This window comes from Chelmon rostratus, chromosome 14 (genome assembly GCF_017976325.1).
Source record: "Chelmon rostratus isolate fCheRos1 chromosome 14, fCheRos1.pri, whole genome shotgun sequence".
NCBI classification, from domain to species: domain Eukaryota; kingdom Metazoa; phylum Chordata; class Actinopteri; order Chaetodontiformes; family Chaetodontidae; genus Chelmon; species Chelmon rostratus.
The window spans coordinates 12,181,910-12,324,036 of NC_055671.1; the positions used below are offsets into that span (position 1 = coordinate 12,181,910).

At 42.2% G+C, this 142,127-nt stretch overlaps 9 protein-coding genes across 12 annotated transcripts; 4 read left to right on the top strand and 5 right to left on the bottom strand.

The window, feature by feature from the left end:
* The first annotated feature begins 12,589 nt into the window (after positions 1-12,589).
* LOC121617559 (F-box only protein 39-like) lies at positions 12,590-16,524 on the top strand. The gene is made up of 6 exons (XM_041952752.1): positions 12,590-13,032; positions 13,148-13,319; positions 13,533-13,814; positions 14,171-14,392; positions 16,122-16,298; positions 16,396-16,524. The coding sequence occupies exons 1-6, from the start codon at positions 12,590-12,592 to the stop codon at positions 16,522-16,524; spliced, it is 1,425 nt and encodes a 474-aa protein (XP_041808686.1).
* A 1,209-nt stretch (positions 16,525-17,733) lies between these two features.
* slc25a1a (solute carrier family 25 member 1a) lies at positions 17,734-20,550 on the top strand. The gene is made up of 9 exons (XM_041952856.1): positions 17,734-17,980; positions 18,515-18,622; positions 18,730-18,829; positions 19,394-19,532; positions 19,655-19,739; positions 19,845-19,949; positions 20,074-20,189; positions 20,266-20,339; positions 20,436-20,550. Exons 1-9 carry the CDS (start codon positions 17,734-17,736, stop codon positions 20,548-20,550), a joined length of 1,089 nt encoding a protein of 362 aa, XP_041808790.1.
* A 1,437-nt stretch (positions 20,551-21,987) lies between these two features.
* Positions 21,988-29,462, bottom strand: nle1 (notchless homolog 1 (Drosophila)). Its single transcript, XM_041952442.1, has 13 exons — positions 29,356-29,462; positions 28,452-28,613; positions 26,805-27,025; positions 26,600-26,679; positions 26,423-26,499; positions 26,233-26,330; positions 25,720-25,912; positions 25,352-25,487; positions 25,198-25,244; positions 24,907-25,109; positions 24,583-24,742; positions 24,423-24,493; positions 21,988-23,784 (listed from the first exon to the last, which is right to left on the bottom strand). The coding sequence occupies exons 2-13, from the start codon at positions 28,587-28,589 to the stop codon at positions 23,772-23,774; spliced, it is 1,437 nt and encodes a 478-aa protein (XP_041808376.1). The 5' UTR covers positions 28,590-28,613; positions 29,356-29,462; the 3' UTR covers positions 21,988-23,771.
* A 778-nt stretch (positions 29,463-30,240) lies between these two features.
* On the bottom strand, positions 30,241-39,945 carry inpp5kb (inositol polyphosphate-5-phosphatase Kb). 2 transcript variants are annotated; one of them, XM_041952660.1, is made up of 13 exons: positions 39,921-39,945; positions 38,348-38,399; positions 35,523-35,627; positions 35,259-35,367; positions 34,766-34,882; positions 34,151-34,326; positions 33,937-34,048; positions 33,741-33,850; positions 32,543-32,756; positions 32,305-32,442; positions 32,141-32,224; positions 31,949-32,053; positions 30,241-31,564 (listed from the first exon to the last, which is right to left on the bottom strand). In XM_041952660.1, the coding sequence occupies exons 2-13, from the start codon at positions 38,389-38,391 to the stop codon at positions 31,496-31,498; spliced, it is 1,383 nt and encodes a 460-aa protein (XP_041808594.1). In that variant the 5' UTR covers positions 38,392-38,399; positions 39,921-39,945; the 3' UTR covers positions 30,241-31,495. The 2 variants fall into 2 exon arrangements, with proteins under 2 accessions (XP_041808594.1, XP_041808593.1); XM_041952659.1 differs by lacking the exons at positions 38,348-38,399; positions 39,921-39,945 and adding an exon at positions 36,149-36,369.
* Positions 39,946-45,864: 5,919 nt separating this feature from the next.
* pitpnab (phosphatidylinositol transfer protein, alpha b) lies at positions 45,865-59,545 on the bottom strand. Its single transcript, XM_041952414.1, has 12 exons — positions 59,529-59,545; positions 54,816-54,846; positions 51,220-51,365; positions 50,414-50,505; positions 49,312-49,319; positions 48,955-49,029; positions 48,346-48,429; positions 48,180-48,257; positions 47,664-47,774; positions 47,063-47,185; positions 46,846-46,928; positions 45,865-45,940 (listed from the first exon to the last, which is right to left on the bottom strand). Exons 1-11 carry the CDS (start codon positions 59,543-59,545, stop codon positions 46,881-46,883), a joined length of 813 nt encoding a protein of 270 aa, XP_041808348.1. The 3' UTR covers positions 45,865-45,940; positions 46,846-46,880.
* Positions 59,546-61,783: 2,238 nt separating this feature from the next.
* On the bottom strand, positions 61,784-73,467 carry slc43a2b (solute carrier family 43 member 2b). Of its 2 annotated transcripts, XM_041952253.1 has the most exons (13): positions 73,198-73,467; positions 70,642-70,936; positions 70,491-70,546; positions 70,304-70,380; positions 67,754-67,846; positions 67,161-67,294; positions 66,335-66,531; positions 66,084-66,227; positions 65,193-65,325; positions 64,896-65,028; positions 64,315-64,388; positions 64,098-64,221; positions 61,784-64,009 (listed from the first exon to the last, which is right to left on the bottom strand). In XM_041952253.1, exons 1-13 carry the CDS (start codon positions 73,355-73,357, stop codon positions 63,848-63,850), a joined length of 1,782 nt encoding a protein of 593 aa, XP_041808187.1. In that variant the 5' UTR covers positions 73,358-73,467; the 3' UTR covers positions 61,784-63,847. The 2 variants fall into 2 exon arrangements, with proteins under 2 accessions (XP_041808187.1, XP_041808188.1); XM_041952254.1 differs by lacking the exon at positions 67,754-67,846.
* A 2,525-nt stretch (positions 73,468-75,992) lies between these two features.
* Positions 75,993-90,520, bottom strand: LOC121616895 (ferroxidase HEPHL1). Of its 2 annotated transcripts, XM_041951754.1 has the most exons (20): positions 90,236-90,520; positions 88,028-88,272; positions 86,319-86,531; positions 85,751-85,969; positions 85,232-85,486; positions 84,490-84,658; positions 83,514-83,653; positions 83,254-83,385; positions 82,408-82,613; positions 81,986-82,084; positions 81,687-81,831; positions 81,369-81,581; positions 80,158-80,374; positions 79,907-80,046; positions 79,701-79,826; positions 79,472-79,578; positions 79,082-79,316; positions 78,396-78,535; positions 77,901-78,054; positions 75,993-76,432 (listed from the first exon to the last, which is right to left on the bottom strand). In XM_041951754.1, the coding sequence occupies exons 1-20, from the start codon at positions 90,406-90,408 to the stop codon at positions 76,350-76,352; spliced, it is 3,411 nt and encodes a 1,136-aa protein (XP_041807688.1). In that variant the 5' UTR covers positions 90,409-90,520; the 3' UTR covers positions 75,993-76,349. The 2 variants fall into 2 exon arrangements, with proteins under 2 accessions (XP_041807688.1, XP_041807689.1); XM_041951755.1 differs by lacking the exon at positions 81,986-82,084.
* A 2,501-nt stretch (positions 90,521-93,021) lies between these two features.
* On the top strand, positions 93,022-100,268 carry tmem135 (transmembrane protein 135). Its single transcript, XM_041952236.1, has 15 exons — positions 93,022-93,161; positions 93,641-93,768; positions 94,405-94,497; positions 94,729-94,762; positions 94,868-94,933; positions 95,371-95,417; positions 95,532-95,573; positions 95,667-95,837; positions 95,937-96,006; positions 96,111-96,278; positions 96,611-96,674; positions 96,800-96,876; positions 97,179-97,277; positions 97,377-97,444; positions 97,608-100,268. Exons 1-15 carry the CDS (start codon positions 93,024-93,026, stop codon positions 97,741-97,743), a joined length of 1,401 nt encoding a protein of 466 aa, XP_041808170.1. The 5' UTR covers positions 93,022-93,023; the 3' UTR covers positions 97,744-100,268.
* A 1,455-nt stretch (positions 100,269-101,723) lies between these two features.
* On the top strand, positions 101,724-115,748 carry ltn1 (listerin E3 ubiquitin protein ligase 1). Its single transcript, XM_041952249.1, has 32 exons — positions 101,724-101,874; positions 102,087-102,293; positions 102,646-102,744; positions 103,026-103,256; positions 103,342-103,394; positions 103,801-103,981; positions 104,614-104,787; positions 105,040-105,230; positions 105,939-106,086; positions 106,170-106,427; positions 106,612-106,923; positions 107,238-107,453; positions 107,597-107,638; positions 107,735-107,924; positions 108,031-108,270; positions 108,352-108,505; positions 108,637-108,787; positions 108,948-109,158; positions 109,271-109,427; positions 109,724-109,837; positions 109,951-110,078; positions 110,165-110,300; positions 110,422-110,566; positions 110,859-111,072; positions 111,571-111,808; positions 112,676-112,753; positions 112,935-113,121; positions 113,254-113,419; positions 113,515-113,735; positions 113,964-114,158; positions 114,376-114,543; positions 114,905-115,748. Exons 1-32 carry the CDS (start codon positions 101,833-101,835, stop codon positions 114,965-114,967), a joined length of 5,310 nt encoding a protein of 1,769 aa, XP_041808183.1. The 5' UTR covers positions 101,724-101,832; the 3' UTR covers positions 114,968-115,748.
* Positions 115,749-142,127: the final 26,379 nt, after the last annotated feature.

Sequence of the window (142,127 nt, forward strand, 5' to 3'; positions counted from 1 at the left end):
AGGCGCCGGCACAGGGCTGGGGGTAAGAACCGCGGACAGGGCTGGAGGCAGCAGCCGGCGCCACGCCTGCCTCTCACCCCTTATATCTCTAACTATATCCTTCCTCACCCACGGACCTACCAACCCCTACCTCCGCCCAAACCCATAACCACGCCCAGGAGAGGCAGGCGACCCCCGTACTACTATCCACAAGTCACACCGGGAGATGACTATGAGGAAGATGGGCTGGTGCCTCAGCTGGACAGTGAGGAGGAACTGGAAAACTTTATTGAGAGGATCTACATGAAACGCAGAATGTATTGAGAGACTTTTCGGACATTTGTCAGATCAGAGGGACTGACGGAGGTGGGATAGATATACAGTAGCTGGAGAAAAGCTAAAAGAGAGGTGGAAAAAAAAGACTCAGATGAGGTTTGTGTTTTGAGCCTGATGAAAATTTAAGGGTGGAGAAAGTGAAAAGTTAGATTTATGTTGTTTTAATCACTGTATTTTTGTTGATTTTCTCGGTCAGGGAGAGGATGAAGGGGTCCCAGTGTAAGCTCCCTGTAACCATGTTCAGCCTCTTGCTCAGTTTACATTTTGAAACAGAACATACCATGGTGTATGTCTGCCTCCATTCAGGTCAATCTCTGATGCTCTTGCATTATTCAGAGTTTTCTAGAGTACACACAGACACACACACCCACACACACCCACACCCACACACACACATACACACACACACATACATACACACACACAGGCACAGGCACATACATCAACACACCGACATGTGATCACACTTTTGACACATTCACAAGCAGATGTGCCCATTGTAAGAGAACCATGTTTACAGCACCACTTTGTATCTTTTGTTTTATATTCTGTATGTCATATTACAAAACTAAAGTAGTTCAATGACTTCTTAGCTACACGGATATAAAAAAAAACCTGAACACTGCTACTGTCAAGTGTTGACAGTATATTTTTGTTGTATTTGATGTGTGTAATTGCCTTTCTTATTCTCGATTGGATCAACTTTAAACAGCTGCAATTTGCAAAGGTGCCAAATACACACATTTCAGTTTCAAACTCAAGATTCAGATTTTTGCCTTACAAGCACCATGGTTCTATAAAGGGAAATGTCATACTGCATAATATTACCATCACAACCGGTCCCAATGAAGAAACCCTGTGGACTCCAAAAGCACAAACTTAAACACTAAACACTTCCAACATGGTGGACGAAGGGTTTTCAGTCATTTTGGGATCCAGAAGTTATTGTGTCAACATATTTATGGCAGATCCACCATAACGACCATCACCGCCACCATACAGCGCTCCTTGACCATGTAGGAGCCCTTCATATTTTCTCTCGCTTTTCATCTCCCATTCACATCTTCGCTCACCAATTTATTGCTTTATTTTCATCAAGACGTAATTCTCTTGGCATTTTTCTTGCCTCATCTCCATCTCTGCTTTTCCTTTCATTCTAAAAAATACTTGAAATCACACTATCTGTTCTGCAGCCTCCTAAAAAAAAAACAGATTTCCACCAAGAGGCTACAAACATTTTGTTCATTTTCAGGAGAAATTCATTGAAAAGTTTCAGGCCGGGGAGTCAGGGATTGTGCTTAAACCGTTAAATGCACGTCTTTCTACTTGCATCTTAAAAAATGAACAAAAAAAAAGAACAAAAAAAAGAGAAAAAATAAAACAGTGGGGAATTCAAGATGGTTGTTTTCTCTGAATAAACTGTGAACATAAAAAAAAAGAAATCTCAAAGGAAGAGGGCCACTGTGTCCACAGTGAAGCCATCTGTCTTGTGAAAGGAGAGTGTTGTTGTTGATGTCACCTTTAGCATTGTAAGATGTACAGTGTGAAATAAATATGCCCGTGCAATGTGTAAATAACAGCATGATGATTACTAGTTTTGCTATATGATAAAAAATAAAAGCAATTATTTTATTAAAGTTCAGTTTTTTAATGGCTTTTTGGCGAGTGCTATGTTGGACTTGTGTAGCAGCAAATATAGCAAGAACACTTGATTCTTGAGTAACAAAACAGATCAAAATGCACAAAAGAGCATGACAATCAGCTGAAGCTTAGTGACAGCACGACTCATACTGTATATGTCACAGCTGCATCAATATGGAAACAAGCGAAGAAAAACCTACAGAGGGAGTTCATTTTATTCCCAGACAATCAAAATGAACAAGAGAAAAGCAGCGAGAATGGAAATGAAAAGGGGAGGAACAACTGAAGAACGGAAAAATTCAGAGAGAGGGAGGGAGGGAAGCGGTAACTGCAGTGATTGATGAGTCACATGATTGGTGGATGAGTCATCCATCTGTACACTTTACTGCGCAGGACCACACACTCTCTCTCTCTCACACACACACATGCACGCACGCACATTCTCTTTGAGCTGTATAGTAATTTAGCTGCTGGCATTCAAGATAAAGATTGACTCATGTTCGCTCCTGCCTCGAGCCAGCCAATCAGCCGGTGGAAAGGTGTTTGGTAGATAGGTTTTGCCATATCTTGTTTCCACACCTCCTCCTCACTCTCACTTCACATGGGCAATATGCCCTCCTGCTATAATTCCTTGAAGTGCTTCTGGCTGCCGCTTGTTTGGCATCAAAGCGAACCTTGTGCATGCTGTCAGTGGCACAAACACTGACAGTGATTAGCAGCCTGTCAATATGGTCTAATCACATGTTATCTTGCCAGCTTGCTCACCAGTTGATTCGAATGGTACCTTTCATGGCTTTATCTTGGCTTGTTGGGGGATTCTTGGACACCGTATTATGAATTCATATTTCTGATTGCAGCTTGTATCGTCTGTAGATACCCTAGCTGAACGTTTACTGACTGTAAGAATGAATATGCTTACTTCTATCAGTAAGTGTCTGCAGAGCTACGAGTCTGTGACCTTGTGTGTAACATTTAATACACAGCATATCCAGCAATGTAACAATATGACATACACTATGGTTGGACTAGGACTAGTCCAGTCTAGGCATTTTCCAACTAGTCAGCAGGCAATTAGTTTAGCATATATATTAAGTAATAAATAGTATTCTATTCCTTAACATCTAGTTTCTCTCTTTTATTTTTCTCAAAAGGGAACTCCACCAGTTTTACACATTGAAGTCTGTTGGGGGAGTACAGCTGCAGCTGTGAAAAAGGTTGTATATGTTATTTTGTGCCTGTGTAAAGTCTGATAAGTTGCCTCACGTGATGTCACTTGAGGCAGCGTCAGGCTGGAGATGACAAGTCTGAAAATGAAAAAAATCTGGTGGTGGAGACTCATCTGTGCTTGATGCCAGCAGCTCAAAGCTACATTAGCCGCTTTTAGCATAATGCACCTGAATCTCTGACCGGACCATTGGGTGTCAAGTTGCATTGTGGGTAAAGCAGGCAGCTTTTGAGAAGGAAGAAGAATGTGTGGAATTAAAAAAGACCATGTTTCACATACATGTAGCCATGTGATCTACTGATGATAGCTGATTCAAACCTAACTAAAGTTCACGTGGATTTACCCCAAGACTGGGCCGGACGTATTTGGTATGTTTTGGGATCTTTGGAGTCTCCACGAAAACTTTAACTAAACTTTCAGGTTTGGCTGCTCACTTTGAGCTTGTGAAGACTGGCCAGCCAGTGAGTTTAAGAGGATAATACCAAGCAGGCTAATCAAGTGACAAGATCCAATCTGCTCAAAGCTTGCCAGTGTTTGCATGTTGAGTTGCCCTACACACTGCCTACATCAGGAACATCATTTATCCACATGCTCATGCACATCCACAGGTGTCAGCATCAGATTTTACCTTTGAGCATCCATAGCTTTTTTTGTACACGTCATAAAAGCTAATGGGGAAATCCTAAAAACCTGGGCCTGTATTCAGAAACCATCCTGAGGTTAAAAGTAACTTCTAACTGGCTGAGGGAGGACAAACTCCTAAAGACAAGGAGGTCGTCGGTCTTAACTGGAGGACTCTTCTGGTATAAGAGTAATACACAAAGCATTTAGTGCTAAAAGTAGGTTTTAAGACATTTGAGGCTGTCTAGAAGACTCTTCCATCACTACGACCTGCTTCATCAAATGCTGCAAATAATGTCCTACCTCACCTCAGTGTTTTGGAAAAATACAACAGCAACTAATAAAACACAAGTAAGTAGTTTAAAATCCATATTTTTGATCTGATGGCAGTTGAGTTAATAAGAATCAAATCAACTCACCAACAAGTGGAAACAAATAAAACTGAGGGTTCACAAACATCTCAGCCACTTCAGATCCACATTAGACAGTTGTGACATAATCTATTTTAAATCATTTGACTTCATTCATTTCAGTCATTTTTAAATTCAATTAAGATAATTGAAATGTTTATTAAAATTTATTAAAATATATGTAAATATATTTGTTTTTTATACTTAAAATTAGAATACATTCATAATTTATTTTTTTTTAATGTAAATAAATTAATGATTGTTTTTGTTGTTTATTCTAAGTTAATGCAATCTATTCTAATTCAGTGTAGTTTCTTTTTTACGTACTTATGTCACATTCACGTGATGTCATCCACTGCAACCCTCTGGGGTCAACCCAACCCAGACCTCTGCTGTCCACCACATGATTTCTGTCATCGAGCACAATGAGACGCGCTGGGGCTGAGCTGTCTTGACTGAGCGCAGTGAGACTAAAAAGTGAAGATCAGCTCTTTTAGGCGCCATTTGGACATTTCGACATCAGTATGTAACATTAAGTTTGGTGAATTTTGGTATAAAAAGAGGACATTGCGACAATGTGAAGAGTGGTTGCTAAGCTCTTCAGTGCTTTAAGGTCTCAAATGTGATTGTTTGTTGGTTTAGCGATCGTTATGTGCTACATGTCGGACTTTTGAAGACCCTCAGCTTGCATTGCGATAGTGGCTAATATACACATAAACCCCTGTATAAAGTCTGTGTGATATAACAAGTTCTGTTTTCCTCCCTCATACAGCAGATTTCACAGTGTCAGACCTGAAGAAGCAGGTCAACCGAGTGTGAGTGGAGGATGCTCACACACTGTTGTTTATGAAAAGGAGCCTTTCATAAAGTCCTCTTTCACACCTTGTTGCCAAGCCGTGCACAAAAAGAGCATTGTTGAGATGCTGCTTTTTACATTCCCACGTTCATATTGCTGTGACATACTGCACAATTGAGATTTATAATTTCCCAGCACAATGGGATAATTGTGTGTCAGGCTTTAGATCACATTACGTCCTTATAGTAATCAGTTATATTTTGCTTGGTGGGTGTGCTATAATTAAAATGCAATTTGAATTTTTCAAAAGGCTCCAACTCTCACAGGCACAAAATTTGGTATACATCCAGCTCCTGGCACAAGAAGAGTCTGACAGCACAGCAATTCATCAGTAATGGCCCCAAGAAGCCCATGCATTTACAGAAGCAGAAACGGGAGGAAAAATGTCAGCCATTAGTGCTATGAATGCAGAATTAATACGGCTATAAGACCTTCAAGATCTGATTAAATAATGATCATTCATTTCTACAGCAGTGGGACTTTGGCTCAACCTTTAACTTCAAATGTCAGGGTGATATTAGCTAAACAGACTCCACTATGCATATGTATGGATATAAAGAGTTCACGCCAGTTTACACAGCAGCAAGTGGGAGATTTACACATTGAAAGAGTAAAACGACCAACAGTGGCAAAAGTTCTGGTGTGTTTACACAAGGCTTGAAAACCACGTGAAATAGGACCAAATCACCATTGCATACACCAATGGTGCAAAAATGGCTCATATTAAGGTTGCATGGCAACGAGCAGCATCTTGTTTATGGTTTTTTGTTCAGTATTTTAGTGCCCAGATATGATGGTTTTCCCATTCTTTGTGTGTGTGTGTTGACTCATTGTTGGGTTTTGTGAATAAATTAAGACGCTATTTCGGCCGGGACCCTCTGAAATAAAAATAAAAAAATGAAAATAAATAAATAAAAATAGAGATAGGTGAATCAGGTTAAACTGAGATTAAATTAAAAAAAAAACAAAACTGTCTCTATAAGCTGTGCACGACCATCATACCTTTCTTGGTTAGTTTTACTTTTTATCCATTTCGCCTGTGTTTGCCATATATGATGTGATTTTACACGATTCTGCAATGTTTTTGACTGATGCTGCTGTTTCTGATGACTCATCCGGCACATATCTGACAAGTTATTGTTGAAAATCTGTACAGTGCTTTGGTGCACAACATGAAAAATGCCATGACAAGCAATGTTGTTGGCAACAAACTTTAATGGGTGCATTTATCAGTTTATATGTCTTGATTTGCTTCAGCAAGGCATGAAATTTGATTCTCGTGCTCTAAATTCTTACAGAAGTTCAGTCACTGTGTCCAGCTTTACCTCATGTCTAACGTGCACTTGACTGAGCTTTAACAGCTTGCAACCTTTAGTGTCTTATTTTGAAATTTCGGGCAGCTTTTCAGGGCCTGAGGAAATAAAAGCTGCTGTGAGAGTACAGACCTAACATCTGAGAGTGCAGTGTTAGTATCACAGAATGACTCTCAAACCTATAGCTACAACTCAGAGAACATCAGTTTGAAGCATGCCCAGCAAATGTTGTGCCTTGCATCTGTACATGACGCTATGTTGTGTAGCTGAAGCATAAATAGGTGATTATTAGACATGGAGGAGTTAAGATGTATGAACTTTCCTGTAGCTCCTGACCTCAAACAGCTTTTCAAGTTAAATCTGAACCCTGTCTTCTCCCCGTGTTTGTTCATTTTGTTGTCTGTTAAACTACCATTGTTGAACATAATCTTTGCCACATAATATGCCTCATCAACCATGCTTTCACCAGCCATTAGGACAACAGAGGCAGAGCTGGCCTCTCCCTTGAAACTGCATCCTTTGTTTATGATCTCTGCAACCCTTGTCTTTTGTGCTCTCTCCTTTCATCTCTTCTTCTCCTTTCTTCATCCCGCTCTCTACCCTCATTCCCATCTTCTCCCTCTTTTTTCCCCTCAATTATCCATGCCCCCCACTCCTCCTTAATGCCCCCTAACACCCAATCTTCCTCTCCTTTTCTTCTTTATCCTCTCTCCATTTCTTGTTTTGTATGCAAGCCCCAAGGGAGAGAAATGGGTGAAAAGCACTCTCTCTGCACCACTGTCACAAAAGACTGGTGAGTCATCGCCACTTATGTTCCTGTCTCCCTCCTCCCACAAAAAACACACATATACAGGAAAAACACTCAAATTACTCCTTACCTGCCGTGCACTTACAGGAAGACGCATACAGACACACACATCAGTGAGTGCGCTGGCACACAGAAAACACACACACACACACACAAATTTAGAGACACACAATCATGTACACGCACACACACACACACATTCCACAGCTCTTCAAAAAGACCCTGAAATTAAAACCCAAGTCACATAATTAAGTTATAATTGTGGTTGAAAATGGCATTCATTGATGCGTGCTGCCTGTCACGTCTCACAGGATTATGTGGAGTTTGAATAGTGGAAAGTCATGTCAGTGAAGAAGTTAACATCCGGGGATGGAGACCAAAATAGTGAGCTGCTCCTGCAAGGGATGCTCCTGGACTAGATGAAATAACCCGATGGACGAATTAGACAAAGGAGAGGGGAAAAGAGAGGGAGGCAGAAATTCCCAGAGGCAGTGATGTGGCTTTGGTATTGTTTGTCGACCGACGGTTTATGAGCCACAAAGCAAATGCTCTTCCTCCATCTGCTGGAGGGATGAGTCACTTACAATGCAGTCACGTTGCTGTCGTGTGCACAAGATGGCAGTCCTGGATGAACACGATGTTCAGAATGACACACACTGAGCTGCAGCTGACACAAAACTGTGGGAGATATTTTCATTTTTTTCAATTTTTTTCCTCGTTATAATGTACCAAAGTATTTGAAATAAAAGTACACATCAGGCATCAGAATGGCTCCTTGCAAATGGAAAGAGGCAATGATGCATCATGTAAAGTGGCAGTATTTTGTATATTAATCTGCATAGTAACCAGTACCTATATGTTGCAGATATCTGACAGTATGTGACAGCCTCTGATGTCAGTGCTCCTCCTGCTGCCTTGTGCTTTTCCCTCTGCAGGTTTTCCTGCAGGCACAGATGGGCGGAGCCATCTCACCTGATTTCTTGCACCTGAGCAGGCTTGGCACAGGTGCCCTCATTCTCACTCTCACCATCATCACCTTCTACTCGTTTGGTTTGGTTTTCCTGTTTGTGTTGCCGCACATGCATTAAACATGGCAGCCACCTGCAGTGACTTACAGACTACAGATTCATTTATTTATGTGTTGCTTTTGTCTTAAAAAATAAAATTTTTTAAGTTACTGTAAGTCTTGTGTGGTCTCGCTCTTTCTTCAGCTTACTGAGCTGGACTGTGACAGTGAGGCGGTGAGGTGAAATGGAAAAGGACAAGTACCTAAAAACTGAAGTAGCCTTCAGCGCTTTAAATGTATTTTGTTATTTTCCACCTCATCATATCTCTCTAGCTCTAACATTTGTAACAGTCATTTTGAATTTTTTTAGATTTTTTTCTCACTTATTTTTTTATTGCTTCCTCTATACAACGTCAAGCACAAACTGAGGTCTTCACATTGCTTATTTTGTTTTAAATGACCGTTAACTATCACATAAGACAAAGAAAATCCTCACAATTGAAACACTGGAACTGGTGAACAAAAGAGAAATTTTGCTTAAATTACATGGTCATTAAACATTCATCCTGACATTTTTTTCAGGTCTCTGTATCATCGAGATATTCTAGGGATGCCGTGGGAGCGCTGTGTGGAGTTGTCACACACTTTCTAGCGTTTCAATGTACAGAATTTGTGTTCAGTGTTGGTCTCAACAGGCTTGTTTCTGTCAAAGCAGACTCCACCGCAGAGACATCAGAGCCCTCACCTGATTACTCTTGACAGAAACCTGCTTGTGAGCTATTCAGACACATCAAATATTGAAAGCCTGGAGTTTCCGTTTCACACACGGAGAGGGAGGGGAGGGACGGCAGAGACGCAGACGTAGGGGAGGACACATAGGGGCAGAGGAGGAGAGGGAAAAGTCAAAGAACGGCGGGATTAAGAGGAAATAACACGTCAGGCACCCTGGGAGGGAGACACATGAGCAGGGATGGAGGGAGAGAGGGAGGCACAGGGAGAGAGCACCCAAAGGTAAGGCAAGGAGAGCCTGAATGTTTAAATCAGGCGCTCGTCTTGAGTGTAACAGGAGAGGCTGGGCCGGTGTAATCAGCTGGAGATTGATTGGCTGATAACCTTCTAGTCAGGCGGTTAGGAGGGCATGTTTTTTAATTCTGCTGCTTCTCTCTCAAACCTCAGTGGGACAACTTCGACCCAGGCCGATGCACCGACTCAGAGCTGCGCCGACGAGAGCAACAGGCCCAGAAACCTCCAGGAAGCGGAGGCTGACGGCGGGGCCTGCGATGGGGAGGTAGAGCCCAGCCAGGTCAGATTTATGATATATACTTAATGTTTACACCCATCAGAGTTCATTCATGGTCACTGGGGGAAGTCAGCGCTACTTTTGGCTCAAGATTGTGGTGTGTTCCTTGGTTGTATGAAGGTTGGGGAGGATCTTTGTATCAATGATGCAGAGACCTTACCACAGGAGACTCTGATAGCCACAGACACACAGGATGATGCTCACTGCCTCCCACTGTCTCCCCTGCCAACAGAGGAAGAGTTGACCCCCCCTTCAGTGTCATCTCATCCCTCCAGCACACAGAGTAAGTTCAACACACACACACACACACGGCTGATACATGGGGCCCGTGGGGCCTTGTTTTGTGTCCAGGACATGCTCACGTGAGGCTTTTTACTCAATGAAAGCTGTGTTGCCTTTAAAGCTGGTGTCGTACTTTTGTGTTCGTGTCTGCACAGATCGCCCTGCTGAACCCTGCTGGTACTGCCTGAGGTCTCTCGACTCAGAGTATCGTCCTGAAACTCCAAAACAGGTGTCAACATTTGTGATTAACACACTGTTTCACTGAGACAGAGCTCGTCGGATATGTTGAGAAGTGGTATTCTCTGAAAACCTGTGTGAATTTTCCAAAAAATACACAGTACAAAACAAATGTACCATTGAGCTCATGTGGTCAAAGGCAGCCTGACTTTACAGACAATTCCTGTTTCTTTATGTTTGATTCTATTACCCAGTGGAAAAAGAGGGAATGCTGTTGGTTTCGTTATATTTACTTAGCTGATGCTTCTATCCAAAGCAACGTGCATTCAACCATGTGGGTATAACCCAATAACTGCGTCAAGTGCTACATTTAGAAACAATAAGAGGTGGAAAAGGAGTTTTTTTTTCTGAACGAATGATTCTTCAGCCTGTGAGGGGAGCTCCTTCCACCTTCATGTTTGTGTGGCGGCATTTCTACGCTATGAAAACAGAACATTCATTCATATTAATTCAGTACTTTTACAAAAGACGAAGGGTTGGCACTTAGTTTTTCAGGCTTTGTATTAGTTGAAGTTAATGGTTTCCATGAAATGCTTTAAAAGGGCACTAAGTTGTAATATATAGAGTTTATACAGCTGAAAGTAAAAATGTACACGGTCTACAAGTTTATATGTAATATTAGTCATGCTTTAGCAATTATATAATGTATGTGGATGAAATATATTATGCACAAGTTCATACATTCGGACAAATCCTGCCGGACTTCTGAGGTGCAGAACGACATTTGAACAAGAACTGTTTCAATTGTCAAAGCTTTGCCACTTTACAGAGACCGAGAAGAAATTTCATTATGATAATCTTCTTTTGCATTTTCTATCAAAAGTCGTTTATTCCATTAGAACATGATGTGATTTCTTTCAATGGCGATGCAATAAAAGTCAGATAACTCTCTTAAATGAAGCCTCCCTAAGCTGGAACACTCAGTATCAGGACATGAATACTTGACGGCATTGAGCGACTCTTTCTGGAGTTGGTCCATTGAGACTTAGAGTTATGGTAATGAGGCCGTGGTTTCATGCAATCGTGCTTGATATGTTTCACCCAATTCAGATGTCTCTGAATGTAAGGCGTGCTGTTATGAGTCCAGTATATCCCAGTAAAATCAGGATAATTTCTTGGTTCAGTGTCTGTGGAGCAGCTCCAGGGTGTGTCATCACTACGGCCTGTCTCTTTGCTAAAGACTCTAACTAACAGCTTAAAGCTGAGCTATAAAACATGCTGTACAAATCTGTAACAGAGCAGATCTTCCCTTTATGGTAACACACCTCTCCACTGTTGTTGTGCTGCAGGAAGACTCAGATCCTTTGTCACCACTGCCCTCTAGTGGCCACAAAGTGAGCTACCAGACAGACCCTCGTCCTCACTTTGGCGTAGCATGGTCGTCCCGCTCCACATGTCGCCCCCTGTGGGGCAGCGAGGGCCCCTGCTGGGGCCAAAGAAACCAGGAAGTGCCCGATCAGACACACACCTGCCCCCACTGCCATCTGGGGCTGCCCCCCGACACACTGCGTTGGCATGAGGTTGGCACAGACACTTGTAAACACACACCGACATAAATAGAGACGAGCTCACAGTTTCCAACAAGCATACCGCAGCTTGTGTCACTCTGTTTACTAGAGAGCCACTGACTGTTGTCCTTCTCCCTGCACAGGCTAAGTGTCTACTGTTTGAAGGCCTGAGGAACTCAAAGAAGTGAATGGAGTCATCATCGGAGGAAAATGTTGCTTGTACTTTTTAAGAAACGATGCTCTTCACTCTCTGTATGAATGCTCTCAGGAAATACGTTGCACCTGAAAGTTACGTGCAATATCTGTTTCTGCTGGTACACAACTGTCTGTTTACACCTCAGCATAGCCATGTTCACTCCTTATATCATTTGGAACGTAAGTTTGATTTCTGGGATGTTTTTAATGATGTGTTAATACAAATAAACTTCATGTGTTCAAAATCAGTCTGTCTTTTTAAATGTGACATTAAATACTGTACTAAAGAATGTGGGCCTCTCTTTGCAGGAAGAGAGAGTGAGGAGGGCGAGAAAAACACTGAGACCTGATCCTTTATAAAAATGTTTATAAGTTATAGCTAATGGCTTTATTAACAGTAAGTAATTTACCAATTTTTTTACATGAATTATGAGACATTTTAAAGAACACATTTGGGGTTGCCAGGTTGAGAAAAACCTATTTGACACGTGTTTTTTTTTTGTTATAAACATTAATGAGTTAATGAGTGTTGAGTGTTAGTGAGCTCTTTATCTCAATAGTGTAAATTGCATCTTAACTATTAATAATTGTTTTCTAAAGCCTTCATAAAGGAGGCCTGATGAGAAAGTGGTATCAAATGTTTTTATGTGTCAAATAAATTTTGTGTGTTGTCATGTTTGCCAGCCAGCTGTTTTGGATATTCAGTATATTTTTTGAATAACAACAATTCCATTCCAGTGGGGTATTTTGAATTGAAAATATTCACCTAAATCTACAAAATTCACTGACAGCCACAGTGATAATAGAAGCTGCAGGAGTCCCTCTTGAACACTTCAGATAAAGTGTGCAGCTCTGAGATTATTGAAACAAAAATGAGTGAGGACTTCATCCTATTGCAGAACAGAGAAGACATCACTCTGGGAGGAAGTTTTGATGAAGAAGCCGCCTCAGATGTCACCGGTAGAGGCCATGAGCGTAGCTCAGACAGGGTGAGCGTTTGGGGGTCACTACCTGATGTGTGCCTAAGGCTTGTGTTTAGGTTTCTTCCTGTCCATGATCGCTTGAGTGCAGGCCTGGCCTGCCGTCACTGGCACTACGCCATGCGATGTCCCTCTCTCTGGCGCTCCTACTTCTACTTCTTCAATGGTCACATGTGCAGATACGGGCAGTCTGAACGCCTTGCTGCTGTGAACTATGTGCGCTCTCTGGGAGTCTACCTTCAGAGGCTGGAGGTGTGTGTGAGCCCTCCATGCACGTTTCTGGCAGCACTGCGAATTGAGCGAGCCATCATTAGGCTGTTGTCTGAGCTTACCAGGTAAAGGAGTGTGTCTCCTGAGGGCCCAACACACAATTCAGCACCTCAATTAACCCCCCCACCACACTTAGACTGTAACTGAGCTGTGAAACTGAACGTTATTGTATCTCCATAGAGTTAACGCCCTACTGTGGTCCTTTTCCCTCAAAATGCTGGAGTTGGACCGGGTCGCTTGGACTTTGCGCATCAAGAACTCTTTAGTAAACAGCCTGACTCACTTCCTCCGCAGAAGATCCTCGAAGCTCACCTCTGTTTGTCTGTACGGGATGCAAAACTGCATGAATCATGTGAGTGCAACACCTGTCCAAAGATAATGTATCAGCAGATACGGGTGCTTCACTAAGGTGCCGGTGGTAATCAAAAGTGAGATCTCATCAGCTGAGGTCTAAGGGGCTACAGGTGTTCAGTTTGTGAATGCATTTTTAACCATCCACCATCCAATTTGTACTGAGCAACAACCTTAGTGATCTGTTTCTGATTCCTGCTCGTTTGACCTCTAGGCTCTGTTGCTGCTCTCGGCTCTGTCGCATGCTCAGAACCTCTCATCTTTGGACGTGAGGAAATTCTTTTCTGGTGCTGTGCATGTCCACCTGAACTCCAGGGTGCCCGATGCCATGGGCCACCTGCAAGGCCTCACCCACCTGAGCCTGAGCTACTCCTGTCTGTCAGACGGGCTGCTAACGGCTCTCGGACACGGCGGAAGGAGGCAGAGCTCCAGTCGAGACGGGGTCACTTTGAGAACATTTTCTCTGCACTGCACTTTGAATGAGCCCCATCGACAGGTAAGCAAGAAAAAAACAGATTACTGGACTATCCCCAACTAAAACTGCTTAGCTGCTTACGTAGATGGCTGAAGTGTGAAGGCAATCTTTGAAAAATCATAGATGTCAGCTTTGGGGAACTGAGTGTGTGCACGGTGTGTACGGTGTAATCACTTTGCCAACTTACCCACTAAATCAAACGTTGCTCTTGGCAAGATAATAGTGTAGGCGCTGTGAGATTAGTATAAACGTCTAGGGAGTGAGAGCATGCTGACATAGCAAAAAAGTGAAGAAAAAATAAAATACCACTGATGAAAATGAAACCCCCCCAGGTTCCCTTTGTTCATTTCTGTCTCTGCTTCATCTTCTCCGTCAAGCTGGTGTCCGGTGGCTCATGGGCAACTTTGGCATCAAGCTGCCCGGACCTGAAAGTCATGCTCACGGTGGAACAAGTCATCAACACTAACCACCTTGCAAACATATTGCTGCCTGAGATTCCCCTGACAGAATACACCATGGCAGCTCTCTACTACTCCGACGACTGGAACGCCACACCTACCCTATGTGACATGCTGCCTCGGTTCAGACGCAGCCTTCAGGTCAGGCTGCTGAGCGGGCAGCGTCACAGAGTGCAAAGTGTACAGAAGTGGTGTCACATTATGTGAAAAATAATTCGGGCCATTTTGGTGTGATTTGGTGAGGTTTGTAGATTTAGACTCTGGCTTCTGGTGCAACCAGTGGGTATCCAGATAATGGATAACGGATGCCAAGGCAAGACTTGCTCTTCCATGCACCGGTCAATGTTTACAGTCCAATTAATAACTTCAGACGTGAGAATGCAATTGGAGATGAGAGATGGCTAGTCTCTATAAGCAGAAAGCGGATAAAAGGTTGAAGCGTCATCAGATGATAGCCGATGGGCTGCGAGATTGTATTCCAGCGAAAGCATTCTGCCTCTTTTGCTCTCCACACGGACTGTTTACCTGCATGCAACCAAAGCCCGACGTGATTGGTCAATACTGTTCAGACTACAGATGGAAACCAGAACGCTTCTGATACTAAATTCTTGCCAACAGATTCTACATACATATGCATCTGTTTTTAGAGATTATCATGCCAGCAGCGTGGCTCTCGGGACGGTAATATCAGTTGGTTGAGCCGTCTGTCCACCACTTTGGTCCAGACTACATTAATTCAGCAACTACTGGGTGGATTTTTCAAACATTCATGGTTCCCAGAGGGTGAATCCTATAAAATTTTGATCTTTTGACTTTAGCTCTAACACCACCAGCAGGTTGCTGTTTTGGGCTTTTAGTGAAATGTAACTGATGGATGGATTATCATTCATTTTGGTACAGACATTCCAGCCCCTCTGACTTTGCCTCCACTTCCACCATGAAGTTGATGCTTTAGTGACAGGTCTGGACAACCATTGGGTGGATTGTCATCAGATTTGGTTCAGATAACCATGGTGTCCAGAGGATGAATCTTAACACCTGTGCAATCCCCCTGACCCTTAGTGCCACCAACAGGTCAAAGTTTTCATCCTGTGAAATATCTTCCTATGAGCTTCATATTTGTGTTTTTTGAGTGAAATGTTGCTAACAAATGTTTTGGTTTATATCATGGAAATAATCTGGTACACAAATTCATGTTCTCCTCAAAATTAATTGTAATAACTTGACTCCATCCAACGATGTCATCAGATCAAATTTTAATTTGTCTGATACTTTAGTTTATGACCAAATACCCTCAAAACAAATGATAATATGAAATATAGCTGCTTGATCGGGGTTAGGGTTAGGGGGTTAGGGGTTATGCCAATGTACAAATATTAGAAATGCAGTCATAGACCTTTTTACAGAGTTTTCAACCATATTTCAGTGAGATGGGGTTGAAAGCACTACAAAAGCCAGGAAGTAGACCTGGAGTGAACATTTTTTGTGTTATATACTGCCAACTCTCTGGAAAATCACACCAAGACTATCTGGCTGGACTGATTAAAAAGTGAAAAACTACAATAGCCTCCATTATGGGTTTTTGGACAGTATGTTTATGTTTACTGTTACTTTATAGATTTTGGATTAACTGGATTCAGCAACAGTGCTATGTCACCGTTTGCCATCCATGCTGTTAATAGAGGCATTAAATTGTGTGTATATTATAAAAAGTCTATACAGTACATTTGAGGTCGTTACATTGAATTATGAATTACGTGAAGAGCAACCTACATGGCAGGAAGTAGTCCAATGCTGAAGAACTGAAGAAGAAATGAATTTGAATCCAGTTAGTAGTCTACATTAAAATTATGTGAATGTCTGTCTGAAGTATCTGACCCTGGATCTGGGCAACTTCAGCGAATCACTGGATGAGGAGCTGCTGGAGCTGGTGAAGGTGTGTGAGTGTCTGGAGCAGCTGACAGTCTGGGCTTTTTTGGAAGTCAGCACTGTGGAGAGGCTGCTGCACATCAGGCTGACACAAAAGAGCTTACTCAACAAGATCAGCGTGAGGAACAAGAGACCAATATTGCCCACATCTGCACATGTGCTCGGATGTGCACACACACCATGATAACACCTGTTTTGATCATCCTGTCCTCCAGATGGAAATCTACACATTGGACAACATCGGAGAGCAGAGAGACCAGCTGAAGGAAATATTGTCTTCCCACCAGCATCTCCCTCCTCAGCTGGAGTTTTCCGTCATAGTTTGCCCCTATATTGATTTGTGAACACATGCAAAGCTGCCAGGTGCACACCAAAAAAATGTATAAAAAATTAAAAAAAATGATGCTAGAAATTAATCTCTTTTACAAATCAGTGAACCACATGAAGAACAAGCGGTCGTATTAGTTTGGAGTTTTGACACTGACTGACTGTTTCTGTCTGTGTTCTTCTCAGGGGGTGGGGGTTGTGGACGTGTGTGGAAACACTGACCTACTTTCATTGTAAAGGGTGATGGGGGAGGCAGTGTGTGTGTGTGTGTGTGTGTGTGTGTGTGTGCATGCGTGCGCTCTGGCATGGTGAGAGCACTATTTAAGGGAACAGGGATTAAGAGGCAACAGCCGAGCACTGAATGACACACTACCAAGGGAGTAAAGCCTTTTGTGTGGTTTTAATCTCATTCATTTAATTTCCTCTCATTATTATTATTACAATATTCTATGGCTCTGGGAGTAGCAGTATTAGTGTAAATCGCTGTATTGCAATACCTCAATATCATCCATTATTACATACTTGTACACACACTATACATACCTCTGCATACTTGAGTATATATGTAATGTACAGTTAACTGTGTTCTAATCTGTGCAATTCCAATACAGCATAAAGCAATGTGCTGTGTATATTAAGCACATATTCACATATAGGGCCCTAGTTTTTGTTCAGTCTAACATTTCATGTATTTTTTCTAGGTTTTTGTTGGTTTTTATTTCTGCTCTGTATCATTTATTATTATTTTTTTAATATACGGGACTTGGATGCCATTAAGGTACCACATCTATCTATCTATCTATCTATCTATCTATCTATCTATCTATCTATCTATCTTTACATACAGATATGAACCTTCATTAGAAAGACAGTGTGCATAGAACCAAGTATCTGATGAGAAATGGTGTAATTTTAATATTTTCTTACAGTAATATTATATTGCTTAATACTTGTGGAAAGTGTTTTGGATTATCATGGTACATGACAGTCAGACTATATAATTCGCCGCATCAGTAAAGTAACATCCTCCACGCTATTGGTCGCCAAATATCATGCACAGCCACATGACACGAGTAATGTCATTAGGCAGCATGGTGAGCCAATGGTCTGCCCCATCACCTGACCGCCATTTGAATACTGATGCTCCCCCCGCCGTCACAGTGGTCCGCCTTCCTGTGTTGTTGTTGTGTGACATTGTCCATCCATAACCAGCCCAGACGACCAAAATGTCCTCGCTGCTGAAGCCGTTTTCGGTGTGTGAGGGGCCGTGCGAGAGCTGCGGAGTCAGGAGAGGATGGCCGAGCTCCGCTCCCGTTCAGCAGCCTCCATCCCGGCGCCTGTCCGCCGCCGCCGCCGCGGCGGGGCTGGGCTCTCTGCCGGTCCACCAGCGGTCGTACGCGGCGAGGAGAAACCTGGCGGCTGCTGCGGTCGGAGGGCGGAAAATCACGCATCCCGGAAAGGCCATCCTTGCAGGTTGATTTTGCTATGCAAATTTTCATCCCGCAGATTTCCCCCTTCATAGTCGCCCATTGATTTCTGCACCGCGCAGTCTAATCGCAGTCTGCCGCCCATTAGGGCGATCCATGCAGAAGTGGGTCAAAACGCACCCAGCCAGCAGGGATGCTACAGCAGTTGCATGATGTAGTAGCATTTATTCTTTTCGATATTTAGTTACTATTGCACTCACATTTCATTCCTTTGAATGAGTCTAAAAACATCTTTAAAGCTGCTAAAAGCTTTGTGCTGCGTATTGAATAGAGGCAGGTATATATTCACTAGCCCTCAGCAGTTATTTCCAGGCCCTGCTGTGTAATCACATCACATATTTGATTAAAACACAAAGATACATCAGGAATCTAGCATCAGCAACTCCCTGCAATCAATCCATCTAATCTTTATTATGCTGGAACTGGAGTTCCTCCTGACAGAACATTCAAGAACAACCCTGCAGAGCAAATCAACAGATCCCCACAGCAGCATTTCTCTCCTTTCCTCCCTCCAACTCAGGTGGCATTGCAGGAGGAATCGAGATCTGTATCACCTTCCCCACAGAGTATGTCAAGACCCAGCTGCAGCTGGACGAGAGAGCCAACCCGCCGCGGTACAGAGGGATCGGTAGGTCACTGGGACATGTGTGACTGCTGACTGGCTGCAGGTTCGTGTGCTTGCCTTCTGCTGGGTTGTCTAATTCCAGGATGCTCCGTGTATATGTGTGTCTGCAGGTGACTGTGTGAAGCTGACTGTGCAGGATCACGGGCTTAGAGGGTTGTATCGAGGTCTCAGCTCCCTGCTCTATGGATCAATACCCAAGTCTGCAGTCAGGTGACGATGCTTTTACTTGACATACCCCATGCAAAAAGTACACATTTTTAGTTGAAATAGAAAAACACATTTGCCTCTCGCATCCTTCAGGTTTATGGCAGCACAGATCAGGGTTGTACACCTGAAATTAACTCACAGTTGACTGATGACAAAGCATGTCAGAAAACAATGAAAAATGCCATGACAGTTTCCAAGAGCTCAAGTTATCTCATCAAATGTTGTACCGTCCAAAACCTAAAGATGTTTAAGTTACTTTTAATGTTAAGACAAGAAAAAGCAGCTAATTCTCACACAGGGGGACCTGGAACATCAGTGTTTGCTATGTTTGCTCGAAAAATTATTCTAATGATTGTCCAATGATAGCAACAGTAATAACTAACCAATTCATCAACTGCACCATTGCTACTTTCAAAACTTACTGGAGCTGGTTTACTGATGCTACCATCAAGTCAGTTGTGTGGAGCCAGAAAATTGTAATTTGGTCAATGAACAAACTATGAGTTCATGTGGAATCGTGGTTTATTTTGACCCTTGTTATTCTCAAACGTATCGTCTTCCCTTCAGGTTCGGCACGTTCGAGATGCTCAGCAACCCAATGCGAGACGCCACAGGTCGGCTAGACAACACGCGGAGCCTCGTGTGCGGTTTAGGAGCAGGCATAGCAGAGGCCATCCTGGTCGTCTGCCCCATGGAGACACTGAAGGTCGGTGGATGCTGTTGCACATTTCTCCTCCTGTAGGAATCTCTTTCCACGTCTGTTTTTTATTTTAATCAACGCTGCTCTGAATGAACTACATACCGATGCAATCTCCCCTCGTCCTCCAGGTGAAGATGATCCACGACCAGTGTTCCCTCAGACCTCGCTACAGAGGCTTCTTTCACGGAGTCAGCGAGATCATCAGGGAACAGGGTAAGACAGCAGGATGGGTCAGTGGTCACTTTGGCTGCTGGTCATGAGAACTGAGTCGGTGCGGTTTAAACTATGATTAGAACACAATTTGTTTGACTCATTTAGGTGTTAGGGGGACGTATCAAGGTCTGACAGCGACTGTGCTGAAACAAGGAACCAATCAAGCCATCCGATTCTACGTGATGAACTTGCTGCGCAATTGGTACAAAGGTGAGAAAGCCTATTTGCCGCAAAGCAAAATCCAACATCCCTGTCCTCTGTCCAGTTTATCCATGCTTTCCCTCCCATGTCCTTCCACCCTCGGTGAACCTAACTTTTCGATTTGGCCTCTAAGGTGACGACCCCAGACGAGAGATGCACCCCATTGTCACGGCGATGTTCGGAGCGACGGCGGGAGCTGCCAGTGTCTTTGGAAATACGCCTCTGGATGTGGTGAAGACCAGGATGCAGGTAGGCAACACACCCTGTGACGACTTAATCGCTGTCATCAGGTTTGCCGTTTTTAAGACGCTTTTTTTTTCGGTAGGGTTTGGAGGCCCACCGCTACAAAAACACGGTAGACTGTGCCTTCCAGATCTTGAAGCATGAAGGACCACAGGCGTGAGTTGACCCTGATGCTGCTCCTGATGCACGCTGGTTAGTTATCTCTATTATAGACAAGCCATCTAACCTCCTCTAATTTCATCCGTACTGCAGCTTCTACAAAGGGACCGTTCCCAGGCTTGGACGCGTGTGCTTGGACGTGGCCATAGTCTTCGTCATCTACGAGGAGGTGGTCAAACTACTCAACAATGTGTGGAAGACCCAGTAGGTGGACGGCGACTGGGGTCCAGAGGGAAGCACAGACCAGTGCCTCATGCTGCGCACAACTGAACACCTCTATTCTACTTCATACTAGCTCTCTGCATCGCCCTGAGCTGATGACACTTCATCTTTACCAGTTTCCACTCTTTGACATTCAGTGAATGATTTGCAGGACCTATAATGAATGCGGCGTTAAAAAAGGGGGGGAGGGAGAGTGACTGGTTGCACAAAACAGCTCAGTTATTCTCTTCCTTCTCTCTAGTGGTCAGACTTAGGGATCAAGACAGATTCTTTTATTTTGAAGGACAGTAAAAGGCAAAGCGAAATGAAGAAATGTTATTCTTTGCACCAGACCCAATTTATAGACTCAGTTTCTTGAGTCTTGATACCAGAAACATTAGCGTATTTAGAGAAGAAACACATATTAACCAAAGGTTCAAATTAGAGAGGAAAAAGTAACACGAGTAGGTTAAAAAAGGGATATTACGTATGTCTGATGTTGTAGCTTTCTATGACTGTTGTTACTGTACATGTTGTAGAGTGAATACTTTGTACTGAAACCATAAATGTGTCTTTTGATTCACTGAGTACTTACTATACTGACTGAAGAACAGAGACGCTACTGGATGCAAACAAGCTCGCCGCAGTACTTTAAAATGTCCGTGCAGTACTTCAACACATCTCGGTGTTGTAATCGCTTACTTGACCGTGCTTGTGATGTCATCGTACTAAAAAACAGTTCACTGTATTTCCTCGCCGGTGGTGAACCTTAGATACTGTCCATTGTGCATTTTATGGCCACTGCTGACAAAGAGTAAGGCTGCATGAATCTTGATGTAGCATCTGGTCCTGTTGACACTCTGACAGCAGCTCGCAGGCTTGTTGAGGCTACACCGACTGGTCTGTGCACCTCTCCTGCAGGGTGCTTTCAGGGTGTGAACAAGTAGTCTTTAAGCCCATGTTGTAGGAAGCAAATCCATATGTAGCACAATCTTCACGTGCAGTCTTAAAGAGTAGGAGATGACAGTCGGTTTATTAACAGCTTAGAGAGCTCGTTGCCATTCTGGAGAAAATAACCTTTTCAGCATCAGGCAAGCATGTGAAGGCTTTTTTTTGGGAGTAGCTGAGCGGTGATGCTTAGCCTCAGTCAGGCTGCTGTTTCTGAGCAGGTGCAGCCAGAAGTATAACAGTGAATCCACTCCTACTTGAGATGAACATGTAAACATTTCTGTCTACATTATGTAAGCCATACAAACTTCAATGCGCTTGAGCCTTTTGGTGGTTTTCTTGTGCTTGTTGATTCACTCATCAAACTGTCCTCTAGTCAGATCTTATATGTCACTTTAACATTCTTTGTTTACCTCAAAATAACCTGCTTCATAAGCTTTTTGTATGCTGATGAAAGTGTGTTAGCCATCTTTAAATGCACTCATTCTTGTCTAATATAGTGTTTACACGTGTTGAATGACATGACGGGGACACTGGATATGTCAGAGGTTCGATGGGACTAGTCTTTCAGCAAGGTTTGGTTTGCTCGACCTGGTTGCACCACACAGCCTTGCACAGAAGCCTTTTACTCCTCTTTGACAAATACTTCAGTAGAATCCAACGTAATATCCCTGATAGGAGCAAATCTTTATTACATTTTAAACCACGAGCAAGTGAATAGTGTTTAATCTTTGTACTGTTTTGTTTTCATTGACTGATGCACATTTTTACTGTTTAGACTATGTGTTCATGCTTTGCAGCTTTTCATAAGCAGGCCAACAGCACGTGTACCTTCATCCTACAGCATATCAGATTCGGTGCAATCATTGGGCAGGTTGAAGGATTAATTTGTGTTGAAGATATATGTTGGTATGATGTCAGAAAAAAAGTGTTGTTAAAACACATCAGTGCTCCAAGTATGATTTACATGATCAGATGTGGAAGAGATGTATTTGGACATGACATGGTTCCACTGATTTCAATAAATTTGGGATAAACCTGATCTGTGTGACTCTGGAAATGTGTGTTAAGACATCAGATGAACAAAACTAATTTATTCAGATGTAGATACTATATTCTCACAGGGAGGGACTACTTTTAGATTAACTCACTTCTTAAGTAATCCACTGGAAATTTAAAAGTTTATATTCTTATTTACAGACATGATGCTTTATGAAGTGACACCTTAAAGGCAAAGAGAGGCAGGCTTATACCTCATCCCTCACACTGACTGAATAGTTACATTTGAGTAAATGTAGCTCCAGAAAATGGCCAATAAAACGTATTTTTATCTGCACTGAATGCAAATTGAGATGGAACTGTTAGTGTTGGCAGTATTGAAAATACTGTATTGTAATATTGTAAATATTTATTCATATTAAATATTCACAAAGCCACTTGTACACAGGAAATAAAAAAAAAACGGTTATTCTAACTGGAATAGTGGGACAAGAATCAGAGTTCACAGCTGGTGACCCTTGGCTTGACCGCAGTGCCAGTAAAAAAATATCAGCAGGCTGAAGCTTTGCTGATTGCAGGACAGAGGAGATTAAAGGCTGAAGGAGCAGGGCGAGCGCGGTCAGCTTTAACAGCACAGAGGAAGGTATTAGTGCTCCCACCTGTTGCCTCGCCAGTCCACCTGTCACCTACAGAGCATCGTTCGTCTAGTAAGGCTTGAGGTGAAGGAGGGCACACACACACACTGCTGAGGAATACTTTAGTTTTCCTTATGTTCCAATGCACCTTCTTAGTTGCTTTAGAATATATTCTATAACCACAATTTCGTATTCATTCATTTTTAAATAGTCTTGTTTGTAGTGGCGCTATAATAAGGCTTTAAACTGAGGAGGAGGTTCTGTAGATGTCAGGGCCCTGGATGTGTACAAAACAACATGTACATGAATGGAAACTCTTTCAAGAAGCCTGAGATGCTAACACTGGCATTTTACAGTGTAGCTTCCACTTGCAATGATATCAATGGATGGATGTTCTGATTTTACATTCCCACTCAGCAAAACACTGTTTCAGTGTTACATCGTTAATATTCCCACGAGTCTCAAACCTGCGTCATGACCGGACCAGAGTTCCTTGACACAATGCAATTGTTGACAGTGTAATGAAGTCAAAGGGGGGATTAGGTAGAGTCTAGCCACCCTTGCTCCAGCTGTCAGGCTTCTTGACAGTAGAAGATGTGAAATCCTCAGCCGAAGTTAGGAAAGAGGAACATGCATGGAGGTGTGGCTATCTTCTCCATCTGGAAATACAACACAAGGTCAGAGTGTTAGCAGTGAAGAAACACTGGTTTTTAGCTCTAACTAAAGCCACGTTTCCACTGCAGGAACTTTCCTCAGGGAACAGGAACCTTTGGAGGAACTCAGTGTGTTTCCACCACAGGGACCAAGATCTAAATGAAGTTCCAGGGACTTATTTTGCCCTCCCAAAAAAAGTCTGTGCTTGGTGGGTAGTACTTTCCAATAGTACAGGAACTTTTGGGGGTTTTGCAGCATTGACCATTTTAATTGGTCGAGTACTCAAAGCATTTTAGTTCAGGAGCCATCTTTAAAACCCTGTAGCTGCAAAGAAGTTTGTTGCTTCAATACATCAACATGAAGTTACAGAAGCATACTACAGACAGGCTAATGGCGATCAGGCGTCATCTCTGTTGTACATATATGCAAATATATGGCCTTCGCTTTGTCATATGTCAGTGGACTAATTTGCCCAATCTTCCCAGTCTTCAGGTTGTGGTAGAAATGCAGACAACAACGGGCTGCAGGAACCTTTTAATTTCTTGAAAATACGTTCCTGGGACTAAAAGTTCCAGGTACTTTGAGTGGAAACGTGGCTTAACTGACAGACATGATAAAGATGGCTTCCTGGCATCTCACTCACATTCTGAGACATTTGTCCTTCCCGCCACTGGCCACTCTTTGTCCATCAGGGCTCCAGTCCACTGCATAAACCTACACGCACAAGAAACAAGGCAATTAGACAAAAAACAAAAACAAAAACAAACATTCAATCAATACGACTATCAGGAAGGAGCCCATACCTCATCAGCGTGGCCGGGTAGGTCCATGTTAAGCTTCCCAGTCTTGATGTCCCAAACTTTGAGCGTGCTGTCGCTGCTGCCGCTGACCAGCAGCCTGCTGTCTGCTGACCACGCCACTTGATACACAGATCCCACATGACCACGCAGGGATATTAAGTACCTTTGGGTGAGCGGACAAGCAGGCAGAGACAGAATTGCACAGTGGCAGACACACAAACAAATTTTAGGTCTACAGCACCATCACCTGGACAACAGCGGTATTATTCAGACAAATTTCTGATCTACTGGACAACGTGAGCTTAGTGGTTGAGAGATTTTTCTTACTTTCCAGTGCGTCCATCCCAGATTTTAATGGACTTGTCAAATGAGGCAGAGGCGAGGAGTCTGGTGTCCGGGGAGAAGAGCACCTCATTAACCAGAGCGCTGTGGCCGGTCATCCTGGCCAGAGGTTTCTTGTCTTCTGCAGGGTTCCACAGGAACAAGGTGAAATCATCTGAGCCTGACACCAAGCGCTCAGGAGCTGGACCCTGCACCACAAGACCAGGAGTGAGGGTACTGATCCGAGGGGCATGTACGGACTTCAACACATCAGTAAAGACAACAGACAGTACTTACTCTAACTTTATTATATCTCTGCAAAGCTTTCTCCTTCAGCTCCTCCACTGGGGGAAAACAAAATGCCTGTTACATGAAAACATCCTCATGCCAACAGGTCAGAAAGCCTCCTCTAGTCGCACTGTATCGCAGAAGAAAATTACATGATCCTTACATGATCCAGTTAGGTCCTGGAGGTTGACAGTGGCAGATGCGGGTTCAAAAGCTCCTGTGCGCAGGACATAGTCTGTGCTGAGAGCCAGGGTGTTCACCCAGTGGGCATGACCCTGCAGAGTCCTGCACTGGACACCCTATACCCACAAATACAAATACACACTCATAAGGGGTTTCTTTGACACAGATTCCTTCTCCCTCTCATTCCACTCCTCTGTGGGAGATTCAAAATTTGAATAAATAACACACACACACACACACACACACACACACACACACACACACACACACACACACACACACACACACACACACACACACACACACACACACACACACACACACACACACACACACACACACACTTACATCTTTGGCTCTCCAGACTTTGACCGTTCTGTCCTGGGAGGAAGTGTAGAGAAGTCCATCACCCCCCCACTTCACACAGCTGACTGACTGAGTGTGTCCAGTCAGGATCTTCTCGCAGCGTCCCAACACAGTGTCCCAAATACGTACCGAGCCGTCTTTGGAGCTACTGGCTAAGTACCGACACTCTGGGTTACTGACAGGGAGAGAGGGGGAGGGGGATCAGAGAAACAAGAACAAGGGCAGAATGTTAAAGACATACGGTCCCAATTCAAAAGAATAAACTATGGAGAGTGGAAGTCCGGGTGAGACTCTTCCAAACAAGTCTGAACTTAGCATGGCCCCTCGACTTCAATTTACTGTAGACCAGGTGACGTCTGACCCAGGAATGTCTGGGACTTATGGGAAATGGTAGCCAGTGTGGCTGCAAATGGGAGGCAAATTGTGAAGCGCTTTGTCTGTTAAGGTAGAAAAACAACTTTCATGAGACGAGAAAGTGATGAATTAAGCTCTCACAGATGGAAAGGTTCCCAGCAGAGCCAAGTGATCCACTTGGTGTGTCCTGTCAAAGTCTTCCCCATCTGTGTACCCGTCACTGGATCCCACAGACAGATCTACAGAAACAGCCCCACAAAACAGAAATATGTCATGTTCGTGGTATACATCTTAAAAATACAGATCAGATATGTTTTTGTTGGGAGCTCACCTGACTGTTCTTGCACCCTGAAGCCAGTTTCTTGCCATCAGGCGACCAGGCGATGCTCAGTACCCAATGTGTGTGTCCTGAAGTAAAGCAGAATACAGCTCAATGATGTGTAAAACCATTAAATCAGTCATTTGTATCTTGATCTGCAAAGTAGATCATCCTGAAGTGACTTTATACCTTTGGCAGTGTGATGAGGTGTCTCAGTTGTCAAGTCCCAAAAACGCACTGTGGTGTCACCTGAACCGCTGGCCAGATATCTGAAACAAAGCCAGGGGTGTGTCTTCAGGACAAAAATTACAGTTTCATCACAAAAGCCCTCCATAAATCAGAGGACAAAAAAGCATGATAAACAAGGGAATTTGTCAGCTGCTTTGTTACTCACTTGCCGGTGGGGCTGAAAGCAGTTGAGATGACGGCCTCGGTGTGTCCCTGCAGTGTACTAGTACAGCGGGCCACAGCTCGAACCCTGAACACAGCCTGAGGCTGGTACACCACTGGAAGAACTTGCTCTGTCTCCACCCCAAGAGTCTTCACACATGACCCCAGACTGGACACCACCTCAGCCTCTCCATGCACAAAAAACGCCAGTGGCACTGGCTCCTCCTACAGAGAATAACAGAGGAAGAAAAGAAAAAAGGATATATTCTCTGAATTTCAAATTTCAGCTTTATATAACTTAAATAACTGGTATCATCTCTCTGAAACCAGGTCTGAGAGATGACCACTTTGTAGGATATTTACTGTTTGTAAATATCCTTCAAGGGAAAAGGGAAAGCACTTGCTTATATGAAAACTGTTGCTAAAATTTAGGATTTATCATAATAAAAGGGACAAAGAACTACATTCAGTAACATTACAACCCCATTTCCAAAAAAAGTTGCTTTGCTGTGTAAAATGTAAATAAAACAGAATGCAGTGATTTGCAAAACACTTTAACGTAATATTTAATTGAAAATAGCAAAGACTGAAACTGAAAAATGTCATTGTTTTTTAAAATTGAATCCTCATTTCAAATTTGATGCCAGCAACACATTTCAAAGAAGTTGGGACGGTGGCAACAAAAGACTGGAAAAGTTGTGAAGTGCAAAAAGAAAACAGCTGGTGCAACATCACACAGTTAATCAGGTTAACTGGCAACAGGTTAGTAACATGACTGGGTTTAAAAAGAGCCTCGCAAAGAGGCTGGGTCTTTCTGAAGCAGACAGACTGCACTGGCAAATAGCGCAACGATTTAGGAATGTTATGTTTCTCAATGTAAATTGCAAAGAATTTGGGGATTTCATTGTTTATAGTACATGATGTCATTAAAAGATTCAGAGAACCTGAAGAAATCTCTGTACGCAAGGCTGTGATCTTCAGGCCCACAGACGGCACTGCATTGAAAACAAACAGGACTCTGTAGTGGATGTCACTGCTTGAGCTCAAGAAGACTTCCAAAAACCATCGTCTGTGAACACAGTTCATCGCTGCAGCCACAAATGCGAGCTGAAACTACAATGCAAACAGGAAACCATAAACCAGATCCAGAAATGCTGCCTCCTTCTCTAGTCCCAAGCTCCTTTTTAAGATGGACTAAGGTGAATCACGTTACTAACCTGCTGCCAGTTAACCTAATTAATTAAGATGTTCCACCAGGAGTTTTCTTTTAGCATTTCACAACTTCTCCAGTCTTTTGTTGCCACTGTCTCAACTTATTTTGAAATGTTTTGCTCGCATCAAATTCTAAATGAAAATATAATTCTGAACAATTCAATTTCTCAGTTTCAACATTTAATATTGTCTTTTTGCTATTTCCAATTAAATATAGGTTTTCAGTGACTTGCAAATCAAATTGTTTCTATTTACATGTTATACAGTGTCCCAACGTTTTTTGAAACAGGGGTTGTACCATTATAGAAAAAATACAGTAATACTTATTTCAGTGTTAATGATCTTTAAACAAACACTTTTGTTTTTCGTTTGAGACATTTTAAAGTGAACATTGTAGATGTGGACAAAGCTTGGCAAGACTGAAATGCCAGCTGATTACCTTCTGTAGCAGTGCATTGCAGACTAGCTGCAGTTTGTCTGGGGTGATGTCCAGAGGCACATCGAAAGGTGAACCCAGAACCTCCCCATCCTCGTCCTGAAACTGGATCAACAGCCGCTCCACGTCCTCACTCATCATCCTCTGTTTGCTTTGAATCCAGATCTAACAAAAATATCACATAGTTGGGGGTATACGCACATATGTCAGACTTAAGTACATACCATACATAACTCCTGAAAAATCTTACAGGCAAGTCTAAATGTTTAGTTTCCCCTTCCTGTTTGGGAGATCTTTGAATGGCAGTTACCTGCTGTAAAACATAAAAGTCATTTTTGCTGAAAGAAGGCATCCAGTCCCCAATAAGCCAGTCAAAGTGATAACATGTTTTAAATGTTTGGGCGGATGGGCGCATCCTGCATCCTTAGAGTCCACACCAAAACGTTAAATTTGCATCATTATAGGTTTTGCAGAATGTTGTAAGTTATCCTGTTTTAATTCAATTCGAGTTGTCCTTTCAATTGTCATGAAAGCAAAATTGTAGCTAGCTAAACTAGCTGACAAAATGTCTATTACGTTAACTCACAAACCGTAATTTACAAAACAAGACAGGGAGCAACACATTACAGAGCCATACTTAACATTGTTATTAAAAAAATCGACAAAACTGCACAACTTAAAATGGACTGTTCAGCGTATTACTTTTAGCTAACCTAGCTTATGTCAACCATAGTTTCCGATGTCAACCAATAAAGCTAACTCAGCTAGCCTGCTGTTAGCCAGCATTTTGGACACCTAGTTCCTTTTAGCTGCGACCGCAGGGCAGTAAGATAATCGTCACTTGTTTGCACAATTGTGTCCAGTTTTTATGACACTGAAATGGCACATATATGTGCCAAAAGCTTACCTTTAGCGAGGTGGCGATGTGTTAAAAGTCCCCACGTGTGACCAGAGACCAGAGAGCCTTTACAGGAAAGATACTCAAAGAAGCCGGAGTTGTCATGTCAGTGAACGTACTCGCGCAATGAATTATGGGAGAGTAATGTGAGGAAAGGAGGAACTTTCATTTTTTGTCTCCCTTGTTGCTGCCGTTCTAATTATACTCATCCTCACTTGTAAGATCATAAGATTTGTTTCAAAATAAATTGGATAAAGTAAAGAATATATATTGTCCCATTAAGGCCTATGACTTCCTTTCACCACACACACAAACACACACACACATATTATCACCATCAAAATATGACCTTTAAGTCATCACTTCTGTTATGAAAATGACATAGTTTGGTTTCCCTGTTGACAGTTTTATTTTTTCCAAGTGTAGCAGCATAGGTGGTAAAACAGTTAGCTGTAACTCATAAGTACTCGGATGACCCTAATCTGTGTCCTAAATACTTGATCTACCTCTGTAAATGAGGTAGATCAAGTGAAAAGTCAGAATAGTGTGAATTGTCATAGAATGGTGTGACATCATTTATATTATCATACCGTATGTCATAGTAGTGTGATGTCTCTGAGAACAGTGTGATTTTATAATATATTATCATTTGTAATAATATAGAAGTACATCACACAACACTACTACTTGCTAGACATTTGACTTTGTGTGGTGTTACTACAAAATAAAATGCTGAGTTACAGGTTACAGAACTCATTATCCCACTGATTGGTCATTAACCTTGGAGGTGAAAAACTTTCATGAATACACACAAATTAACTACATCTTATATAATATGTCAATGAACTTTAATCATCAGCCACAAAATCTATGAATCTCTTTTTAATTAGCATTTAAACATTTTGGAGGGTTTAACACATTTTCATCAAGAGGAAAACAGAAGTCCTGCTTGCACATTTTAAAAAGAAGTCACTGTGGTCAGAGATTAACTTAAAAGGCATTTTGCATCACTTCCCTAACAAATACGCTGTACTTCATATACAGCATTTCATTACCACATAATGCCAACACACATCCTGCACGCTGATTGAGTTCTGTCGCTGCAATATTGTTCACTCTATCAATCAGTCAACCAAATATACACACAGTCACGGACGCACACACAGACATTTTGACACTTTATCACAAAAATGATCATTTTTGCACTTTGCATTAATTTTGGAATAGAAAAGGCATCTTGTATTGCACTATTATGAGAAACTACTGTCAAGACATTTAGATTAAGATAGATAAATAATTAGTTCAAATCTTCAAATTTGTGTAAATTCAAAATATAATCTCATCATTCTGGTCACTTCATTAGACTCTGTCACAATACACATTAGGCTTATATTATTGCATATACATTACATATTTGTTATAAAGAAATATATAACCATAGGACTCCACATCAGCACCCACATCTTACATTAGATATCTTTAGAGGAATTCATGTGTAAATTGTGTTTTAAATCTTCCTTCCTTCCTTGTACACCCTATGACACTTGGATCCAATAGTTCATGCAAATAACCCAAAGCAAGAAATTTAGAAGTTCAATCACCAGATTACAATCTTTCCGCATTATGAGAGTACAGATAAAGCAAAACAGCCTGCAACAACATAGAACTTTCTATACAACAGTACCTTATGACTGGCACATCTTTCTTACACTTATTGTACAGCCCTCTGCACTAATGACACTAATAGACAAAACCAAAACATAAAAATGTATTTTCAAATACAATTTGACCTGCGGTGCATATGCATGACTTCCACAATCAAGACTTATTCCTGTATTTTCTGCTAACAGGCTGTAAAAGGCCTGTGGTTAAGCTGGACAGCGACTTGTTACAGCGATAAATCTTTTTGTAGAGAAACTGTTCCAGCAAGAGTGAATCTGACTTCAGGTGAGCTCCTTAAAGGCAAAGCTGGAAACAACTAATTAAAGTTTCCGGTCCATGTGATGGAACTGTGTGGGGGCCATCATTTAATGAATGAGCCAGCTTATCCTGTAAATGATGGAGTCTTGGGGCATTTGAAGGCCTGAATCAAGTTCGTGTGAATGTCTAGGGGAGAGGGATAAGATGTGGCGCTGTCATGAATTTGTTCTTATTTGTTGAGCCCGTTGACGTTCTCAGGAACGAGGCCCTCCATGACGGCACGCTTTGACTCCAGGATCTGCAAGAGCGAAGCAAAGATGATGCAAGATGCAACTTACTGTGCCTGTACAGAGGTCATAGTGGTGTTGTACTAGCTGCATTATACTGAGAGGTGCTGGGAACAAAATATTAGTAACACCTCTGAATATGATGCAGTCCAGTACAACATTACAACAGTATATTGTAAGCATTATAAAGATAGACTTCAAATAGATCATTCAAAGAAAATGTGATCTGTTTTATTTAGTAACACAGATTTCAGTCTGAATAAATTCCTTCAGGTAATACAACAATGAACATTAATGAGCACAGACTGGTGTGTCTTAGGGTTAAGGAAACAAATGATAACAAATTACTGACACATAATGAAGTATAACGGCAGATATTGTAGTGGCACACTCACCTGGAAGTTAGCGCTGAGACCAAGGATGCTTTGCATGTTTGTACTGTAGTAACCCAAAACATACTCTCCACCAAGCAGAGGGATCTCATCCTTATCCACAGTTATCTGCAGCCAAAACATAAACACATGCCATGCTAATTAAGCATGCATTCATACGGCGTTTGCCCAGACGAAGACACAAATGCACTTTACCTGTATGACTTCATTTGTCTCCGGCAGCTCGTCCTCTCTGACCCACACAAAGGTTTCATAATCGGATGCACTCTTGAATCCCACCTGCAGGAGAACAACCGCATGAGTTCAGCTCTGTTTGTATTATGTTACTTGTTTTTTTCCCTCTATGTCTGTCCCAGTACCTTGTACAGGCCAATCCAGTCCCACGTGGAAGACATGAAGTCCTCTTGGACAGTGTAGTTAAGAAGTGCATCCTGGTCGGCGCTCCATATACCCACAGGAGATATGTGCACCAGAGGTGTGTCAAAGCACTTCCTCAGCTGTGAGAAAGACGGGAGGAAAGAGAAGCTTTAACAATGCGGACAACTGTTCATTTAAGGAGCAGACTTGTATATGTAGTGACAGTGAGTCTGCGCTCACCTCCAGACCAAAGGTTGCAATGACGGGCTTGTGGTCGCTGACTCCGTAGCTCATGTCACTGGTGTATTTGTCCTGAGTGACCAGGAGTGGATACTCATCGAGCCCATCGTCAACAGAAGTTGATGCCTTCTCATCATCGTCCTCAGACGGCGTGGCTTTGGGTTTGATGCGCCAGAGGATCCGATCCGTCCAGGCTGGTTTCCTCTTCTTGCCACTGAGCAAAGCGAAGCGTTGATACCACAGTTCCCAGTTTGAGAATGAGTTTAATTCTTCTTTTCTGTTTCTTACCTGATATGTCACATTTCCACTGTCTATCCCCATCAATCTAACTAACAACTCTTTCTTTGACGCAAAAATATTGGAAACAGTGCTGTTAAAGAACACACACCAGGCAAACACACAGATGCAATGCAGAGCTATACCTACAGTGTAGCGTGCTATGGAGAAATGATGGCTGTCAGGAGTGAACAATACCATTTGAGATGGTATCACAGCTTATGTATGTGCGCATTTAAACATGACACATGCATTATGCACGAACAAACGGTGGGGTGCTGGGTGCAGGAGACCTTTTGCGTTATGTCAGTGTCTCCAGTTATTTTGTGATTGTAGGTTATATGTATATAACCTATTCTATAGTGTGGGGCCCTCGATCTATGGAGACACCCACCTTAGCAGGTCTTGCTCCCTGTACCAGGCCCCCAACCAGACAGAGAGCAGCCCCCAGGTGAGGGAGGTGAGGAGAAAGAAGAGGGTGGTGCTGCAGCGCTGCAGGGGCCTGGGTCTGTACATGGTTAGGGGCAGCGCCACAGTGCTCTTTCTGAGAGAGACACATACATGGTGCTGGTGTCACGAATGGATACACCTCACAGAAAGAGCTGCACCCAACATCCTCTGTGCATCAGGGTTCACTGCTCTGTGGTCATGTTTAGTGCTTCTCAGGGGTTGCATGTTTTATTCCAACTAAATATGCGGTGGCAAACGTTTCGGGAAAAGGGACAGATGGTGCGGCGACTACGAAATAAATGAATGTGGGGCATGCAACACACAAAAAATACGTAGTGTGTCTTACGTAAAACCCAACCATGTCTTCGGAGAGCTGTGCAAAATTCAAAACGGACACAAGAGCGACAGGATAAAGTGTGAGAACTGTGTTGAGTATTTGTGTGCAAAACTATTGGTTTGTCGCATGTGTTACCTGGTATCATAGGTGTCAGAGTTACGATCAAACTTGTAGGTGGGTTTAAAATTTAAGGGCCCCTCCTCAAATTCCTGCAGGAATGGTTCGTTCTTCTTCATCATGACGAGCTGCAGGAACATGAAGTAAATTAGTGAAATCATGTTTGTGTGTGTGTGTGTGTGTGTTTGTGTGTGTACTTATTGCAGCACATCACCTGGTCTTTGCTCCAGAGCAAATTAAGGCGTCCGCTGTTGATGGACGAGCGGAGGAAGTGCAAGCCGTGGTCGGCAATACGGAAGTTCAGGTCACCAAAGCAGAACGCCACCCTGTGTGTGAGAGGGATGGAGCCTCACTTTACCTGCTATACAACAACCTCGGTGCATATATTTCACAGTGTGTGTGTGTGTGTGTGTGTGTGACGCACTGACTTGTGGTCCAGGACATGTGGTGTGTCAGAGACGTCAAAGTCTTGTGCCTCCAGAATGTACTCAAACTCGTCGACGCGCTGCAGAGCGTAGTTCATGTGAGCTGCTAGGTGGCAGTTAAGGAAGCACACCATGTGTCCATAGAAAGAAAAGCGCACAGACACTCCTCCTTTGTTCCCCTGACACAGATAAACAGACGAGAAGGAATACAGTATGTGAAATGAAAGATAAAGTGGATTTCCAAAGACTCGCCTAGTGAGTTTAAAGTCATGTTTTCATCTTTTAGGAATCGAAACCTATTAAAGCTAAACACACAAATTAATCTTAATGCAGTATTTACATGTAAATAAAATTTGATGTAGTTTGTAACCACCTCTTCATAAAATGGATTACAACATTTGTCTTACAAGTGCACCGCTCCAGTTTTAGTGCTCTTCCTCTGTGATTTCATTCTTTCAAAGCTGTTGCACATTCCACTAAACACAAACAATAGGCCTTTCATAATGTGTTTAAACTCTACAGCCTGTGATGCCAGTGGGATTCCTGGTGTGCAGAGTTTAACAGTGCTGCTGTCTATAAGGTTCTAGCCAAACCGGTGCTCCCATTGGGACTTCTTACCCAGTAGCCAAAGATGCCAGTACGAGTGTAGGTGGTCTGGATCTTTCGGATGTAGGGGAGATGAATTTGTTTGGCAAAAACCAGCAGCAGCAGACCCTGCATCCTCACTGATGTGACCTAGACAGACGTGGAGACAGATTTTAGTCATCATTTTAAGATTTTGTTTGTCCCTTATTGTCCCCACTATAGCATTTTGTTTAACTCAGTTTGAAATTACATAGTTGTAATATTACATACTACAATTTGCATTATATGAAAACATGTAAATATACAGTGTAAAGAAATATGTACTGCAGCTAAAATCAGCCAAGATATGACCAGTTTCACAGTATTTGAGTTTTTTTAAGCAGCCCCATGGTTATATATGTCTTCAAAACATACAGCAGCCTTAAAGACACTATTATTCATACCAGCTGTTCATGTGCACACATCCATTCTGTTTATACCAGTTCACACAGTCCCATCCCCCGTCTCCTCCGTTGCCCTCTCTCACCTTGACGAAGCCTCTGGGTGCCAGTGTGTCCATGAAGACGTGGCTCCAGGAGTCCTCCACTAGCAGGTCAGAGATGAACCTCAAAGGGGTGGCACTCACCTCCTGCAGGCTGACGCACACCAACACAAACGAATGAAAAACACAACACACGCATGTGATCTTTTCCTTCTTTTCTCACCAAAGCATTAAAAGAGACACGTTTATCCTTCAGTCCAAGTCCTGGCAAAGGTTAGAAATTCCAGTTTCCATAATGTTGTTCCTCACCCGATCACATAGAGGTCTGTGGGCGGCTGGACGTCAAGCTGCAGCAAAGAGGTGACGTCTTCAGGAGGCTCCGCTGTGGCCACGTTCCAGGTCACCATGTGCAGCCTGAAAATGATTACAAATATATTTTCCTTGTGTAAATATGCCTACCTCAGAGTTAATTTATTCATTTTTTCTGCGTATATTACATTGTTAGTGTACAAATATAATACAACAACAGAAAAACTGGAAAACAATTTTAATCTCAGTCAATTTTAAGTTTTACTTTTTTCTATTTTTGCTGTATTTCTACATCTACTGTCATTCCTACTTACTAATTTCAACAACATATAATACATAGCACAGCATTCTACAGTTTGCTTGCATCCTCTGACATTGGAAAAATAAGATATTAACATATTTACTTTACTCAACTTCCATTTTTTTTATTCTTGTTAGAATAATTGGAAATCACTACAAAGTGTAAGACTGATGAAATCCAGATGTGATCAGATACATTGAATTTGAAGTTCCTGTCAGGTTTTTACATTTTTTGGACATTTTTGCTTTGACAACATGAACTCAGAAACTTCCTGCGTGTGTGTATCTGTGTTATTTTGTGTATGAGTGAATGAGCACACGTAAACCTGAATGCATCTGTGGGAATGAAGCGTCCACAGAGGTGAAAGGCTTCATCCAGGGTGCGGGACACTTCTTCATTGGCTTCATCGTCAGAGCTCATGTCCTCTATGCAGGTCAGCAGCTGGGTCAGACGCTGGCGGAGGAGCATCTTGGACCTCGAGCCTTGAGACGCTGAGCTGCTCATGCTGTCTGAGCGCACGCGTGGACTGTCCGTCAAGGGGTCCATCTTTGGATCTTAGACTGGAAAAAGCGCTTCCCAGTGTAAGCTTTGTTGTATGTCCACAAGCTCTGGAAGGTTGTCCAAGATTGCTCAAATAAAAAAATAAAGATGCTGTCCTGCAAGGGCAAAGCAGTAAAACCCAGTGGAATAAACGCCTGTGGCTTGATTTCACCTCAGACTTCTTTGGTTGGTTTAGTTGCAGCCATTTGATGTGAGAGGCCTTTCCTCTGCTCAGGCCACTGGAAGTAACACGAACTGATTCCTAGTTAGTCAAATCTCTCCGCTTGTGCTTCAGGCAGCTTCAGATTTAGGTCCTGGCCAGGACAACAAGCTCGTAAGCCCAGGACGGAGTTTTCCTGGATTGTTGCGGTCCCCTCTGTGGCAGAGCCCCGTGTGCTCATGCAGCAATGGGGTCGACTCAGGAATGTGGGCAAGAATGAGTCCGATTTGGCCTCTAATCGCAGGCAGGAGACGGGCATGTGAGCACGTGTGTGTGTTTGTCTGTGAGTGTGTGTAGTCACAGAGAGTAGAAGAGGAGGACCAGAGGCTGATCCTCCATCATTGTAAGCACTGTTGCAAGACTTGGGTAACCCTTCAGATCCCTAAGAGGTTTACTGCCAGCGTTTTCTCTGTACCAGCTGAGTACACTGAACCATGCATGCAACCCCGCAATTACAGCCATGCATTAGCGAGGGCACAACAGCGCACAATAGCATTAGCTTCTTTTGGCCTCAATCCAGTCTCTCTTCATATAGGTGAAAGGTTATCTTTGTAAATCCAGAGAGAGGTGGGGGTTAAATGCAGTTTATAAGCTCTGACACAGTCTATTTTTTCTCCTTAGAAAAAAAGCTCAAATAATTCTAATTAAGTGTTACGGCATCGGCAATAGTGGACAAATTACATAATGGATTTGTAAGCACACATTACATGAAGCAATCAGCGACTCCAACCCATTTTGCTGGATTCTTAAATGGTTTACAGTTTACAAAACCATGAATTCAATGAAATAAAATTTAAACTTTAAATGATAAGTTTAATTCCAGGCTCAAGTTACCGACATTGGTAACATTCCAGTACATGGTACTTTGGAATACTCCTTATGTATTTTTTCAGCAAACTTTTTTACCCTTGATACTTATTTTTCCCTGAAACTTATTTCTGGAGGACAGTCTTTATTTATTGCCTCATTAACTCTAAAACTATGTGCAGAATATATATAATATCATAGCTTCTGAGGAGCTGTACAAACTCATGTTAATAATATTTAAAAGTGTGTTGATTGTCATCATGTGGGAAAAGTATAGCAATAGAAATAAATTATATTGCATTACTTTGAGGACTACATCACTGAATCCAGTTTTTGGTATTTTACCTTTACACTTTTATATGAGTAATTAACGGCTCTATAATCTATAACTTCTCATACCCAGTTATGAAATCATTTCAGACTGAGCCACTGGTCTGGTTGCAGAGTTTAGACAATAAACCATGGCAGGAAGTCAACAGTGTTTTAATTTTTGGAGGGCTGTGGGGGACAATGCTAGCTCTATGCCCTTACACAATCAAAAATGCTAATCTTGGGTGCCCCAGTTCTCCCTGCCACTTCATGTAACAGTGTCACATGCAGAGACTTAGGGCACATTCTTCAGCAAGCAGAAGTGTTAAGTGGATAACCGAAGGGGTTCACCGGTCCAGTGAAAAATGATGAATGGGAGACTATTTAAGTTTTATAAGAGAGCAAAAAGACTCAGAACCAGTAGCCTTAAAGCTACTTATGAAGGTTAGGCAATTCAGACACTGTGCAAAGGCTTTATACCTTCTTTCTGTGGACCCTCTCACCTTTTCTGCCTGAAGTCCGTGCTGTCTCTCACAATTACATTCATCACCACTTTCTCTCTCTTGTTCCCTCCTACTCTTTACCCTTGCAAGACCATCAGAGGGTGAAGAAGAAGAGCATGAGGTCTGTATGGGATTTGGATCTTACCTGCACTTGTCTCTCGCACCACTTCGAAATCTCCCAGAGCTCATTTTCTCCCCTGTAGGCGAGCACAGTCACACAAAGTGTAAACAACGAGGAAACACACATGCCAAGATAAAATGATTGCTTCTATTGCGGCCAGTTTCACGGGAGCACAGACCAGCGCCCAATAAAACAGACCTGACAGGGATGCCTGAAAGTCATCTCTGAAATGGGTTTGTAATCATGTCTAATCACTGTTAGCTTCATCCACATTAAAGTGACAGCGCCCTGAAGGTCACATGTAAAAACAGCAACACTTTACTTGATTTTATAAAACTTGATCAAAAGATTGTAAAATATAAATTGATTAGATTTTTATACTCAGGTAAATATTTGACAATGTGATTGGTGATGGGTTAAAACATAACATCTTATTGATAGATAATAACACAAGTTGCAGGAACATTTCAGTGTTGAACATTCATTCAGGTAGATTGTGTACAAGAGGAGCCTTTAAACTGTGTAGTTTTACTGTTACTATGAAGAAACTCTAGTAGTGCTTCCGTTTGTCACCATAGTCTGTAATAACACACACTCACTCTTGCATTAGCGTCAATATAATTTTTTTTCCACTTGGGGGCAGCATAACAAGCTGAAAACACATTGAAACATTATCACCTCATGGCTAATATGTTAGCAAACTAGCTAGTTGGCTATGCAGCAGAAACTGGACCACATTAGCATTAATTTGGAGACATGTCTCTGGCCACCTGACAAATATTAAGTCCAATTTCATTACATTTTAGCTCCGTTTTGTTTCCCAACAACTGCAAGGGAAATATTTGGCTTTTTAGCTCCTAAATGCCCCGCTATGTTCAGCTAGCTAGAAAACATTGAAACATTATTACTTCAAGGCTAACAAGTTAGCAAACTAGCTAATAGTCTATTTATACATGCAGCAGACACTGGACTACATTAGCATTAATTCGGAGACATATCTCTGGCCTCCTGACAAATATTAAGTCCAAAATTCACTACCTTTTAGCTCTGTTTCAAAAATTAGGCCCATAAAACGTAGCTGTGTGAATAGGTCTTTATCACAATATTACTAAAAAACACACAGAGAGAGACTAATTAAAAGACAGGATTTGTTGCTGTTATACCACACAGGTATCTGAGAGTGGAAGGATTACAAGGAAGTTGAATATAACAGAACTTATAGAGAGTTACAATGGCTGCACCATTGCAAACATATTAAATTCACTACTTGTTGGCCTTATAGGACAGTTCTACCTGTGACCCTTGAGAACCTCAGTTCTCTACTTAGCCAGAAACAAGGAATCACCTTTGCTTCCTCCACAGTTTCCTTTAACTTCATTAAGACTAATACCATGAGTGCTCCTGCTACATCTTCAAGAAAAATGTGACACACATAGCAAAAACAGCTTTTTGTGTGAGACAGTTTCGTCTTTGAACAAGAACATCATTCTCTCACATTCAGAAATCCAAATGTTTACTCTACTGAATCCAGCACATCTCTGTTGAATGGTTGTTTGAAAACAAAAAGCAGCACAGCATCATCCATTCAGTACAGTACCTTTATCTGTGTGTCTTCGCTGTGGCGTCCGGAAAAAGCTGCAGACCCCCTGTGCGCAGATGACGAAGATCTCCAAAGGGGAGTCAAGAGACTGGATCTGCTTTCCTATCGTGAGTCCCGTTGTCTGACTGTTTGCTCTCTTTTCGGTTCCCTCGCTTTCTGCTCGGCCGTTCCAGTTCTGGGTGCAAGGTCCCACTCACAACCTGCTCTGGACTTAAAGCGTAACATCGGATCAAGCTATTATCCCAGGTTGGTTAACAACCCGGTGAGAAAGTATTATCTTATTCATGAATGGACATGTCTGTTTATTCAATGTCACCATGACGCATGGTATTTGTTGCACGAAAGCCCTCTTTGTATGTTCACAAATAATCCTTTACTTTCTTAATAGTATGGAATGTGTCGGGTGCTCTGCTTTTCCATGTGCTATTTTAATTAATACTGTGATTTCTCCTAAAGGGCAATATCTCAGGACACAGCGGGGCATAATATACTGTATAAGATGATTTATACCTCTCTTATATCTGTCTGTTAAGTATGAAGCTACAGCCAGGAAACAGTCAGCTTAGCTTAGCATAAAGACTGCAAACAAGGGAAGACAACTAGCCTGGTTCTGTCCATTGCTAACACAAGAAATTACATCATTGCACCAGGTCATGAAATAGTCCCCAATGTAGCATAACCCCAAAGTAAAACATAGTTTTTGTGCGTCAGTTTTTATACGGATTAAACAAACTAGATACATGATAATTGGCTTTTTGGTGGATTTTGTGACCACTGGTGAGTCAGGCTTGTTGTTTCTCCCTGTTTCTTGTCTTTGTGCTAAGCTAAGCTACAGCTTTAAATCAGGATTCGCTTCATTTTGAGTCATGCAAGAAAATAAATATAGACATGAAATTCTTTAAAGAACTCAATATATGTTTCAGCTCAATGACATCTATAAATGTTTGCAGAGCAAAATATGTCCTCTCAGACACCCACACACTGTGCAGCGTCTCATCAACTTCTCACAAAATGTGTAGCAGCTTTCTGTACTGGCCCCTTTTCCGCCTCATAATCAGGATTTAAAGTAATCTTTGCCATCCAAACCTGATTAATTTTACCCTGCCTGCAGTGTGTGTTTGTGTGTGTGTGTGTGTGGTGTGTGTGCTGCCTACCACCGTGTCCCTTTTGATACTTTACACTGGGGGCGCCAACCAAAGTTATTCAAATTCTACACATAGAGGCTTTAATTAACCTTTTATTCAATTCATCAAAGTATTGTTTCAATAGACTGATTTATTCTTTTCATGTCTACTGTGTGTATTTTTTCCAGCTATCTTTGCTCCATCCAATTTATATCCAATTGCTTGATAAATTGATTTATGTGTTTATGGATTACTCAGTTAAACCTTTTTAAAATCTCCCTTTTTGGCATCCATTTAATTGATGATTGATTCTTAATCACATGCAAGGCTATACAGTATATAGAAAACATAGTATAGTAGCACCATTGTCCTCTTGTGTTCCTCTTGCAGTCTCATTTATTTTTCCAAACAGGGGGACTTAAGGTGATGGGATGATGGTGTATGTCAGGTGATAAATCTGAAAGCTAAAGCCACCTGTTGGGACATATAGTCAGAGATGTGAAGCTATATTCCTAAATCCACCAGTAAATTGCTTTATTATTGATCTTACTGATGTGTGGATTCTGAAGAAATATTTCTGAGCTTCTCAAAGCTTTTCTAGAACTGGGGAGATGATTTTCCAAATGTCCAAAATATTTAATATTTCTAATGACTGTAGGTAGCTACCACATGGGTTTTGCTATGAGTCTATTGAACCTATGACAGCCTTGAAGCTCCTACAATCTGGATCCTGTACAGCAAATTAATCATTTGTCTTCTTTCCTGCCACAATGATCATCGCCCTCCTGTTACAGTACACAGAAAAAAACATTGCCAAATCAAAGCGTATGTACAGTTGCTTTACTTCATTTTATTCATTTCTTTACGTCTCCAATGTACAGTAGTGTTATTGGAAGATAAGATGACAAAAAGGCACAAATTCACAATAAAAGAAAGAAAAACAGGAGACAAGTTAACAGGAGTGAGAGAGAGAGAGAGAGAGAGAGAGAGAGAGAGAGAGAGAGAGACTTAACGATTTAAAAACAGTTTGGGGTTTTGGAGTCATTTGGTTTCGTATTCTGATTATAAATCGAGGAATCTAACAACAGATATCTATGAGATTGTCTCTGTTAAACCATGTTCTCTCACAGGTTTGTATGGTATCTTCAGGCTCTTGAAATGGACCTACAGTCAGTATCTGTTTTCAAACAACCACAGCTAATTGCTTTTTTTTCTACGCCGCTGAAAAATCCAGCCCTCGAGCACCCGGTTGAAGCTGCTCCTAAATGTAGAATAACTTCCCCTCGATCCCCATCGCTAACCACGGGGGAGGGAAAAATCTAACTTGCACCGAGGCTCCGCTCAGGGCTGGCACCATCAGCTAATAACGTGGATCAATGAACTGACCCAAGCTGCCGTTATATGTTCCTTATCAGTGAGAGACGCGAGTGTAGTTCAGAGACTGACAACAGAGGTACAACAACACTCAGAACAAAAATATATATCTATACACTGTCCTGCCAATGAGACGTGGTCCCTGTGAGGGAAGAATGTGAGGACAGAAAATGGTGAAATGGGTTTTTGCTGCTTTTAATATTTTTTTTCCCTCCACCTACAAACCACATAGCAACTCAGCTCTCCACTGCTTTGCTGGAGAAATATGTAAGATTTTTTTTGACATCTACAGCTGACAGTATTCCTCAAAATGTCTTATCAGCACTAAATTTCAGCAACTGTAACTCTAAAACCTCTGTGAGAGCAACTTGTGACTCCGGTCTGTGTGACGCTGAATGTTTAGCGATGGAGCGAGAGGGTGGAGCGTCGGGGGTGTGTGTGTGCTGTAGGTTTGGCAGGACAGTCTGATCTATATATATGTGTTCATCTACATTAATTTATTTACTATTTACAAAGTCAATACATACAGTACATCCACAAATCTCCATGATTCAGTTGGTAGCCCCATCACAGACAGTGAGTGAGATGCTCGATGGACGCAGAGAGAGGTGGAAGGGTTGGACATCCAACGGCCAGTGTTTTCTTTAAAGAGGAGGCAACAGAAACTAGCTCGCGGTGATGGGTTTATAAAAGTCAGTCAGACATAATGATATACAAAGACATGAAAAAAAAGTTTAAAACTGTCACAAGATGGAAAAGAGAGTAGATTTTAGGAGTTATAAAGGAGGTTTCTCCAAAGCAAGGCTGAACTATTATGCTTGAACAGTTGCCCTGAGCAGTTGTTAATGTTTTTAAGCCCTGGTATCCTCGTGGCCAATTTGGATTTATTGGCTACTGTGCTTGGGCTTAAAACACATACATGTATAGGCTAATGACACTACTCGAATATTATCACGTCAAATGATGCAGGAGTCATTTAAATTCTCTATCACATGAATGCAACTGCTGGGAATCTGCTGGAAAACATCTGCATTTTGTCAACTCGGTGACTAATCAGAATTCAACAGGCCCTGGAAGACTGGCATCAACGCTGCTCTGTAAAAAAAATGGTGAGCTACGACAAATACATAAAGATATAATAGGGATTTGTTTGACTGCAATATTGCTCCGCTCTGTCATGTCACGAGTTAGACTGAATTTAGCTGATTATACGACGTGTTTCTTCTTCTGGATTCTTCCCGACTGACCAAACGTCTCAAAAGTCGAGCTGTCCTTGACGCAGTAAAATGGCTTAAATATTAGGCCAATACAGACTGTTTATCAAAAACTGGACTTTGTTTAATAGGCGCCAATGGGAAGCCCTTTAGTAGAACTGATATTCATACTGTTTAACATTCAGTCAGATTCCACGTGAGTGTGTGTTATTATGCTTTTGAAATGTTAGAAATTGTGTACATATATGGTTATATTTTAAAAAATAAAGGTAAATATTTATATTTAATTCCATTGTACCATTCATTAATACTAACTACCGTAATTAGTGCAAAATGTTGTTGTCTGTTAAAAATATAGGTATGGACCTCAAATTCATCAAACCCTGCACTTTAAGTGCTTAGACAGAAATGATATATAATGATATATATAATACTCTACTTCTGATGGCAGTTTTTAAGCCACAACCCTCTTTTTTATGCTCCACATGTATTAACTGCAGGCAGGTGACATAAATCAGTGTTGTCGTATTGGTATTACACTATCTGTTGCTTGCTCTTTAAAGTTTCCACACAGTTAAACAATGTGGAAGGAAAGTAAACATAGGATGGAAAAGTAAGTAATAAAATAACCGAGGACAAAGGAGGCCAAACAAAAACGTCAACGAGAGGAAGAGGGTTAGTGCCTGCTGTTATCACTCTATCGCTCCCTTCTTCAACAAGCCAGCATCAGATCTCTTAAAAGACACGCTACTGGACATCACTCATGTACACTCATGCATATACCGAAAAACCACACTATTACAAAGAACAAACTTCGGGTTCCAGCAGGAGAAAAGCCGCCTCATCCACAGACAAACACAATAAAAACGGCATTTAATAAATAACTAATCAACAACTAAACCGTCTGTGACTTTCAGCCTGGGCTCTGCTATGCTAAAACTGCTTTGAGGATAGGAACAAACCGTAGAGTACGATAGATTTGCGATGACAGAGGAGAGACCAACGTGTCATGGTAGTTATTGCTATCGCTGGATAAGACCATTTATCCACTGGAGGTGACAGGATGGGTGACAGGGCAAGAATTGATGCAGATCGCGTGAAGTTTTACTTCCAAAGAACCATTTATCTATCTACAGCAAGCGGGAAGAGCCGTATATCCATGATGGCTGCTAATGGTGAAATCACCGCCATGACAACGAGTTTCGCAGTTTAAAAGGAGTTGTAGTCTGCAGACAGGACCGTCAGACCGAAAGAAAAAAGTGTTGCGTTTTACGTCTGTCCTCGTATTAAGTGTGTGTGTGTGTGTGCATGACTGTATGTTTAAATTCAAAAGTGACCTATGATTACTGCACATTGAAGTGGTATGTTTGAACAGCCTGATGAAACTGAAGAGCCAGAGGTGATGGCAGGAAACCTTACAAAGCTACAGAAACACACACGCACACACACACGCACGCGCAAATACGCACACAAACAGAAGCACGCACACACAAACTCACGAAGCAGCAGGAAAAGCCAATGAATGCCTCAACACACTAAGGGGGGACACTGGGGGGAAGAAAAGCCTGCGCGGCGGGTCGGGAGTACGGCAGAGACGACTTCAAACTCTCGGCACGGCCCCGACCTCACAGCTGCTCTTTGTAGACTTGCAAATTCATTTGAACGACAACTAAACACTGCGTAAAGCGTGACACAAATGGAGAGAAGTACTATGACAAATCAGAAAAAAACAAAACAAAACAAAGAAAAACCCCTCAACACTGAGCAGATACAGCTTAGTCTGGAAAAAATAAACATCTAGAGACAAACTTACAGACAAAATCATTTTAAAAACCCTGTTTATATATATTTATATATATGTATATATATATATTTCAATACAATTATTCAGCTCCCCGATATACGGTATACTGTATATACACACCATTGGGATATCTTATAGAAATAAATCCTAAATTGCAGAGACACTATTCTCTGTAGTTTAGAACGGTTTAGAGACTGAGAGGACTGACTGACAAGATCTAAAGTGTTGCTACTGGAGGCCTCAGAGCAGTTAAAAAGATGGGGACACCGGATGAAAAACAAAAAAAACAAATAGAAATGAATGGGACTCGAGGTGAGGGGGGATGTGGCGGGGGGAGATCATCTGAAAACTGGGAGTTTACTGGGTCCAGGTCCCTGAAAACCAGACTGTACTGGAGGAGGGGGAAAGGTTGAGGAGGGCGGGGGGTTCGGACCGGCCGGTCAGACGTTGTGTCAGGAGTAGAGGGAGGATGTGAATCCGCTGGTGTCTGGGTATTCTGGTCTGAAAGAGACAGAATTGTGAAGGATTATTTATCAGATAGTCTCATAGGTTTTTGAAGCTGATACTGACATTGATATTTAAGAGTTTTTAAAATGCATTTTTGATTAGGAGCTCTTAAAGCTAGAGCGATCAATATGTTCTATGCTAGCAATGAATCAAATCTCTGCTTGCAATGTGAAAGGTGTCGCTTGTAGTGACAAACCCACAGATAATGACTGTCCAGCTCTGCAGCTCCTTTCAGCTCTGTGGAGCTTTTTAACATCCTTCAGCTCATTGTTTTAATTTTCTGGGGCACAAGTTTGTTTTGGTTCATCTGCACCACTGTCGTCCAGCAGCAACACTCAACACTTCAACCAAAAAGCTCTGGAAAAACTCGTTGTGTTGTGCTTCTCCAGCACTGAACAGAAAGTCAGTAATTAGCTAGTGAGCACAGTGGAGCGTTTAGCAGCTAAACAGCCTGATATTTCCCTAAATCAAAGCTAAAAACAGACTAGAAGAGACATTTGCATTAAAAACTTTCTGATAATGTGTCAGTGTTGCAGTTTACATCATGTTCTGTTGCTTTAGAGTTCAGTATTAAAGAACTGAACCAAGATTTAGTAGTCAATGAATGTAGTCAATGAATTTTGATAATCAATTAATCATTCACATAAAATACCAGAAATTCTCTGGTTCCAGCTCCTAAAATGTGCATATTTTCAGTGTTTCTGTGCTTTATATAATTGTAAATGGAATATCTTTAGGTTTTGGTCATTTACTTGAATAAAACAAGCTCTTTAAAGACTTGCAATGTGTACTTTTTCACTTTTCACACTTTTGTAGACTAGAGAACTGATTAGTCCAATATAAGTCCACAGGAATGTGGACTAAGGTGCAATGCAAAATGAAATGTAAATTCCTCTCACCTGATGAGCAGCAGCATTCACGGTCCGACACACCCTCAGTCCTCTAGAGCCACCATCCCTTTCACTGGGTCCTTCACTCTCATCTGACGCACGCAAGACAAACCAATCAACAACGATCACCACGAGAACATGGCAGACAGTTTCACAAAAATGTACTAGAAGAAGTCAGATCTTCAGGAATCTGTCTGGCTCCATCCCCCTAAGCCTTCTTGCTCACCTCATCTAGCTCCTTGCGTGTCTCCTCCTCCATGCGACGAATGTCTTCCATGTTCAAGTCAATCCACTTGTCAATCCAGCAGAACAGCTGACGGTGGAAATTAGTGAACAAGCGCTTCTCTTGCTGTGAGACAACAAAGGAGGATCAAAAGAAAGTCACGCTGTGGAGAATGGAGCAACGGTTTGAAGTGCGAGTGATAAAATCTGTTTGATTATTAGAAATGTTTAATTGCATCCTGCGTTACCCTGTTTATCCACTAGAGGCTGGTGCAGCCCATAGCAGTATAATGTGTGGTACTTTTCCACTGCTACCTCGAGCTAGCAAGATGTGAGACACTGCATGTACTGTATGCATGTGAAGGATATGAGACATTGTGGTCCAAAGGCTTAAACACACACACACACACACACACACACACACACTCATACACTGAATTTCTGTCCAGGAAGGGAAATAACACAAACATTTCCTGCAAGAACAACATGATATTTGTTGTCAACAACGCCCCGCAGGAGCTGACCTTGACCTGTGGCTACCTGGCTGCCATAATGATCATAAAGTGACAAACTGCTATGTACCACAGTCCGAATGGTAAACACACCTTTTGAATGAAGTTCTCCACTTTATTTTGCAGCCCCCACCACTTGAATTTGACAGTGACCAGTTTGTAGGCACACATGTGTGGGCAGTCTTTCTTGTTAGGAAGCTCCTTCTGCAAGTGCACAAATATACATACAAGGATTTTTTTTTAATGTTAACAAAAGTTGCTGGGTAACAAAATATATATAGGCTCAATATTTTCTATGAATATTTAGTTTTTTAATCAGTTACTTCCAAACAATTACATTGGTAGTGTAAACCTTTATTTACTGTATCTACTTATCTATTTGTTTGTCGGCCTAAATCTACATTTACTTAAAACAATACTAGAATATCTGACATTATGATATTTCAACACTGACTAAACATCATAGTTGCTAAGCAACAGGTATGGGTGCAAGTGGTGTTGCACATCAATAATTATTAGTAATGTCGTTGGAGGTCTGTGACTGCCATGTATTTGAGTGGTTTCAGATGTGTCTCAACCAACTGAGACATCTACAACAAGACGATGTACCTTCCAGTCTGGTCCTAGTGGGCCTCGGCCCGTCTTCACTGACTTGTACTTGCAAGGATCTTCCTCTGGCTTGTAGTCCTGGAGAGAGACAAGAAAAACCAGAATGAACAACATGTATGGAGCAACATGGATGACACAGATGGATGTGGAAGCTAAATATGTTCACCTTCGGCTCCACTTGGCTCCTGTCCGCAATATCGATATAGACTACATCCACCTTCTTCCAGGTTTCTGCATCCAAACCGTGTACCTGAAACAGAACCACAGAGCACAGCTAGTTGCTGGCACAAGTCTGTCTCAGATACGAGAACACAAGGCGCAGGATTAACATGTTTTTGGAAGCCCATAAGGGGAAATTTAGAAAATTATTTTTATAATTCTTTTTTGGTCGTTTTGCATTTTCACAGTTTTTACGATCAAATTTATTTATATATAGAAGAACCGTCCCAAAGTAATCATGGCAGCCTATGCTGAAACTAGGGGACTGTTTCTGTCGGTCGTGCACAAGAACTCATAGACCAGTTTTTGATTAGAAGACAAGTAAACAGACTGTAGCTGTGGGAAATGTTGGCACTGCACAGCTAGCAGTGGAGGAAATGGATAATAAACAAAAAACACCCATACAAGGTGCGAGATACAGCATGATTTCAAATCAAGCATGAGCGCTTCTTTTCCACAAGCCATCCCAAAAACAACATAAATGCTCATTACAAATTCCCCTTGTGGCTCGAACACATACATACACCTCATCAGCTCATTACAGTCTTTGAATTACATTTTCAAGGTGTCCCGTGTCAGGTTTGTGCCATGTCTCAATCTTGATCAGGAAGTTGTCTTTCATGTACTCGTTCTGCAGAGAAAAGAGAAATGAACTCGAGTGAGGAAGAGAGAGAGAAGTGGAAAAAAGCATAAAATACAGTTGACACAGGCCAGTCCTCATGCTCTCATCCACACACAGCAGCACAGACACAGAGGAACAGTGTCTGACTATCCCTGCTGCTGCCGTGTGGCTGAAAAAGATCAAATTTCTCTCTCAGCTTTCAGGTTAACTTGCTCCCTCTGTGGCCGTCACTGCGTCCTTTGTGTCAACATACATGAAATGTGCAGGCACGAGAGAAACAAAAATACTTACAGTGATAACTGCAGAGGCAGGTGTGAGACAGCGCAGCAGTGAACAGAGAGAAAGGAAGAAATGCAGTTAAGAAACATATGAGAAATGTGATGTATTAGACAATGTACAGAGGTCACAGGGAATTACAGTTGTGTGTGCAGGTTGTGTCTTTGACTGTCCCGTGTGTTAGTGTGACAGATGGCTGTCAGGCAGCCGGTTGTGTGTGTGTGTGTGATCGCAGCCTGAAAGGCTCGAGTGATTGCGTGGCTCTTCTCACTGGACATGCAGTTAATTATTCAACGACTCCTTCAAGGTGACAGAGACCCAGGGACAGAGAGAGAGAGACAGAGAGAGAGAGAGAGAGAGAGGTACCCAGAGTACAACAATCTCTCCAACAGATCAGCATCTATGTGACCTCTGAGTAACTTGAGTCAAATGTATTCACACATTTTTGAGGATTAAAGTGCAGAAGATTATTTTTAGCATCATTATTTCTTTCAGTTACGAAAAACTTCCTTTTGAATCAACTTTCAGCGACAGTTATGGAAGTCCTGGTTGACTCCAGTTTTATGCTTATTAGGGGACGATATGTTTATTGTGTGCTTTCAGTTGTTACATTGGGTACTAATGCAGCCTCCAGAATTAGTTTGAGGCATTGAGAAATAGCTCACTCTCCAGGTTTGACAGATTGGTTAAATGCAGTGCTGGAGACTGCATCCTGTGAGTCTGTGCTCAGTAAATTAAAAGGTAGTTTGGAAGATGGGACTTCCTCCTGGGACCTTTTTATATAGATCGATGGAGTGTCCGTTTGGATTTCAAGCACAGCCAAAAAATCTCCTGTTTTCATTTTATGGTGGACTGAATCTCTCACTTCTGTATGTGCAGCCTATTTTTATTTATTTAACTCATCTCTTATTTCCTGTATTTTCTCTTGTAATAGTTCAAAACTTACATTATGCTTATTTTTTTAATGCAACACTAAAGCTCATTGAGGCAGGTATGGCAAAAAAAAAGGTTATGGCCATGGGTTTAATTTTAACTGGTGCCATAGCATGAAAATAGTGGGAAAAGAAAACATGTACGCATATGTGTGTCACTGATTGTGCGTGTGTGTGTGTGCTACCTGTGCGACAGTATGGGTATGCGTTCCAGGCTTTCTCGTGGATGTTGAGAGCTGAAGCTGGAGCCAACATTCTGACGAATGACGGCACTTTACTGCAGGAGTGACGAGAGAACAGACCAACGCAAGTTTATTTTAATCAGGAGATATTAGGTACATGGATACAAAGTAGTAAAAAAAAAGATGAGACATTTACCAAAGCAAAACCATTATTTGACCTTGGTTCTCTCTTATCGTGTCTTAAAAAGAATATCCAGAACTTTTGACCTAAAATGAACCATCTCATGGTGTCTTAATACCTAAACATAGTCATTTATTTGCTTTCTAGTTTGGAGAGTCACGTTGCTTGTCTCCTCCATCCAGGTGGGATCCAACAAAGTTAGCATGCTAGCATTAGCATTTAGTTCAAAGCACCAGTAATTATGGTAGATACACTAGCTTGCCATTGTCTTATTTAAACTTGGGACAGAGCCAGGTTTCCCCCTGCTTCCAGTCTTTATGCTAAGCTAAGCTAACATGGCTGCTGATAGTAGCTTCATATTTACCCAACACACATGAGAGTGGCATCAATCTTTTCATCTTACTCTAGGTAAGTAAGCAAATAATTGTATATCAGAATGTCAGAGTGCTCCTTTAAAAAGTTGTTTTCAGCTTGCAAGGCTGCATGGAGTGAAGCAGGCAGAAGACTTTGAAGTGACGGGATAAAAGAGCGGAGCAGAAAAATAAATGAACGGACAGGAGCCAAGAGACGCGGCCTCGAGGGAAAAATGAATGAAGCAGTCTTCCTGGGTGACCACACGAGCGCTTACCTCTGCAAATGGTAAATTTTGTGTGTGTACTGTCCCTTCTCTCCATCTTTCTCATAGGGCTCATTTTTAAGCACCTCCACTCCTTCCCCTCCGCCCGTCTCATTCTTACTGGCCTCAGCCACAGAGTACAGCTGGCCGACCTGGTACTGGAAAAAAAAAAGAGGAAACAAAGCAGGTCGGTCTGAGGTGGAAAGTGTGATTAAAGGGGGGAATAAGGAGCCGCATCCATCAAACCTCCTTTAATGAATGCAAGTCGAAGTGGCCGTGTGTTATCCTGTGGATGAGAGCTTCCAGTCACATCCGTTTCATTTTTTCATGTATATTTCATGGGGGTCATCTGTTTCATTCTTAAGTGGTGGATTAACTGTTTCCTCTGATCCTTTTCCTCATCGCTACCTTCTCATGTCCTCTGAATCCTCATAATCTCTCCCATACACATGTTTGTCTTCTTGTCCTGTCAGCTTTCTTTGTTGCGCCCTGTTTGGTTTCCTCCCTCACAAACTGCACGCTGTCTTTCAACCCTCTCTTTCCCCTATCTTCCTGATCCCGAGCATGCATGTGAGTGTTTAAACACAGGACAATGGCTCCTTTCATTTCTTAATCACCTCTAATCCACCATATAACCTCTGCACAAAGCTGGACCAGAGCGCAGACACACTTACAACATCACAAAAATAGATCAAGTTGTTGTAGTCAGAATTATTAGATTAGAGAGATTACAGTTATTCTTTCTACAACCCTGATTCTAAAAAAAACTTGGGATGTTGTGTAAAACCTAAAAACAAAATGCAATGATTTGCAAATCCCTTTTGACTTATATTAAACTAAATTATACAAAGATAAGCTATTTAATGTTCAAACTCATAAACTTTATTGTTTTTTGTGAACATTCGCTCATTCTGAATTTGATGGCAGCAACATGTTTCAAACAAGTTGGGACAGGAGCAACAAAAGACTGGGAAAGTTGTGGAACGCTCCAAAAACACCTCTTTGGAACGTTCCACAGGTAAACAGGTTGATTGGTAACAGGTGGGTATGAAAGGAGCATCCTGGAAAGACTGAGTCCTACATTCCATAATATCATTAAAAGATTCAGAGAATCTCAAGAAATCTCTGCTCATAAGGGGCAATGCTGAGAACCAACACCGGATGCTCATGACCTTCGATCTCTCAGGCAACACTTTTTTAAAGACTGAAAGATCGTATGAAGGAAGGCTCTGGAACACTTCAGAAAAACATTGCCGATAAACACAGCTCATCACTGTCAAGTTAAGACTACCATGCAAGGCAAAATGCCACATATCCACAACATCCAGAGATGCTTTTGATTTCTCTGGGCCTGAGCTTCTCTGAGATCGACTGATGCAGAATCTTAAAGAGTGCTGTGGTCTGATGAGTCCACTTTTCAGACTGTTTTTGGAAATCATGGACACAGGGTTCTCCGGGCTAAAGAGGAAAAGAACCGTACAGACTGTTACCAGCTCAAAGTTTAAATGTCAGCATCTGACGAGATGGCACAGGGGTGTGTTAGTGCCCGGGGCACGGGTAACGTGCACGTCTGTGAAGGCACCGTTAATGCTGAAAGGTTGCAGGTTTTGGAGCCATATGCTGCCATCCAGACCTGCCTGCAGTCCAGACCTGTCTCCCATTTAAAATGGGTATATATATCTATCAAGCAAAAATAGGAAAGGGGTTGTATTCTATTATTCATTAAAAACAACATTCTTTGAGAATGAGAATATTAGAGGTTACAGGTCTACACACATATAACAACACCCAGTAAACAAGATTTGGATTTACGGAACATGGAAACAAACCAAGCAACGAAGAGAAATGAGTCAGCCAGTTGTTTTAGCGACATTTATGATGTTGAGAAGGCGGCCAAAAAAAGAAGTGTATCAGTGAAGAAGTCACTAATCAGAGGCTGCTCGGTTTAACCATGAGCTTTTGACCTTCTGTGAGCATTTAAAAGGTTACTCCTCCACAGCAACAGCAATGAAAGACAAAAAAGACAAAGACCCAGATAACCTGTGCCAAGCAGATCTAAATAGACTGCTCCCTCAAATCAGCTGTAGACGCCACAACTGCCCACTAAATAAATGGGATGCAGGAACAGCAAAGCCTCCTGGGTAACAGTGTTGGACAAATATAATTCAACCTTGCCTTGTGGGGTGAGTCCATGTCCGGTTATAGCCGAACTTCATTCTTTCACAAAAATAAAACACTGAAAGTGCTTTAGGTTAAAATCAGCTCCTGGGAAGAAGCTAACAGACAGGAAATTCAATTCGGTAAGTTCTCCGGGGGTTTCAACAGCTGGAACAGTCTCATTCAACATGTTCTCCCCAAAACAAAACCTCTGTTCACACAGATTAATCCACAGTTGTCGCTAGTGAAGATTCAGCTGGTGGGCGTTCTGAACGAATCAATTGAATTGTGGGCAAAAAGTGAAAGAACTGAAGGAGTGGAAATCAAATCAAATGCATGGTGGATTGAATCACGACACCCATAAAGGACTGCAAACCTCCATATCCTGTATTTGCTGGCAAGTCAGTGAAGAGCGCTGCTTTGGCGAGTGGGGATGTGGAGGGGGAGACAGAGGAGATGAAGCTCTGGGGGGATGTGATTCACTGACATGAGGGGCACATGTAGTTCCAGAGACACTGGACATTACTCAGCTGTATTCAGGCTTATCATATTGTACTCAAATAATTCTCATGATCTCTGTTTGACTTTCCTCATTAATGCCAGACACAGCAGAGATGCTGATGGAAAGAAATCAGATTTTAAAGCTTTGAAAAGAGGCTGCAAGTATTAGGAAGATGTTGCACGCTGTTCTCCTTTACAGCGTACATGTGACAAATACACGTGTCGGGAAAGAATATCTTAAAAACATATGTCAGCCTGATATTGGCTGCAGACCAGTTATCACTGCTGCTTTACACTCATACTTGAGAGTGTGTAAGAGCAGATTAAGTGCTTGTTGGCTACAGCTGTCAACAAATGTTTATTTATAAGTCAAATGTCTGTAGCAAAACTAGATTACTCTCATGTCAGCGCAAATAATGCATAAATATGAGGTTGACAGCGGGTGGGGGGGGCTCAGAGAGAGTCATGGAAGTAGTTTCAGGTGACTCATTTACAATGCAGGCTTGAATAGAGCAGCAAACTGCAATGGAAATGAGGGTAGCGGGGACACAGAGGGACACAGAGAGAAAAGAGGACGAGGACAGCGAAAGACCACGCTGACTGCGTTGATTCGACGCTCTGTCTGACTCGAAACCCTTTTATCACCACAGCTGTAAAACACCGAGATAGCAACAGTTTTATTTTTAGTTTTTTTCTTGTGAGGTGATCGCGGCTGCACATTTTTCCACTCGCTGAGCGGATGTGTGACAGAGCGTCTTACGTGTGTGTGACACACATGAAAGCCCAAAGGCTGCCCAAAAAAACGAGCAGCTTCAGCGAGGCTGGCAGGCACTTGTGCTTTACTTTGCCAAATACAGTGAACCATAGATTTAGATAACAAAAGCTGAGCCTTAAGCCATTTTAGCTAGCACACACACACAAACATTGAAATATACTGAATTGAGACTTACCTCTTCCACAGAGATTGGAAGAATCACTCGACTGGAAGAGAAGAGAAAAAAGGAGGAAAGTTACTCAAAATCAGAAAAATAACAATGAAAGCAAAACTTTGCTGCGTTAGTTTGCGTGTTGAAGGTACGAAGGCTTGATTTTTTTAAAATGTTGGTGACGTTGGTGGGCTTAACATGTAGATACAGTAAATCCACTCCAGCCAAATACAGTGAACACCACAGGTCATCAAGATCCTGAGAGTATCAATCCTGCAGTAAATTACACACATTATAACATGCCATTAACCGTGCTTTAGTTTGGTAACAATGAACATTGTCTGTGATTTGGATCAGCCTGGAGAAATACTGTGAATGACACACCGACAACGTGAACTGACATCTTTAACCGTTCAGCTCAGCACAGATCTGGACACCAAGCATGCATCTTTTCCACGATGCCGTCTCAGAGGACTCTCCAGATGAGCTGGAAGACGCCAACAGGGATTTGTAATGAGCAGCTATATGAGCTATACAAGCAGTACATGACAATCAAACAGACCTGGTCCTTCAACTAAAATCAGTGTCCCAGATAAGTTTATTTTAGAGGACTTTTACAGAGCAAAGAGAAGGCACATTATCCTTTATTATCAGTAATTATTATTACAGGATAATAAAATCTAAAACGGATTCCAGACCGAACAAAAAAAAAAAAACAACACAGGCTGTTAAGTATGAAATTCACGTATTTCACTGTGACACTGTGACACTGAGTCATCAGGAGAGAATAAATGATCTATTCTTTGCTGCTCTGAGGAGAGGATGAGAATATGCTTCACTGAAGCAGGAAAAACAGCGAGATCAAATACAAAAACTATGATGTGAAGCCTGGATATCGGGCAGTTTCCACTGGAGGTTATCATTTAAATGAGGAGAAAACATTTTTAATAGGCTGTTATTATTATCATTTGTGTATAGAATCCAGACAAGGTGTGGATAAGGTGCAGGATTATCTCCTTTAATTTTTTCATAGAAGTAACAAGCAGCTGTTTATTCTTTGTATAACTCTGCAAAATGTAGCACTATAGAGCTACATCTTTTAACTAGAGGGCCATACAAATACATGTTTTTTTTTCAAATATGAATTATACTAAGATGTAACCACTTGCTACCATAACAGAAAATATTGATTCCATAACTTTATAAAAGTTAATAATATCTACATAGTTTTTAATTTTATTTTTTTTAGGTTTTAAAAGCTTTTATAGTTACAAAAAAATGCTTGAATGTTTCTGCAGGTCAGGTGAACACCAGCACCTCCTAGTGTTCAGAAACTAGACACACACCTGGCCAACAGTGCTTGAGCTGCACCTGAAAGAGTGAAGACTAGTGATGAAAAAGCATGTACACAGTCTATTTGTCTCGGATAAATGAATCTTAACAATAAGATTATTCCTATACAAATAGCATTTTGTGTTTCTGCTGTTTTGTCCGTTGCCATATTTTGTTTGCGTCTAACATTTTTTCTGTTTCTGTGTTTACAAAAGAGTGCTGGGAAATGGAGGTGGCTAAGAAATGGTCACATAAGTCGCACACCACCAACAAAACGATGACATCCGTGCCAGCACACTTTCTGAACGAGCCAAGAACAAATTTGTTTTTGTGCACATTGACTGGGTGGCAGCAGTCCCAGTGAAACTAAAATAAAAGACAATGGTAAACCATACAGCAAGGAGAATAGCATGTTGCACTACACAAACAATAAGAAAGACAAGTGAAGTGACTAAGTCATCCATTATCTGTGCAGTTAACGCTACGATGCATAAGGAAATAAAGCCTACTAATGTTTCATTAATTTAAGAGATGATGAAAGAGTTTTTGTAGCACAATTTAGTAGAAATCATCTACAGTATTTCAATGGGAAATCTATTAAACATATTTATTATTATGATCTGATTATCACTGTTTCACTTTTTAGCGAAGTGATCTAAAAAAAGTAGGTGAGTCCAGTATTTCCACAGACACTTGCCTGAAACTCCTGTGTGTAATGTTATCGAATATCTCATCTAATCTAATGTAATAAACCCTTTCTTGATGCTTGGTATGAAGTACAAGCAGTGAGGAAAGAAAGAAATATAATAAAGTTATGCACCTCAGCTTGATGGAATGTAGAATATAAACACAATTTGCCAAATTTAGATTTATGAGGGAAAAAAAACATCGCTTGTTACAAGTTATTGATGGTGAGATGGAGAGAGCACAAAATTGCACAAGGCTGCAAGTTTATTTCAACTTTAGACATTATTTGGTTTTATTCTTCGGTGATGCTGCACTTCATAGATCTGACCCCAACATGTGAAAAAAGATTAATTCTATACACGCACGCACACACGCTATTTTAGAGCTCCTTTATATCACGTAGATGGGAGCAGCAGCTTTTAAACGCACTGCACTGCTGACAGACAGACTGACACTTGTGCACATGTACAGTAGGCAGCTTTGTTGATTGTTTTGTAACTGTGCGATGTATGCCTAAATTCAGATAATCCCACTCGCCACTGAATGTAATCTGGGTCTGAGTCCCAGCCAGACAGTGGAAGGGAGACCAGATGCTGCAAAGAAGACAGAGACGGTGGAAAAACAACCACATCAGAATATGATTGAATTTACAGTATATTCTCATTTTCTTTGCAATGAAGTGCTGCAGCTATTTATGCCTGTCAGATAAAATATTTATTTCGCTGCTTTTTTTCGATTCTCAAATGTCCCAAAATGAGTCTTTTGTGTAACTAAATATGAATAAATGTTAAAAAGAGCACATTTTAATACTTAGTAGAATTTGGGATTTAGTTAAACAAGGATTAAAGTCACCTTAATGCTTTCTCTCCCTCTCTCTCTCTTCCCCTCTCTCTCTGTAAATCTCCTTGGTCTAAAGGTCTTGACAGGAAGATCAGGTGTCTCTCTGTTGCTACAGAAAACAAACACCTCTCCTCCTCTGCATTGCACGTCTTTTCTGTCTTCTTATCTTCTCCCTTTTTGCGGCCTGTCTCTACCTTTTCGCTGCCTTTCTCCCATTCTCTCCATCACGCTGTAAATTGCAAAGCGGTTCCTGTGTGGCTGCACACCTGCCAAAGCTCACGGAGGTGGAGAAAAAGTGGACCGGGAGTGATTTGGGTCAGTGGTTCAGGTGAGCAGTACAGAAACTGTCTGCACTGCAGGAGGGCACAGATCAATTCACTATCTCTTGACATCCATGATGGTATCTTGGTGTGTGTGTGTGTGTGTAAGCTTCTTCATGTGCCCGTGTGTTGACAGTGCATATGAGTGCATTCAGCATTTAATCGTGACCGATTTAATTAATTTCCAGGGAGACTGCTGAGACCCAGACTCTCCCTAATCACTTCAGATCTTTAGCCATGCCATCACTCTCATCCTGAGCTTTTTTTGTGCTGGACCATTAATTGATTAAATGCATGTGGTGGAGAAATTAAGACAATAATCAACGTTGATAAATGTATTCCTGTTTAAGCCAGCCTCAGATCAGTACGACATAGTGTAATTTTTACAATAAAAGCAATGCTTGTTTTGGTATGTTGAATTGTTGGAAAGTGGGAAGAAAACGAGGTCGATCTGAAACTAAACTGGAACACTAAAAACGTGGAGGAGACCAGACAGATGACTTTTTTTTACAGGTGGGTCACAAGCTCCTCAAGGCAAAATGACACCAGCTAACAGCATGCAAATGAAGGAAGCAGCATCCTGTGTGAAGTGGGCAATCATGACTAGTGTCTGTTTTCTATTATCATCATTATTTGGAGGCCAATATCCTCCCATTTCATCTGCAATCCATCGTCCTCACCCTTATTCTAACCACCAGCTGATTGTGAGTAGGCCTCAGTCACTTATCCTTACAGCACACTGAGGCCTGCGAGAGCAATGTGTTGAAGAACGTGTCAAAAATGCCCAAATCTTTCCCTTTCGCACGCACGATCCTGCTTCACATGCCATCCCGTCCCCTCGGCCCCAGCTGTCACTCTCATTCTCAGAAATGTCTGACTGGTGCGTCAAAACCTCGACATTTGCCTCCTTTCTTTCTTTTTTTTTTTCTCTTTTGTGGCCAAAGCTTTGCAACCGCCTCCCGCACCTGCCCGCTCCCACACCTTCTCCCCCTTGAGCATCCCTCCATCCCTCCCTCAGGCTGCCTCTAGCCTACACCATTCCTCCAGAGGTAAATGCCGGAATGCTCCCGACAGTCGTTTCACCTTCACCGCGCGTCAATAACATGGCCACAGCGGCTTACGGGGATGGACGCTGGCACGGCGCGGCGCGGCTTACACCAGCCATCCCTCAGCACCGCCGCTCCTCTCGAGCATCCGTCATTTTAGCACCAGAGCAAGGGACATTATATCATTGAGAAAGCCTCCCGATTTCACTTGAAGGCTTGTGATGCACAAATGTGAAGGGCACAGCCATGCCTGCGCCGGCTGCTGATGCAACTGCATCGCCTCTCGCTTTATTCGGGGTGATGGAGGCGTCGCATGCATGAAAAATGATGACGGACATGAGAGTCAAGCAGAAACGGGATGTCGACATCACCCTGACCGCACTCTGGTAATTCCACTCTCGGGCGACCAGCCACAATGTCAGCGCTGCAAAACCGAGCGCATAAAGGCGCACACATTCTCCCCTCTCCCGCTTCACACACGCACACACACTCACACACACACAGCTACTTACAATTCCTTTATGAGCATTTTTTGGCGGTGCAGTGTGTCCCAGAGGGGAGCAGCTCAATACAGGTCCAAAAACAGGGTCGATCCCTCCCTCCGATAGTCTCTTCTTTCTCCGCTTGCTTCTCTCCCACCTCTCCCCCTCTATGTCATTCTACCTCCACAGTCGCTTATTTTCTTCAAATTCACTTCCTGATCGGGGCCGCGGCGCGGCGTTGCTGTTGCGCGCAGAGCACCGAGGCCTGTGCAGAGCAGACCACACACAGAAAGAGATGGTTCACCAGCGGGTGGTTTGTGGTGGTGGTGGTGGGTCCATGCAGCCCAGATATAATTACTGAAAGGGCCAAATCCAGCCATCTGATTTCAGTAATAAAGGCTAATTAAATGCACTTCTTGTTGGAAACTGACCGCGACAACAGAAATGTTTATGAAACTGCCTAATTCTGCTGATTTTGGAACAGCTCATTCTGACCCCTTTCTAACCCTCAGCCGGTGAAAATCACCAGGCTCTGGAGCAAAAGTAAAAAGAAAAAGTAAATTGAATTCAGTTTTATTAGGAATAGGGTCAATTATATAGGCATAGTTGAATTTATTTAACCAGAAAAGGGCCTGCTAAAAGTGAAAATAGACCAGGAGTGGCCAAGGGAGCAGGCTACAGAACATACAGGCATAAGAGAGGCTCAAAATGAAGATGATAGAAGCATAATCAGTAAAGACAAAACACATCAGATCAGGGAAATGTCAGATCAGTATGAACAGCAGTAAACATACCAAAACAAGCAGCATTAAAAACAGACACTAAGTGGATTAAGAAAGTACAATAAACACCGACAGAGCATCCACCAGAAATAAATAAACGCTACAGGCCAAGCGAGTGAGTGGACCATCTTTCTTGAGAGTGTGCTACACCCTCTGCGTCATCGCAGTCACGGTGACGTCGGAGCGTGGTTGTTCACCATCAGAGTATATATGGGCATGACACGGGGACCACCACCGCTGGCACAGGCGCGCGGTGCGTCAGCTCTCTAAGCCTTTTAAACAAAGTCCCCGAATCTAACGTGATTATCTGCCAGCAGAGGCCCAGGACCCGCTCCCGTCTGCCGCTGGTGACTGGCGTGTGTTTCACGTTACAACCTCGTTTATATACGTGTGTTTCCAATATGGATCATGTTTGAATTGTAAGATGAAATCCTGGCGGGGAGGGTGTACCATCCTGACAGCCCTCATAGGAGCTGCAGGATGATCTCTAATTCTCTCAGGGACCGCCTGGAGGTCCCCTGACCACGCTTTGGTCCACCACCCACGGGTCTATATGATGGTGTTGACGCGTGATGCGATGACAAGGCATCACAGGTCCCTAATCCAGTCCCACGTCCCGGAGATCGCGGGATGAGAGTGCGTGCGTGTGTGAGTCTAAAATTATGTAACCGCGCACTGCTGCTGTATTTATAGCGCATCTGTATCCGTCTGCCAACATCCGCTTATCATTCCTCTGTCTTCTCATCTGTAGGACCGCTTCAACCTCCTGTGATCTATCTATCTATCTATCTATCTATCTATCTATCTATCTATCTATCTATCTATCTATCTATCTATCTATCTATCTATCTATCTATCTATCTATCTTTAAATGTTGCCAGCATGAGTTCAGTAAATTGTTCAAATTGTTCAACTACTTCAAATTGTTCAACAGCAGCAGTCCAGCAGAGCTCCAAGAGCCACTGTCCCTGATGTGAGTGACGTAGTCCAGATCTATTGTCAGGTGACGAGAGGGGCTGAGGTGTCAAGTGATAGCCATCTGCTGGAGCGTAGTATCAGGTGGCAGAGCGGAGTGCTGACAGACCAGGTTAAAACCAAACATGTGGTGAGAGTGTGCCGGGAACATCTGGTGGACAAAACTATGCTCAGAAATGCTCTTAGTCTCACCTCTGAATGAGAGTCCCGGGGGACATGGAGCCAGGAGACACCCTGTTCTTAAACACTGTTGTTAAAGCAGATTAGTATTTTACATTACTCTCAGTGTGTGTGTGTGTGTGTGTGTGTGTGTGTGTGTGTGTGTGTGTTGAAAAGAAAACTCAGTCTCAGTGAAAATAACAAAAGGGAGTCTTTATTGGAGTTTGGTTTAAATGGTTGGCACATGAGTTTCTAGTCTGTCAGTTTGTTTCAAAATCCTGGTGTTCGCCTATCACAAAATCTGTAAAACTAAAATTCAGCTGCAGTTAGGCCGAAAAGACCAAAATCTACCCTTGTTTCCACATCCAGCATGATGGCCGTGAAAACGCTCTGTAATAATAACACTGACCTCTGCTGGTTGGTGGCACAACAACCTAAAACTCCATCAGCTGCAAATGTGATTAATGTATTAATAATTAATTAATGTATAATGTATGTGGTTAAACACAAACTTCAAATACAGACACAAATGATTAAAATTTAACAAATTTCAAAGGGACGCTGTTGTAATCTCAAAAGTGATCTTGAATCTTGAATCTTGAATCAAATCACAGATCTAACAATAGGCTGTCATAGGAGCCAGTTGGACCCTGATGAAAGACACCTTATCAGTGGGCTTGCACCTTAATTCTGAAAAGACAAAAAAATCTGAAAGCTTCAATAGCTGTCACACTGACAGTAAATCCTTCATGCATATGAAAAAGGTAGAAACCCTTGTGCATGAGAACCGGGTTTAGATCTCTTCTAATGTCGCCACACTCGGAGGTGAGAGATAAATAGGCACAGTTTCTATGGCCATAGAATTACACAGAAACAGTCACTCAGACGTAAAATGTGGCCTGGCGAGCAGCGAGAAAACAACAAAAACAAACATTTAAAGAGATCAACTCATCTTTATTAACCCTCGCGAATTCCTCCACATGCCTGCACAATAAATCTCTTCATTAGCATCAATTATAGGAGAAAGGGCTCCGTGCTAACAACAGACTCAGGAGCAGTTCCCGGCATGGCACACTTTAAACACATCATGAGATTTATTACAGAAATGAGTGAAAAATAAAATAAATACGCGCATGAAGGTAGGAGGAGCTCAGCATGAAAGTGGGACTGTTTCTCTAGAGAGGCGTCGGGAGAGAAGTGCTGAAAGGAGCTGATGTGTGTGAAATTTAAAGGGTTTAACAGTATAAAGTGCTGAGTTTTATCTTGACAGTAGGCACGTAGACCGAATGGACTTGAAGCTCAGTCATGTGAATGATGATGATTTTTATGGATATACTTCATGGAGATTATTAAGTATATCCAAACGTTTAAAAGAAACTGATGTATAAACGGTGTTGCCATGCAATGCAAAGAGGAGACCGTGTAAAAAGTTCAATATGCTGCCCAGTGAACTCTTTTACTTGGGAGATACACACAAAAGGCACTCCTGGTAAGCCTAAAGTATAAAAAGAAAACTAAAGAAGGCAGGAAAAAAAATAAATACTCTAAAGATACATGAACATTTTGCTTTTAGCAAAACATGCCAGTTTGTTTGATGTCTCCCTTCCAAAAACGCAAATATTCATTAAATGCTGCAGCATATTCTAAGTTAAAATAGTTTTATTCTGCGACGACTGTTAATCACAATGACTGTCTCTTCCACTCAGCCGAGAAACATCAGCAATAAGGCTCTTCTCTCCTCCCCGTCACTCATTAATCCCATTTAGTCCACACTTACCTTTCACCATCTATCAAAACATCCAGCTGATGAACAGATACGCAGCACCACATCCTGGGATTTACAATCTGGGTGGTTCAAAATCAACATATTTAACAAAAAAGAAAACAACGCTCATAATAATGGAATCGCTCACTCATGATGGCGAGGCTGGTCATGAGGGTGACGTTCGGCAGTCTTTGCTGCTTTCACAGGTGGAAATTCATGGCGCTAAACAAGCTCTCCTGTTCCTTTTTCTGCTCAATTGGGAAATATTAAAGCAGTCTTATGTGGGCTGCAGCTGCACCACTGTGCCGCTCAGAGAGGAGGGAATAAAAAGAGGAAGTCAGAGGATTTGGGGGGAATTGCAGAGGGCTGATGCCTCTTTTCCTTTCACAGTCTTTCCTCTCTCTTGTTCTTCTTTTCCCCTCCTTGTTTCACTTTCCTCCTCAGAGAATGTCCAATTGACTCATTTCCGTGACAACTGCAGCGTCAGTTTATCTTGGTGGGATTTTGGAAAATTGATGTGGCAGTCTGTGTGTGTGTGTGTGTACTCAATGGAAACCTATAACAATTACACAGTATGTTGTCCTTTTATAAGTATGCAGGTATGACTGGATTGACAATGTTTCTGGGTAAAAAAAATCTTTCTTTAGCCTATGCTCATGTACTTTTCTCTAGACGTAGGCCTCAGGGATGTCAGTGCCGTTGATTTTGATGTAGATCTTAGCGTTTTCCTCTTTCTCTTGTTGCTCTTTGTAGAGCGTCCGTCTGTAGCAGATCAGGTAGAGAGGCAGCAAGAAGCCCAGCATGCTGAGAGCAAGGAGTCCAATATTGACCTGGAGGACAACAACAGAATTAGCCAGGTTCAACTTGTGAGTGTTTCTGAGTGTGTGTGTGTGTGTGCGTGTGTGTGCGCATTCATACCCAGAATGGATCACCATTCAGGGGTCCCATCATAGCCAGAAACAGGGGTTGCTGCAGCAGAGCAAACACAGCGCTGACCAGAGACTGCATGCCTGTCAGACTGCCGAACTGGGAGGAGGGATACCTGCAGAGAGGGAGGCGGTAAACTCAGTTTCTCAGTTTGAAGCTGCATCCACATACAGAATACCATGATGATTAGAGGAACACAGAGACTTACACAGCAGCATAGAGGCCACCAACAGCAGAGTGAATGAATCCTCTCACTATAGTGTGTAAGACAAATGACACAATCTGAGGAGAGATGACAGCAGAAGAAATCAATTTTCATGGTCAGTCAGTTTAGGCGAACCCTAAAGTAAAGGAATAATTCAGCATTTTGAGAATTGTGCAACAAGCTGGCTATCCAGTCTATGCTAAGCTAAGACAGCTGTCGCCTGACTTGCAGGCAAATCAGAAACAGGGGAATAAAGGATGAAATATAATAAAAGACCCCAAATGTACAAATACGGTTATAAAATTGTAGACAGTATATATACATATAAAATAATGAAGTTCTTGGGTCACAACACTGATGTCAGAAAGAAATTCCTGTGTCTAATTTTGGAAATTATACGCAGGGATGATTTTACATAACTCTCTCTGCTGTCAACAGCCTGTAGAAAGAGGCTTATCAGGGAATTTGTTTTTAGAGATAAACTCCAAAGGCCATAAAGAGACAGTGATATCTTTGCGGGCAGGCCAGTTGTATCCCTTTTGAAGGTCTGTGCATACGTCTGACAGCTGGAGTGGACCGCTCACCTGCACAGGGAGGTTGGGCACTAGGCAGGTGATCCCGAATCCCACTAAAAGGATGTTTGTGAGGATGAAAGCTCGCAAGGCGTTGGTCACCTTCTGGGTCTTTTTGTCTCTGCACTTTTTCTTTATCTCCCCCCTAGTGGTCAAAATCAGAAAGAGAGATACGGTTATCATTCACTGATATCACGACTCAAAGGTCCATTTCTTGGTTTCATTCATCACACTGGTGAACAAACAGGACAGTAATGTCTGGGCCCAGACTTGGAAAGGGGTTAAAGAAACGACTCAAACTTGACTCACTTGCTGCAGGGTTCCTTTTCATCCCCTCCGTCATCACAGTCCTTCAGCTTCCAGTCCATGATCTGACCAATCACAGGAGTGGTCATCAGGCAAAGCAGCTGCAGCATGCCGAAGATGGAGGAGTACAGACTCACTGAGAGACGGATCAGAGTGTTGAGGAAAGATGTTGAGGAAAAACGAGAAAGGGAAGGGTCAGAATGAAGGACAAAAACATGGAGGGTTCAGGACCTTTTCTACCTGGTTAATGACTATGACGGTACAGTTAATTATTAGTCCTGGGCAGTAGAGCCGCATCGAGTGAAACAACAGTGGATACGGAGAAAAGGGCTGTTCAAAAGTCAATTTGACGCCATTATGAGGGAATTTATGGCCGGGGGAGTTATGCTAAGTGGAAAGTGCATCATGTGATGCTGCTCATATTAGCAGGTGCTGAGGGGCAAAGTTAGTTAATGAGTACAACAAATGGTACCTGGTGGTTTCAGATTAAGGCTGAATGACAGCTGAAGGGCTGGGTTATTGACTACTGCCAAGGTCAAATAATGACATAACAACTCTAGCAATGGCAACAGAAGGAAGCAGTGGTAGTGGATCGTGTACAGTAATGTGACGACTAGAGGTTAAGTTCAAAGTGTTTCTAATGCCTCAGTAGTCTACTGGTACAACTATAGGCTTGTAGTCTTACCAACTTCCATTTTCTCCACTGAAAATTAAATTAAAAGCAAGTTAGTCCAGCTGTTTTTAAGTCAGGAATCAAAGTTACTGGAAAGTCTGTATCATAGGAAACAGCAAGAGAAAAAGTGATTCCAGGTAAACACACACACACACACACACACACACACACACACACACACACACAGAAAGATGATCAAAACAAAATGCAGAGAGACACACCTGTTTTGAGGTCGCCGTCACTGAGTGACTCCAAGACGCTGTTCATGGCCCCCATGTAGAACAAGAGACGAAGCTGAGTGATGCACATGGTCACCAGGCTGAGCATGAAGATCGGGGTGCTGATAGTTTTGAAGAACGACTGGGCTGCAGAGGAGAAACAGGAAGGAAACGGAGGTGCATGACATGCATTAGATGAGGAGTGCAAAAACAGGGGGGCCGACTGTCACTGACATCCTAGCAACATATCTTACACTCATTTTGTGGCTTGCAGTCCATTTCCAGGTCCATGGTGGAGAGGCAGAGCTTGTGCCCATCCTTAGTGGCCAGCTCCTTCTGCTTCAGGCTGTTGCCCACACTGAGGCGGCGGCCCACCGTGGTCACTTGGTGATAGAACTGCTTCCCTGTGATTTTATGGTCAAAGCCCAGCCAGCTGAATTTGATCTTCACACTGAGGAAGCAGAGGAGGAAAGAGGGAAGACAAGGAGGAGAATGGGAGTTTGAGAGGAAGGACAGAGAAAAAGTGACAATGGAGAAGGTCATGGAAATTAGAAAAGTGTAAAAAAAAAATAATTGTTGACATTCATGTGATAATGTTACATTTCCCATTAATGCTAAAAGGGTCCAATGTGGCTTCCTGTGGAGGTAATCCTACAAGTCCTGCACAACTCAGTCTACTGGAAATTATTTTTGCTGAACAAGCGGGTCAAAAGAGTGATTTTAATTAACAAGGATTTACCACAGGGATGAGCTTAGTTGACCAGTGTGATCCTCAGCAGACAGACTTTAACCTGGCAGCATTACACTGCACATTTTTGCACATATTGCATAAGTGTCACTGGTGATGACAACACCATATACCATAAATGACAAGGGGCTGCCATTGCTTCACGAGTCCAACTAATATTGTTTTTGAGACATTTGAAGGTACAGAACTTATTTTGAACTTTAGTACCTGTGATGCATCTGTGGGGAGGGCTGACCAGTTTGTAGAAATGAGATAACACTATAAAAATATTGCTAATGTTGACAAATTGTCAGTAGTGTCCATGTGGCACTGTGTGTATCTGTGGTACTTACGTGTAATCCATGTCCTCTGGGCCTGGGAACGGTTCCAATGGCCAGTTGAAGAAGCAGTTCAAGAAGACCAGTCCAGCACAGGCGGCCCACACCACCAGAATAGTGATGAAAGATATGCCAAAGTCATAGATCACCTGTGAAAAACAAAGCAGACAGCAAACACCTGAAGTCAGAATGCAATCAGAAGAGTGTGGGCTTCTACCAAGGCTGCAGAATCCTCTGAGTTCATTGGTTAATATTAGAAAATGTTGAAAAATGTCCAGGCTCTGGATTTGGATCTGGATCTGTATGAAACTTCATAGGGGCATCAATGATATTTATAAGATACAATTTATTATAGAGGGATGAACTGTGCAGCCCTTTAGGTTACTCAGAGGTCGCAATTTAAAATGATCATGTCACCATAATACTGGGGACAATATGCTGAGAATTGATATATGAAGCTACAGTTGCAGATGTGGTTGCACATTGCGTCTGGCAGTTTAGGGTTAGGGTTAGGCAAACAGTTGTAGGAAGGCAGTAAAGAATTTAGATACACATAAAGCGTCGGAGCAGGCGTGTGGATGAGTGCTGGGTGATTCAGTGTTTGTTACCTTGACACCAGGGAATGTGACAGCGGAGGAGGCATAGGAGCCAATCATCAGAGCGATGAAGGTGGAACGGAGGTCCCCAAACATGTTAGGGAGCTAGAGAGAAAGAAAAAGAGAGAGGTCTTTACTGAACTCTAGAATTAAGCAGTTTTTGCACAGGCTTGCAAGTAAAATGAGATGCATCCCATTGTGTATTTAAGTATAACAGTAAAACCATCTACTGCCAAGATCATGGTGATCTCAGCTGCAGTGTAGCTGTTCTGAGCTTGAGGCTGGGGACAGATTGGGGACACTGTGAGGATGGTGCCTACTGACACAGGGGTCAGAGTGGACACTGGGAACCAATTAGCAAGCAGACACGGCTCTGCAGAAAGAACGTCAGAGAACATAAAACACCACAGAGTGACAGGGAACACCGGCAAAGCAATATAAACCACAGCTGTCCAGCACACACGCAGTGCCGAACGATCCTATACAGCTGAAACAATCAGAGGGGGGTGACTGAGGTGAGGTGACATTTTCTCTGTCCTTACTCCTGTTTCAGGAAAGAGTTGGGAGGAAAAAAAACAGAACAGGAGACAGTGGGTGGCAAAACATCCAGATACAAAGGCATTCACAAGCTGCTCTGTTTTCAAGAGACTGAGCAACAACAAGCACATTCAATTACATAAGCCTGGGGAAGCTGCGGAAGAGGTATGTGTGTGTGTGTGTGTGTGTGTGTGTGAGTGTGAGTGTGTGTCTACTACAGTGAGAAAGTCTGCACAGTGATCCCCCAAGTTGCAGTATTTCAGGGCAGTATCATCAGGGGGAACTTGGAAAATTGTTCTGATAGATTCTGAGACAGATACATTAAGCTGCTGGATAAACCTGAAGGGGAAAGGTGACCCGACAACTGACACTGGCAGGGAGCCAGCGGTGGCCGCTGAGGGCAGCTGAGTATTACCCAACAGCCCTCAGCTGAGAATGACTGCCTGCAGGTCTGAGGTGGAGCAGCGTCGAGTTTAATGATTAACCCAACACTGAGGCTTTCACATATACATCAGGTTGTGAGGGAGATGGAGAGAAAGGTGGTATGAGGAGCAAACATGGCTTTATGCACAAACTCTGGGGGCCTCCATGACATGAAGTCTACAGGAAAGGAGCAAAACAGCCGTGAATTCTGGTTTTACCATGCCCACATTCATGCCTGCAGTGGCAACTAATGAGAGATTTATATAGATGCAACAAATAGGAGGACAGGAGATGACTGATGTACACATGTCACAGCCTGTGGCGGTATAGAAAGGGGGCATTTTTTGTGAGATTTACTGTAGTAGAGCCCCTCTCTAAGGAACAGCATCACCATGGTACAGCCCAGGACTCTTGTGTGAGTCGCAGCAGGCTGAACCGATGGCGAGGGGAGGGAACAGGAGGATGAAGAACAGCAGGGAAAGAATGTAAACGAGTGGCGACCCGGTGAACCCTGCAAATCTTGAAGAGCATTGGTTGTTTTTCTGTCCCTGTGGATCAGCTCAAACTTTAAAGCGGGACTCCTCCGATTTTAAAAGAGTCAACGTCTGTTTGCAGTTCTTGGGGAGTTGTGCTAGATATGTTTAAAAAAAGGAAAAGGAAAAAAGTTGTGTGAATGCTTTTGTGGCTTCAAAGGAAGCTGCACAAAATCAGTTAAATTACCAACATTGGCTGGAGCTAAAGACTACAAGTGTGAAAAAAGGCCAAAAAATTTGGGGGTCAGCATTTGAATTTGCCTGAATTGAACTATTGGGAGTCCGGATGCATTTTGGGTAATGTAGGCATCAGGTTTGACAAGGTTCTGGTGCTGCTGCTTTTGATGCTTAACTACTTTTAAACTGTAAATCGTTATAGGAGTGAAAATACTCCTTTAACTTCCCTGTAAACACAAAATGAACCCTAATGAGTGAAGTGTGTTGCTGTGTGTCCAAAAACAGAAAAAAAATAAAAATAAAAATAAAGGATGGCTGATTGTGTTGTCTTTTAACTTTGCTTTTCAATATGAAACTGCAAATTAGAGCTATAACACTAATCTGCATCCTCATTATTCCCCTTCTAAGAAGCTGCATAGCTCGTTGTGCTTAAGTGCATTAGTTTCCAAATATGAATTTATATGATTACTATCTTGTGCATGTAAATTACAGTAAATGCAGTATTTGTGTAAAAGCGGGCCGACAGGGAGACAATAATGGATGCAGTGGAAAGCGATAATGAACCATTGCGTTGCTCCCTCTCTCTCCAATCAAACCCCCTTCCCCCCTCCTGCTATCCAAAGCTCAGCCTGGTTGTCAGCAGGAACACAGAGTGCAGTGAAAGAAGCCAAAAAGAAAAAACAAAAAAACAAAAAAAACAAATGCCAGACAAGAGGGGAGGGAGAGGGTTGGCAGGCAAGGAGCCAGCAAACTATTATAATAAAGCTGCAACAGCAAGACAAAGACCTATGAAGAGAGAAAATTGTATACATCTGGACAAGCATTGCGTGGCATGTGCAAAGGCTCTGCAGCAGGAGGATTACGTAGCACACACAACTGTGCACACACTTACTGTGAGAGAGGTGAAGGTCATGCACATGCCTCCAAAGCCATTGAAGGTCAGGGCAATGAAGATAAGGACAGAGAGTTCTGCAAATGACACACATGTTAGCTCACGAGTCAGTCAGCAACCATGCTACCGTACATTGTTCCAATACAGTGCGAAAAGGTACATATGAGTACTCTTCAGGCGGACTCACCATTTGGTTGGTGGGCTCCATAAGCAATGAGAAGACAGGACAGTCCGAAACACGTGCTGAAAAAAGATGAACAGAATTGTGTTTGGAGCATTGAAAAAATTACATTTATTCTCCCAATGTCGGCCTGGATAACTCTCTCTTCTTTGCTTACCTGCCCAGCAGTCGTAGCTTGCGAGGCCCATATTTATCCATGACGATCCCCAGTGGCAGCGTGATGGCCGAGAGCAGGAAGGAGCCCACTGTGAACGCCAGGTTCAGCATCTCATCCTGTTCTTTGCAAATCAGCCAGCCGTTCATCCTCAGGGGCCCATCCATCGGGACCAGGGGCTTAATCTCCACCCCGTCTCCCAGACCGTCCACGACGCCCTCGCTTTCATAGTACTCAGCATACTCATTAGGCGTTGGCATTGCCTGGGGCAGGGACAGATTGTAGCTGGAGCTGTTACCTGAAGAACAAGAGGCATTCAGGTAGGAAAGATCAGGTAAGAACATGTGCACAGTTAGATGTGTGGTAAAACGCCAACAAGAAACTCATGTATAACATCATATCAGGGGCTGAAGCAACAAAGTCTTACCCTTGCACAGTTTAAAGCCACAGACATACCAAAATCTGCCAACCTGCCATCACTGAGATGCTATTTGGATTTTATTGGTACGCTGCAATGCCAGGGATAACAAGTGATAAGCTGACACTGGCAATAAAACTTCACATTATCATCAGAAGCTGCAAGGAGATAATGTGAGAGAGGGACAGTGCAAATTCCAAGTGAGGGAGAAAGGGGAGCAGCAGTTTGGGAACGTATTGGCCGTGCATGGGCTGATGTTTTCTACGCTCTCTCACATATCTGTGGTATCAGCCAGCTGATGGTTGGGTGGCTGGAGGCGAGTATATGAGCATCCCCGTGTGAAACATCATGACGCGCTTCATGACAAAGTGCCAAAGTCTTCGTCAGGAAACCAGATCATACACTGCGCAGCAAAGCCAAAGGGATTTTACTGTGTGGTGGCGTGCGTTGCGAGGAGATTTGGTCGGGCTTGTGAAGGCATGCACTCTCATACTGTCTCAGCCTATAAAAAATGTATTTTATTTTGTAAAGCGCTTTGTAGCATTGTTACGAATGTAAATGCAATTTATTATCATTATGATCATTAACGTATATTTCTGCAAGTATGCTTTGTTTAACTGTGTCCAAAAGTAGCTGAAAACTCTGACGAGCTTATCTAAAGTGAGGCAGCATTATGGGAACTCACGTTAGACCACGTGGTTTCCCAACATGGTGATTCACGCCTGCTGACATACCCATATGAAGTCAAGCTTAAACTATTCCTCTGATATCTCTGCTACTTGTGCACAAAGGCCTAACCTACACTGCGTCGTCATTATCTCTCGTTTATCTGCCATTTTGTTTTACTGTCTGATTTCTGCTGCTCATCACTTTGCTATCAGCCTTCTCTCCCTCCCTGTCCTCTATCAGTGGACTTTAAGCTTCCATATTACCAGTAATAAAAGCGTGGATCTCTCAGTCCCTCTATCACATGTCACATGCCTGAAAAGAGCTGAGCTGGTGCTGCTGTCCTCTCCCTCTTACATCATCAGAGCAAGATAAGACATCTGTGGCGGTGCTCCAGGAAGTCACCTCCAGCGGTGGATGCTCAGTTGTTACTTCAGTGATGAGTCTGAAGTCAGCACTGCAGCTGAAGTATTTTTAGTATCCTATAAAGTGTTGTGCATTTCCTGGTAAACCTGACTACAATTAGCCCTGTGTCACTGGCAGTTTTACAGGTGAATTACGTTTCTAGTAACGCAGAAGAAGCCTTGAGATGGAACAAACTGTCCGACAAAAGTTGCAACTCTTGCAAATGAAGATTAATAGGGAGACAGCGCCAGATGCTGGGAGTTGGAAAGAACGTCCTCCTACAAATCACCAGTCATAAAAATCAATTGGGTAAACTCCTGAAGGAGATAGGGCAGCTGCTAGAAAGAGAGAAAAACTGCATTCGGCCAATAGGTTCGTGTCTGTGGGATTAGCAGGACTCACCACAGTCAGGACATGGTGCACGACACGGTGTCACCTGAAGTCCAAAGGATGAGTCCGGCCTGATTTCTCTCTCAAGTTCCCTTCTGCTTGCTTTCTTCCCTAAGACCTGACTGGGGCCATTGTGTGCATCAATTCCACCTTTGTGCTTAAAAACACAAAGGAGCTGCCTGACTTCGGGTCAAAGTGGGGCACAAGGAGAAAAGGGGAAGGGGCTTTAGAGATGAGGGGCTTGGGGCGAGGGCAAAAGGACAGCTGATCCAGTCCGTCACCGGTTTATCGGCCCCCCTTCAATCAGTCTGTCCTCAATTTAGTTTGGAGCCACTGGAGCCTTTTACTCTTCAACTTTGGACCACTTTGCCAACTGGCGACCAGGCTCTCTCTTTAATTTAACTGATCAGGTTTAATCTCCTGAGTCCCTAAAAACAGCCTTTCACAGAAAACACTTATTCCTCCTAGAGGATAGAAGAGGCAACAAGGCAGCAGTGTTAAGTTACACCTCTTGAATAAAACCTTCCTCTTTCCTTTGTCCCCAGTCATGATGACACAAACTGACTCCTCCAAGGACCCATTCATGACATAACCTTGTGTCGGTAGATGCTCAAGACTATTTGCTTCAGCATTAAGGCAAATGAAGTGATCTTATAGAAATAGACAGAGATACAACTCACCGTCCTCGTTGCAAAGGTAAGAGTAGAACCCCTCCGACTTGAGCATGATGAGGAGCGAGCCCCATCCCAGCAGCACGGCGGAGAACAGCAGATTCTCAATGATAGCGGTCACTGCCATCCACCAGCGCCTGGCAAACGCTGAGGCCAGGGTCGGAGGCATGGTTGAGGGCAGGAAATGAGAGGTAGAACCAGAGGAGAGAAATGTAGAGAGCAAGAGAGAGAGAGAGAGACCACCAGGGAGGGCAGGAAAGAGCAAACTGGAAGCACAGAGAGAGCCTCCCTGACTGACGCTCAGGATGAAGGATCACTGATCACTTATCTGTGAAGAGAAAGGCACAAGAGGAAGGGGGAGGTTTTACAGTTGGCCTATCACCGAAGTCACTAAAGGACAGGAAGGCTCCGTTTTTATAAGATCTAAAGATAAAACCATTTAACTTTGAACCTAGCTGAAGATAACTGGCTGTGCTGCATGAAAGCAAGTGAAAATGAAACCAGGATATCTGTGATTGAAACACATTCTCTGATCTTTTCACAACTTTTTGATTAATTGACCGTTTTCCTTCTGATTAGACGCAGAGGAGAGGTAATGGCAGCTGCTCTGCAGAACTAAACTGACTAATAATAATGGATGAACGGATGGCGAATTATTAACTCTGAAGCTAGTGCAAAGATCATTACATCACTCTGCTGCAGGGACAATGATCTTGCATCACAAAACAACCACTAATAACTGAAGGAGCTGAAGAGCTTCTGCTGTTTGGAGGAGAGGGCAAACTGGTCCAAACTGGATAAAAATGGGGCTCTCTCACTGCTTCCCCCATCCACACACACACACACACACACACACACACACACACACACACAATCTCTAAACGTCCTCTCAGGCCCATCCAACCGCAACTGTCCTCTGCAATTACTGTTGTGCATCCAAAACATAAAGGAGCTAGCAGACAAACAATAAACAAATCATCTCACACAGCCAACCTCTCTCTCTCACTCTCTCTCTCTCTCTCTCTCTCTCTCACACACACACACACACACACAATCGGTTCAGCAAGATAAAAGTTTTTGCAGAGTAATTTGACAGTCTCATGGAATATAGATAAGTAAGTGAACATGCTGTAATCAGGGATAACCTGGTTCGGTGTATCTGTCTCATTTAATTAAAGAAACCAAACTAATGTAATCCCATCATTCAATCATTTTTTCACAATGCAAACTGAATTACAGGCAACTGTTCAGACAGATGACAGACTTCCTTACCTCTGCCGGCTGCAAGCATCACCATCCAGCTTCAAACTTCCTGCTGCCCTCTGGATCAGTTAAGTGACCAGTTATCTGTGGAAAGCCAGGTTTATATAGGCTACTCAGGCGGTCGTCACATGGCGCCCCCTGTTGACCGCTGCCTGCCAGATGTCTGCAACAGACCTTGCACCTTGATAACAGTGGCTGCCAGCCTGGGAGTCAGTTTGTTGGTCTGTAGAGAGTATTTTCCTAAAATGTGTTGTAACAGTGTGTCTCAAAATCAAATTTAAAGTCCGCAGTAATAATGACGTGCTGTTTTTTTTTTTTTTTTTTTTTTTTAAATCAAAGTCATTGTGCAACGGGAGGTCCACAAGCGCTTTGACTGGGTGAGTGGAAAGGATTAATCAAGCCAAACAAAGTCTTGTGGAAAACATAATGGACTTCTGCAGATAAGGCTGTGTTATTGTCTGGATCGATAACAGGTATTGATAGAGAGCAGGAGGCGGACTGGAGAGGTGACTCCCCAGTTTCAGCTGTTGCGTAAACTGTTTACTGATGTTTGATGCGTAACGTTCAGTGTTTACCGGTGATGAGGTGGAAATGTGTGCGCACGCGGTCAGACTCCTCCATAAAATGAGGTGATTAATGGCTATTGATGTGACACGAGGTTATTATTTATTTGCATGATCAATAAGGTGATCAACGCAACAGCAGCTCTTCTTTTAGCTCAGTTTTTCACTGTGCAATTGCGCCCCGCTGTGAGCTTCTTTAGGTCTGCACGTAAATTCACACTGAATACGTTTGAAAGTGATGATCACCAGCAAACCGACGGTCAATACCTGTTTTCCAGGTTGGAGACTACCGGTTGCCCGCTCGCAGACCACTGTGCTGAAACTGTAGCCTAATCAATATGCAAATCAATCACTGAGTGAGCAACAGTGAACCTATTTAAATAAACACTGATATGATAATTTGTGCTGTTACTGTGATCAGTATCTCAGATTAAAGGTAAAACGGCCCAGTTTTGAAATTCAAATTTGCTTTTAATCTGGCAGCCTATCAAGTGTCCATCCGTGTTGATGGGGCGTTCGATGTATCGATCCCAGATTAACCAATCAGACTGTCTGAGTATGCGGCGTTAACTGAGCAGTTGATCTCACACGGTTGGAGATGCCACAAGTTATTTGCAAACTCATTACAAAACACACATCGCGTTAATCACTAGTGCGGTGTACTTCCTACATGTTATCAAAAACCTTTATTGATCTGATCAGCACCAACAATTTACAGGAGGCCACCGATCTTCAAGACTTGCACGCTTCTAGCTGGCTGAGAAACAGTATATCCAATTTATAAATTGAGTATATATTGTTAGTATCCATGAATATGAATAAATCACAGTTAAATCACAGAGCTGAAAAGTGAAAATGACTTTGCTGAGGGCACATTAAGAACAGCCCCCCCGACTGTGTATCTTGTCGGCAATTTGATGTTTCAGATTGAATCAACGCCACCTTGTGGCACGAAAGAAACATGACACAGTGAACAACACAGTCGAATAAGTGTCTTTATAGCACATTCACAACTGGAATGAAAATATTTGGTAAAGCAGTGCTTTGCAAAACCAGCAAAACAACATCAAACACAGTGCAACATGGCAGGAAAGGGCAACACAGAAACAATTCACCATATAAAATGCTTCTTTTAGTCCTACGAAATAAAGAAATCCTAAACTTTACATGATTGTACAGTTGTTCTTTGACTCGCTCAGTAATTGCTTGATATTTACATACATAACCTTGAGCAAATCTACAAGCAACAGTGATTTTGTCCCTGGATTTGATTTTAAGTGCATTAATGACCAGTGTTGTGGTGGCACACACACACACCCCAGTGTCAGAGTCCCTTCATTGGTGCAGTACAGCCAGAAGACCGAGTGCCAGTGAGAGCAGCAGCGCCATGACGGAGCCTTCAGTTCCCGGTGCTGCAGCTGGAAAGACGACGAGGTGACAGAGTGGAAGAGGAAGTCAGGGACAGGGAGCACATGAGAGTTAATGATGAAGCATTTTACAAGCATGACATCTTCTTTTGGAGTTTTACTACAAAATTTGTTCGCCCTCAAATGCACAACCTGAGCCAAAAACTAACCCCTTTGTGTTTGCTTCATCTTTGAATTTACTTATTCAGTGGTGCATTCAGTGTTATAGGATTACCCACACCTCTGCTTGCCTTGAACGTCACAATTTAAAATTTTATTTTTAGCAAATAATTTATCCACTGCACTATATTGTACAAGGGTCACAGCTCAAAAGGAATGTCTGATCCAAATAATACATTTCTTGTCCTAAACCCAATGTTAACTAAGCAAAGACAGATAACATTCAACCACACATTCCACACCTTACATAACAGCAAAGGCAGAGAAAGTCCAGCTGTCCCACATTTTACCTGTGACCAGACCAAACTATTAACAATTTTACAGGACCAATGAACACCAAGTCTGCCATAATTTTTGTCAGTATTAAATTTTAAATCAACCTGAGCTTACACTGTGTTATGATGCAATAATAATGTGACATTGACCAAAACTAATGCGGACACAATGGGCAAAACACATCAGCAAGTTTCAGTTTCTGCTGATGAATTTTTTCTTAATTATAATCTCTATTCATACTTTACATAAATGTATGGAAAGCCTGACTGCAAGAAATATACCATACAGGCTGCATTTGAAAATTATCAAAAGAAAAGTTAAATATATATAATTTGGGTCACCCTTTATATAAACATTTTTACCATCAACTACTTGCCCATAAGCATGCATATTAGTAGCATGTTAGCTTTTTTATAGTCATTGTTAAGGTCTTATTACTCCCTTATTCTGCCGGTTAGGGTTATTAAAGGTTAGGGCTGGGTTATGAAGATTGTAATTTATCTTTCTTATTTATTATCAATAATCAGTAATTAGGAGGTTATTAAGGGAAATCTCTTTGTTAGTGGCGTAGTAGTTGGAGAATATGCCCACGCAGAACAAGGCATTAAGAAGTGCTTTATAATGACGAATAAAGAGCAAATATGCTAACTTTTAAACACAGTGTGGTCCTTTACAGCAGCAGAAGACGGTGATGTGGTTCATATAATGATTACAGGTGTCAGTTGGACTTTTTCATTAAAACCTTTTGAAATTGGGGATGATAATAAATATTTTATTATGAAATGTTAAGGTGTTAAAAAGTGAATTATATATTATTATAATACTGTGGTACTTTTTGACCCAGGCTGTGTACTGTGAGGTTTTGTGCATCTCATCAAGACAACAGATCATTACCATGTGATCACTTTTCTGGGATTGAAAAGGACAAAAAAAAAGAGATGTTAGACAAATCCTCTTCAATACCCATGTGCGAACTGAATATGTAAACACATGTGTGCACAATCATGTGCACCTTTCAACACACCTTTGATGGTGAAAGTGGTCTCCATGCCGGCATGGATGTGGTCAGTCACGTGACAGTGGAGCAACCAAGTCCCCGGGTTCCCGGCCACCATTTCCACGGTCTGGAAAGTCCCGGGGAAGAGGTCAAAGACGTCTGCACGGTGCACGCGGTCCGTCTGCCACACAAACACACACACACACACACACAGCACATAGAGTGCACCAGAGGGGAACAAAGAAAAGGAAATAAACACAAAGTCAAGAAACTGAGCCAGAGAAACTTCCTGTGTGAACACAAAGAGGGAAGGATGACTAAAGCCTATATCAGAATTACATTATCCTGATTTAATTCAAACAGACCAGCTCTACATGCACATGGAAGGATGAGGACTTTTCTGTGCTGCACTTACACTTACAGCACAAGACTTACATTGTTTGTATGTAAATCATTTGTCTGGAGCTGTTTTAATTATGAATAACACGACTAATAAGCTTTAGTTGTGGTGGTGAATGTTACCTTGTAGGTAAAAGTCTCAGCGTGGAAGTGGACGGTGTGCATGTCCACTTCGTTGCCCATTCCCAGTAGATACCAGTCAACCTTCTGGCCCTGCATCATGACCAGTCCGTGGAGGTTACCATACAGCCTGCCATTGATCCCTTCAACAGACACATGCACACAGTGAGATTAACACACACCACACACCACACACTCACACGCTCGGTCAGACAGAGACACGCAGGCACAGGTCAGACAGGAAAACCATAATTCGCATGAAGTTAAAATAGAAATGTATTAATAGTTTTATTGTTAATTCAATATTCTAAGTTTGCTCACGTTTTTAAAACCCGCCAAGCGCTTTTCCAGCTATATGTGAACTGCTATAACAGCAAGTGAAACCATGTACGCAGAGGCGGTGGAGAGTGATTGAAGACAAAACTCTGTGTGTGAAACTCTGTTTCAGTTCCCAGAACTCTATAACCCAACATTAAAAACATGCCACGATCTCACCATGAGCAGCCAGATGGGGCAACCAGGTTTGTGAATGGCCCTCTAGTTTACAAACTTAGCTGATTCCAATGCTAAATTTAGGACACTTTTTGATGACGTGTACCTGCACCGTGCTTTGCCCCTGCAAGTGTCTGCACTGTGCTCTGTGCCCTTGAGTGAAGAGCAAATGTCTGATCATCTGAAGGCGGCTTTACCGTGCATCAGGTTACTCTCCTCAAAGTCTTCGTCTGGCACAAAGGCATCAGGGTCGACGCCGAGGTACTTTTTGATGTTGTCGTCCAAGTACCAGGACTGGTTTTCATCGTGCACCATGAAGAGCAGAGCAAACTCCTTCTCCACATCAGCCCTCTGTCTGTCGGACCCCTCACCGTGCTGCAGAGTGCCGGGCCTGCATATCACCAGGGGCCCCAGTAGACCACTGTACAGGTCCTGGACATAAACAAATGAGCTGCTCTGTCACAAACATCTCATGGCTCGACTCCTACCTAAATGTGCAAGTTAACACGCTCTTTTTTTACAGCAACACTGTGAATCATGAGCTTCAATGCGACTCTATGTGTATACTGTATACAGGGAATAAGTACCCGAATGAAATCAACACTGGAGTAGTAGGCGTAAGAGATGCAGTTAGGATCTGAGACCCCTGGACCGGAGCTTTCAGGAACATCCCACGTCAACTCGATTATGTAGCCTGGAGGCAAGAGAACATAAAACAAACAAATATCAATGCCACTGCCTTGGAGAAAAGGCGTTTTGTCTGAAAAAAGCAGGAACAGCGTGCTTTTTATTTACTTCTTCAAATCTGACCCTCACCAGGTTGGACAGGAATGTGCGCGCCGCTGGCCTTGACTCCATGTGCGCTAATGGAGTACGGCCGGCTGGCTTTGTTCTTGAATGTGATCACGATCTGCTCTCCAACCTCGGCTTTGATGATTGGCCCTACAGGGGAGAAGAAAAACCCATGACTTCTTCAGACTTTTCTTGGTAGGCAAAACAACAGAAACAGCAGCTGATCTTACCAATAACTCCCAAGTGCTCTTGGCTGGGCTGCCGTTTCTTCTGAACTTTGAAGGTGTCATCGGTGTATTCTCTGTAAACCGCCTTCTTGTAGCGCGAGCCAATTCTGTTTTTCCCGTTCTCCACAAATATACTGCCTGGACTGGGAGACATGTACCAATTTGCTTCCATTAACAAACAGTAATAAGTTATGCCACTAATCACAGGCTCCAACACTGAAATACATCATCCTGCAATTATCTTGCTCACACACCTGTCTTCTGATGTGGTGTGGTGTTTCTCCAGCTCCCAGTCTCTCTCAGGTGAGTAGTCCCACTCGACTTCTTCAGCACTAATAAAATACTGCACGATCTTGGTTGGCTCTGTGCGTGTGTGCTTCACTTTGTGTTGCGGGCAGGGGTTCACTCTGTACTGCTGCCTCATGCCGGCCGAGTAGTGGTCTGTTACTCTGCAGCTCACCTCGTACACACCTGCGAGGAGAAATACAAGACGTGTGTGGGGGCTGGCATCTGCTGAAGCATTGTGCTGCAGCTCTGTGAACACATGTTAGTGGTTTATCTGGGAGGGTTGCACTCCAAATTTCTTATCCTATTGACTCTAAATGCACATTTGCTTGAATAATGTAATATAATGTCTTGCATAACTGTCCGTAATGATGCTTGGACTGGAAAATGCAAACCTTTCAATGACTCCTGCTGTGGCTAGAAAAGAGGTCAGAGTTGTTGTTTTTTTCTTCCTTGTTGCTCTAACTTTTGGTTTCCAGTTACGGAGTGTTGCAGACGTCTGCATGTTGGGTTAGCTTTAAACACGTAGACTGCATATCATCACACCTCTGCAGTGTTCTGTGCACAGTGTGTAATGCTATCTGCTTTTATAACTGTGCAATTTCAACTCAAAAATGTGCTTTCCTCATTGTTGCTTCATTGGATATTTGTGCTTCACTGTGCAGAATAATGTCTGTGCAGAGTTTGACTTGAATTCAGGAGTTTTCAAAGAGGGATGAGAAGGTGTAATTTTATAAAGTGTGAAATCAAAGCAGAACATGTTTCTCTCTCTAAAACTCTCTCTAAAAAGTACAATTGGTTGAAGAAGACACAGGGGAAAACCTTACAAAGTCATCTAGATTTGCAAAGTGACGACTTCAACATCACTTATTGTGGAATCTTCCTTTAACTGAGCTGAGCTAAAGCCCTCAAACATACCTCAGGGTACTCAATATGAATACTAGAGATTATTTTGACATTTCCTGTTTGCACTGTAGTTATTTATGTTTCCTGTGGTCAAATGTTGGGAGTGGAAATGTCACAGGAAAACACAGCAAAGAATGTGGCCTGAAAGCAAACCTGAAGTTTTAATAAACTCTGACAATGAGTGTGAGCGTAAGGGATGTGGTTTTCGAGTGGTAGCCCTGTGTGTTTGTGGGTGTGTGTGTGTGTGTGTGTGTGTGTGTGTAATATGACTAACCAGGAGTGTTTGGCTGCATGGCGACATTAGCCGTGGTGTGAGGGAACAGGCTGATAGTGTCTCGTGTTGTGCTCTGTTTCTTGAAGGTGTTCCCCTCGAAATAAACACCATGGATGTCCACCTCTGTACCTAGGCCAAAGGTGTACCACATAACTTTGTCGCCGACACACATCTCCAGTCCGGGAAGGTTCCCATACATACGCCCATTTACAGCTGAAATGAAAGGGAGGAATTAAACAGAACAAAGTACTGAGGAACTAAATGACATGCAGACTGTGAGGAGAAAACTACACACTCCTCGCCAAACTCAATGATTACCATGCATCTTATTGCTCTCCTCAAAGTCCTCGTCTGAAGGAATTGTGTCGGTGCTGCCAAACATATCGATATTCTCATTCAAATACCAGCTCATGTTTTCATCCATGACAGAAAACAGAAGGAAGAACTCCTTATCGACACCCGTCTGTTAAATAAAGAACACAGAGTAACAGTGAGGACGCATCGGCCTTGCAGATTGCACTTAAGAGTAAAAACAAAAAAATGTACAACCCAGATTTCGAGAAAGTTGGGACTCTGTGCAAAACGTGATTGAAAACAGAATGCAGTCATTTGCAAACCTGTTGACCAGTGGAATGTTCCAAACAGGTGTTTTTGGAGCATTCCACAACTTTCCCAGCCTTTTGTAGCTCCTGTCTTAACTTGTTTGAAACATGTTGCTGCATCAAATTCAGAAAGAGCAGATATTTACAAAAATCAATGGAAGGGATGAGATAAAACATTAAATATACTGTCTCTGTACTGTTTCCAGTTGAGTATATAAATAGGATTAGCAAATTTTTACATTCTGTACACAGCATCCCAGTTTTTTTGGAATCAGGGTTGTATTACATTGTCTACATTAACATTTGACTGTCCATCAAAGCTGTTTATGCTATATATCTTCAGTGCAGCACATTTTGTTGCAACAAGGATCATTAAAGTTTAACTTAATCTTATGTAATCCCAATACTGTGCGTGTAAATGGATAATAAAGCAGCACCTGGGCTCCATTCTCCCCCAGTGCTCCTTTCTTGCACACGAGCAGAGGTCCCACTAAGCCAGAGTTGGTGTCCACAGCAGGGTCGGTGGCGGAGTAGTACAGGTAGGGGATACAGGGAGAGTCGGATGAAGATGGACCTTCTAGCGCCTGCCAGACGTAGGTGAAGCTCTCCCCTGGACCAACGTGGGAGCCTGTCTTGTCCACACCTACAGCATTTCACAAAGAGAGCTAAAACAACCACATCTGCTGTCACTTCAGTCGTCCGTAACGGTCGAAGGGATCATGATGTTCTCGCATCACTTTGTTCAGTTCTATCATCATTGTGTCTTTCACTGAGTATGAAGTGTGGGCATTTTTTAATTACTTCTCTTTGTTTAACAACTCTACTGATTGAAGGATGTATTTTGGCTTTTGCAGCCAAAGTCTGTGCCTGTAAATTGAGCCTGAAAACTGTTCAGTCTATTAGCAATACATGACTTTTATCTTTTAATTTAACTTTTTGATGGTGCACTGATTTTTTTTCAGCCCCTTAATGCAAAAACCTTACAGCAGGAATTCATGCAGAAAAGAAACTGTTTCTCAGTGGTCAATAATCATTTGAGTTTTGGGTCTTTGTTCAGATTCTGAACCTCATGAAGGTCTAATTTATCAGTCTAGCCAATGCAGAGGCACAGACAGTCACTATTCATGCAAATATATCCCTCTGTCAATCTGAATTGTTAACCATCAGCTACAGCTTCTGTTTATAGGATACAGTTTAATAAATCCTCTTCCCTTATCATCAAACATTCAAAGATTTCACAGCCACCTAAGTTCTTCTGGGCTGTCAACTGGCTGCTTGCTCACCGTCCTCATAGCTGCTTCCCTGAAAGCGTTTGTCATAGTGCAGGCCGTGGGGCTGGACGCTGTAGTTCCTGTCAGCTCTATTCATAAATGTCACTCTGAGAGTATCCCCTTCCTCTGCCATCAGGACCGGACCTGGACAAATGCAGGAGAATATTATAACCAGACAAGAGGTGTTGAGGGAACTTAAGTGAAAGACGCCAATAAATGAGATACGTAAGAGAAAGTATGAGTTCTTTGGCAAATTGTGAATCAGGCCTTACCTAAGAGTCCTAAGTGCTGGGAATCAGGTGCTGGTGGTTTTGTGGTGGTGAAGGTATTGTCTGTGTACTCCTTGTACATCACTTTCTGGTACTGACCTCCGATCCTTCCATGTTCTGTGCCAAAAAACATGTCTGATGCACTATGAGGGGAAGGGGTGGAGAGTCGGGAGGAAGGATATAAAGCACAAGATGCTGTAAGTGAGGGAGGAAGAGAAGGTTTGGAAGTAATTGGCCTGGATGAAGATGGGGCGTGTCATTTCTTACTACAGCAAAAGTGAGCAGAGGAAATGGCTGGCCAGTCAGAGGGGTTTCACTGTGTTAGGACAGGGAACAATAACAAAGACACAATAACAACCGAGTCACTGCTTCACTCTCGACGCTGTTTACTCTGGACGCCACAAAACTGCCTCACCACAGGAATGATGGCCTCACACTCAACCAGCCCGGTCCAGAGGACATAAACACACACACACAGACAGACGGACTAGGGTTCAACAGCCTTGAAGGGATAGTTCACCCGCCATATTTCATTCTTAAAAACTACTGAAGTATTTTGTAAATGCAAAACACGTCCATCTGATAAATATTAGACCTTCGGAGTCATGATGCAGCTGCTGGGTTGTAAAAGCTGCCTGGCTTAGATTATTTTGAGACATTTGATGAATATCTAATAGTTTATTACAGCTGTAAAGACATTTGTTCCTGCTGAGTCATGTAACGAGCAATGAATTGATCCTATACCTTGCCCTAACAAAAAAGAAAGATGTATTTTAGTTAGTTAAAAGGCCTCAAATCTAAGATGTCATTTAAACATGGCAACAGGACAGCCTCACATTGTAAGCTTGGGCTTTTGTAAAACTGTACATGTTTCAGTAGAGTTTTAAATTATACTGGGATGAATAGTGACCCTTGCTGTTTGCACTGATTAGTTTGGATACAGCAGTGTGTCACTCATAATTTGTGAGTGCCTGCCCACCTGTTGGCCTCAGTAAGAGACACATTGTTAATCAGATCCTTTCCTGAGGGAGCATAGCTCCACAGGACTTTCTCTGCCGCCAGGAAGTATTCCCTCACAACACCGCCCATCACTGTGGATCCGACCTCGCCGCCACACGATTTCACTTCATAAAAGGCCTGCATCCCAGCTGGAATACATACAAAGACACAAACATCACATGTACATAGTAGTAGCCTTTTAGGAAATCTTAATGGCTGAAAATCAACTTAAGTCTACAGGGTCAGATTTAAAAATCTATACAAAAAGAAATATTGCAGAGTTCAGTGAACACCATCACTTTTCCTTTTGCGCAACTTCCAGAGCCTGAGAGGACACAGAGCCTGAAAACTACAGAAGCTGTGATTTGTATGTTAAATATATTTGGATATCTGTCTTTAAAGCCACAGAGACATGAATATGGCATTATGGGAAGCGTGGTGTGGTACGCAATAAAAATATTCTACAAGTGCAAGCATTATCCATAACACGTTGAGCAAGTATGACATGTTCTATTCTATGTTCGCTAGACTTTGGACAGCTTTAAAGTACAAGTGGTGGCTTGTTAACAGAAGAAATGCAAGCTCTGATAGCATCTTGCGTTGACAAAATAACAGAGCTGTACCTCTCAAAAATACCCACCCCCCCATCACAAATGCTGCACAACCAGTCCCAGAAAAGAGAGATCAAAGGTGAGAAAAAGGTCAAAGGTCAGGTTCCCTACCCTGCAGATGGTCGTTAACCTGGCAGGTTAGCAGCCACTTTCCTTCTGCTTGCGGGACCATCTCAGCTGTAGCGAACGTGGCTGGGAACAGGCTGAGGACGTCGGTGCGGTGGCCACGGTCCAGCAGCGTATTCCCATGGAAAAAGGCAGAATGAATGTCCACCTCATTACCCATGCCGAACAAATGCCAGGCTACTGCACGCTGCTGGCATAGCTCGATTCCGGGCAGGTTACCAAACATGTACCCATTAATGGCTGTCACACAGAGAAAAACACAAAGGTTAGAGCACAGGACGAGGAGAACAAATGCAGCCGTTAAACCTTCTTTTATACACTTTGTCTGAGGAGTTTGTCATTGGAAGTGACTTATATAACATGGGAAAATAAAGAATGTGCTGGCAGGTGAATGCAGGGGAGGGGAAGCTTCATTTTATGTTAAATAATATTCGTCATGTCAGCCGACTCAACGTGTGCATTACTTTAATTATCAATCTGAGAAAAAAAACACTAATTGCTCACCGTGCATCAGGTTCGACTCCTCAAAGTCTGGGTCTTCTTCGTCGACTCCATCTGGATCAGTGCAGCTCTGAATGTTGTCCTCCAGGTACCAGCTCAGGTTTTCATCCACCACAGTGAACATCAGGAAGACATCCTGGTCCACATCGTTTCGGGCGGACTCCACCACAGACTCTGGCTTGTTCTGACCCTGGACCGGATCGTTAGTCTCCTTCAAGATTCCTGCGCTCACAGAGGAAGATGAGGCACACGCAGTCAAGGACAGGCAAAGGAACACTTAATCTTTGTTTTCCCATCATCTCATCATCCACTGGGTGCATGATGGGCCTGATCGTGGAGTGAATCCCACCATGTTTGTTTTTCTGAAGCTTTCTTTGGCAGTTTTTCCTTGTAGTCATTAAGGGCTTAAGGCCAGGGAGTGTTGGTGTAATTCATGTTTTTTAACATGGGTGTGGAGAAGCTGTTTGTGACTATGACTATTATTAAGGGGCCGACAAATAAATTTGATTTGACTTGATTCGGCATACAAATAGTGCGCACATAGAGGTAAGGCAACAGAGAGACTCCGCACCTTTCTTGCAGGTGAGCAGAGCCCCGATCAGTCCCGAGGCGATTTCCCTGGGGGCATCCAGGTGAGAGTGGTAGACCCAGGTCAGGCAGTTGGCGTCGTCATCTGTGGGGGCAAACTCGGGTCTGACCTCCCAGCGGTAGGTGTAGCTACCTCCCGGAGGAACAGCGTCGTCCTGCTTCAACCTGTTTGATGTCCCATCTGGATAGAGCGCCCCTGGTAGACAAATACGAGATGTTTGTGCTGGGATCACACTGTTTCCTCTGAAGTTTTCGAGAGCAGTTGAGCCTGTATGCTTTCGCTTTATGTCCGAACACAACAACATGGTCTTACCAAGTAAAATATTGACTCAACTGTGCTGTAGAATGATGTAGACAATGTTATGAGTGAAATAAATGATTCGACACACGGGTGTAATAATCACATTCTTCAGTGGAGGTTTGCCAAATCAAGGTCAGACCCATTTCCTCTATGGGTATTATCTCTGTTAAGCTTTCAGCCTCCACGTGTGTAAGTGGGTGTGTGTGTGTGTGTGTGTGTGTGTGTGTGTGTGTGTGTGTGTGTGTGTGTGTGTGTGTGTGTGGTATATAAACACATAAATGACTTCAGTCCTAGTGGCAGATATCATTGCTACCCTGACCCCTGTACCTGTCTGTACTTGTCACATGACATGCTTCAACACAGGATTAGGTGATTTGATCAGCCTTATGTCTTGCTGTTTTCACACCAGTCCCCTTCCCCTTCCTCTCCTCCCTCCTCCTCTGTCCCCATATATCTCTCTCCTTTCCTGTCAAAGGTGCTGTTCTTAAAAACCTGTTGATCACTCTCCAGAAATGCCTTCTCTGAATCTGTGGATTAACCGTGACATCAGCCATAATCTGTTTTATGAGAGAAAACCAAATTTCAGTTTCAGTTTCAGTTCCCCTAGGCTCTGGAAATTCCTGGAGGAGGATGTGTCTCCACAAATGAGCGGGGGGAGGGGGACTTGTTGCATAAGGGGGGGCTGTGAAGTTTAGAGGCAAATCTGACAGGAGACTTGATGTCGTGCTGTGTCACCTTCTGCACTATTAGACTGATTGGACGCCTGTAGTCTGCATCACAGCCCCTTTTCTTTTCAGAGATAGCCTGGCACTGGCACTTTTTAGATCAGCATCACAAAAAGCCACAGCTTCCACATAAGAAAAATCAGATAGAAGAAATGACATCCATTTGGCTGAATGACGTACTGTATCTGAATTTTCGATCACTCAGCCTGCGCACACAAAGCTGTTCTGAAGAAATGCCAAAACTCTGAAGGGTGTCCAGTGAGGCAAATCTCTTGATAATGGATCCTGCATGGCATTATATTATATAAAAAAACACTAACACACTATTCTCCCACAAAAAAAAGTCATGGTCTCAATATAACACTCACTGTAAAAAATTTGTTTGAGGACAGTGTCTTGTCAACACCTTTGTGAACCGTCTTACTTCCTCAGACATCTAGTGTCTGTCTGTCTATCTATCTATCTATCTATCTATCTATCTATCTATCTATCTATCTATCTATCTATCTATCTATCTATAACATCTTAGTGCACAAACTATTATTCATTTTGGGTGCAAAACCATTTAGTTATCATATCTTTTTTAATCTTGCACCTCCATCGGAGGAATTATGGCACGTTTGCATGCTATCATTATAGTCTTCTGTGTGTCGTGTAGCACTATACCCTCTGTATTCTTCTCATAGAAAACTCCATGGGGATGCATAGAGTAGTTCCTGGTCGCAAAGTTCTTCAGGTGGACCACTATGACGTCATCAACCTCCGCTCGCAGCACAGGCCCCAGGAAGCCCAGCCAGGCGGGACGGGGGGCCAGGCGGCTGTACGTAGCATCTGTATACTCTCGAAACATGGCCTTCTTATAAATGCTGCCAATGCGGTGGGGTCCTCTTTCCAGGAATACAGATGCATGCCTGAGAAAGGAGTGGAAAGAAGACATGAAGTATAATAGATACAGACAGAGCAGGGGTTACACAGAGGGTGGAGGAGGAGTAGGAGGGAGAAGAGACAGACGCAGCTTCTTATCCTGTTTTGCTGAACATTTCTTGAGGTCAGTGTCAGGTTATTGTCACATTACACAGTGCAGGATTGCACAATGACATGCAGTTTTATCTCTCCGTGATGATACATGCATGTGTTTTGCAAAAAAAGAAGCACAAATGAGTGGAAGGAATGTTGAAGCACAAATACAAGAAAACAAAAACAGCAATAATAAAATAATAAAGATACTTATGAGGTAGTCTGTGAATACAAATGGGAGAAACACAACATCCACTCTATGACACCACCATGACAACAGTGCAACTGCCTAATTATTGTCAAGATACAGACTGTATGACTCTAAGCAACTGTACAGCTGCATGCAATTAATACAAACACACAGAAGAAGCATTAGCACCATAAAAAGTAGCAAATATGGCAAAAAAGTGTGAGGCCACTGTAGTGCACTCTGTAATATTTCACAAAAGGCTCTGATTTATCTGTGAGATTACTTAACTTTAACTACATATAGTGACGCAGAACAAATTGTACTCGTTGCAGCTCTCTAACAATTAGACTTGTCATTATTGTGATTACACGTTTCTGTGGGCTAATAAGCTGTTACTGGAGCTGCAGCAAACGCAGTTCTGCTACTGTACAGTCTGCCCAGCTCACAGGCAACAGCCTCGCCCGTGGACTAGATTCACGAAGGGGTCGTGCTGATAACCTCAGATTTGATCATCTCTGTGTTGCAATTTATGGACCTTTGTTATTGAAAAGCCATGCAGCGGCATCACGGTTACGGTGAAAGACACCATGTCTCGGTTGATGTTCCTTTTTTTATGACAGATGAGAATGATTTTTCAGTGTCCTCTATAATAGCTCGGTTTGAGTATATATGTGTAGACATGGCCACACCTTTGTGCGTCTGGTACTCATCACAGTGTTGAGTAAGAAGATCAGCTAATACTGGAAAGTCGTGCATTACGCAAGGATGCTGTTATTCATTGTTTATTCTTCAGAGTTATTTAAATGTCACAGAAGAAGAGAGAAACTGTGGCACAACCACTGCCCGCCACCTTTATGGAAAATATATCATGATCATCAGCATTAAGCGCAGAAGCAGATTATGTTGTTCTAGTGTCAACAGCTGAAACATCACTGTGAACACAACGAGAGCAAAATAAAAGCTGTCAGGTACCCCATGAATAAAGAGATCACCCTTCATCAGCTTTCTGAACAGAGACCAAAAACACATCACAACAGATTGACTATATGTGAAATACATTCCAGAGAGGCACAACTGCTAGTCGTGTTAACAGTATTTGTGGGCTCGACTTTCCATCCAAAGCCTGGAAATACATTATGGGTCACAACTGGGGAGCATCCAGAAAAATCCTCATAAATTGCAGGCTTGGTTATTCTCCCTGCACACTTTTGCATATTTCTGTGTAACCTTAAAGCGCACAGCTTCACACCTCTGTAATGATCACACCACCGGTGTTTTGACGCGAATTGCTCTCTCCTCACATGGGAGGCAGCTGTCTGTGTTTCCTGTCTGAGTTTGATACGTTGACACATCGCAAAGGAAGCCTCTAATCTCATGAAAGAAATCACTGTTAGTCACTCAGCTGCTGTCATCCGTCCTGCGGGTCTGCCAGCAAAGCACACAACAATAACTTCAGAGGTCTGGACACTGTCCCACCCTGGATGAGAGATAACTTTTGACCGAAAACTTTTTGTCATCTTTGTATTTAGATTGGCGGACCTTTAGGGTTTGTCCCACAGTACTTATAATCACTTCAGATCTACTACTAATCTCAACCCCCATGTGTGCGAATATGATACACCGTGAATGATCAAATGATTGGCCGAAGGCACGCTATCACAACTCACTCATCATTTTCGACGTCTTCCCCGTTTAGCAGGTTTTTTCCACTGGGCGCATAATCCCACAGGTCCTCGACGATCCCCACGTAGTAAACTCTCTCCCTGCCGCGCTTCCCCGCCGCACCGGAGCAGAGAAGCAACAGCAAACAGCTCGCAAACAGCCCCGAAGTCCGCGCCATGATCGCTCCGTCAAACGCGGGGCGGAGGGTTGAGCGGGTTTCGGTTCAAGAGCGACGAGCGGAAGAGCTGCGGTGTCTCTTCCATGCAAGCAGCGCGGTAACGGTGCGCGTCCGGGCAGCAGCACTTATGAAACTCCGCAAAGGGAACACAGTCGGTCTATTGAGCCACAGAGCAACGACGGTGTGACCGCCTCCTGTGGTATCACAAGTGCAGGGATAACAGCCACTCAGCAATCTCGCGTAAATTATTGTGTTATTGAAATTGCCTACTGGGAAATTAAAGGTAATTGATCTGTTTGGGCTAAAACGCAAACTCAAGCGCCACTGGTGTGAAGTGTGAAGTGGCCGTCAATTTTCCAGCACTGATGAATAAGCACTTTAGTCAGCTGGTGTGTGCGTGAGAGAGAGCGTGTGTTCAGGGAATATTTGGAGGCACCTTGTGAAACAGACAGTTTTTAAGATGCCACCGTGATTTTCACTTTCTGAAAATCGGATGAATGAGGCTAGTTCTAAGTCAAGTTTAAAGCTTTAAAGCTTGAAATTTTGTATTTTGCCTTAAGTGGTTAATTATAAGTAAGTATGAGTAAATACTTGTAGGTTTAGTCAGGCTAATAGATGGATTGTGGTCCAGATTTTTCACAGCTTTTGGCAAAAAGTGTCCTGAACGATAAAGCAGCCGCAAGAGGAATTTTTACACAAAAGTTTTTCCTAAAACTGACCTATAAAGCATTAAAAAGGAGTTATTGACCATAAATAATGTAATTAGATTAGATTTTTTTACAAACCCCTATATAAGTGGTTAACCACGAAGGCTGATCTTACTGTAAAAAAAAAAAAAAAAAAAAAAACTGAATTAAAAAATAATCCTAATCCTGTTATCCTATTCTGTTATGAGCTGGATTTACATTGCAAGTTAAGTCAGGACATTAGACTATGTTGAACTGGTCTTCAGGGATTTTCTTAGATGCAGCAACACAGTAGAGCCTCTACACATAAATGGAAAATTTTAAGATCAGCACCGACATCGCTCCAACTGAAGCTTTGTGTCACATTGGCCATCGAAGGGGTGAGGCTGACACCTGCTGACTAACTCTGAGCAGTACACCTGTAGAGACCAAGGTGGTCGAACTGATTTCTGTATCTGTATACTCCCTGATAACACAAGAACAACCTGTTATGGTCACTCTGACCTTGCCCCCCTCATTTGATTAGGTGAGTAGGATCATTGAGCTTCCTGTTTATGATAATCCCAGCAAATCTCTCAATACAATCTGCATCCCAAGCACAGCAGTGATGTGCTGTAAAAATGTGCATTGGCTAGAGTGGTTCTAAAAGGAAACAAAATGATCTTAAAGCTGCAAGGCTGCAAAAGGTGCCTTGTTTTTCTGCTATGTGCTTGTAGGTCACTGAGGAGTTGATTGTGTTGTCTTTTGTCTTGTAGCACCATTGTGCCCCTTGAAATCCAAACCCTTAGAAAGAACACCTTGTTCCACAAGATCATTTGTGCTTTAATTTATTCTCAGTCAGGCCCCAGCCCAGCACTTTACTGTGGAATAGAAATGATCTGGAAACTCAAAATGACCGCTGTCTGATGTCTACACCATTTACTGTAAAGATTAGAGCAATGATTTGCAGCTCCGCTGAATCTTATCTGTCAGACTCCCATGTCGTTCTCAAGTTGGTTTGTGTCTTTGTAATGGTTGTGTTGATCGTCATGTTAATGTTACAGCCAAATTTATCTTGCAATTATCTCCACTACCCCACATTTATGAAAGAAACACTGGCAAAATCATACTACCGGGTACACTGACATGCATCCACTTGAGCACCAACAGGAACAAGCACATTTTGTATAGTGATGGTTAACGTCTTGTGTCAGACTAAGCTTAATCTGATCCCAGATTTAGGCTTTTTGTTGAAGATTTAGGTAGATTTAAGATTTAAGTATTTACTTATATCTACAGTGAACAGGTGGGGAATTGATGTTTGTAGCATTAATAGCAAAGAACAAACCTCAGATCTTGTCACACAGCTACCCAGCTCTTTCATACTAATCTTGCTACCGCTGGTTTGAATGAATAATGCTTCTTTTTTTTCTGTGTGTAAGTGTCATTTCTCCCAATATTAATTTATGAGAAGTCAGGTTTAGAGAATTGATATTTCATAATTTTGAAAGCTGAATCTAGCTTCTAAACACAACCTGAAATGAAACGCAATACACACTAAGAACAGACTAATGGAAAGTGACCATTAAATTAATGGACAGCTGTGTGGCCATTCTACAATTATTAATACATGAATTTTCAAAATTCGTCCACATTTTGTCAAATTAATTAACATTTTAGCTGTGGTAATTGTCCCATTTTTTATTGATACATATGATATTGATGGTTGAGTAATCTTATATTTAACTCCGTGTTGATTCACACCAATACGGAAAACAATTCAGTCCTCAATAAAACATTCATTGTCACATTCAATTTATTACTAATCATTAGGACGGTCTAAATCTCGACAGCGCTGTGAACGTGCACGGTTCTTTTGCGTGACCGCGCTCTCCTCAGTGTGACCGCGCACGGCGGCGCGTTGCCGTCTTCTTGCTGCAGTGTGGAGACATGGCCGCTCTCAGCAAAATACCTTACAACTGCTACGAGATAGGTCATACCTGGGACCCGTCGTGTGTGCAGTCTGCTGTGGATGTCACGAGGAGTGCTCTGGAGGTCTCCTTCAAAATATACGCCCCCCTTTACCTCGTAAGTTTTGCCGTTTGACCTGCAGCAACGTTATATAGGCTTGAAGCTAAAGTTAGCTAGCTAACCAAGTAGAGCTAACTAGTTCTGAGAAACGTCGTAAAAATTAGTTGATACGTCGCGAGCTTCCCCTCGGGGCCTAAGTACAAGTTCATGCACGAACGTAAACTCGGTGAAAGAGGCGAAAACGTTGCACGCGCTACTTTATCCTTTAAAAAGACTTCATGGTACAACCACTGAAAACATAATCAGAAAACGTGAAGTTATGCAAATCGATGAACTCCGGAGTGAACTCTTTTAACCAGTTGGCCATGAGCCCTTCACACTTTGGTGGCGCTTAAAGCTTTCTTTAATACTGTTCAGACCATCAGTTCCTAGTGCAAAGTGCAATATAATTCATAACATTTTTAAGTGATAATGCAATGTATTGGCTATAAGATGAACATCCACGACAGTGACTGTCACTCAACTCTGTATTGCAGATAGCAGCTGTTCTAAGGAGAAGGAAGAAGGATTACTACTTAAAGAGGCTTCTGCCAGAGATCCTATGGTCTACCTCTTTCCTCACTGCTAATGGAGGTCTCTACATTGTTTTCTTCTGCATTCTCAGGTTAGTTGGTCCTGCAAATGTCACACAGATACATCTGAAGTCGGAGTACATGCATCCAAGTTTAAGGCTGCAAAACTATTTTTTTCAATAGCAACACAGCTTTCATGTTTGCATTTTTTTCCCCTGAATGTATGATGACTGTGTTGTCCCATGGTGTTTTCATGGTGAGCATATTTCAAATGCCTGAGGGGTACACAAGCGTAAACACCATGGGACCACACAGCTGTCGAAGGAAATGCACTACATATCTCCTAGTGATGAACATACTTTGGCATGAAAAGTGCAAATCAGTCCAAGAACAACAGCAAAGGATCTTGTGGAGACGCTAGAGGAAATAGGAACAAAAATATTGTTATCTACAGTAAACTGAGTCCTGTATTGACATGACCTGAAAGGCTGCTCAGCAGTGAAGAGGCCACTGCTCCAAAAGTGCCATAAAAAAGCCAGACTAAGAATTGCAACTGCAGATGGGGACACAGATCTTACTTTTTTGGAGAAAAGTTTTTGTTCTTCTGTTTGCTGCTCTGCTGAAAGCTAAATTGTACTCGTTTGATTTGCGTTTAGTTGGGAAAAAAAAACAAAACAAAACAAAAACACCAAGCAAACTGAAATAATTCTCTATATTTCTAACTTTAGGAAAATTTTTGGAGGGTTCTACTCCTGGTCTGCCGGCTTTGGCTCAGCATTGCCTGCCTCCTATATTGCAATCCTCCTGGAGCGCAAGAGCAGGTGAGATTCCCGTCTGTTGACTTTCACTGCATTTTTCTTTCTTCTCCCACTCTCTAATTGTCTTTTTATGTTTTAACTAAAACACATTTACCAGCTGTAACACCACAAAATGAACTTGGTTTTTGTGACCTAGTGAAGTTGTTAGATAGATCTCGGGTATCAGGCGTGGCCTTGTAAATATTGATTCTGTGTTTGATGAGAATCAATATGTCTCTCCCTTTTCCCCACCAGGAGAGGACTGCTGACAATATACATGACAAATCTTGTAAGAGCCACTCTGTTCATTTCAGCATTTTTTGCAGTTATATGTGATGAGATATATCTGCTTTTGCCACACAATGGATATGTAAGAGTGTAATCTTGTCGTCAGGCCACTGAGACTTTGTTCCGCATGGCAGTGACGCGAGGGATCATCAAGCCCATCAAACATGGCGAGGTAAAATGAAAGGGAGGTCTGGGTGAGCTGGAAGTGAAGGGAGCTAAATAATGGGGCTAGGGTGCCAAATGATATAGCACATAATACATCCTCAGGGGCTCCTAGGTCTGCTTTAGCCGTCTGTTATCAGGTAGCCGTGCTTCCTCATGACTGCGAAATAATGTCTGAATCTACAGCAGAAGATCAAGATGGTGCAAAACGTCCATTACCTCACTTTTAAACTTTAAACTGTTGGATTATTGCCTTCAAACATTGCTCAAAGGCCCCTGTGTACTCTGTGCTTACACACACAAGTTTAAGACTACAAACAAATACTCACCAAATGCTCAGCAGCTACTACTGTAGTGCACACAAAGCGTAAATGTCAATATCTATGGCAGATGCTTATGTTTCACCTGTTGTCCTGATGCCCTCATCCTGTCTCTTTATCCCATTAGGTGCTCCTGTTCTGCATAACTGCATCGCTCTACATGTTCTTCTTCAGGTCAGAGCAGCACAGTGCACAGATTCTTAGAGACAAATATGAAACATTGATTCATTGGTTGGTAAAAGTGCAAATGTTTAGAGTTTGAGTTGATTTTTGTGTTTTATACTGCAGGAGTAAAGATGGCCTCAAAGGCTTTGCGTTCTCTGCATTAAAGTAAGTTGTCCCTGTTCCCACTGTTGTCCTGACTGAGATTGCTGACATTGTTTTGGTGAAGGCTACAGACATGGTGTGCTTTTTCTGTTACAGGTTCATCATTGGCAAAGAAGAGATTCCCACTCACTCTGTCATGGCAGAACACATCTACACAAGGCCCCTTGAGAGGATAGCTGCTGTAGAGACTGAGGACTCGCGGGCCTCAGCAGAAAGGTCCAGGAGGAAAACTCTGGTAGCCTCCACCAGGGAACTGCTAGAATCAATGTGAGAGAATACACACCTTTACACAAGTACACGTGGGTTTGTACAGAGTGTCCATTATTGACTTCTTTATTTCTCTTTTTTTTTAAACAAATAATCCAGCTGCAAAAAGGGTCCACGACACAGATGTTGTAAACATTACCAAGACAACTGCATTTCCTACTGTGTCAAAGTAAGACACGTTTGTTATGATGATGGACAAAATTATCAAATTCTTTATTATTAAATGATAATAATTCAATATTAACTACTTCTTTCTTTTCTTTCTTTGCCCAGGGTTTTGTCAGGATGTTTAGTATTGGCTACCTGATTCAGTGTTGTCTTAAAGTGCCCTCAGCATTCAGGCAGTTGTTCTCTAAGCCCTCACGGCTCCCCTCTCTCTTCTACAACAAGGAGAACTTCCAGCTGGGGGCCTTTCTAGGATCTTTCGTCAGTATCTACAAGGTACATTTTACACTTGCTGTTTTTATTTCTCTGTGACATCTCTGTTTACATTTGGTCTATCTGTACTTTCTTTCGTCCATTGCTTTTAGGCAACAATATTTACAAACAGTTGCCTCAAAATATTAGAGTGTATAATCTGTACGATGTGTATTTCTGTCCATTTCCTTGAAATCACATTTGATTTGTAATCTCTGCTTTTTTTCTTTGATTTGTTTCTCATATATTTGGTATTATGTCAGCTAAAATTCTTTTTTTTTATGATGATATCTCTTGTGTTGTCATGTGAGTATTATATCGTTGAGTCTTTTTAAATGTGTTTCTCTTTCACTCAGGGAACAAGCTGCTTGCTGCGCTGGCTGCGTAACATTGACGATGAGCTCCACGCACTGATTGCTGGTGAGGCAGGATTGTGTAAACTGTCAGATGAAATCCCCATAGAGCAATCCTCTGGATTTTGTCATGTTGCCGCTGATTTACTCTGTTTGACAGTTGTCTCTTTCCCTTTGTTCCTGTCTTTCAAGGCTTCCTGGCTGGTATGTCAATGTTCTTCTACAAAAGCACGACAATATCCATGTACCTCTTCACGAAGCTGGTGGAGGTAAAAGAACATCTCTTTGAGCATGAAGCAGAGCCATATAATTACATTGTCAAGAAAATAGACCCAACAAAATGAATGTGTCATCTCAAGGATAGACAAACACTATTTACTACACAACTAACAAAACAGAATTCACCTCTGAAAAATTAACGTAGTTATTATTTTAATTAATTAACTGATAAATTACCGCATTTTCATCAACAGAAAATTGACTTGCAGGGTAGTGTTGTTGTACATGTCTGCTCGTCTGTACTGGACAGTTTATCATTAAAAGCACATCTAATCTTTCTCTGTGTCTTTAGACGTTGTACTTCAAGGGCATTGAGGCCGGGCGGTTCCCTTACTTTCCTCATGCAGACACGATCCTCTATGCCATCTCCACTGCCATCTGTTTCCAGGCTGTAAGTAGCACAAACATGCATAGCCGCTCACATAAATATGCCTCACACACATTTTTATTTTTTGCTGAGTATAATGTGCGACTCATTGCTGTTGCACAGGCCGTGATGGAAGTGCAGAACCTCAGGCCTACGTACTGGAAGTTTCTGCTGCGCTTAACTAAGGGCAGGTATGAGTCTGTGGTGTGCAATCAATCAGCTGTCAAACGATGTTTTGTTTGAGGATAATTGGAGTCATAGTTAGAACATCAGTTGCACCCAATAAAGGGTTTTATCGTCTTTCTTTATATTTTTCACGATGGTCAAGAGATTATTTTCTGTCTCCTCTCCAAGGTTTGCTCTGATGCACAGACAGCTGCTAGATGTGTTTGGGACTCAGGCCTCCAGAGACTTTAAAGGCTTCGTGCCCAAACTGGACCCTCGTTTCGCCACAGTGCTTCCGCCAGGAGCCGACATCCAGCTCGGATGACTGGGACCAGGCTCTGTGAGGGGCTTCAGGGTTACTTCAACAGGAAATGGACAGTTCTGGCTGTTTTTTCTGAGTAACTGAATGATTTTTTTTTAAAAGGTGTTTTAACAGCTCAGGAGTGGCAATGTTCGTGTGATGAGACGGGGTACGCTTTGGAGGATGCTAGAGCCCAGGGTCTGTCCAAAGCCGTGAGTGTCAAGTGTGGTGTTGCACAAGCACATTGACTGACTGGATTGTATGGATACAGGTAACTGGCAAAATAAATGAATAATTTGCATCATGCGTCATTTTGTCTAAATTCAGTAAAACCCAAACTTGGTTTATCAGAAAATAAAAGTGACGACACATTCCTTTCATACTTTCACCATGATGTTTCTTCATTTTGCAAGTTACCTGTAGGTTTGTACTGACTCACCTCAGTTTGGTTATTTGGACGGTTGCTTTCACATCAGAGGGTAAAACTCACTGACTCATCTTTTTTGGAATAGGCACAGTGGCAGCAGATTTTTGACTGATTTCAGAGGAGAAGGAATTTGAGGTGATACTCCCTGATCATTTCTGAATGTGAACTTTTTCAGGCAATGGATGCAAATGATGATATATATATATATATATATATTGATATAATTATGTAGCCTTATCAAATATTTTATTCTGTATTAGACAATGTGAGGTGTGTTTAGATTGTGGTCTGATGTGAAAATATGATGTGAAACACAGAAGTGGAAAGTCAGCACTTTTAATCAGTTACTTCAGATGATTTTTTTTTCTCACTTATTTCTAAATACAGTTTTTTCCCAAAATTTCTATTTAATTCATTTTACAAACATGATTGCAGTTGAGCGGGTCACCTTCATAGACTCTTAGTGGGGTAAAAGAAGAAATGGAGGACCATAACGAATTTGGATGTTAATTTGGGGGTAACAAATCTGAACAAACAGGTTTGGTTGCATATCAGTTTACATTCTCTAATTTACTTTTATTACAGCTGATTAAGTGGGAAAACTACCAATAATCTCACTTTGAAGACACAAAAACTGAATCGATTGTTTGTTTAATTTGTATTGAGACTATTAAGTTTACTTACACACAGTAAAGCAGGGTATTGGGTGAAATCATGTAAAGGCAGGAAATCAGCCAATGCATTTAGAGTACGTGCAGAGGACTAAGATGATTACTTCAAAATTTGCATTACAAGTCTGCAGATTGTCAGCATTTCTCCAGTAGTGTATTTTTAAAAAGAGGTATATTTTAAGTCGTGTTGTATAAGAGACATGCAGTCATATGTTATACTGCAGCTGAAGAAATGATGTGGTCAGAGGTTGATGGTGCAGCGACAACTTGGGAGTGAACAGTTTTTCCATGCTAGTACTACTACTACTCTTTCTGCTACAGCATACTAGTACTTTGTCTCTTCCACCTCTGGTTTCTAGTAAAATACATGTGTACCATCTATTGAAAGCAGAAACTGTTTAAATGTCAAAGAAAAGGTTTGATCAGACAATAGCCCTCTAAGTTTCAAAACAGCCTTTAATTTGCAAATGTGTACATCACTGTACAACACAGAAGAGGTGAGTCAAAGTGATGCACAGGATAAATTGCGAACGACTAAATTACAGATCCAAGTCTCTAAAGTCTTGGTTCTGAACCACAAAATATGTTGTCCGCACAGGTTGCAAAAAGACGCTGCTACAGTCAAACTGATCCATCCTTTTCATTTGATTCTGTGGGGCTGCTGATTTCAAAATGCCCTCAAAATAAAATATTTAGTAATTCAGGCCAAACACAGACCCAAACGCAGTTCAAATTAAATATGTGGTTTCATATGACCTTCAAAATAATGGTGTGGCCTGCTTGCATTTTAATTAGTACTTACTGTCAGTTCCAAGGTGAACCCTGCCACTTAAAATCCACACTGATCGCAACTTTGTTTACTGAAGAATTTCTTGTCACATTGAAATGTGAAATGAAGGTAGCAAGGAGTCTGTTTCTGTGAATAAAATGCGCACAGCTCAGTCTGGTTTTTATTATCATTTTTGGTTGCTGAGAGATGAGAATGAGTTCAAATATTGTCATGTGCACTGAAAAGCACGTGCAACATCTTTTACTAATCGGTAAATCGTCATAACGGTTCTGCAGTTCATGCAATAATGGGGACAGCGGGTACTTCTGTGGTTCCTGTAAAATGTTTGTACTCAGCCCCAAGTGGGCCATTCATGACAGCTTCATTGCAGATGTGAAATGATTGCACCACAATTACACTTCAAAGTGGTTCAGTCTTTTTTTGCACATCTCATATTTCTGCCAGTAGTTTACTGTTTATTGTTTACTTCAGATTTCGCAGATTTTTCGGTTCTTCAGCCCAACCCAGCTCGACACACCTGAGCTCCATAAGCCATGATTGTTTCAAATATACTGATATATCAAATCTATCATGATAATACAACCATGCACATGTTTTTGATTTATGTAAGAAGGGTGATTATTAAAATATTTTTTTGATTCCAAGTGCATGACTTGTTTGATTTCTGTGCTGTTAAGATCATGACAAAGGGCAAATTTAGTAACTAGCTTTTGCTTGTGATAAGTCTAAAAGCATCATTTGTTAATAAAATGGTATTTAAACATGAAAAATAGAAAACCTGCTTTACTACTACAGTCGGACTACTCTGCAGATGCAAATGGTCATGTTTCTGGATATTTGTCTTTAAGGGGAGCCACGTATGTTGAGGATCCATGCAGACATGCTGCTCATTCACTCGGAGTTCATGTTGTGTATATGTCGTCAAGTCCATTAGCAGTATTCTCACAGTGTTGGGGGTTTTGTTGTCAGGGTTCATGCATGTGAGATAATGCCAACTTCACCACATGTCCAACAGTTCCGGAGCAGAGCAAGATGTCAACTAGTAGCCAAAACCATTTTATAATAGTATATTCATGGGTCCCACAGTACCATTCCTTGTGGGTTTGGAAACCTAAACCTTCCACCTAACAACACTATCATAAAAAAATCCCCTTGCCAGTACTTTGGTCTGTGTCATTGTCAATGAAATGGGTAGATTTCCATGAGCTTGGCTTTGAATATACCTGATACACAGGGGATGATGAGCAGACTGCCATGAAATTTGCTTTGGACTTTTAAACTCCTGACTTTTCCTCCCAGTGCCATCACCAGGTCAGTATTTCTACTCATACAAAAGAAATCTAATAGGAAGCAACAGCTCTTAAGTTTACTGAGTATATTTTTTCTCTCCAAAGGACACTCCAAGGGCTTCACTCTTTCATCAGCCTCAGGGTAAAACCAGCTGCTGCTTATCTGACAGAGAATCATGTTTTATATTGACATGGCTGCAGTGTCCGCACTATATACATGGAGGGCAGCAATGAGCACACAATGCTTTTAGTTTACTACAACTAGAACAGAAGAAGAAATCCTTAACGGAAGTGAGTTTATCTGTGTCAAGCACACGCTTCTGTTTTGTGATGTCCCATTCAAAGTAAAAGCGTATGACTTGCGTTTGACTTTGCACAGCCCTTAATGGACCACCCTTTAAGGGCTGTGCAAAAAAGCAAATACCAGATTCATTCAAAGAATCGTCAAGACAATTTTAGAGAAATTTGACTCTCTTAAAGAAAACTCCTAATACTATGTTATTTGACTAACTGGTAATTTGTGCTTCAGTGTCATTTTACAGTGCAGCCTTTAATGAGTTAGAATGACAGATTAATTTATGCCATGCACGTCTTACCTAGTTAATTCTGGATCATCCACTGACCTCAATGTTCACAATTTTCATTGGAAACTGTTTCCTTCTCAAACTAAATGATTTTCCCTAAATTTCACCATTATACAGTGTGGCTAACTTTGAGGGCAATATTTTTTGTCGTCATACTGTGTCTTGCAATGTAGTCAAGTTTGTGTGGATAACGCTTTATTTTGAAAGATTTAGACAGGAAGTCTTTAGTTCCGTAACGCACGTTCGATCAATGGCGCTGACAGTAGCCCTAGCTGTGTATCGTTAGGACTGCAACGTTACAAACTACTATTATACCATTGGGAAGTGATACGTTTAAGATTAATGCGTATCCATGGGGGGTAAGAATAAGCAGCGAACTAAAGGAAATGTTCGGGTGAGTACCAGTTTCTCTAAACATACAGTGTTAAAGTAAGATTACTAGCAACAAACCGGAGCACAAGCTAGTGTAAACTTCATGTTAACAGCTAACGCTACGTGTGACTGTGTTGCCCCAACTGTTTCTTAACCACAACGTCTCCGTCTGCACAACGTCGCTACTTTTTGAGGGGGATTTTCTCTAACCACGCGTTTCTCTCCCGCTACCAGCCGTCCAGTAGCGGCCGAGCTGCTGAGGTACTGACCCGGGAGGGTGGTGTCATCCCGGGGTTTGTGGGCTTTGACACAGCGGTCTCCTCAGAGCTGAGCTACGTCCCTGCTGTCCATGGCGCAGAGGAGATAGATAACCTGGTAGATGCTGATTTCCGCCTGGTGCTCAGAAAACTCTCCAAGAGGGATGTTGTCACCAGACTGAAAGTGAGTTTGAACTTCAACTAACTTACCAACCCACATTTGACAAAAAGGTACCATGTAAATATATGTAAGGCATAATGCCCGACGAGGTGTCCATTATCAGAAATGTTGCTTCGAAGTCCACCCAGACCATGGTATAACACTTTTTAACGGACACCCTGCAGCCAATCAGAATCGAGTATTCACCCAGACCATGGTATAAAAAACATATACATTACAACCTATCTCTTTGAATAACACATGATACACATACCACATGATACCGTGTACATGAAACATGGAAATCAATCTGTCAGTCATAGCCGGGGTTTTTTATTGTCCTGATTTGTGTCTTGATACTGTTTTCTCACCTCAGGCTGTGCAGGACTTTGGGTCCATGTGTCAGGAGCGGGATACTGAAGATGTCAAAGGGGTCCTGCCATACTGGCCCAGGATTTACTGCAAGATATCAGTGGTGAGCTGGTCATTCAGTGCACAATCACGAAATGCTGTTGTGTTTCAAAGTCACACTTCTTTTAACATTTTGGGAATATTGTATTTTAAATGCATACATTTACACTCCAACTACCATTATAGATTTTTGATCAGATTTTTGACCAGGCTAGCAAATTAAAGCTAAGTGTCCCATTTCAACACATAATGTTTTAGATTAATGGGACTTTATTCTGTGTGAGTGCAAGAGTCTGAGGTGTGTTCACATAAAGAGAATTTAACCTTCATCATTATGTCTATCAGGACCATGATCGCCGGATCAGAGAGGCCACCCAGCAGGCTTTTGAGCAGCTGGTGCTGAAGGTGCGTCGCAGCTTGGCCCCCTTTCTGAAGAGCTTGATGGGCCATTGGATTCTGTCCCAGTGCGACACTTACACACCTGCAGCCTCTGCTGCATGCCAGGCCTTCCAGGCTGCTTTCTCACCCGCCAAACAGCCAGAAGCTCTCAGCTTCTGCAAGGACGAAATCCTAAACGTGAGTAGTAGTGGTGGCTTTAGTGTGGACAAAGTGTCATATAATGTGCTAAGTTTACCATTGATTTGTTGTTTTTATATTGCAGGTACTACAAGATGTTTTGTTAAAGGAAACGGCTGACACACTGAGCGACCCGCAGTAAGTTTAACTCATTGTAGCTTCTGGGTCCATTCCTCACACTTCTGTTTTGTGATGTCCCATTCAAAGTAAAAGCGTATGACTTGCGTATGCAAATACTTGATTCATCCAAACAATCGTCTAGACAATTTTAGAGACAATTGACTCTCTTAAAGAAAACTCCTAATACCATGTTTTTTGACTAACTGGCAATTTGTGCTTAAGTGTCATTTTACAGTGCAGCCTTTAATGAGTTTGAATGACATTAATTTTTGCCATACACACCTGCAGCCTCTGCTGCATGCCACACACTGAGCGACCCGCAGTAAGTTTAGCACATTGTAGCTTCTGGGTCCATTCCTCACACACTCACACTCTGTAGGCACCATGATAACATATTCTGTCACTGGTTCCCTCTGTTCTCCAGAAGTGTGACAGGGGAGGAGAGAGAAGCCAAATATGTGCGCATGCTGACCAGCTCTCTGTTGGGGGTGAAGAGACTGCTCTCCCTGCTGCTCCAGAATGACAGGATGGCCCTGGAGCAAAGACTAGCACATCTTGTTAACTCGGGGAAGTTCTGGAAGTACAGCAAACACAAGACACCACAGGTACTGGCACTCAGGACTATTCTTAGGACTGCTCTGCTTATAACAGAAGTTTGAATGTGTGTATGCATGAACGTAAGTAATTCATGAACTAGTTCATGTGGTGCAGCTTCACTCAAGTAAAATAAAGGACTAAATGTTTATTCTTCCACTTGAATTTCATATATTCATCATAACATCTTCAGTGGATTTTTCATCATAACAAAAGTTAATAGTTTACATAGACTGAGAGGGATTATATGTTATATCCCAATATTTATGTGTTTGGCCAAGCCTGACTGCAAAGCAGCAATAAGGTTCCCTTTGATTCCACATTCCCAGAGTAAAGTTTGATCAAGTATCTGAATTTTTGTTTGGTTATGTGGATTTTATCTTAGGTGCTTTTGTCACTGTGGCTACGTTTACATTTAAAGGCAAAATGTTAAGCAGAAAAGTTTACTCAAGGTTGCAAAAACACATCATGTTGACATTTTTTGTGCTCTAAAGTTAAATCATTTTTTGTGGTTGATATTTTACTTACCAGTCTATCCCAGACTTGAGTTGACTGTAACATAAAATGCTGTTTGTGCTGCCAAATATACATTAATGATAATCTGTGAACAAGATTTTGATTAGTACCATGTGTTGCTCCACAGGTGCGAGGGGCATTTTTTGAGATGGCGTGTGCTCTGTGTGAGTTCACTCCAGGACTGGTCCAGGCTGAAGCGGCGCGACTCTGCCCTGCTGTTCTCCTCAGCATTGACGACACAGACCCTGTAGTGTTGCCTCCTGTGTGGGAGGCTGTTCTTCACATTGTGTCTACAATCCCTGTAAGTTTGTGTTTATAGGATGACCCTACATGTATGTACAGTAATGCTAGTGCCATTATACTAAGAGGTGTTCTGAGAGGTTTTGTTTCCTCTGTTATTACAGTACATGTAATAGGTAGTGCCAGGAGGAGTTATATTAGCACTAGTTGAGTCACATGTGTGTAGATACAGATGTAGATGTGTTTCATTTTTTGTTGTGCCAGTTTATGGTTAAGTTGTGTCTAATCTTATATTTTCCTGTCCCTACTTCAGGATTGCTGGACACATGTGAATGCAAAGAAAGGCTTCTTACCGAAACTTTGGGCTTTACTAAAGGACGGTGGCAAAGGCATGGCAAGAGCACTCCACCCTAATCTGATGCCGCTCCTCAGCAAAATGCCCCAAGAGGTCACTGATCCAGCCTTGGACTTCTACACCACCTTCTTCACTTCATCAATACAAGGGTGATTTGCTTTTGTGTGTGCATGTATGCTTGGGCTGGATGATGATTTATCGCATTTTAAGGGAACCATATTCTCACAATATGCTTATTTTATGTTCAGGTATGTTCAGGGTTCATACAAAGTGTTGAAATGTTGGAAAATGCTTTATTTTAACTAATGTTTTTGAGGTTAGGAATATGCTTGAATTCAGATATACTCGAAAAATGTTTGATTTTCAACATAATTTGGTACACAGTCACTCATGTAAACGAAAAATCTTTTAATATTTGAAGCAATCCCATTGTCATACTCGTGTGATGTGTCCTGCCCTTGAAATTACCGATTACATGAAATGATCATGGTCAAAACATACAATCAAAGTTAAAATGAACAGCTGCTAAAACAAAGTGACACTATACGTCAGTTACTTTTGGTATGAAGGAATCCTGTAAATTGAATGTTATTTTGCAATTGCATTTATAGTAACAGTTAAGATGTGACGAGGCTTACAGAGTCAGGAAATGTAGGTTTAGGTACCTTAATTATCCTTGAAAAGGGCTGGAATTAAAAAGTTAAACGATCCCTGTATATTAATATAAAATTATACAGTTATTTCTCTTGGTAGAACTTATTAAGCACAGTTGCTGCATCACACTTTATAACCTTGTGTGTGTGCGTGTGTGTGCGTGTGTGTGTGTGCGTGTGTGTGCGTGTATATGCTTGTCTCAGTCTATGTAGTGAGCGTGCAGCAACAAGCCAATCGGAAAGTGCGTTTATAGTGACTTCTGTTGTCGAGTGCTTGAGGTACTGCATACTACACAATGCCGAAGAAGAGGAGCGGCAGAAAAAAATACGGACCACGCTTATTTCACAGCAGGTGGGATCACACTGTCGCACATACTTTTCCCATCATGTTAAATCTACCAAGTCCCCACTTTTCTTACATTTGTCTTTTTGTAGCTCCTACCACTCCTGGAAAAGGCTCTAGGAAATCCCTCTGTTCAGAGTGGTCCTCTTTTCCTTCTGGTCACGGAAATGCTCGTTTCCTGGGAGAAGAAGGCAGGTTTACACGGTGAAGGTGAAGCAAATGAGAGCAAGGATGTCTTTCAAGGGCTTCTGGCAGACTTCTGGGAGGGGCTTGGTCTGTTGTTTGTGCGCTATGTCGACAGCGAGGAAGCAGATCTGCAGGCTTTGGAAGGGGTTGCCACCTTGCTGCAGGTGAGTTTGGTTTTGGGGAATCTCTGATTCAGACTTCGTCCCCACTGAAATCTTCATGTTGGCACCAAGGATGCAGCAGATCAATTTGGCTGTCTGGGCCATTCATGTCTTAAAAAGTGGCCAAAGTGAAACGGAAAACACACTGCCTGAATAAATCTATTCTCATTTTCCTGTACGTCTCCAGGTAATGCGCCACCCTGAGAGAGTAAAAAGGAAGCACGCCCAGAAGAAGAAATCTGTCAAGATCTGTTTCTCTAAGCCAGAGGACAATGAGAAAACTGGAGTTGAGGGGGATGGTGTTGAGAAGCCTGTGCAGACGGTGTCGGAGCTTGTGAACGAGAAGGCATTTGGGTCCCCGCAGACGCAGCATTTTGAGGATGTAGTGTGCCAGCTGGCCCAACTGTGCCTGGTGCATGTGAATGAGAAAAAATCGGAGAAACATCTTGTTTTCCTCTCTCTTCTCTTGCAGTCTTTCCACACACCCAGAGTCTTCAGTGTAAGTCATATTTGATGATTCGAGACAAAAGAATAATTCAGTGTCAGTTGTTTTTATCTTTGTAAGGTGGTTCAGGTAAACTAATATACAGAATTTTTGCTCCCAATGGATTTATCTTTGTTATGGCCAAATCTGTGAAAAGCAAGTACAATTGAAAGGGAAGCGTTTAATATACACACTTGTAGTGCACTTTGAAAAATTGCTGCAAACACTGGCATGGCCCCTCCCTTTGTATTAAACAATGTCAAGTATTAAGTTTGAGCTCTTGCAATTCCTTGATGCTGCTGACTTTTCCTAAACTGTGCTAATCTTAGACACTGGTGGAGCTGGATGATAAAGTAAAGGACGGTGAGCAGCGAGACGAGGTGAATATGAGAAATCCAGCCGTGCAGTTCCTCCTGGAGCAGGTGGTGGTGTGGCTGGCTGAAAAGGAACGCACAGACACTGAGCACCTGGTGGAGATGGTCTTCAGCTCACTCTACTGCTGCACCTGGCAGGAGACCACACGCATCCTCAACCACATCACCACGGTAACATCAGATGCAGATGTCATAATGTGACCTGAGGTTGATTCACCTGTCCTCTATGCAGTGTGATGATCTCTTTTTTCATCCAACTTAAATTGTGCTGTTGTGTCTTTGCTGAAATTCACACCCTTCGCTTTGCTTTCTAGATGGATTTACAGTGGGGAATCATCCTGCAAATTATACAGAGGGTATGTGTCATTCTGTTTGATCAAATTGTGTGATCTAAACATCACATTTACACTGTTCTAAATGTCTGTGCCGCTCCACTCTCCGTCCTTCGTCAGGCTTGTGCAGACTCTGAGACTCTTAAGAGCTGTGGCGATTGGCTGAAAGGTTCGGTTCTGGGTGAGCAACTCCTGGGATTGACTGAGGAGCTGTGCAAGGTGGGACGCAGCTCTCCCAGTTCTACCTCTTCTACAAGCAACCACAGTTGGAAGCTTATCAGCCTGGTCCTCTCTCAGCCCCACAACAATGGTGAACACACACACACACACACACACACAAATGTACCTTTTTGTGGATTTTCTTAGCAGTAGCTGAGCTATATAGTAATCTTCTTTATCGGTTTTTACTTCCACAGAGCCTCTGATAGGGGAGGTGTACATGGAGAAAATCTTAGAGAAGCTCCACACCACTCTGTCAGAGACCAAGAGTCTGTCAGATGCGGGCAACATGGAGCCACTCATCTCCTTCATCTGTGATGTGGCCTCCACATTCTTCTCTTCAGTACAAGACTGTCTTCTTCTACTCTCTGCTGAAGAACTCTTGCTAACTGTCTTCCAGCTCACCGCCCAAGATCAGACACACAGTCACCTGACTGGTGGGTACTCTCACAGTCCATAAACGTATGTACTTGTCACGTGAGCTAAATTACTAATTTTTGGTGATGTTGTGCTGAAAGACTCACTTTTAGAGAAGCTGAGGAAAGTGTGTGTAGCTGGCGTCCGGTCATTGGTCCAACACTCTGAATATGAGGTCAAGGAAGGTGGTTTCCTGCACAGTGCAGCCATTTGGGTGACAAACCAACTACTTGCCACCTCCCTGGATATTAAAAGGTAACAAAACACCTTCCTCTCACATAGTTTGTGTCTGTTTACTGTGTCCGAATCAATGCAACCATCTCTGAAGAATCTGTCCCAAGGCTCTGTTGTGGTTTCAGCTAACTCTTCTTGGTGTTACGTTTTAGTTTACAGGTGCTAGTTCTGGCCGTACAGAGCCTAGTGGAGACAATTATCTCTGTCTGCGATCAAGACTCCCCCCTCCTTGTCCAGTTCTATACCCTATTGACACCCAGCCAGACAGAATGGACAAGAATCAGACAAGCCTTACCTCCTCAGGTGAGCCAGCCAATCCATCATCCCTACTCAGTGAAAATAACTAATTCAGGCAGTGTTATACATTGGTTACTTGGATGCTGTGGAAGGATTCTGCTATAATGAAATGTGAAACACTTGACAGTCAAGCATTGTTCTTCTGCTTTTTGTCTGTCCTCTGCAGTGGGTCAAAACCCCCTTACTGTCGAGCCGTCACCGAGGAGTTTGTGAAAAATCCTCCATGGACACCTGGAAGTTTAGGGTATCAGCCAGGCTGCCAGCCCATCTATGTGCCTGTGCCCTGCTGGGGAGGGTGGCCCAGCCTGTTGCATTCATACCTCCTGACCAAAAGGAGGCAGAATGTCCCTCACACCTGCCAAATCTCAAGTACATAGGTAAACATACACACTTTTTTTGTAACTTTGTGTTTTTCTCTTTTTTTAATGGGTATGTCAGTCTATGATGCTGTTTAATGTGCTTGTATATTTTTATGCTTTCCTTTGGCAGTTTCAGAACTGTTGTATGCACTGCAGTGGTGTAAGGAGGTAGAGTACAGCCCTACTATAGTGTCTGTCTATCACAGCCTTCTAACTGACTGGGGGTTGTCAGAAGGTCTCCAAAGCCAGGTTCCAATGAAAGCCCTGCTGGAGACACTGTACTCAAGGTGAGCTACACTTATTGATTCTTGATGAGCGGGGGATTCATGTAGAATCAAGATCACACAAGATCAGCACATGTATTGATTTTCTATATAGTGCCTGGATCCATTGAGCCTCTTCTAAAGACATGGGCATGATTAATTTGTTGGACTCTACATTGTCTGGTAATCAATTAAAAAATACGATACAAGAAACGAACAGAATTCATCTCCACTGATTGTTCTGCAAATATTTATTTTCCCAGGCAATTATTTGAAACACTATCCACTGAATGTATGTGTATTGTATTTTTTTCCCGTAGGTCAGTAGAGGATGGAGGTCTATGGTCCTTGACTCTGGAAAACTACATCCACACCAACAACTTGGCAGCCACTCACAGTGCAACAGTGAGGAAGCTTTACGGCAGTGCAGACAGGTTAATACTTTTGTTTGTTCACATACTTTCATTGCTTTTAGTTTTGCATTCAATGCTGTTATATGGCCACTGTTATTGCTGTGTTGCATATTGAAAATAGTCTGTTTGGTCAGTTTGTTCCCAGTGTCTCAAAGCAAATTGAGCACGCTCCAGGTGCTCTGCCCCACCATGACCAAAGCAGACAGAGAGACTCTTGTTGCTCTGGCCACTGCTGGAATAATCAACTGGCAAGAGAATGACAGTGAGAATGAGAACACACACACACATATACATAGACACAGACACACATGGACCAAGCAAATCATAATTTTGGGCTGTGTGTCACAGATGTGTACGGATGTCTGGCAGTGTTGCTTTGCTGTCTAAAAGCTAACACACCAGTAGAGGACGAGGTTGTGCAGGCTAGCCTGGTCACCATGATGGAGTGGAGGAACAGCAAGGAGGACTGGTTCCTCTTTGGCAGGTAATGTAAGCACGCAAACATTTCCACTCTGTGTTTTTATTATGTTTACTGTATCGCTTGAAACACCGTCCAAGTTTAGATATTTTCTACTGACATGTCTAAATTTGTATTTGTATTCCAGCAACTTGTCTAAAGCAACTGCAGAACAGTTGAATCTTGTCGTGGAGATGATGCGTTTCCTGTCCTGGCTGGTGACTCATCGTCCGACAGTTCTCACGGGCAGCCAATGGGACTTCTTGCTGTGCTCTATGTTAGCCTGGTTGGAGGTGAGACGAGATCATATGTATTGTGTTGTTGTTGGGTCAGTGTCCTGTTGTTGGGAGTGGCCCTAAGACCTGGTCAGGATTCTGTGGTGGTGGATGTTTTCTGCCATGGGAAGTTGAACTCTTGATCTCTGGTATATTAATTGTTGGAGTACTCACTATGCTACTCTGTTTCCTCCTAATAAAAACTTTCCCTGACTTTTTCCCCACATATTTTGGCTATACATTCTCAGCAACTGTAGTTCTATATTCATGGCTCCCATCTTTGACTTCCTTCACTTGCTTCCAATGGTAGGTTGCCTGCGAGAACGTGAGCAGTCTGTGGAACCCATGGGTGCAGCTGTTCGTGTGTGAGAATGCTGCTTTGATCGTGAAGCTGAACCAGTTCTTCACGTCTTCTCCGCCCGATGTGCTGGAGAAGCTGCCGCCAGAACTGGCTGGTGAATGGACAGACTTCTTCATAGAAGGAATCTACAACCTGCTGTTGCCTCTGCCTATCAGTATCACAGGTGTGTGTGTGTGGATTTTATTTTAGGAGCTTATGACACAGTCTCTGAGAAGAAAGCCTAATCTGAGAAGTAAAGCACCAAAACTTACCCAGAACTTGCTTTTCATTTAGCTCTGTAAAAGCACTAGTATCACATTGTGAAATTATATCTGATCTCCAAGAGGCTTTCACATAGCTAATTTCTGACAATTCTCTCAACCCATAAAGGAACAGTTAATCCTTCACTTTTTCTGAAGCATTCAAATTCTCTGATATTCAATATTTGCTTCTAAGATCGATAAAGTTGTATAAAATGGAAATTACCGAGTAAAATACAAGCAATGTCAATTTGTATTTAAGTACAGTATATGAGTAAATGTAGTTAGTTACATTCAAGCCTGTCAGTTGATAATATGGTAACTGTTAAATGAAGAGCATTTATGTGTTTGACTCTCTCCCAAACCTGTCATTGCAGTATACTAAGCCACAGTCCTTCTGTCTGTTTGTTGTCTAAATGCAGATGCCTTCACTGAGCCAGACGACCCTGTCTTCCCTTTGGCGGTGTTGCAGTCAGTCGGCGTGGCTCTGACATATGTGCCTGTGCAGCAACTAAAACAGAACTCCCTCCCACCACGCTTCATAGTGGACCAGAATACAAACCTGCCGGAGCCCCTCCAGACGCTCCTCAACACTTTCTGTCCTCTGCTGCTGTTTAAGGCTAGGCCTCTGCAGATCTCTGTCTACCACTTGTTAGAAAAGTAAGGATTTTGTCTGAGACTGTGGGTAACGCTTCCTTAAAGTTGGGGTTTGTAACCATAGAGAAGCCAGCAAGAATAAACCTGCTGAAAGGATATAATCAAACAATCCCATCCCTTCAAGTCCGCTCCAAGTGAGAAGCGATGAGAAGACTGCTTTCTTAATTAAATAAATACATAAATAAAGAACTCCCTAAATGCCACAATGCTGAACCGGCTACTCCGCCTGGCAGCTACTGCTCACTGCTGTGGATGTGTTCTGTGCTACTGGGTTAGCTGAGTCTGTCGGCTCAGGGGTTGCGTACTGGAGCACAGCACTCTCTAAGCCTACGCAACTACCTCATGTCTCATTCACATATAAGAAAACACCTGGAAGTATTATTTGGACTCACAGCTGTCAAGCTAGCATGTTAGTATTGGGAAATTCTGGCTGCGCTTTCTTTCCCACTTTTGTGCAACTAGCTCACTATAGATTTAGCATTATATCTGTCTAGCCTTGTGGAAGACTCTGGTCATGTACAACGGGTGCACGGACAGAGTCACATATAAGCAGATAGGCCATCCAATAATTTCATTCAGTCCAAATAAAATGATTAGATGGTCTTATTATCTGCATGCAGCCAGCCCCCCCTTTTTTTGTCAAAGCACCTAATTTATTGATTGCTGTCGGGACAATTTCAACAACAATAACGAAAATGCTTCTAAAATATATGACCTAGTTGAGCCTCCGATTAAGGGTACTGTGTTATGATTCAAGTGTTACACCTATCCTGAGATCTTCAGGGCCCTGCAGGAGGCAGGGAATAATCACCTCCTGCTTACCACAAGATATAATACAGAAAATGCTTATGCTTGCTTCTTTCAATACAGGGTCATGCCTCAGCTGCCTGAGTGTGATGGAGAAGGAGACAACAACAAGTCTGAAGATGATGGAGATGAGCCATGTCTGTAAGTCAGTGCGGGAGATCATATTAATGTGGGCTTTACACATACTACGTGATAGTTACTGGACTCTAAATATTCTCACGTGAGTTGATAGAGTACCACACAAAAATTTGCAGAGGTTTTGTTTTTGAAAGATTTGTGTGTGTGTGTGTGTCTGTGTGTGTGTGTGTGTGCGTGCGTGCAGTTCTCCTCCAGCATCTCTGATGGCCATCCTGTCAACCTGTGAGGAGCTGTGTGATAGCATCCTGGCAGGAGTTCAGGTAGGAGAGTTTGCGGTGGTCCAGCCTCTCAGTGTGGAGTACTCCTGCATCCTGGGGTACTTGCTGTCCTGGAAGCTGCTCCTCACTTTCTTCAAATCCTCACCCTCCCATGTGAGTCACGATAAGTCCTGACCTCAGATATTTAACAGACAGCAAACAGACTTGATGGAGAGAGTGTGCTTTAATGTCTGAGATGAGTAATGCTGATCTATAATATTGACTGCTCTTCCCGTTTATCTCTAGCTGCGTGCCCATTATGCCCAGTATCTTAAGAGAAGCTGCTCCCTTAACAAGCTCCTCCTTCACCTCTTCAAACTGATGCCCGAGAACCCCATCTATCCAGGCCAGGGGGCAGAGATGAAGGAGGCCAAAACCTTCTTCACAGAGAGCCTGTCTCTGGCTGTTGACAGTAAGCAGCACAGACACACATCTACACGATTTCTCTACATGGGCCATAAAATGTAAACAAGCTTAGATTTCTCCTCCTGTGCTTCTTGCCTGCAGAAAGCGAGACTGTTGAGTGGGAGCTGCCTCATCTGGCCTGCAGTGTGTACTACAGCACAGTGCAGGACCTGCCCGCCATGGTGCGGCTGTGGTGGAACAGCCAGGAGAAGAGAGTGAGCGCTGCTGTGGAGAAGTTCACTATTAAATACGTCAGCCCCGTTCTTTCCGCCCAGGAGATATCATCTGTCCACTCCAGCACTCAAATGTTTGACAGCATGACTGTAAGTTAGCAAATAACCCCAGCAGACCTGATCATTGCATTCCTGATAATCTGATAGACTATATCCAAGGAACAGCACAAAGACTATTAGGTGTAATCACCCTTTAGATTGAACAAATCCTTTGGTGCAACAACTGCTCCACATTTGTGATATAAAGAAGCAGCAATAACAGGCAGACAGTAGATAGTAGGCATGCACTATATTTATTTATCTGTCTCATTGCCCCAGGTGAAGGCCCGCTCAGCAGCACGGGAGGTGATTGCTACTTATTCTGTGGATGATATCTTCATCGAGTTGGTGATTCAGCTACCACAGAACTACCCTCTGGGCTCTATCACTGTAGAGAGTGGGAGGCGCGTGGGTGTTGCCGTACAGCAGTGGAGGAACTGGATGCTTCAACTGAGCACCTACCTCACACATCAGGTAGAAACACAAAGACAGTGGATGTAGACTCAAGAGGCTTGTGTTATAAGTACTGTCTGTTCTTCAACCTTGAAGACCTGTAACCAGATTATATCCCTACCAGTGAAGTTTGAAGCAATACAGGCCAAGAGGGCCGTGAAGTACTTTCTTTTGAGGGATCAGCAAAGAAAAAGATGAAACAAATCAGAGAACTGTAAATGTGTGTTTGTGTGTTCAGAACGGCAGTATAATGGAGGGCCTGGCTCTGTGGAAGAACAACGTGGATAAGCGTTTCGAGGGAATAGAGGATTGTATGATCTGCTTCTCTGTTATCCACGGCTCCAACTACTCCTTGCCCAAGAAGGGTTGCCGCACCTGCAAAAAGAAATTCCACTCAGCATGTTTGGTGAGATTTATGTGTAAAGATCGTATTACATGCAGTCGTGGGCTGTGCAGACCTTCCATCAATCTTACACTGATAAACTTTGAGCATTTTTTTTTTTTTATCTTTAATCAATCATCATAAAAGAAAAAGAGAGAGAAAAATATCACTGCCAACATTTTGTCTGTGTATGAGTTATCTGGTGCACTGAAAGCATAAATCCACAACCCACCACTGGATGCGTCACACACCTTTTGTCTTAAATCTCACAAATAACATACAATTTAATGCATGACAACAAATAGTCTAAAGTCTGAATGTGCTTTTTTACTTTGTTTTGTTGTCGTATTTTACATTGATTTATTTTTTCCTCATCTTTCTACAGTACAAATGGTTCACTTCCAGCAATAAGTCCACCTGTCCACTGTGCAGAGAAACCTTCTTCTAACAGACAGACTGTTGACTGTGGCTGTTGACGGTTCCTCAGTCGACCTGGACTGGATCAGTTGTGATTACAGAAAGAAGGTCGTTAAGGAAATCAGTGATATTAAGGTTTGATTAGAACAGATTCTGGGTTGCAGTAGCAGCAGGCATTGATCAGGAAATCATGTTTCACGGGCTCAGTGGAAGTCTGAACTAAAGTACAGTAAAAGCTAGTGAGTACAGTATTTTAGCAGCTTTTATCTCCATATTGAGTCGTGTGGGTTTATAAGCTGTCATCAGCGCTTTACTGTACTTTCCAAGTCCAGCATCAGTCACTCCCTGCTGATGTTTTTCTGTTAATTAATTAATGAGGGGTTTTTTTTATTGTTTTTGTGGACCTAATTTTTTTTTTAATCTTTTTGAAATGCACATGTGTGTAGAAGATAAATCACAAAATTGGGAAAACCAAAGCTATCCAGGGGCTTTATATAAGCACCTGTTCAAATGAGTCATTTTACAAACTAAAAAAAAAAAAAAGAAAAAAAGATGATTTAAGTATTGCAATCCCTGAGACATGTTTCACACATAATTCCTAATATTTAGGAGTGTAAAGAGATTATGTCTGATTATTATAGTATTATGACATGAGCTGACAAATGAAAAGCAGAAAAGGGAACTTCTCTAGATTTTAGATTTTTCATTTGCAAATGCTCGCAAATATCAAATCCTAATGATATGTGTCTTACCCTGTGCCTGCATACAGCTGTAAATGATGCTGGAAAGAAAATAAAATACAGCTAGATCGATTTAAATAATGGATGATTGTTGTCTTTGATTTAGAACTCAGCACTTAGAACAAGGGTCAAACAAAGCAGACAGAGAAAACTTTGAAGCCTCATTCCACACGGAAGCTGATAATTCTATAAAACTAAAGCTTCGTAATGTGTACTTGAACCCTCATGCTTACTCTACACTGATCTGAATGTGAGACTACAGCAGTGTCAAAGCTTTATGGATGTGTATTACCATGAATATTCTATTATGACTCGTTACATACATACTAGTTTGCACTAACTTTATATAACACCACTGAAAGTGAGTCTGACGGCCGTGCAGGGTGCTACAGTTACCAGACTGAGTACAGACTGAGAACAGCGCGTACATTTTCCCGATGAGTTACACAACAATGCATATGCAGGAATATATAAATATCTGGCACAAAGACTGCTCATGCATATTTTTACTTTGTGCATACACAGTCTTTTACTCGTGAACTCACAAAGTTTTATACATCTGGCCCCAGGTGTATTGTTAGGCTCATGATCCATTAAATCCCTTTGCCAAAAGCTAGCTTCCTTTATACGTTAATGACAGTCATTATCCAGAATATTGCAGTTTCCAGGGCTTAATTGTGGAAGCATAAAGGCGTGATGATCACAAAAGAAACTGGCTGAAGAAATGTACACACAGCTTAAAGTGTAACCCTCTTGGGACTTGAGAGAGATCTAGATTCCAACTGGGACCAGCTCTCCCTCGCTGCAAAAAACGAAAACTGGCTATATAAAGGTATATAGGTCAACAAATGTGACATTTATGCTCTGTGATCTCTTTATCTTAGATAACTTTAGTCAAAGTCAACTGTAATGAAGCCCAAGTGCTTCCATGAACTGTTATGTTAACCTGAGCCTCCAATTACATCTATGTGGTATAGAACTATTACTGTAAGCTAACCTGTGCTAGTTTCCAAGAAAAGACTGTAATTAGCCTCAGCCGGTGACTGCTGGCACCAGTCTCCCACGCTCATTTATCTCAAGTCCACCTCCTCCTCATGTTGAATAATTTATCTGTGTAATGGAGGCGTGCTCTCATCACAGTTGTTCCTATGGAATTAATTATGACAGATTAAGCATGATCAATGAATTAATCCCTATCATTTGGTCTGCCATCTATGTGTGTGTGTGTGTGTTTGTGTGTGTCTGTGTCTGTGTGTGCGTGTGCGTGAGCGTGTGTGCATTTGTAATTCATTGTTGCGGTCAGATTTTATCAATACATACAGCCGGCATCCATCATCATCTGCCCTTGACCTTTTTAATAGCCATTGATCTGTTTGCCAGGCATAAATATTTATACTGAAATCCCCTTCTCTTGCCAGTTTTGACGCACACACCCACACGGACGGCCTCAAATCTTATTGCTCATTATCTGCTTGATTAAGCAGTGGTGCAAATGTTATGAACTACAGTACGGTCCTGTGTGCAACCTCTTCTTTTCACAATGTAGGTCAGTGCTTACCAGGAGGTGGCAGCATAGGCCCGAGACACAGCTGTGAGGAAGACACTGCTGTTTGAGGAGACGTGTACATATTAACCTTAAAGAAAAGGGATTGGTCCTCTGGACTATCCAGGGAGGTTAAATTACCTGCAAAGATCACATTTGTATTGTAACATTTTCTGACTCATTTAGCTCTCCAGACAAATGCATTATCAGTTCAAATAATTAATTGGGGAATTTTAGAAGGGAATTAATAAGGGACCCCAAGGGGATTATTAATGTGCCATCTTTAATTACTAATTCAGTCACAATGCTGGCACCTATCGGATGTGACAGTCAAGACCCAGATTAAATGTCGCTAACTTACTTGACTACGGGGATATAAATAGTTTTCTCGGGACGCATGTCGGACAACATGGAAATCAGTGATTTCAGCCATTCTGAAACTAGCTTAAAACAGATCATTAATATTGAAAATATAATCAGTTTTGTGTCCTCAAACTGCTTTTTGCTATTCTAAAAAACTGAGGGTGTTAAACAACTGAATATATCGAACGGAGCAGAAATTAAACTGTGAGGTATGTACTTTGCGTATTCGATGTTAATTTCTCTTTTTGAAAAAGACGGAGCACAGATCAGACTTCACACGTCTCCTTCCTTCATGCTGAAAGTGCTTGAGATGCCATCCATCAGTTTGCCATCCCACGCTGACCCACTTGTGTGAAAGTGCTGTACCAGTACGAGCTAATTAGCAGCCAACCTGTCTACAACCAGTCAGTTCACTGGCCTTCCTGGCCTTCGAACCCGATTGGTGGAGGCTTCGTCGCTTCATAATTAGCCAGGCCTAGATAGCTCTCATTTAGCTCTCCCTGACCCATTTGTGAGTGTATTAGCATTCCAAGCCATTTGTAGGGGGCTGGTCCCATCCCAGTCACGCCACTCCTCAACACTGCAGGCAACTGCTCAGCTCTGGAAATGGCTTTGAATTAGTGTGTGTGTGCGCCTATCAGTATGACTCTGCTGATATTAGTTCTATTGAAATGAATCCCACACAGTCATTTTATTTGCCTGTGTGTCGCCAGTCTCCCTCACCACCTCCATCTCTCTCCCTCTGTGCCTCGCTGCCATGTTCCCCATCATATAGCCCACTGTATGAAATTACACACAGCATACAATCAATATCTGAATTTGTTGAATGTAATCCTGGGAATTTATCGGGCTCATTTATCCTAAACCAAAGCAGGGGACTTCACAGTTCTATCGGGGCTATTTTCTCAACTGCACTCAAAAGCAAAATAATCCATTTTATTAACATTTGCTGTTTTCATATAATGAACGTAATAAACAATGATTATTGACCTCAATCTATTGGCTCCCAGACATGCATTTGTATTAGTCATTATGGCTGGAAAAGGCTGTCTGGTCTGCCACAGTTTAAATCTACTGTTATTACTCTGTCATCGGGTACAGGCCTTTTATGGTTTTCTATTACCGCTGCCATGTTATAGCAGCATTGGAGGACACCAAAGACCGGGTGGCTGAGTGTGCTGTTTTCAAAAGACTCTGGCAGTGATTCAGAACCACAGTGGGCAGATTTAAAGAGAAAATTCTATATTTCAAGACAACGGGAATGAAAAATCAATAAAGAATAGAACTTGCATGCAAAATCATTCGGTCACAGAATGTGTGGTAACGGCAAGAAGAAGAATTGCATGGCCTCGCCTAGTTTTAAATAGCTTCAGTGGGCACAAGTGCATATTCTGTTTGTATTTTTTATCATTTTGTATTAAAATATTTTATCAGAATAACTGCAAAGAAGTCAAATCCATCCAGTGCCTGACTCATAGCCACAACACTTTAAAAAAAGTGCATTTTAGGCCCAATTGACCTAACTCTTTCCGATGATGAAACTTGTCAGCCCAGGGGGCAATGCATGGCAAAGGACTGTTTAAGTATTCTGAAGCGCTGCCTAAGTTCACAGTCAAGCACCAGCAGCACAACTCTGCCTACAAATAACACTGGCAGTGTACTTTTTGTCCTACCAGAAAGCCTTCCTGCATGTAACTTCAGTCAGCCAACCCCAAAGCGGGGCCCTAGTCTACATGGAAATAACAGCACATAAGAAGCGTAAAAGGAATCTGAGCATGACCAAATCCTTTTAAATGCAACTAGGACAAACACATGAGTGGTACTTCCTGAATATTTCAGGCTGTGTGTGTGTAGCTCCTGCACATGACGCAGGGAATAGGGGACGGTAAGGCTTCACACTTCCGGCAATAGCCGACTCTGAGTTCATTTTGCACTGTTGTTGTTACATAAAGTCACAGGGCTGGATCTGACTCACAGTGCAGAGGTAGCAATTAGGCACCAAGAGTTCACATAAGACAGACCTCTCACACCTCATTCCCTAAATTTAGGAGAAGCCCACAGGCACGTCCATATATTGTACAAATGCTCTATATATTGTGATAGAGGCCAAGAAAATGGACTTTCACCCCCTGTGGCAAAATTTGATTTACTGTTCTACTGAAATGGCCACAGTGTTTCAGAGAGGTTGGTGTCGCCATGGCTAAGCCTGAGGGTGTTTAGATGCATGACGGGGGCTGCCCAAAGTTTGCCCATCATGGGGTTCGATTTGGCCGGCCAGATCTTTCAAGCAAAAGAAAAAACTTGAAATGAATTGAACATTGTAATATGAATCACTGCTTTTGCTGTTTCATCTTTGTGAGGTAATAACGCTCTTTGAAATGGCTAATTATTATTTTTCATAATCTGAATGCAGCAAGCACGTGGGAACGTGGGATCCTAGTATCATTTTGGATCTTAACAATACAAAATGTTAGTTGTTTTGCTTTTGCCACATGGCCCGCCATTAATTTTTGGTCCTCCAGCCAACCAACCAGACAGCCGATATACAGCACAGAAAACCCAGAGCAGATGAAAGGAATGCACTTATCTTACCGAAATCATTTTAATCCTGTTCTGATTATTTTTCCCATCATGGAACCTTTACACAAAATAAAATAAACTTTAACACAAATTGAAGGAGTTGTTGTCTTTAAGGAGCAAGCTACAAACTTCTTATAGCTTAATATGCCCGGCTAACAGGGATGGGAATGTGAGCCGGCTGGTCAGTCTCCCACTTTGGTCCAGACTAAAATATTTTGTCAACTACATAAAAAATTGAGTTCAAATTTTCTAATTAGTAATATTAATATGCTAACAAGCTGAACTTAAGATCGTGGACATCAGTGTGACCCTTTGTACCAGCGATAAATAGCGTCTCTCTTAAGATGTGGTTTGGTGTGGAGTTTACACCCTATGTTGAAACTAGTTAATTTGATGCTAAAGCAGTGTTGATGTTTGGGTTCATCTTAACTATTCTGGCATTAAGTTCAAACTAACCAAACTAATTTCAGAGAAATGTGTTTTCATTTCCGGTGGCCAATCAGCGAAAAGCTCGACTCTTTGTACAGTGTTTACTACTGTGTTCTCTCATACCCAGTCGTCTTTGAACACTTTGCTCTGCAATAGAGGCTAATAACTAACGTTAATCACCAAACAACAACAAAAAGGTACGTGAACTAGAACAAAACATCATGATTAGGTGATAACTGTAAAACCTTTATCTACAGCTAGTGCAGAATAACAAAACTCACATCAACTACAACATAAGGGTAATATAATTTAATTGTAACATTATAATAAACACATAATGAAAGCCTACACTGGCAAACTGGCATGAATTAGTAGTTGGTAATTAATAAGTCATCTAACTCTATATATTTGCTTGCCAAAACTATGATTTTAGTGTCTAATGTCAGATTTAGTCACGTTTCCCGCCTTGACTGCCCTTAACATAGTAGAATGCTGTGTTGATTTTTGTTTGTGATTCGCTCCTCCTCATCCTCGAAGTTATCCCACCTTTCACAACAATGCACCACGCCAACCTGTTTCTACAGAGGACTTTACACATACTAAGGGCTAGGTGTAAGATTAAGTGTAACCCTCAAATATCGCTGTCCACCTGAACGTACCTTTGAATTCACACTTTTAGTACAGTCATCCATTGTGAGCACGTTGGGCTTGTTAGCATGCCGATATTAGCATTTAGCTCATTGCACGGCAGCCTCACAGAGCTGCTAATATGGCTGTAGAATTTTTTTTTATTTTTTTTATCTCAAAAGACAGATTTTTTGGGGGCAAAGAAAAAGTCACAACGCTCAAACAAAATTTGTGATTTTCTCGCCTTGACATCAAGGTTGTCCTGATAACTTTGCTGACATCCGTCAGAGATGGAGACATAAGTTTACCTCTTTTTTAGTTGCTGGACTACCTGTGCTTCAGCGGTAGTATTTACTGTGGCGAGTATATCAAAATGTGATCCAGGCTGGTTCTGCTTGTGCGCATCAATCATCAGAATGGCTCAGCTGATAAACAACAGAGTGATATAGCTCAGTGCAGTGCCACAAACTTAGTAAGAAAGCATCAGATCCTTGAAGTTTTACACAATTAGGTAAATCCTAATTGGCAATTACTTTGATTTGTAATCCTAAAGGTATTTAATGAGCTCATTTAATGGTGCCATGGAGCATGATAGAGTATGGTAATTGGTTTTTATAAGAAGTGTAAAAATCAAGGTGTGCTTGTGAGGTGGGTGGTGCCACTTATTCACCAAGCTATTATGGGGCATTAAGGGAAAGTTTTCTACAAAAGAAGTTGAGGACAGAATCTGGAAACCCCAGCTGTAGTCCTTAGGATAAAAATAGACACACATGGAGTTTTGAAGTGAGATGTTTTGGCGCTGCCAGCTCTCCTCTTAATTATCATCCCCTGATGATGATGTGTTTATGTACATCCATCTTCCAGGGTAAAACTAAAAGGTAAAAAAAAAAAGTCGCACAGCTGCCCTTGTAGCTTTTGTACAGCTGTAAAAGTGGACGTCTCACTCCCGAGTTCTAACAAGGTCGGAGCTGTCAGGAAAGAGTGAGGCCGGGGAGCTAATATACTCAGGCCAGGGGGAAGAGTCATCCCTCATACGAGCAGCAGACGGCGGGCTGGAGGAGGGAGGGGAGGGAGGAACAGTGTGAGGCTGAAGAAAGAATGGAGATGAGCATGCAGAAGGGGAGATTAGGACAAGACAGACAGGGAAGATGGAGAGAGGAGGCAAGGAGATAATGGAGAAGTGGAGCAGGGAGTCGCGGATGAAGAGTGGAGAACAAGAGAGAGAAGCTGGCCGCCCCACCCTAAAGCAGCGTTGATATGACAGTTGTCTGAGGCCAAATCTTAGGCCAACTCATCCCACTGATGAATGCTTCTGGCTTCACCAACCTTCACACTCTTGCTTTCTTTCTCTTTCGTAAGACTTCAGTTTCAGATAAGTTGTATCTGAACCATCATTATAAATTCCCCACAAAAAGGCAGCCGTTATTGGCTCATCTGAGACATAATTCATTCTCACGCTGTGTTCTTACACGGCCTTTATCTTTGACTCGACTCGACTCGGCCGCGCTGGCGCCAGTCAGCAGCACTCATGTCCTCACACTCATGTGCCCTGCTTATCATTTTTGTGCTGGATTGGAAGTATTCAGCTAATGGCTAATAAATAAAACTAATTAGGCTTATGATAATGGAATGATAATTCGACATCAATTACTCACTCACTGCACAACTAGGACACTTTGGTATTTCACTGAGTCAAGAGCAGAGAAAGGGCAGAAAGAGATACCTGGAACCGATGATGCCAGTGGGCTAATACTCACATTATGTCTACATTATCTCACTGTGCAATGGAGCCATATCAAGGCTAGAAAAATAACAAGGTAATCAATTAAGTTAACCATGCAATTAAGTTAATTAATTGCTTGTATGCCCAGGAGTTTCCTGGGGCTTGTGCTGTGGACCGCATTACTACACTGGCCAGTGATTAGATTACAGAGTTAGTAATGCCATTTGAGGCTCAAGTGTGAGCGCTGCAGAGTGGAGTCCCACTGGCTGCTGTAAGCTTCTATCTTCAAATTAACAGTATAATGCGTCAGACTGCATCAGCAGCATGGATGCGGAAGTTGTTTGCAGGGATACTAGTTCGAGTTAAGTCTCTTTTGATAGAATCTTCCTAAAAATAAAGATTGTATCACCGCAGCGGAGCGCGCTTTTGTTTGCTGAGGAGGAAGTAAAGCAAAATTGCTTCGGCATCTAACAGACGAACGCGTTAGATAATTTGCTTACTGTGCACAGATAAACAGCTGATGGAAACAACACAGCGGGCCTTCCAAATCCAACAGACCCAAGAGGGAAATGTCAGTGAGAGATGTAGTTTATTTCAGATAGCGTTCTGTTTGTGAGTTTTTCTCTGTGAGCCACATTTAAAAAGGCAGTGATCACAGTGTGATAACAATTCAAACAACTCATTTGTATATATCACCAGCTTACTGACATGCAAGGGCTGTTATCAAGTAGTCAAAAATCTATAATGGAAGCAGTGCCTTAATAAAAAAAAAGGGAAGAAAAAAGGTCCTTAGGCCGGCTTCACGAGACACACACCTTAACTCGCGACTAACAGCTACCTAACATCCTGCCTATCTGTTTTTCATTGGATACATAAGCACCACATTGAGCCCAACATAAAACATCTATGGCACAACTTAATTCAAGAGGTTTGCACGTGGCTGCTAACTAAAAAGAGCAAGAAGAAAACAGCGTATTGCTCACTTTGTGCTTGTTCAACATTAAACGTTACTCATGTATTTTTATGGTCTACACTTGTTATTGTTTGCGCTTCTGTTTAATCATGTTGACACCAGCCAGCGCGGTAAGCATCCATCTCCGCAATATTACTCAACATGCAAATCAGAACTTCAGCTGGTGTTTCGTAATTACTGAAACCCAAGTAAACAATCGCCCGAGATCCCTCGTCTGCTTATCAATTCACCTCACTCGCATTTTTAATTCATCACAAACTGAGTTAAGGTGTGAAAAGGCAATACTTTAAGGAACAAAGAGGACAAGATAAAACGCCAGACTCCCGGCACACTTCCTGAACTCTAAAACTCTTTTCTGCCGGAGGAACATTTTGCTCCTGAGTCAGACCTTTTGTCAGATCTCAGCAGATAAGTAAAAACAAAGGGGTGTACAGAATTTGGTCCAGGCTATGAACAGGCCTGTAGCGATAATATTTTGCCTTTACTTCCACTGAATGGCTGAAAAAGAGACATTGTGACTGAGGTTATCCACCATTTCTTACTGAAAGCTTAAATGCAGCACAACATGTATTGAAGCTATACAGCAGATTTCAATAAGCTGGTGACACACTTTTACAGAAAGATAAGTCGTGCCCTTTAGGGTTTGGCGATCGGCCGGTAGCCGATACACACACACCTGCGTGACTATATCAGCCGTTGCCGCTTGTTGGGCTGACGGTGGCAGGTTGGAAAATTTTAACACATGGCCCATCCCTGGTGTCCTTAGTATCATTATGTTTGGCTTCACTTCACTGCACTCTTCACAAAGCATCTTTTTGTTTGTATGTTTGTGCATAGTTTCCCTTTCAGTGCATGCTGTAAAGCGTTTTAACTTGAGGCCTACAACACACACACACACACACAGGCTATGCTTGCTACTACACTAGACATCATGGTTGGATTTTACCAGAGCAGAATGTCTCCCTGTCGCTCCCCCGTTTTCTCTTGTATTATAGTGAACGTGCTGACAGTCGAATTAGCACGGTGTCACTGTGGTAGTATGCCTCCGCGACATGCTGCACAGCTGTCCCACTGTGATAGCACACCACACTCTGTTAAAGGATCATAGTACAGCCAGTGAAACATGTAGCATGATGGGTAGTGAAGTACGCTGAATGTACCTTTATTTGGACTCCACTGTTGTTCCTTTTAGTGATTTCATTCAATTTTTAGGCTTTTTTTGAGTGCTTCTTTTCAAAAATATGAGTGTGGCATTGCTTAATTTCAGCCAATTTCTGTTTAACAGGATTAGGAACACTGAATTTGCCCTGGACAGAAAATGAACAGGAATATCTATAATGACAAAAACTACAGCTGAATTGACCAAAAGAGATGTAAAGGGTTGTTTTGATGCTAGACACCATGTGATGTCAATGGTCTTCTTCCTCTCTCTCTCTCTCTCTCTCTCTCTCTCTCTCACACACACACACACACACACACACACACACACACACACACACACGCACACACATATCCATGTGCACCATGCTTGAGGCCTGCACCTGAGTCCTTGTTCTGCAGGTGAGGGAAATGGGGAAAAAAGCTTATTTTAATTGAGTCCCCCTGAGTAAGCTGGGGAAGTTCACCCATCACTCTAACACATGGCTCCTATTTTTAAACACACACACACAGAGAGACCTGCTCTTTAATAGGCTCCCCTGGGTTATAATGTTATTGTTGATTTCCTTGCAGAAGACACAAAGACGTACATAATCAAATCCACATGCAAGCATGCACAGACACAGTCTGCACACATGCATGAATGCATGAGCACAAGCAGACGCTCCTCGCTCTGTCATTGTCCCTCTCTTACACTCGTGCGTACACACACACAAACACCAGTACAGTATCGGGACTTCCTCACAACATCACTCGGTTGTCAAATTATTTCTGTAAACCTGAATATGAGCCAAAGCTGGTGACAATGTGAATTTTATTGCACTAAGTAAGAGTCTATTCAGAGAGGGATCGTGGGAGGAGTATTTAAACTGAGACTGTAAATCTTTACTTTTTGTTGAGTTAAATCAGTTAATAGAGTGCTTTAATGCAAACGCTCCCAAATGTACTCCTTTTTAGGCACTTTATCTTGTCCAGTCAGCACGCGCTTATTGAGGCAATAAAAAGCAAGTTTGTTGTTAGTGTCTCTTCCTCCCCATCTGATTTATTGCAAGAGATATTTTTATGGAGGAAAAGTGCATCTGTGTTGGTAAAAAGTTAAATAAGGACACCCATACAGCATTGTTTTATGAGTTAAGAGGATCCAATTATATTGTTGATTACATACTAAACCTTTACTATATTTTGGTGATGTTGCACATTGTGCTGTATGCAACACATAATCTACTTTGTGTTTGCAAAGTAATTTTTGCAAAGTGACCTTGTGTGTGATGTACACTCAATCACATTACGTCCAAAAGAATGACTGACAGCATGTCCGACATGAACCCTTGCACATGCCTTGCCTAAGTCAGGAAGATTGACTTTGAGCATGTTTGACACCAGGCCTGCTGCAAAATATCTTGAAAACAGGTCAGTGGGAAACTAAAAGGTTGCTTGATCATAAATGACTTAGAAATGTATGATTTAACAGCTCCAAGAATAAAAACTAGGACATGAATCTTGCTGTGCATTCAGTAGATAGTCCTCACAATAGAAATACCACTGTAAATGTGACCATCGGTAGCACAGCACATAATAATGACAATTTACACGTGAAAGATATTAACATACATTTACGTACATCAAATCTTAAATACACTTCTAAGACTTCTTCAAAACTGTAGTCCAAATTCAAATCATAATAAAGTAACTGCATGAAGGGCAGACCATAGTTAGATCAATGCACAACTGTACTGGATCAAACGTTCATTAGGACCATTCTGCTTTCAGACACCCCATTGATCAATAACAGGTCTATTACAGACAGTAGCTCTTTGAAGGAAGTGTTTTTGTGTCGCTGATGGTGTAAAAAGAAAAGAGCGAAACCAAAGATCACAGATAGACAGACATGACAGACAGCGGTTGTCTGTTCCTCTTGACTTGTCTGTCATTTGCATTTATAAAAATGTATTTCTGAACACTGTTAATGGTCAGATGCGCTTCCCCTCAAAGTTAATGGGCACTTTCTGTCACAGTTCATTAATTAATGTTGCAGTAGTGAGATTGAGAGGTGACTAGCCGCTGGACGGAATGGAGAAGTGGTTAATTTGCTTTGTCTGTGCTCTTACTCAAAGATCACTTGTGGTCACTGGCGGTTTTTAAAGGTCAGTGCCCAGACAGACGATGTGAGAATGAGAATCTTTAGTCTTTGAGTCTTTATGTCTTTAGTTTTCCATTGAGAAGATAAACACATCAGTCCTCTCATATTTTGTGCTGATGCAGAATTTCCCAAAATATGGTTTTCAAAATACATTCGAGGTTTCCTTTTGTTACCTTTACAATAACAAATCAAGTGCTTGCTCTTTATTTTCAAGTGTGCACAGCCATCATTAGGTGCACATTTATATGCACTTAGTTCAATGCCCTTGATGGTTTACTGCACTATTAGGACAGATTTTTACTAAATGTTTTCTCTATGAGTAAAAACAGAGGTACAAAAACCCACCCCTTTGCTTCTCATTCCAGTTTTGGTAAAGCAACAGGCCCACTAGCATCAATGTGTGTTGCAAAAACTTGCAAAAACTTTAATATCCAGCTTGTCGTCGAACCCCGCAGGCTTTGCGTCTCTCTCCAAGGTGCTGAAACAGTCAAACCCACTTCCTCTCTCTCTTTGTTGATGTCACTTTAAAGCAAACGGACCTCTAACATTACCAGTGAAACATAAGTCCGTGATCCGGCGCCAGACTTCAAGCTTTACTCAAACAATTAATTTTAGGTGTTTTTATGGGCATGACGAGGGCACGGTTTCCTTCACGTTATTATCGTACAATATTTTTGACAGTCTCTAATTTGCATGTCCCTCAGACAGATGGGGTAATCATTTTTCTCTTCAACTTCTTTTACAGGCATTGGGAGGGCTATAAAATCTAGTGCTACATCTAGTGCTTGGGTGCAGTCTTGTTATCAGCCTTCATCTAGTGGAAAGATTAAAAGAAGCTTGGACTGGACAGTTAAATTACCTCTCAGATGTTTTTGAGGCGGAGACCACCTGCTCTGGATCATGCTGGAAGAGTGATGAAAATCGAGACAGGATATTCATGCAAATATACTTTTCCTTTTGCACCATTACGTCATAAACAATCAGTAAATCGGTTTGATCAGGAATGACTAAATGACCACAAACAGGATCTTTGCCAGAGGTTTTCTCCTTTGCTTGTTCAACATGTTCAAAGTGATTTTTTAGTCTTTCACTTGTTCTACCATCTGCCTCTAAAGCTTCATTTTCTCTTATCTGTGCTGTGGTGGATTTGGTTGTATAATGCTTTCCAGATGGGGGTGCTGCCAACTCACTGAGACCTTAGAAATCCTCACATTTCGTTCTCGAGTCAAGCTGAGTCAATTTATCAAGTTGCTATTTATTTATATAGCCCGGTATCACAAATCACAGATTGCCTTAAGGGGCTTTACAATCTATACAGCATGTATGACATCTTCTTTCCTCAGACCCTCGACTCAGATAACGAAAGACCCCCAAAATGCCCTCGAATTGGGGAAAAATGAAATAAGCTCAGGAAGAGGGGTCCCTCTCCCAGGACGGACAGACATGCAGTAGATGTCGTGATGATGTCAGCTTACCTGAACCTGATGTAACTTGTTTGTGCAGTCAGATGAGCAAAAACGTACTTTTAAAGTTGCCACATTTGGTCTCTATTTAATAGCAATATGTTTGGCGGCTTATTTCATGGCGCTCATAATATTTCGCAGGGAAATTTCATGCTCATTCCAATTTTTTATGCTGTGTGTAAACTGTATTTACAACACAAATTAAGATTCATTCGCATTATCAAATATGACGATTTCTATCCCCAAAACTGACAGAATGAAAGTAGCAATGTGTTGTTCAGGAAATTACTAGATTGCACAGAGAATCAAACTCAGTGTGATACATTTAACCCATTTGTTGACACAATGCCAGAGGAGTATAGTGTGCCAAATTCCACGCTAATTGAACCATATGGCAGTTCAACACTAATGCATCACAATCACACAGTTAAACAAGCTCAAGTTGTACTGTAGATAAAACATGTTGCCGGTCTTTGCACTATATTTGGCCCTTATTTTATATGCAGTTTTGCACTTAACCCTTGCTTACTTGAACTGAAATGCTTGTGACGCTTTGCCCTTTTGAGCTCTATTGATTTTATGTAGTTGTGATTTCCATTTATCTTTAGATTGTGATGCACTGACACACTGAATTTTGACCCTTCTCCTGCAGTGTGCATAATTAAGCGTATTGATGTGGGGATTACACAGAATTCATGTGCCTGGTACTTTGACATCCTCTTTGCACTTTTGAACTTGACTCCACACAAAGTGGAAACCTTGATGTCAGTGTGACATCAAATATAGCTGATTGTATTTCCCCTCACGTTCCCACGATATGGACATGAAATTAAACTTTACGACCAGATACATTATTTTTACGACTGTCTTTGTAAGCTAATCAGAGCAAAGCGGACCTTAAGCACGTACTGTACACACACACAGAGGCTCAAATGCACAGACAAAGGCGCAGAAGCACACTGAAATGCACACACACTTTCACTTTGGCAGCTGATCTAAACTGGGCCAGGCAGGGCCTTGGAGGGAGAACGAGGCAGGACAGAAAGTACAGCAGCCAAATGGAGAGGTGGAGGGGCCAGAGGGCTGCAGTGACTGGAGAAAAGGGAAGAAATAGTGAAAAGGGAAGACTTATGGGAGGGAGAGACGTGAGCAGGGAGAGAAAGAGGACAAAGTTTATTTAGCCCCTTTAGCTTAAAATCACATTGACTTTAAAAGTTTCTTTCTCATCTCGGTCTTTTCAAATGAACACTTTAACAGCATTCCCCTGTAAAATGCCCAGATACCTTCTATGACATTGTCAGTGGAAACTCTGGTTAAATTTAAGGCGATTCCGACGTTTCACCTCAGCATTTAGCCACAAGGGGCTAAACTTTACTCTCAAACTCAATGGAAGGTAAAATAAGATAAGATATCGGTCCTGTTCACATGTCCAAAGTCAGTATTTAATATTCAAACAAGTTGCACAGTACTCTTTTCTTTTCTTCTCTTAATCTCACATTGCTTTGTCTTGTCACATGGCTTTGAGTTCTGAATTGCTAAATCAAAGTCGGTCAGTAAGAGAGTACAAATGTCCTTCTGCCTTACGATGCCGGAGCATGTCCGCTCTCTTACAGGGTTTGCAGTTTGGCTTCTAAACTACAAGTGTATTACCGAAGTCAAACAAAAGGTGTTTGCTTAGGGTCTAGCACAAGGTCCTTTTTGGCCCATCTTAATGGCACATCTTTAATAAATATTTATAGGGGGCACAGGGGGATATTAAAAAACATGACATGCTAAGATGGCTTTATTCCTGTGAAGATAGAGATCTATGTAGAGTTAGAAAAGGAAGAGAGGTGAGAGAGTGAAGGCAAGGCAGTCATTTGTTTGGTGACGGCAGGCCAACAGATGACTTTGACAAGGACATGTTTGATAGACGTCTGTTACACAGTCTGTGTAAACAATGAATGCAACAGCCTTAAGGGCAACGCAAGGGCAGTGTTTTATGGAACAGCACTGTTGAGGAAAATATTCAAGGATGTATAATAAAAAGGCTTTTTATTTATATGTGTGTATTCATATTATTCACTGTGATAAATGCTGCTCAGTGAGTGACTCTGATCATTCACAATGGCTGGGTCTAGAAGATGTTAGCAAGGTTCTTGGTTGAATTCTTGGTTGGAAGTTATGCATATATAAAGTAATATCAATCATGTAATTCAATCTTTTTGTTCTTTGTGGTTTTGTCTTCCCCCAGTAGTCTCATAACCTGAGGCCCAACGATGCCTGCATGTTTTTTATGTAAGGAGAAGACTTGTGCATCCCATACACTTCTGCTGGATTAATGCATGACTTGTATGGACTAAGGGCCTTGAATGAGTGTGCAGTGAAGAGTTTAGGGGTCATCTTAAAATCATGCAACAATACATGCATTACAGAGGAAAACATACAGCTATATGAGGAGACAGTTGAGTCAGTCATTGATTGCAACAGACTTTCAACCAAATATTAGTCATAATAACTCTAAGTTCCATCAGCATGGATCCATCTGATGTGGATTTTCACACCCTCAAATTAAAGGTTCAGCACTTTAATCATGGTCTCATCTCAACTCTATTTTGCTGCAGAACAGAGCTGAAACTACAGCTCAAGCTCAAAAATGTGTCACTGCCTTAACACTTTCTGAATGCACTGTGAAAAGGGGATTAAATACCAGAATCATACGTTGTGCATGCTAGTAATATTGCATGTACTAAAAATATGACAATAACATTCGTTCAAAGAATAATGACATAATTAGAACCTGTTAATAAGGAAAGCTTTAGGGGGCTGTCCACCTCTACTGAAATGTAACTCAAAGGAATTGAAAAATGTTGAGCTGACAAAGAGAAAATGACGTCTGCACACAGGGATGGAGGCTTGAGGTCAGTAACTATACTGAGTATGTACAAGAACGTTTTTCTTTGAATGTAGCCTACAGATATATTCTAACGCCATGTACATGCAGCTAGTCTAAGACGTAAAATCAATGGTTCCACTTTTCAAATACAAAGTGAGAATGAGAAAATAGCAAATGAGATATTATGAAGTATTTCAATGACCCAAACAGCATTGAGGCTGGTCATATTTGTTCTTGTTGTTCCCTGGCCTGATACAAAATCACATTTTTAGGTCAGTAAAATCCTTGTATGTTGGTACATCAACATAAATAAACAATAGAGTAATTAAATGAACAATGATTAATTTCTATCATTAACTATTCAGCTTGTAAGGGCCAGAATGCTGGATTCAGCTCAGTTGTTCTGCTGTTACAGCTCAGGAGGATACCCTGCATTATAATAGGGCCTTCTTTATCTGTAAAGCTGCGATCTTTTGTTTCCTTTATTCTCTTAAACACCAAATCAGTGGAACAAAGAAAGAGGATAATTACTGAGTTCAATAACATTACAATATACATCTAGTTTGTCAAGTAACAACATAGTTTGTGATTGTATATCCGTTGAAGTCAGTAATGTGGGTGTGTGTGTCTTTTCTTTGGGATGTTGTGGGGACACTTGACATGGTCACATTATGGGGACTCACCTCACATGTGGTCCCCACTAGGAAAAAGCCTTAAATTTTTATGGTTAAGTTGAAGTGAAGTTTAAGGTAATAGTTATGGTTGAGGTTGGGATGAGTTAATGCATCTGTGACAAAAACTGCTGTGTGTGTGATGGTGTGCGGGTGTGTGTGTGACAGTACTACTTCTAGGGAGAGACAGAGGTCAGGTAAAGTACTTACTCCTACAAAAACAGGGAACTGTACACTCTTTAAAATGCTCAGTCCTAGTTCGGTCTTTTAATTTGAAAGTAGCCCTGGGACACAGTGTCTGCTCAGCTGACGGCGGTATGACTTCAGCGTCGGACTTCCACAAACAAAGAATGTGTCGACGCGGCCGCTTTTCCATATGCGCCATCACAAGTGCAGTAACACACCAAATCTGATGTCCAACCACACCTTTAATGAGAGCCTAAATGTGCCGAGCTGAGCACAGTGTAACTTTAATGAAGTGCATGATACAGAGTTTTCCTTGTGTGCCTGCCTTCCCTCAGCAGCCTTGACTCAGGACACTCTGCTCTTCTTAGGGGGAAAAAGTGTTGTGCAGTACTCTTTGTTTTGTCCTCTTAGCACAAGTGTCATCTCTGCGCTGGGTGGAAATACACCAGCATTCAGCTGTGTTATTGATCTTTTTTTTTTTAAAGAACTGAAATTCACACAACGTTAACTTTAACACATGTTGTACATTGTCAGAGGACGTGTAAAGAGATTTTTCTTTTCATTATAAAGGCAGGTAGTGATTCTAGCTTTTGTTGGCTATATTCCTGTATATTTGTGGAAAAGCCGCTTTAATCCTCTACTTATTGTCGTGGTACATATTGAGACTGGATGGGCACCGGCCAAAACTCAGGACCTCTAAACGGCACAGATTACTGGCCAGACTGGGGCCAATAAGACAGTGATTTTAGCCAGCTGAGGTGTTGAAATAAAGAGTCTGGTGTTCAGCACGATAAAACCACTTAAAACACCCCACTCACTGTGCTCATTCGTTTCATGCGCTCCATGTTGGCGCATAATCCGAGCCAGCTACCGACGTGGTTTTTGAGACTTCATGGCGCCGTGTGGTATTTAATAGCACTTATAATGACCCTGCAGGATTCATTAAAATTAAGATGCATCTCTGATTATGTTTAACATCTGCTTCATATTAAAAGATGCGCTCCCAGGTCACAAACCCCGAGGGATATTTTCTCCCTTGATGCTAAGAAGACATTTGACCATTAGAGATGGATTAATTAAGGTCTTTGCTCCACAACATCCAGCCTTAGATAAAACCTAATTTTCATAATTGAGGATTTTAATATCCTGTCTACAGTTTAGTGCTGACAGAAGACGCATGCTTGCTCAGGTTCGGAGTCTCCAGGCTCTCCTAGGCTCACCCCCTAGAGTTGTCTTATATCTCCCCTATTTTTTCACTTATCTCTAGAGCCCATTACCAAAGCAGCATGAGTCTGCGGGCCACCAGCCAATTGCCATTTACGATTCTTCCCATTCTATCCCTTGTTCCCGCTGAAGACATCTTGATTTTCATCCCTACAAACACATTGTGTAATTTCCACTAGCAGATATACCGTGTGTCGCGTCACTGTTCTGAAGATTGCACATAAATCTACTCAGTATGCTTTGACACGGGTATGAGGGGGCTGACTGACAGAACCAGCCATTTAGGGTTTTATCTGAGATCTTCTAAGGAGAATTTCCCTCCCCAACAGGTTCCCTCTTGTAGTGGACGTCTCATCTTGGCCATTAATCAAGTCATATCAGTGAAGTGTCTCAAAAGTTTGCAGAAGCTAAATGCAACTCATCCATCACATTACTGAAAGGCTTCATATGTAAGCGATGTAGACATTTTTCTTCTCTATCCCTTGTCAACGGGGGATATGATCTATATGCAAAGGCAGGTTCTCCCCACACTTGATTAGTTTGTGAGGTCCTTCGGAAGAGAGAAGAGGATGAGAGACAGAGAGGGTAGAATAACAGTGAAAGGTACAAGTGGAATAAAGTGTGTGTGTGGGGGTGGGTGGGGTGGGATGGGTAAGTAGAAACAGAGAAAGAAACAGGTGGAGAGGAGGGGGGGAGAGACATAGAAGGAAAGACAGATGGAGCAGTGAGAGGGAGATTGGCTTACTTGCAGATAACATCGCTGTGTGATAGATTCTTGTGGAGGCTAAATTGGGCTCGTGGGCTGAGAGGGAATCAGTCTAAGTCCTGAGTGACTGGCAAAGAGAACGCTTATCAATGACTAGTGAGGGGAGACTGGACACCCCCTGAATGGCCCCATGATAAAGCTGTTCATTTGTGTGTGTTTCTTGAATGGTACACAGCGCGGTAATCGATAATTCTTTGACATCAATTCAAAAAGCACCATTTTATTCTTTGTCTAATCTGTACTTAGGCTGACACAGATATTAGTCCGTCCATTACAGCTGCACTATAAAAAATGAACAGCAGCCACCTATAGGGGCACGAAGCGAGCCTCGGGGTGTAATACTTTTATCTTGGGAGGATATTTAGTCCAACATCTTTAACTGAAACTTACCCAATACAGTCATCAAAGGTAAGGCTTTATAGGTGCTGGTAGGCAGATTTTATGAGGCTAGCTGTTTCCCCCTGTTTCCAGTCTTTGTGCTAAGCTAAGCTAGCCAACTTCTGGCTCTAGCCACACATTTACTGACATGAGAAGTGGAATCGATTTTCTCATCTAACCCTCAGCAGGAAAGTGTATTTCCCTAAATGTCAAACTAGGCTATTCCTTTAATAAGGTGCGCTGATGTTAATGACAAGGTGACCTGAAAGTCACTGTGTGTTCTTCTTTGTCTCTGTTGAGTTAGCGCACTTGTCCCCATTTTCACCTTGCTCCCCCTCTCTGTCTCTTTCTGTCTGCGCTCACCGTCTCGCTGAACTGGCTTTAAAAGCTCCGACCAGATGGCTCAAGAAAACGAATGGCTGTGCCTCTAGATGTGTGTGTGCGTGTGTGCAAGCGTGCGTGTGTGTGTGCGTGTGTGCACGTCCAGGGTTAAGAGGGACATTAGTGAAAAGTGATTTTGACAACCCGTCAGGGAAAGGAATTTCTTAGTCCTTCACCTCGTTCATTCATCTCTATCTCTAGATCTCTCCTTCACTTATTCAATCCCGCCTTCGCTCTCTACATTTTTGCGTGAGCATCTGTTTAGTCCTCAAATGCTGTCTGGCATGTTGTGACGCTGTGAAGTAAAATCAGCGCTGGGAAGAACATAAAGGACACAAACACCTTCTTTTAACGGCTGAAAGGAGGAAAAATGCGCCACTTTCATTTTGAGTGAATAAGGCTTCTGGGGAGATGTTATTTCTAATCAGCTGAAAAACTGAAAAATATTTAATTGACAATTTACTTTCTTTTAAGGTCATATTTTTACAAACGCTGTACACAAATATTTCAAAAGGCAACATCAGTTGTGTACAATAAATTAGGCGTCAGCTCTTCCCGATGTGAAGCACCCATTTCAGAAAGCCAGGTAATTATGTCATTTTGTTTAATCCTTTCCTAAAGATGAGAAGTTTAACAAATAGTGATTACATACATCCTTTCTATGCGTAAATTGCTCAATCATCATCATTCCCCATTTGAGCCACCGGCACACGTCACCCAATTCTCAAAGAAAGTTACTGTTTTGACTGCAGGGAAAAATGCAAATTTATAACATCTTACTTTCATGAAGTTTCTTCTGCAAATGTTGGTTAACAGGCAACATATCTCATATCAAACTGCGCTGGTCTCATTGGTAAAACGTGTGTTGAACCCTCAGTGATTAGATGTATCTGTGCTGATACACCTGTGTATGCCCTGTATGCATTAATGTGGGAAGCCATGCATATGTCGTATACAAAGCAGAGCTTCGTGTGACCGGAGGTATGATGGAATACACAGCACAGATAAATGATAAAGAGGATTCATAGTGCATATTTTTCCCAGAGGGAATTCACTTCTCTTCTATGTCACAGACATATTAATCACCTCCGGGAGGGAGAGTGACAGCATGATAGTTTCATGAATTAATAAAGCTCTTGCAATACAACAAAGCCTTCCGGTTAATCCAAATAAGGTCATAACTCAGTTGCATTTGTTTGCAAGAAGTCATGTACTACACGCCACACACACACACACACACACACACACACACACACACACACACACACACACACACCCAAAAAGCAGCTTCCACTGCTCTATTGCAGCATTTTTCATTGAGGAGATAGCACAGTGTTAATACTTATTATTCAGAAACAGTGGGGAGGTGTTGAGCTCAGCAGTCTGCCCATTTTTTAATAAACAGCACACTGCTGAGCTAAATCATATCATAGAGACTGTGTGTGTGCCTATCAGTGCATGTGCTCGCATGAAAAAGAAACACACCACGCACAGGAACGCCGGGCAGGAAGAACAAAAGAATTTGTGTTTTTTACTGTTTAACGCGAAACAATTAAATTGCATAATTGGATTCAAGTCCTGTTTTAGTGGATTAAAAAAAATATCAGCACATCTTTAATTTTAACTTGCGAACACAGTGAACTTTCAGTGCCAAGTTTCTTGTGCTACTGGGAAGGAACAGCAAGAACAAAATGATGAAACACCTCATTTGCAATTGTTCCCACAGACAGAAGCGCTGAGCTGCAAGCTGCAAGGTAACGAGGAGAAAGTGAAATCCTGAACCGATTCAGCCCGGACCAAAAAGTGGACTTTTAAAGAGCAGCCAACATTAGGAGAACTATTATGGTCGACTGATCATAAGTCAGTGTCATGGGTTGTGCTTTTATGCAATGATTATTAGATTAGGTAACTGAGTCAGTCACAGATATTACAAACTGATTTAATAAAATATCGTTGTATAGAAGCAAACATAGCGTACAAACCCAGTTTAATAGTCACCTGCAGTGTTACTAAATTATTAATTAAACACTTCAGTCTGGAGTCTCCCAGGAGACCAAAGCCCATTGTTTATTCAAGTGTTCAGTGTTATCAAGGAGATAAGGACACTGCACATCTGAACCATAATTCTGTGAGGAAATTACTGATTCACGTGTAAATATCTCCGGGAATGCAAGGCACATAATCTTATGGTGGCAAAGCAAACACATTGTAGTGAAAGGCATGCTAAGGTCAGGCACAGACACGTCAGACATTTCTGCATTGTTCTATGCCCCCCAAAAGGCTGCCTGCAAATCAGGCTGGCATGTGCGTGATATGATAAATAGCACTGGGGGACATATCTCTGAGCTACTTTGTGGCATCTGACCCTTAGATTGTATGATCTGAACCAATTTGATATTGGCTGCATCTTTTTAAAGCGCTTATGTGCTGCACACCTGTCATTTGCTCAGTCAAGCCTCACGTTGCACTCTGCACTTGCAACCGTTTTCCTGGGGGCTCGGGGGAACGGAGAAGGAACTGCTGCCATCTTTTTAACAGAGTCAGGTGGCCTTTGGTCACTTTTGCACAGAATAAGAGAGAGCCATGATAGCATCCCTGCATGTAGCCTGGTCGCCAACCAGACTGAAGAGGCCTTCTACCGAACTGGAAACTATTAAAGATGAGGTGGTTTTTGGCAAAAAAGTAAAAGAAAGCATCACTTCATCCATTAAAAACAAGCTTCTCCTGGACACATAAACTGTTCATGGACTGGAACTACTAAGATGCCTCAAGGAAATTTTGGGAAACCTTTGAAGGTCAGAGGTTATGTCAATCACTGTGGATGAATCAAATGATTTTTCTGACATGACCCAGCTATCCATCTCTGTCAGGTTTTTCTACTTCTGGGCCTGTATTCACAAAACATCCTTAGCCCAAACCCCATTTCAAGACTCCAATTTGTCTGACAGTTGATTAAATGTGCATTATATCACCTTCTGCAATAGACACACAACTGAAGGTAACATCACGGCCTTTGCTGGATTATCCAGTAAAATATTTTTGTGTCTTTGCTTCATGTATGAAATCTGTGACGTAGTTTCCAAAACATCTAAAATATTTCTTATGGGATCAATCCACCTGTTTATCCATCCACCCACCTGAATTTAATTTCACTTGTTCCTCATGCTCCTGTGTATTGTTGAATGTCTTTATATGTCACTTGTCCATTGTACCAGTCATCTATGGACATATAGGATGTTCTTTTATGAAACAGGATGCTGTCCCCTCGTTTAGGTTATGTGTTCTCTTTGTTCCTCACTAATAGTTGCTCTCAGCAGCTTACTTGCCCATAATGATGTCACATGGCTTGCCTAAGGAAATGATCTGTTTCCGTGAACTCCACCAGGAGACTGTGTCTTTCTTTCACACACGTAAGCAAACCTCTTGGAGCCCACGTTGGATGAACAGTTTATGGCAGACGTCTACTTTCTGTGTGGCATTATTGGACACTTTGAATCTCTCACGGCTGGAAAAGTCTATTACTGATTTGACTGAGGTGCTTAGCGCCTTCAAGGTGAAGCTAATGATTTTCACAACAGACCTAATGGCAACACAAATGCTGCACTTCCCACAGCTGCGTGCAGCCATGAGCACAGCACCTGGAGCACACACGACGACAGATAATAATGACAGGCTCCGTGACAAAATCGACTGTGAACTTTACTGAGAGATTCCAAGGCTTCAGCTTTCCACTGAGGTGCTGCAGTTTGCTCGTGACCCATTTTCCATCAAACCCGAGGCAGGGCTCTGTGGAAAAGCAAAAGAGGTAATCTCTTGTATTGATGAGAACATCTTTCAAATGGAATTGGCTGATGTGCGGCCCTCCCAGTCTAGGAGTGGACGTTTGGTCTGACCATGTTAGAAAAAATCGGTACCTCAACAAGGAAAGTGGCCTTACTAACATCGCCAACGCTTGAATGTACTTACACTTGTGAGTCTATCGTTTCTCATATGAATGCCATCAAAACAAGGGCACAATGTTTCATGACCAATGAGAAGGTGCATGAGTGTCTCCGGGTTGCCCTTACGACAAACAGTATGAGCTAAACTGTGATGAAACAGCTAAATCAGGAAGTGTAATTTCTCTCTGTGACTTAAACAGGCTCAAAATGACTAGAGTCTGATACGTGTGGTAGTTGTATTGTGTAGTAAATCACCTGATTGAATCATATAATGCTGTCTTTGTGAAAACGCAGACACTCAAGATCCGTTTTACGATGATTCAAACAAGCCCACTTATTATGAGTCCGGATATGGTTTTACTGTTTTAACCTTTAATGAATATGAATATGGCCCTGCTGTTAGCATCTTATGTCTGCTGGGAATTGTTTTTGATAGCATCATGAACAGGCCCATTTATTGTTATTTTATGACTACTGTTTGACTACGCCCAGCTTGCATTTAGCATTTATGTATATTGACCTGCTTTAAAAGCTCCTCATGTGTGCTTGGAAGTGTTGCTGAGTATATTATAAGCAGGCTATGTCCATCTTGTTTTTCACATTCGTGGATGTAGACCTGTCAGAAAAACACATTACTGGCTTTTTAGATGTAACTTTTCTATCAAGCCTTGCAACCTATATATCTTCATTATACTGTGAGAGTTATTTGTAGCCAAATATTCAGCATGGCCCATTGGCGCTTTTGCTATTGAAGGTGCACAACCCTTCTGTAGGCTCTTAAGGTATGGATGAAAAGGCAAAATGTTTTGAGATATGTGTCGTTTCTCCAATAAGCGAGTCTGTGTTTATTTCTCTTCAGCAGATCTTCCACAAACATGATGTTCTTAAGGGCTGTGCTTATTACTGATACAGTTAGTAAAAAAGTGGAAGCACACTTATGCAGAAAACATGTTTATGTTGCCACGGTCGCAAATTGGTCATCATTGTGCCGCCACGCTCTCGGTAAGCAAGTACTTCAAAATCACGGTTTCTTCACTCAGGAACTTTCTGACATGATAAAGTCAGTTGTATGGATGTCGGCTGTCATCGGCACTCAAGACTTTAACCGCTAATTTGAATTAATTAATTTCAAGTTCTGCATTTCATGGGCAAAATGTATTGTTAAATGCTAATTGAGAGCAGTATGTCATTTAAGAGGCGTACTGCTGTGCTGTTTTACTGGAAACATTCAGTTCAATTAGTTGCCAATGCCACAATTTTGCCAAGAATAGAGTAATTCTATATTTTAACATCCAGTGTGGGAATGCATTTCATTCCCGACTTAATGAGCAGACATTAAAAAAAAAAAAATCTCATCTGGTTGAATCTAACTTGCAATCATGGAGATGAGGTTTTCCAAATAACATAAATTGATTTATTAATTTTATGTGTGAGTGCTGTGTGAATGGCATTCAGCTCAGTCATGTCATTATTCCACTTATGTATTTTGGAAACTTCCTACTGTATAATTTTGAATTATGGTAATTTCTCTCAGAAGTATGTACAAATAGATGAACTTCAAGTGAACTTAAAAAAAAAATTAAATAGAAAAAAAATGTAAAAATAAGAATAGAATAATATACACAGAGAGCAATTCAGCTCAAAATTACAAGAGCAATTAGGCAATAGCAGTACACACAACTGGTGTTGTACTGTCAGCTAATTGTTTCTAATTTTCACTATACAAATATACAGACATGTGTAATAGAGTGCAATGATAGCCAAGTAAAACCTAGTGAGGTGGACATAGTATAAAAAGAGCAAAATTAAATGCAAGTTGCAGTGCAGTTACGCATCAGATAGCATAAAAACCACGGTGAGAGCATTTATATCCAATGTCCCTCGGTCCTGATTCTAGAGGTAGATGGCCAACCCGTTCTCTTTTCCATGTTGTCAAATACCTGGGTACGTGGTCTGAGGTGGCAGCTGTCAGGAAGAGCCTCCTGCGGCGGTCCTTGTCACAGCGGAGCTGGATCAGCTCACTGTTTGACCAGAAGTTCTGCAGAGGATGTGCCACCACCTCTATCCGCTCCAGTGTAGCTCCCAGACCAGAGCCGGCCTTTCTGGTCAATTTGTGTCAGAAAATTGTTCTTGCAACGACAGACCGATAAAAGACCGATCTTGTTGCACGTCTTGGCAACACCATGGCAACGGCATAAAAGCCGGACTCCTGCTATCTCAATCACGGGCAGGGGGTCTCTTGACAGAGACAGCGGCATTTAGTCAGCTCAAAGAGGATGTGACATGCTAATCCCTCCTGGTCTGCAGCATCTGCTTAATACTGACCCATGTCACGATGCAGTGGCAGCAGCCCCTGCCATAACATCTGTTTAAAGGTGACCCTCACCCCTGTGTAGTACCTCGGTGTAAAGTCGTACCTTTCTCTCGACATAGATCATTACCTCTGGCCAAACCACAGGGGGTAGCGTGTGTGAATTGAGAAGCATGTGGAGTCAGAGCTCAGTGAAAAACATCTGGTTCATCGTGACCCTTTTACCCCTGATAGAGCTACAACTTTTTCCAACCCCTTTTTTCATTCGTACAGCTGGGTGGTGTCTGCCTGCCAGGCCGCTATGCAAGGTGAAATTATTGTCATGATATAATGAGTTCTGGGAGCTGTAAGGTGACTTTAAAATGTTCTGCTGCTGTCATACTTCAGGGGAGTTTTCAAAGAAGGTCAGATTTTTAAAATGACACCATTTGAGGTCACATATCTGTGCGACCATGACACCAAAATAGGCTCCTAATCTGTGTCAGCTTTAGCTTTTCTTTTGCGTCGTGTGTTATCAGAAAAAAGCCCAAATCTAAAAGCAGCCTTTACTCCTTGTAGAGTAAAATGTAGGAAATGCATATTCCTGGGTATCGAAGTTTTCTGTAACATTTGACCAATAAAGAGTTAAAGTAGAACTCTTAACTTTGCTTGTAAGATGAAGCCTTGAGGCGAGAATGTGGGTATCTGTTTGAAACATGGTGTGGATCAGACCACATAGA

Coding starts and splice junctions, on each gene's coding strand:
- tmem135 (XM_041952236.1), top strand. CDS start 93,024: ATGGCCGCTCTCAGCAAAATACCTTACAACTGCTACGAGATAGGTCAT. Junction 93,769..94,404: donor GTTTTCTTCTGCATTCTCAG/GTTAGTTGGTCC, acceptor TTCTAACTTTAG/GAAAATTTTTGGAGGGTTCT. Junction 94,763..94,867: donor CAATATACATGACAAATCTT/GTAAGAGCCACT, acceptor TCTTGTCGTCAG/GCCACTGAGACTTTGTTCCG.
- ltn1 (XM_041952249.1), top strand. CDS start 101,833: ATGGGGGGTAAGAATAAGCAGCGAACTAAAGGAAATGTTCGG. Junction 103,395..103,800: donor GACACACTGAGCGACCCGCA/GTAAGTTTAACT, acceptor TCTGTTCTCCAG/AAGTGTGACAGGGGAGGAGA. Junction 107,454..107,596: donor TCCTCAACCACATCACCACG/GTAACATCAGAT, acceptor TTTGCTTTCTAG/ATGGATTTACAGTGGGGAAT.
- LOC121616895 (XM_041951754.1), bottom strand. CDS start 90,408: ATGGCGCGGACTTCGGGGCTGTTTGCGAGCTGTTTGCTGTTGCTTCTC. Junction 82,614..83,253: donor GGGAAGCAGCTATGAGGACG/GTGAGCAAGCAG, acceptor GAAATGCTGTAG/GTGTGGACAAGACAGGCTCC. Junction 78,055..78,395: donor CTGAGACTTTTACCTACAAG/GTAACATTCACC, acceptor TTTGTGTGGCAG/ACGGACCGCGTGCACCGTGC.
- pitpnab (XM_041952414.1), bottom strand. Junction 51,366..54,815: donor TTCCAATCTCTGTGGAAGAG/GTAAGTCTCAAT, acceptor TTTTTTTTCCAG/TACCAGGTCGGCCAGCTGTA. Junction 47,186..47,663: donor TGGAGAACTTCATTCAAAAG/GTGTGTTTACCA, acceptor GTTGTCTCACAG/CAAGAGAAGCGCTTGTTCAC.
- slc43a2b (XM_041952253.1), bottom strand. CDS start 73,357: ATGCCTCCGACCCTGGCCTCAGCGTTTGCCAGGCGCTGGTGGATGGCA. Junction 70,937..73,197: donor TTACCTTTGCAACGAGGACG/GTGAGTTGTATC, acceptor CTTGTTCTTCAG/GTAACAGCTCCAGCTACAAT. Junction 65,029..65,192: donor GAAAAGGAACCCTGCAGCAA/GTGAGTCAAGTT, acceptor TTTGACCACTAG/GGGGGAGATAAAGAAAAAGT.
- slc25a1a (XM_041952856.1), top strand. CDS start 17,734: ATGTCCTCGCTGCTGAAGCCGTTTTCGGTGTGTGAGGGGCCGTGCGAG. Junction 19,950..20,073: donor GCTGCGCAATTGGTACAAAG/GTGAGAAAGCCT, acceptor TTGGCCTCTAAG/GTGACGACCCCAGACGAGAG. Junction 20,340..20,435: donor AAGCATGAAGGACCACAGGC/GTGAGTTGACCC, acceptor TCCGTACTGCAG/CTTCTACAAAGGGACCGTTC.
- LOC121617559 (XM_041952752.1), top strand. CDS start 12,590: ATGAGTGAGGACTTCATCCTATTGCAGAACAGAGAAGACATCACTCTG. Junction 13,033..13,147: donor CTGTTGTCTGAGCTTACCAG/GTAAAGGAGTGT, acceptor GTATCTCCATAG/AGTTAACGCCCTACTGTGGT. Junction 16,299..16,395: donor GCTTACTCAACAAGATCAGC/GTGAGGAACAAG, acceptor CCTGTCCTCCAG/ATGGAAATCTACACATTGGA.
- inpp5kb (XM_041952659.1), bottom strand. CDS start 36,369: ATGGACCCCTTGACGGACAGTCCACGCGTGCGCTCAGACAGCATGAGC. Junction 34,883..35,258: donor CACCCAGAGGCTTCGTCAAG/GTGAGAGAGGGC, acceptor ACGTCTGTCTAG/GTCACATCAGTGAGGATGCA. Junction 32,757..33,740: donor TCTGACACCTATGATACCAG/GTAACACATGCG, acceptor CGCTTTGCTCAG/TGGCAAGAAGAGGAAACCAG.
- nle1 (XM_041952442.1), bottom strand. CDS start 28,589: ATGATGAGTGAGGACGTGGAGCGGCTGTTGATCCAGTTTCAGGACGAG. Junction 26,680..26,804: donor GCTTTCAGCCCCACCGGCAA/GTGAGTAACAAA, acceptor GCTTTGTTTCAG/ATATCTGGCCAGCGGTTCAG. Junction 25,913..26,232: donor TGCTGGGAACCTTTCCATCT/GTGAGAGCTTAA, acceptor TCTCCCTGTCAG/TAACCCAGAGTGTCGGTACT.